This window comes from Myotis yumanensis, unplaced genomic scaffold (genome assembly GCF_028538775.1).
Source record: "Myotis yumanensis isolate MYYU_CA2020_CCGP unplaced genomic scaffold, mMyoYum1.0.hap1 SCAF_2, whole genome shotgun sequence".
In the NCBI taxonomy this organism is placed as follows: Eukaryota; Metazoa; Chordata; class Mammalia; order Chiroptera; family Vespertilionidae; genus Myotis; species Myotis yumanensis.
In genome coordinates this window covers 190,431,135-190,575,313 of record NW_027223753.1, presented here as the reverse complement: position 1 = coordinate 190,575,313, position 144,179 = coordinate 190,431,135, and the positions used below count along the sequence as shown (strand labels likewise).

General features: G+C 35.1%; 1 protein-coding gene across 1 annotated transcript; it reads right to left on the bottom strand.

Moving 5' to 3' along the window:
* Positions 1-24,601: 24,601 nt before the first annotated feature.
* Positions 24,602-113,801, bottom strand: SI (sucrase-isomaltase). The gene is made up of 48 exons (XM_070406876.1): positions 113,747-113,801; positions 111,024-111,141; positions 109,327-109,469; positions 103,402-103,519; positions 103,001-103,110; positions 101,934-102,085; positions 100,421-100,592; positions 98,396-98,495; positions 97,396-97,508; positions 93,597-93,722; positions 92,891-93,022; positions 92,176-92,295; positions 90,185-90,298; positions 86,300-86,384; positions 85,250-85,367; positions 82,945-83,116; positions 80,333-80,449; positions 78,117-78,271; positions 77,201-77,285; positions 76,607-76,663; positions 75,570-75,694; positions 73,917-74,005; positions 70,398-70,447; positions 69,520-69,690; positions 66,402-66,557; positions 64,023-64,223; positions 58,049-58,203; positions 55,927-56,095; positions 53,706-53,802; positions 53,459-53,571; positions 53,238-53,363; positions 51,391-51,519; positions 50,530-50,640; positions 48,756-48,818; positions 48,167-48,283; positions 45,661-45,745; positions 44,654-44,792; positions 41,434-41,567; positions 40,447-40,481; positions 40,243-40,359; positions 38,154-38,302; positions 35,676-35,760; positions 35,537-35,593; positions 34,210-34,334; positions 31,572-31,660; positions 28,368-28,417; positions 27,948-28,115; positions 24,602-24,865 (listed from the first exon to the last, which is right to left on the bottom strand). The coding sequence occupies exons 2-48, from the start codon at positions 111,139-111,141 to the stop codon at positions 24,797-24,799; spliced, it is 5,481 nt and encodes a 1,826-aa protein (XP_070262977.1). The 5' UTR covers positions 113,747-113,801; the 3' UTR covers positions 24,602-24,796.
* Positions 113,802-144,179: the final 30,378 nt, after the last annotated feature.

Sequence of the window (144,179 nt, the reverse complement as noted above, 5' to 3'; positions counted from 1 at the left end):
ACAGATGTGTCCCCATTTTCCTCCCTTTATTCCCTTCCAGTTGGCTCCTTCCCCAAGTGGAGGGGACAAATGGAAGCCTTCACCTCATTATTGTCTGTGTCCATAGGCTATGCATATAAATTCCTTTTTATGCTCTAAAATCTTAAAGTCAAACAAGTTTAAATATTATATTAACATAAAATAAATGAGAGCTAAAACTGAAATTTATACTGTAATTAAAATAAGCTTCCATACATATAACTAAAACAAGGAGATAGCTCCATTGTATTAATTGAATTTTAAGGATATATTATTTGAAATTATGATGTTATCAGCTGACTAAATTCCTGAAGGCATTCATTGCATTATAAGAACATGGTGACAAAATGGTTTCCGAAAATGTACTGATATTATTTCACAATGAAAAGATTATCCCAGGATCATCATTATAGTCATTCCACAATAGAATTCTTATTGAAACTGAACATACTCTTAAGTGAATTTTTAGAGAAGATTACATCTCATAATGAGTAATTACAGCAACATCATACAATTTTAGCAATAATAACATATTCAGTTTCCTTCATAAAGCAGGTCAGCTATTATGTTATCAGAACAAATTACTAAAGGCTCCATACATTAAAAAAAAATTTCTCACCACTAGGTGAGAAAATATAATTTTGTGTTTTTTATTCATTTACTTTTATTATATGAAAATGTGAATTGGCATGAAGTAGACTGAACCAGCTGAACTTGAGAGTTCATTTCTTTTTAATATATGGGGGAAGGAATATGAAAGGCTCCAAATGAAATTACTTCATCAGAATTCACATTTGATTTTCATCCTTTCAGCTACCCAGATGCATCGATGCTCAACTGACTATGCTCCCAGCTGCATTATTCAAGGATGTTATTCAAGAAGCAATACTTACAATATGTGTTCTACTGAGTAGCAAGCTAATTACAAGAAATTCACAGCTGGATTTTTAGAAGGCTTTGATCTTAATTGTAAGGTGCTAAAAATGTTTGTCGGTTGGATTTTGTTCTATATATCCTAAGTCTATAGTCTCCCCTTGCTAGAAAATTGATAAGCACTGTTCATGAATAAAGGAATGAATCCTTGTCTCTACTTTCTTTCATCCTGTTAGAGCTTAATAATAAACAATACATCATACATAATTATTTTACATTTCAAAGATATCCCCTGCCTAGGGGTAATGGTAGGAATGCAATACTATTGCTATGGTCAACTAAAAAGTCTAATATGTATTTTGAAACTGCATTTCTGTAATTGAAGAATTAATGTTTGCAGTGTTTATCTTTGGGGTTTGTTTTCTCATCACCAAATTGTAGGAATTTATCTTTGGTAAAATGTACAATTAAATTTAGGCTGCATGAGATCTAGTGGAGGTGGGGAGATAAAGATAATAGCAGAGCATAAACAGAAAAATAATATTAAGGCCAATAGAATGAACCATAGGAAAAGGACATTCAACAAAGAAGCAGCAGTGGAATAACTGAGTTCTAAGCCACCTTTGTCACTGACAAAGTGTGACCTGTGCACCTATCTCCTGGGTTCTGTACATCAATTTCTTCAATAGCAAATGTGTACACTGTGCAAGTTAGTATTTTTTTTTATTCCAGAGGCAAGTTATTTTGTTGAAAGTATCTAAAATTTATTCTTACTTGCTTACGCAGGAAAGGGGAATTTAATATAAGCATTACCTTGGCCAGGGAACACACACACACACACACACACACACACACACACACACACAAAGGTTCCTGGTCAGGGCAGTTAAGGGAGGCAACTGATTAATTTCTCTTACATTGATGCTTCTCTCTCACTCTCCCTCTTTGATTTCTTGTCTAAGTCCTCATAGGCTAAGTAGAATTGATATATCTTTAGTACAAATTCCAACTCCATAAACAGAAAAATAGATTGGTCAAGTAGAATCAGAATCTGGCCCTCTGAATGAACTGAACTTGGGGTTAGGGTCATATGGGCCCAGTCTGTTCATCAAGGATCCTGGAATCTCCACAGAGAAAGGTATCAAGAGAATAAAACAAGGTAATAGAACAGCATGTATACATCACCAAGGGAGAGACTATTATGGAATTTTCAAATAGCAAGATAAAAATATTTTATTGCTCTAACCGGTTTGGCTCAGTGGATAGAGCGTCGGCCTTTGGACTGAAGGGCCCCAGGTTCAATTCCGGTCAAGGGCATGTACCTTGGTTGTGGGTACATCCCCAGTAGGGGGTGTGCAGGAGGCAGCTGATCGATGTTTCTCTCTCATAGTTGTTTCTAACTTTCTATCCCTCTCCCTTCCTCTCTGTAAAAAATCAATAAAATATATTTTAAAAATATTTTCTTTATGTATTCAACAATAAAACATTTGTTCTAAATACTTGACTTACATAGAAATAACCTTGATACTGTGTTCTATTTGTACAATAGTGATAACCCAACATTGTTACAGCAAATGGTGTCATATATTAATCCAAAGGAAATTTACTCTGAAATATGCTGGATCTTGAGGCTAAATATATATTTACATTAGAAAAGTGATTTCAGAATGATAATATGTTCTGTATCTAATTTAACATATTTAAGAATATATTTTTCTACCTTATATTTAGTGTTAAGAATTCTATATTTTTATTTAAAAAAAAATAAATGAATCAAGTAGAATTCTAGTTTCACCATTTTCTTCAAAAAACCAAATAAGATATGTAATTTTAAAAAATATTGAACTAAAACATTTTGGTACTATTTCAGCTCTTAAAAATTCAGTACATATATACCATGGAGTATTACTCATCCATAAGAAAAGATGAAATAATCATTTGCAACAACATGGATGGATGTTTAGAACATCAAGCTAAGTGAAAAAAGTCAGTTAAGAAATTCCCTATAATGTTATTTTTATAAATTTTTGTATAAGTATTTCCTTTATATGTTGGAAGATTATAACATGTCAGGATGTGTGTGCATGTGTGTGTGTAACATGAGTTGATTTGTTGTATGTTTGCTTTGTCTGGATTTTTATTTTGTTATTCTCCAACATACCTTTTGGGGAAGACTGAAATGACATTTGGTTCATATTTGATATCACAGTAATTTAAAACCATAAATAAATATTCATGGTGAAATAATAACTCACTGACATTTTAAGACTTTATATTACTTGGTTTGCCAAATGTTTATGCAGTTCATTATTATTTCCTCTCTTGATGGTGGCTACAGTATGCCTAATATGCCCAAGTCACAATCCCCTCTAAGATACCTTTATTTGAATTCATACAGCTTGCTGGCTCAGAAGAAAATTGCCTTTTTAAAAGCAAAAACAAATGCTCCATACCTCTATATTATACCTAGTTAACAAGTTAGAGCAAAAGTCTTTTAACCACCAGTCTTGAAGAATCACTTGTATTATTTATTTCTAATGTATTTAAGCTTAACACATTTTATTATTTTAAATATTTGTGATAAAAGTGTGAAAAATGTATTAAGTATTTCTCTTATTTCTCTAAGGATATAAAACATAGTTTTATAATTTCTTAATAATGCATTGTTAATTTTCATACAATGTTATAAAACAGTAATATCCTCAGGGATAATTCAAATATAAGTACTGTTAGATTCAATAAAATAATACTGATAATAAGTAGCCTTTGGCTGCTATGCAGTTATAAATTTCTGCATTTTTTATCTTTAATTTATTTTTAATTAAATTTAACTAAGAATAATAAAGAAAAGCATCTTTAAATGCATGAGAAGTGAGGATCCACCAGTTTTAACCAGCCACGGATACACAGAGAATGGTGGGGATGGAACAATATATCTGAATCATGTGGCTAAAATTAAATACAAAATGCGCACCAGATTTACAATTCCCCAAGAAGACAAAACGATTTAGACCATATAAGCAAAACTAAGTCTAGCTTATTTCATGAAATTAAGAAAAATGTAACGAGTTATCTATACTAATAAAAGGGTAATATGCTAATTAGGCCGGATAGACCAGATGTCTTCCGGATGTCATTCCAGATGTCCTTCCTGACAAAGTAAGGAGTGTGGCCGGCCTGAAAACTGCCTGCAGCCCCTCACTCAAGCTGCCCCACCCCCGAACGGGGACTCCCTCACCCCGATTGGGGGCATAACCAGCCTGAAAACTGCCTGCGGCCCCTCGTCCAGGCTGGCCTCCCCCCCAACAGGGACCCCCCACCCTGATCCGGGGCCCCCTGTAGGGCAGGTCAGCTTGCCCCCACCTGTGCACCAGGCCTCTATTTTATATAATAAAAGGGTAATATGTAAATTGACCCTAAGTGCAGAATGACCAGAATGACCACTGGACCAGTCACTATGAGGCACACTGACCACCTCTTGGTCCCTTTCCCCTGGCCAACAGGCTTTGATGGCCTGATGGCCACCTGCAGCGGGGGGCAGGGCCGGCAAGTGGGCAGGAACAGCCAACCTCCCGGTCCCTTTCCCTGGCCAGCAGGCACCTATCACCCAATGGCAAATGAGGAACTGGGGGTGGGTGGTGGTGGAGGGTGGGGCCAGCTTCAGGCAGCTGGGGAAGATGGCCCTGATTACAGGCCAGGCTTAGGAACCTTACCCACAGGAGGATTTTGTGCTCCAGGCCTCTAGTTTCTTATAAATTCTTCTGATAATAAAATAAATAAATTTAAATCACCTTCCTAAAAAAAGGTATGGGACAATCACTTTTGACCAATCAATTTTGACAATCCCCTGTTCTCTGGAAACTCTCTCTAGTAACCAATCTTTGTGGTTACCAGAGAGACCTAAAATGTGTCACCTTATTATCTTAGAATAGCTAATGGTTTTGATGTTGGGCTGTTTCTTTATCTTTATTTAGGTTGATGACATAATACCAAAACGTAGTTTAGAAAATAATTCTATGAGTAGTCAAAATATAGTTCCAGATATGCAACTTTTCATGAAATAGTCTAATTCAGCTTTGGAGTATAGAGGTTTAGAGAGACTATACATGCTTTGACTATTTCTTCATTCTTTTATCGTCCTCATATGAGGACACATGTTGTTGTGCCTGCAGTACATGTTATGTTTTCCAGGCTCAAATGACCTAGATCTTGGATTGACACTCTCTTATGAAAATTGAGGAGGCTATTATGATAAGCTATACCTGAATCAATGTCTATTACATCGACTCAGAAGTAAGTAAAGGTTTTCATGGTACAAAACAGCAACAACAACAAAAAATTGGATCCCCTTCAGCATATGGAAAAAGAAAGGGATGAAGTCCCCAAATTCTATGCCTTAGAATATGGTGACAATAATAACCACCAAAAAAACGTTTTACAAGTCTACAAAATTATTAATTATGCCCATTAAAAAAGAACCAATAAATAACTGGCAGAAATTCAAACAGTTACTATGAAACTATCCATTGTTCACCAAAACTTGAGATTATAATTTATTTAAATGCAGAGCAATATCTTTTAGAATTTTATCTGTGTACTTGAAATAATGGACTGAAAAGAGTCTTCTGATGGTAATGGAATGGCAGCATATTGCTTATTAGCTAACCCTACATAAACTGCAAGGAAAATTGTATTCTACTATGACAGAGTTTCTCAGCCTAGGAACAAAATCACCACCAATTGAAAACTACTGTATTATACCAATCTGTTTTTGCAATAAAAGATTATAATTTAACTAGAGGCCCAGTGTATGAAATTTTTGCACTGGGGGGGGGGGGGGGGACTTCCCCTCAGCCCAGCCTGCACCCTCTCCAATCCGGGACCCCACGGGGGATGTCCGAGTGCTGGTTTAGGCCCATTCCACAGGGATTGGGCCTAAACCGGCAGTTGGATATCTCTCTCACAATCCGGGACTGCTGACTCCCAGCCGCTCACCTGCCTGCCTGCCTGCCTGCCTGCCTGATTTCCCCTAACCGCTTCTGCCTGCCAGCCTGATCACCCCCTAACCCAGTGGTTCTCAACCTTCCTAATGCCACGAACCTTTAATACAGTTCCTCATATTGTGGTGACCCCCAACCAAAAAATTATTTTCCTTGCTACTTCATAACTGTAATTTTGCTACTGTTATGAATTGTAATGTAAATATCTGAGATGCAGGATGTATTTAGGCGACCCCTGTGAAAGGGTCATTCAACCCCCAAAGGGGTCGCAGCCCACAGGTTGAGAACCACTGCCCTAACCACTCCCCTGACAGTCTGATCAATGCCTAACTGTTTCCCTGCTGGCCTGGTTCCCCCCAACTGCCCTCCCCTGCTGGTCTGATCACCACAACTGCCCTCGCCTGCCGGCCATCTTGTGGCAGCCATCTTGTGATGACATGAGAGTGGCCATCTTGTGACCACATGGGGGTGGCTATCTTATGATCACATCTGCGAGGTCATCTTGTGTGTGGGCATGATGGTCAATTTGCATATTGCCTCTTTATTATGTAGGATTACAATTTTAATTATAAAAATGTAATTCCTTCTAAATTGTATTTTATTCATGTTATTCAAAATATGGATACAATGAATGTATGTAGTCTATAAATACACAGCGATTTAATGAAAATCTAATTGGCAATATAAGTTTTATTTCAAAAATATATTTTCTGAATATTTTCATTGAAAATTATTTTTAAAACTATTTTTTACATCTTGAAAGGGCGCATTATTCCTACTGCTCTATTAAGTTACACACCAGTGTTAATTTATAAATCAGATTTGACCCATGTCAGCTGAATAGGCTGATTTTTATTAGTCTATTAAAATAAATTAAGAAATGCAGAAATAACATGTTATTAGAAATTCAAAAGAACAAAATAAAACTGGAAAGCTTGCCTCACAGAGTTGTTTTTCCAATATTTTGTGACTCTGAACTAAGGCTTTCAGAATGATAGTCAAGTGAACAAGCATGCCTATCTATTAACAGCTTGTATGATTATATTGCTCTATTAGCAAATCTATCAGTAGAAAATGAAAACATTGTTGTCAAAAGATTAAAATTTATCATGGTACCAAATAAGACGACCATGGAGGTCAGTCTAGAAAGTTTACTTATTAAGTTATTTGTTTTACATTACTCAATTTTTGTATTATATTTTAACTGCTGATTTACCAAAGCCACTATAGTGAAAACATAGAAAATGCTTTTTCATGCCTTCCTTTCAAAAAACAAAGAGGTATTACTTTAGATCTGATTTTGGATTTTAAATGACTAAGTGAATTCTATGTAGCAAAAATGTATTTAAGAAAAAGAAAATAAATATTTTTACTAAGAAAACATTGCCAGACAAAATTAAGTAGTCAATTTAAATTCACTTTAGAGTAAACTGGGAGAAAATGAAGTAATCCTTATTTGGAATCTCATCCACTGAAGTATTCAAATAACTAGATACATGTTTTTCACCATATCATCTCAAGCAAGCTAGATAGACCTGACATTTTCTCACAGAATATGAATTAGTGTTTGTTGACTAAGACAGATTGATCTATTTTGCTTTCAAAATCTCTCTTGCAATATATTTACAAAGAACATAAATACTTTCATAATTAAAATGCACAATTGGTGGTGCCTGGGTTCTTTTAGCTATTTACATTCAGCATATGGTTCCAATCCTTAAATTTTTACCATCTTAGTCAGTGTCTACAAATTTGACACAAAAGCATGATGACATTTGTAATGGTCTTCTGAATTAATTAATTAATCAGTCAACTCTATTGACATTAGCTGCGTCCTCACCATGTACCCTGTACTTAATGGTTACAGATTTCTGGTCTTAAGATGCATTTCTTATTCAATACTAGAGGCCCAGTGCATGAAATTTGTGCACTGGTAGGGTCCCTAGCAGCTGCTGGCTGCTGGCCGGGTACTCCCTCCCTTCCCCCGGCCACCACCGCCACTGCCGCCGCTGCTGCCGGCCAGGGCCTCCCTCCTTTCTCCCGGCCGGCCCCGCCCCCTGGTCAAACTCCCGGATAAATTCCAGGTTGAGGAGACAATTTACATGCTACACTTCTATTATATAGGATAGGTAATATGGGGCATTAGGTTTGAGTGGACTAATCTATTGGGAAAGAAGTAGCATTGTAGATAAACTTAGAACATAGTAGCTTTGTAAGGTCTTACAGCCTTAATAACTAAATTTATCTTAACACATTGGCAGCCTCAAAGCAAAATAATTGTTCATAGCAATTTTAGTAAATATATATATATATATATATATATATATATATATATATATATATATATATATATACTAGAGGCCCGGTGAACAAACCCATGCACGGGTGGGGTCCCTCAGGGTGGCCTGTAGGGATTGGACGAAACCTGAAGTCCAACACCCCCTGCCACTCCTGCCTGCCACTCCTGCTCATCCCGGCCCTTCTGTGCCTGCCACTGGCTCATGTCCAGTCAGGTCTGATTGGGAGAGGCTCACATCCTTGCAGCAGCGCTCGCCAACCATGAGCCCTGCATCTGGCACCCATCTTGAAGGGGGTGGGGGGTTACAGGACACAATCGGCCCTCTGGGCAGGTGGTGGGATGCCCTTGACAGCCTGGGATCTGGATCCATACCACTAAAGTTTGCTTAGACTTTTATACATATAGATTAGGAAATTTACATTGTCTTTCAGAAACCAATGCAAAATGTCATTATAAAGGGCCTACTTTCTAAAACACAAATTTGACTAACTCTTTGACTTAAACATATTTAGAAGCTCTCTATAATTTTTAGTATAAAGAACAAAGTTCACAGTTCCATGTGCAAGACCCTTAAAGACCTAAATTTAGGTTTTTTCCCACTTGCCTGCTTCACTCCATTTATGCACACATTGGTTTGTTAATGAATACCTTTATTACTATATGGGTTTATTTCATATATAATTTTAATGTAGATATATGAAATACAATGTAGAAATATAAATATAACATACACATAATAGTATAAATATGAATTGTAATCAAAAAGAAAAACAAAGATGGAGACAAAGCAGAGTTAAACATAAGTCAATAATTGGGGATAAATTTTGTACAAACTTTTCTTTTAGCAGCCAACTTGAAAAAGGACAACTTGGTAGCAACACTACTTTTCATTCAGATAAAAATAGGTTAACTGTGCAGAATAAATACATGTATAGAAACAGAGAAGATACTTAGAGGACATAATGTTAAAAAAAAAAGTTCTCAGCATTCTTGAAATAGATACTGCTACTATTTTTTTTCCTTATAATTGAATTCTACACAGACTAATCATATTAATTAAGGCATATTTCAGAAGAGCTATTCTGATAGGTATAGTAATGCCCTACCTTTACTAATCTGGTCCCCATAACATCTTGATCATCATATATTTCTGAAAATCTATAGTACTATACATTATAGTCATTGCTACCCTTGGTATTCCACTAGACTAAAGATCATTGCAGAAAGTCACTGTATCTTATCATACTTGGTACCACAAGTATTTCGACACAGTTGAGAAAATATTCAATAAGTTTTGAGAAGATATAAACTGCTTGATATTTAATTTCTTAATATTTTAACTTTATAATTACAACAGATTATGAGTTAAAGATAAGTTCTTATTAGTAGCTTTAATAACTTGTTTGTAGGTCACTTTAATAATGTGAACTTGCTTTCTATACTCTGAATTTAAACTCCCAATTCACCAGTCCAAGGAAAATCTTATTTTCTTGAAACACAAGATATATCCTCTGTATTATTCAAAGTCCAACCAGTCCTTATATTGTGCTTACTGAAAAAGCTAGGTTCTCTCTTATCACTTTTAACAGCCAGCAACTGGCCTTTATCATCAGAAGAAACTATAATTTTTTTAGTCATTTGATCAATAAAATCTTTATCTTTGCTTATAATATTTCCTCTCCTCAGTCTGCTAACTGCTGAGGATAATTTAGTTTCAGATTAAAGGTCTCATATTGGCTCCTAGTAATGTTGAGGCATTAAAAATAGCTTCATAAATCAGCCCAAGTTAGAGCATTAACAGTATGTTATATCTATGAGCTTCAGTATATGTTTTCATATACTGAATTTTCAACAATACGTGCAATTTTTTATTGTGCTTTCACCTTTAATTGACTTCAAATTTTAGTTTTACGTATTTAACCCTGTAAATTCACAAGAGTGCATGCTATGTGTTGAAAGCAATGAACATAAGGATTAATTATCAAGTCCATATATTCATTCACATTTCATGCCTGTCATCCTATTAAGGGATGGATACTATTAACTGTCTGCCAATGGCTTTCTCAGGGTTCATCTGAGACAGCGTGACTAGCTGAAGTTGGTAGACTTGTGTGTGGTATTTTTGCTGAAGCATCTTTGCCATTGACATATTTATCTTAAGCACTACTGCTGCAAATATTTTCACCACGTAACTAATTGGCAGTAAGGCAGTATTGCTGTAAGAAATGATAAAAATCACAACAAAGTAAAAAGACACATTAAAAATAACATAAAACATGAAAATAAAGAATAAAATTAAAGTGTGTGTAGGTTCATAGCAATATTGTACAAATAACTGATTTTATTTTGTGGATTGTATGTAAGCAGTTATTTCCATTCTGTGGGAACTGTAGGGTCAACTCTGTGGCCTGTACGAAGGTCTTTGGCCTCTCTTTCTCCTCCTAATGAAGTACTAGTATGTTTCAAAATAAGAAACCGACTATTGGGGCAAATCATCATCATCTGAAAGAAATACTATTTTAACACCACCACCACACCTACTTGTCATTGCACAGACCATTAAGGGGGGGTAAGTAAGATTTGTATCCAATATAAAAATTGAAGTAACTGCAAGAACTTCATCAATGGAGAAATAAACTTAACCAAACAACAAAATCAAGCTGTCTGTCAGTTATTTAAATTATTTTATCTTTTTTTTAATGGCAAAATTGCCTTATGGTCCATTAGTTGTGTGGCAAAAAATGTTTGCAGCAAAGATGTCTACAGCAAAAATGCTTATGGCCAAAGTACCTGAAAATGGTTAGACTCTCTATCTGATTAATCTTTAAAATAGGTTAGAAAAGAACAATAAAATATGACTTAGATACTAGGTTTAGCTTATGCTTAAAACTACTTTTATCAATTTTACAAATTATTTATTATGGAAGTTAGGATTTGAACATTATTGCATCACCTCACTTTCCTTTTTCTTACCTGCTTAATTTTAGTCCTCAATTAAGGACTAACATGATCTCAGTATTAGTCCTTTCCACTCCATGTGCAATCCATCATTCTTCAGCTCCTCACTCTGCTTTAAGTTTTTTGTTAACACTTGTCATTACCTAATATTGCAATTTATATTAATTTGTATATTTATTCATTTTCTGTCTTCGCTTCTTACATTGTAAATTCCATGATCAGGGATTTGATTTCCTCTGCCTAATCTCTAGCACTAAGTAATACCTGAGATATAACATTTAACAATGTTTTCATGAAGGAATAAATGCAGCTCACTGCTAAAACTGAATCTCCATATTATTTTGATTTGCTTTTTATTTTAACATTTTTTCTAGAATCTAATGTATTCTCATTTCTTCCAGAAGTCAATAAAGCTTTTTTTTCTCCCTAGTTTCTTAATTTGTTAACTATTTTCCTCTGTTCTCCCCAAGCCCATTCAATAAATTCTTTAGCATGTTTGAATACATCAGATACTCTATTTTTTTTGCAATGTCCAAACTGATGTTCTTTCTACTCACACTTTGGTCTAACCTGATTTCATAGTAGGCCACAGGTACAGCTGTTGTTCTTGTCTTACTGGGAGTTTCCTTTGCTTCTTCCCTGCATTGTAGAAGAGAGAAGACATGTGTGTGTTTTTCTTGTGTTTTGTATTTTTGAAAGTCCTGAAATTTTAAATATTTAAATCAAATATTCATTTTCAATAGAATAATGCTATAGCTCCCCTACGGAAATAAAACTAAGAATTTCAGAAAACGAGTAACCTTGCCTTTCCAGAATTGGTAAAAACCAAATCTAGATAAAATAAGTAAATTTTAAGAAGGGAAGTACACCAATACTCTATTAATTATATTCTTTGGGACAATAATTTCACAGTATATTAAAAGGTGTTATGAAAAATATATTTGATGGACATATAAATGTGAACATTGCAGTGTAAACTAATTTTTATAGTTTTCAATATTTTAGAAGTTTAAAGTACATTTCATATGCTAATTAAACTCTTAATCTCAATAAAGATGTTCTTATGCAGAATTTTTCAATTTTTCCTCAAGATGATCTCCTGAAATAAGTGTTCTGATTGACCTTTTATTTTTTTACCAAATTTGTAGTCATATTAAGTTATACAGAGATTCTTATGTTTTAGATAAAAAATTAAAAGAATCACTTTATTACAGGATGAAAAGCAGGAAAATAATCTTTTTTGTCATATATTTAAGCTATGGGCCTTTGGAAGGCCCCTGCCAGGGAAGGCACCATGGGCTTTCTTTTAAGTTCATATTGACTGAACCTAAGATGTAGGCACAGCCGAAACCGGTTTGGCTCAGTAGATAGAGTGTCGGCCTGTGGACTGAAGGGTCCCAGGTTCGATTCCGGTCAAGGGCATGTACCTGGGTTGCGGGCACATCCCCAGTGGGAGATGTGCAGGAGGGAGCTGATCGATGTTTCTCTCTTATCGATGTTTCTAACTCTCTATCTCTCTCCTTTCCTCTCTGTAAAAAATCAATAAAATATATTTAAAAAAAAAAAAAGATGTAGGCACAGCCTTGTCTTGGGGGCATATCTAACCAAGCGGTGAGAATGCCTCAGTTCCACTCTTTAAAGCCCAGGTGGCCAGGAGTGGGTTTTTGATATGTAAATCCAGCCAAGCACCAGGAATGAATAGGACTCTCCTCCCTCTGACTGGCCCCGCCCTGTGGGAAGGAACCTGAGGTGGAGCCACGACTGCTTCTCCTGCCCACCAGCCTGGCCTGCCCAGAACCGGATGTAACTTCCTGGTATTTGGGTATAAATTAAACACGTGTTTCTGGTGCTGGGCCCCCTGCCTGTCCCTCCATCAGAGGGCAGAAGCCCACCAGGTCCCAGCTTCTTCTATTTTTGTGTCTTGTCTCTTTATTTCCTTTTTCAATCCCAAGTGCCTCTACTCAAAGAACCAGTTCATTTCTCTTTTGGCGCTGGTTGTGGGAAGAGAGAACGTACCCCCATTAGGCCATATATATATATATATATATATATATATATATATATATAATTCAACACTGTATAATATTTAATTGTACAGAAGAATAAAACAGTAAAATCAATAATTACAAATTATTTTTTATTATAAAACCTAATCCTCTTCACATAAGAGGAGATAGTGAAATATATCTCCCCCCACCCCGCCAAGGGATGACCATTTTGATTCTTAATTTTTTTTCAATATTAATAAGTGATTTGATTATACATAAGTATTTGCTAACTTGGCAGTTTAGTCAATATTATTGAAATATTATTAAAAACATCATGCACATATCTATTTCTAGTGAGCATTTGCTATATGGGAAGTAAATCAAATCTCACAGGATCAAACATAGCTGTTACAATAGCTAGACGAACAACAACAAACAAGAAAATAGAGCCTGAACAACAACAAACAAGAAAATGTAGCCTAGTCTAGAAATTTAATATTTTTTTAAATTTTTCTTTAGAATTTCTTTAAATTTTCTTTATTTTTAATTGGCATAAATGAGCATTACAGTACAAATATTCATATATATATATGCCTAATATGCAAATTGTCCCCTCAAGAGTTCGATGGGAAGACCAGGAGTTCTATTACTCACTATGATGTGCGCTGGCCACCAAGGGGTGGCGTGGAATGAAGGAAGGCCCCAGCAGGCAGCTGGAAGGCCCCGATCGGCCCTGATCACCAGCCAGGCCAAGGTACTCTACTTATGCATGAATTTTATGCACCAGGCCTCTAGTATTGAAATAAATTAACTCCACGATGTAAAAGAAGGTGTTAACAATCTGGGATTGGCTATAAAATAGCTCTAATTTGAACTCCCAGTATTTACTCATGCATTTTAGCAATTTTCCTATTATTTAATGAAACTAAATTAATTATAAGTATCTATCTTCCATAAAGACATGTGTTGAATTCATCCTGGCTTATTATAAATTTGGTAAGGATGACCAGAATGATTTTGTCTGTGAACTTGCTCTTTGGGGTTAGCTCAGATAAATTAGTGATACAACGTGGACTAGACTTCATCTTTGCATTCTCAGTTCACCTTTTATTTTTTCCATACTATACCATTTCAAAATTTAAGTTGGATAAAATGTTTATTTTATCTCCTTTACGTCTCTGATATTTTTGTTTGTTTGTTTTCATTTCAACTTGGGATTGTTTACTCCCCCTTTTTTTTTTACTTTCCCTTTTTAAAAATTTTAAAATATTTATTGTTGTATTACATATGTCTTCTTTTTCCCCACAATGACCCCTTCTAGCCCACAGCCACTCCCACCCAGGCCTTCACCACACTATTGTCTGTGTCCATGTATTATGCTTAGATGCATACAAGTTCTTTGGTTGATCTCTTCCCACCCATCCATCCAACCCCACTTCCCTCTGAGATTCAACAGTCTGTCCCATGATTCTATATCTTTGGATTTGTTTTGTTCACCAGTTTATTTTGTTCACTAGATTCTACATATGAGTGAGATCATGTGATACTTTACCCTTCTCTCTCCAGCTTATTTCACTTAGAACAATACTCTCCAGGTCCCTCCGTGGTATTTCAAAAGGTAAGAGATCCTTCATTTCTTACAGTTGCATAGTATTCCATGATGTAAATGTACCACAAGTTTTTTATCCACTCATCTACTAATGAGCACTTTGACTTTAGGAGATCACTCTCTATGCTTTTTAATATCACCCATGTCAATCCTAAGTGATCTTCAAAAGTTTCCTTTATGCTCCCAAGTACTAAATGTTGATCTTTCCCAGAATTCTATCCTTAGCCCATTGTTTTACTTTTGTTATATACCTCTCAGGAGATATATTATTCACACATAGTAGGGTGAGTAAGAGACTAACTTTTGAGCCAGAAAGAGCTGAATTTGAATATTTCACTTTATTACTTTTAGCTGTAGGACAAGATGCTTGATCATTTTCTTCCTGATCCTCTCTTTCCTTGCATATGAAAAACAAAAATACTGGCTAATTTTAGCAAATTCTTGTTGACTTATCTGTCCAGAAACTCCCCCTCTATATTCTGGAATTTTCTCCCATTTTTCTACCTCATTATTCCAATATCTCAGTTGATAGTACCACTGTTTTCCCAGTTATAAATCCACATAATAAAAATCACATAAGCATATGCTGAGTCAGCTCTCCTCCACTGCTGCTCTTTCTTTTGATACTTGGCTCTAGGAAATTGATCATCTTTGTGTTGCAATTCTTTACAACCCCGAAATTCTCATTCCTGCAGTTACATGTAGTGCAACTATGTCAAAATGATTTATACAATTCAAAACACCCAGATATTATAAATCTCTGAGCTAGCAGGCTCTATTCCCAAGCACAATAATAAATGTATCTGAAATTTTACAGGCTAAAATTTAAATGCACATTTTGTGATCGCTAGTAGGAAGAAAGTTGGCCACTGTGTCCATGGTGATTCAGAAAAATCAGTTTGTATAGCCTAAAGTTAGTTCTGCCTTGTTGAACCAGCCAAGTACCAGAACCTGTCCAGCATTTTTGCACATGCAGAATTATTTTTTATCAAGTCACCAAAAGTGATTTATTTTTTCAAGCAATATGAAAAATCAGAGTTATAGCTATCTTTAAATAATTCAAAGCAACTTGAAATTCAAGGCAGTTTCACAAATATGAATATCTGAAATGAAATGCCTTAAAACTTTCATTTGCATTCTTAGTTTGGACAATTCATGAATTACTTGGGAAGTATATGGCATGGTAATGTGCAACTTGCAGTGGAACAAATTTCAATCATACAAATCCTGGAAAGCTTCTATGTAGAATGGAGAAATTTTGGGGGGAATTGAGCCTAACATACAGACAGAATTAAAAATTAAATCAGAATCAAAAATTAAATCAGTATCCCTCTTCTCCACTATAGTTTGCTCCCACAATAATCTTAATTTTGGGCTGAATGATGTTGCCCAGATTTTTCATTTGCAGTGTGTATGCTTAAAATTTGGAGATTTAAATACTAGATTTAAAAAATTTGGAGATTTAAATTTGCTTACAAAGTTTTGGATCTTATCAAAAATAAGTATTAAACGATTCTGTCTTAAAAAATAATCAAACTAAACCAAAACACTAATATGTGGTGCTAGGAAAATTGTAGTTTTATGGCCATTAGAAGGCAAAACCAAAATTACAGAAAAAAAAGTGATTTTATTTTCTTATTATAGAAGCAAAAAATAAAATAAATTCTTTTATAACACTTTTCTAAAAACAATTTAAGCAGATCATTTTAAAATAACAATTTCAAATGACATTGTAGTAACCCCTATAATTATAAGTCAATACATTTTCTAAGATAATATTAGTGATAAAATATATAAGAAGAGCAGAAAAATAGAGCATGAAACCCATTGGAATTTTTATGGTCTAACACTAACACTAAATACTAATATTTCATCAAAAACAGTTTTGCCGACGTTCTGTATACATAAATTTTGAGATCTCTTAAATGGTGCTTATCAAATATAAAATAAATCATTTCTGAGTGGTATAATTTAAGAAGATTTTAATTTTTGCTCTGTGTAATTTTATGCTTTACTTAATTGAAAAATGACAGTTAATATTTACTTATATAATAGATAATTCATTTAAAATAACAAAAACATTTCTAATATATTAAAATATTATAGACATCTTAAAGACAAATTGCTATAGTGTGTGTTTTTATCATGTTCTAAATATAGTAGAATGCTTAGGTTTTAAATCAATTGAATTTTTCTTTTACAATGTTTTTTTGACTAGTATGGCTACAGGATGGAAATGTTATCCATAAATTGTTTTATTTGACATCCTTATTCAAGATAAAGTTGGACTTGAACTGCAATCACATTTAATATATTTTATATCCAGCTCTCATTTGCTAATAGACAAAGCAATGTATCTGACCAGAAATATTTATTTCATTTAAATTTATTATTTGTGATTATAATAATGATCACTAATAGTTTACTGATCACTTATTGTGTCAGTCATGTGTTATCTCCTAGGTGAATATGTCTACATTTTTAATTGAAGTAAGAGATAGAAGATTAAATAATTTAGTAAATGGTGTACAACACATGAGTGAGCAATAGTATTTAAATCCATGCCCACAAGACTCTTGTTTGTATTAATTTACTGGTAATAGTTTCTTCTGAAATTATGACAAGAATGACTAAGCTATATTGAACTATTTTTGTGTATCAGACTTTCTTTAATTTTTTTTTTCTAAGGATCATTTCCCGTAATTCATACAAAAATACCAGATAGGTACTATTATTATCTCTTTTTATAGATGAAAATAACTACATAAATGTCCAAATCCATAAAGCTAATATTTCCAATAATCCTTGTTGCTATTCAATACCACACCTGTCTTTCTAAATCCTCACCACAGGGGTGTTAGGCATGTCAACTTTACCGACTTTCTTGTCAAAGAGCCGTTGCTTCTCAGGGGAGCTTGTGTTGATACAGAGTCCAGAAGAAAAGTCATTATTCCACAGTGACAGCAAGGAGCTGGAGTATGGACATCTTCAGGAAGCAGATGAGAGGTCCTGCCTGTGGCGATTAGGCGTCTTCCTGAGATAGTTAAAGACTTAATTTATAACTTAAAGAACCAAAAGTTCTGTATATTAAAACAGCAGTTCAGAATGTCACTTGAGGTTATATCTTAAATATCAGTGTATTCGTTTTCTATTGTTGCTGTAACAAAATATCGCAAACCTAATGGCTTAAAATGACACAGATTTATTATTTTACAGTTCTGGAGGATGGGAGTCTGCAATGAGCATCACCAGCTGAAATCCAGGTATCAGCAGAGGTGCATTCTCTATGTAGGCTTCATGTGAGAATGGCATGTTCTTGCTTTTTTCAGCTTCTGTATGTTGCATGCATTTCTTGTTTTTGGCTTCTCTCTTCAAAACCTGCAGTGACCAATCATTATTTAACACTGACTCTCTACTTCCTCCCTCTTCCATTCATGAGGATCCTTGTGGTTACTTTGGTGATATTCAGATAATCTAGGATAATCTTCCCACTTCAGGGTCAGTTGATTAGAAACCTTCATTTTTTTCTATAAATTTAATTTTCCTTTGTCCTCTGAGCTGACATATTCGTAGGTTCCAGGGGTTAAGATATGTACATCTTGGGGGATGGTGATTATTCTGTCTATCATAATTGCGTATTACTATAAACCAAAGGTTAAGGTCTGAGATCAACAAAATTTAAATGGATGGTTTTCTGATCATTTTGGTCTGTGTTTGAGCAAATGTACCAAGTTTTTTGCTATGTTAGTTTTTAGGAAGGTGGCTGTGACAGTGTTTGGCTATTTGCAGGGATTTCACTATTATAAAAATAGAATGTAGCATGCAATTTCCAAAGTTTTCATTTTACAACATTGCTCCTAGCAATGGAAATTTTCTTCCTTTTAAGGAAAAGTATATTTGAAAAGTTAACAATTTCTGAAGAGATGAAATACATTTCTGAATCCCATGCTAAACCTATTCACATCTGTTAGGTTGTGTTAAAATGAAAAAAAGAAGCATCCATATCTTCAGTATGTCTAAAGCAAATGTTTCCTGTATTTTGATGTTTCAGGGGTGAGAATGCTTTGGGGTCAGCTAGATTTTACCACATACACGCCTAAATAAATGCAGACATCCATTAGTGCCAAAGTCAATAATACTGGTGACTGTTTCCCTGTGAGCTACATCATTTAAAATAGACACAAACGGGGAAATGGAGTTCCCCAGGAATGCTCACGTAACATAATAACCATTCTATTAGAGGAAACACTTTATTTTCTGCCACCCCAGATTCATGCGAGTGCATATGGGGACATCAAACCAGAACACTTTGCAGCCAAACAGCTGAGATTCTAATCCTTGCTTTGCCACTTTCTTGCCGCCTGACCTTAACAGTCAATTTTCTCATTTTAAAAATATGAACTTCAAGTGTTGTCAGGAGAGTTAACTAAGATCAATTAATCCTCCAAAAATATTAATGAGTGTTTATTCACTGACAGGCACCCTTCTAGGAATTAGGGACAAATAAAGACAAAGCCCTGTTCTCAAAGAGCTCCCATTCTGGAGATAGAGAGGCAGGTCATACACCACATGTAATTAACATTTATAGGTGCTGGATGGCAATCAGTGCTAAAGAGAAACCATGGAAGGGGCGTAGGGAGTGGAGGGTTGTGGTCAGAGACAAAATTGCTAAGAAGGTGACGATTGGCAAAGACCTAAAGGAGGTGAGGAGTCTAGACCTGGAGAACAAGAAGTGTCCAAAAGGAATATCATGTCCAAATGTCTCCAGTGCAAGGAAGGATGGCATTTCTTGGAACACAAAGAAGGTGAGTGTAATTGAAGCAGAGAGAGTGAAAGAGAGTGTGACACAAGGTAAATGTAGAGAACTAGATCTACCCTGGATCAAGAACCCCTTGGTCACATGTTAAGGCTTTATTTCCACCCTAAGAGTAAAGGGAAGGCATTGATGGGTAAGTATGATGCTAATAAAGATGTATTTGGGTTTTTATTTTTTAAATATGTTTTTATTGATTTCAGAGAGGAAGGGGAGAAAGAGGAATAGAAACAACAATGATGAGAGAGAACCATTGATTGACTGCCTCCTACACACCCCCTACTGGGGATCCAGCCCACAACCAGGCCACGTGCCCTTGACAGGAATCAAACCTGAGACCCTTCAGTCTGCAGGCTGACGCTCAAACCAGCTAGGTCTGGGTTCTTATTTAAAACCAAATAAACAAGCAAACAGACACTGACTTCTTAAAAGAGAATAGAGGAATTGAGGAAATTGTGGGAGACTGAGTAAGTAATGGGTTATGGTGGTGCTTCCTATGACCCACACAATGGCTTGTACTATGATGGTAGCAGGAGGGATGAAAAGCAGAAAAAAAAGATTTAAGACCTAGAATAGACACATTAGATCTTAGGTGTAAAGGAGAAACCACTGTCAAAGATGAGACCCAAAAATTTGGTATGAAGTATTGGATGATTAATGGGGTCATAATCTGAAATATAAAGGACTAGATGAAGAGCTAGTTTGGTGATTAAAGTGGCCTTGAGGAGGTGGAGCTCAGTAGCCTCAGGAGCTCAGTTTTGAAAAGTCATATTGGATGTGCATGTGAGATGTCCAAGGAACTACTGAAAAGGATAGAGTTGAATAAAGATCTGGTCTGGAGCTTAAGGATGTTGAAGTTGAAATAATAAACAGACAGAGAAATAGTGGCATCAGGCATCAGCCAGGCTTCAACTGAGGAAAATAAGATGTTTTGCTTGGGGCATTTGTAGAAGTAGAAGATCTTGGCATTTGCTGACTGTGAAGCTTAAATATGTTAAAGCTAGGAGAAGAGTTAGGATGTTGAGAAATAAAGGGTTGTGACAGTATGTTAATTTTAGAGACAATCTTAATTCCAAATTCTCAAGATTTGCCTTATTATAATGTCTACTAGAGGCCCAGAGCTCGGAATCGTGTGAGAACCAGACCCACTGCACTGCAAGACCCATCAATGCACCTCCTAACAACTGGTCGTTTGGTCACTATGGAGTTATGGTGTTAATATCGATATATTGATAGTGTTTCACATTTTACTTAAATACATCAACTGAAATTTAAGGGTAAACATATGGTAAATGCTAAACTTATTTTTAAATAATTATTGTAATCCTTATAATCTTTTCCAAATAATTATTGTGTACTATAATTGAGATTATTTTTTGCATAATAGATCATATTCACATATTTCAAGTATAAATTTCACCTTAGTTATAATTTTTCCAAACTTTTTATTAAGAGATGATATACTTGTTAATAAGTACAAAGTATAAGACTGTGTGTTTTCATTTCCAGTTGCAGTCTCATGTTTAAAGTAAAATGATGTTTGTGGTCTCCACATACGTTAAAATTTATATAAAAAGTAAACCAATATTCACAGTAAACAGAAAGTTATGTCAAAAAGGCTTAAAATATTTACTCAGGTGGTATTAAAGAACATATAAATAACATGTCATAGGAGAAAAGGTTCAACAAATTTGCAAAATTGAAGTGTGTTTTTTTATAAATTTTTTATTCTGCCTCTTATTCATATAACTTATTGTATATTCTTAGGTCTTTCAGAAATTCTGAAAATTGTCTGGACAGCTGGATATAAGTTTTTTCCATTTTAAACTTGACATATTATGTATGACTTGAAATTATAAGCCTTTCAATCAAATAGTTAATCCCTTGGACTTGGAATTGAAAGTCCGACCACTCAAAAGAAAATGTAAGGAGAAAAATATTTAAAGTTTGAGAAAAACAAAAGATATTTTGTAAGATATGAAAATCAGGAAAACCAGATAAATGAGCAACTGCAAACTGTTGTACTATGTCACTATAAAATAATCCACACGCTCTCAAGAGAGACTGAGAGAGGATTTGTTTATTGATTAGTTTGTCAACTTCAACCTCTGGAATTGAAGAGTTGTATCTTGAAAACTAAAACATTATGGGCTAATCATATAACATTTTGTTTTCTCTGATGTTATTGCTCCCTTATCAATTTTGACACATGCACCCATAACAATTGTAATGACAAAAGATAAAAGTTCCTCCATCTCCTCTGCAATCATTTAACTGCTCTAAAGATGCATCTCACATTTCCTGGCTGACCCAAAATTTCTCCAGGAAGGGTCCTCTGTGTGCAGCTGTTCTCACAACTTTGATGTAATTAAACAATAACTTCAGATAGACTAGATTAAACATATTTTGTTTCCTGCAGAGACCCTGATACCAATGAGTTTGCACCTCCTTTTTTCTTGAATTTTTTCTCACCTAGCATGGCTTTCTCAAAATTAAAAAAAGAAAATTCTTTTTCTACCTATTAAAAATCTTATTTTTCTAAGCTATGGAGCAACCAACCACTAGTTATATTTATGTCAAAAATTGCCATTTTTTAATAACCTAATAATCAGAGGAAAATCATTTCCTATGGCTTAATTTCATATTCTACATGAAGGGCAAATTTATAGGAAAACAGAAATGTGCAAAAAATATTTCCAAAGCTCAGATTTAGCTTGCACAGAATTATCTTTGTGCTTTTATATTTTTGTGTTGTTCTACTCTTTTTAGCCTCAAATTATTCAGTGGGATGATTAATAGATATATCAAGTACAAGTTAACTTGCTAACAGTGGAATTATATATATATATATATATATTAATAAAAGGGTAATATGCAAATTAACCATCATTGCAACAAAGATGGTGGAGCCCATAGCCACAAAGATGGCAGCATTGGCCTGAGCCATGGAGCCAGCCGGTGCGGGGAGGACACTTGGCTTTCTTCGTCACCCCAGCGATGAAGGAAACCAAGCCTCTCTCAATCCCCAGCTGGCCACCGTGGGCCAGCCTCTGGGTGGTGGCCATGGAGCTAGCTGGAGTGGGCAGGAGGTGCCTCCAGCCCAGACTGAAGGCAAAAGGCAGCTCTGGCCCGGAGTTAAGGAGGGAGGTGGCGGTCAGAGCAAAGGCCCGGGTCCTAGGTGCCGGAGGGAAGCCGGTGCTGGCAGCCAAGGAAGGAAGGTCTATTCTTGCACGAATCTTCGTGCATCAGGCCTCCAATACACACACACACACACACACACACACACACACACACACACAGTGTGGCCAGATTATTATGACCACCCCATCAGTACTTCGTTGGGCCACCTTTTGCTTTCAATACTGCTGCGATGCCTCTTGGCATTAACTCCACAAGATGTTGAAAGGTGATGCGAGGAATCTGACACCATGCCTGATGAGTAGCACTGTCCAGTTCTGTGAGATTTGATGGTTGTGGAACCAGCTGCCTGATGACTCTTTCAACTTTGTCCCACAAATGCTCAATTGGATTGAGACCTGGTGATTGTGGGGGCCACCTAAGCAAGGTAAAAACTCCCTCATGATCTTGAAACCACTCCTGCACAATACGAGCACCATGGCATGGTGCATTGTCTGGTTGGAAGAAGCCATCTCCATTGGGATATGCCATCAACATGATAGGATGAACTTGATCAGCAACGATACTTAGGTCTGTTGTGCTACTCAGACATTGTTCCACATGAATTAAAGGGCCCATATCATGCCAGGAAAACATGCCCCACACCATAACACTGCCCCACCAGCTTGAAGGGTTGTACTCATGCATGTGGGGTGCACGCTTTCATGCTGATTCCGCCAAATTCTCACTCTGCCATCTGCATGATGCAACTGGAAACGTGATTCATCAAACCACATGACTTTTTTCCAGTGCTCAACTGTCCAATCCTTGTGTTCCTGTGCTTGGGTAACTGTCGTGGTAAACAACCTGCTTCCTTATTTATAATAGTCTGGCCCTCTAGCAACTTCAGCATGAAATTATAGCTAATTTGCCTACAAATGTCAGGTGGTCATAATAATCTGGCCACTCAATATATATATAATAATTTCTTTGAGTATAAATTCCAGTGATATTAGTACTTAGAAAGAAATGAATATTTTCAGTACCAACAATGAAGCAAAAGGAAGAAAAAGAAAGCTGGAGCAAAAGAATATTAAACTCAAAGATCTGAAACCTTGTCTATAAACATGTTGACATCAATTTGCCATACCTCCATTGAGAACATCTATTTTTTTCACCTCCTTGAACCTGGCTTGGTCAGTGACTGTTTTTACAAATTTTATCAATTCCTGCCTTTCGGAACTCTGAGCTTTCACATAATAAGTCCAGGAAAATCAACTGTCAAGGGAGGCTTAGAGGATGACTGGTGATTCACCAAATGTAAGTGAAGATGGCATCTTGAATTTCTAGCCAATGAAATCTTCCGATACCTCCAGTCCCAACCTATATCTGACTCACCACATGGCACAAGAAACAAAGGCTCATAAAACCATGAAAGATAATACAGTTGTTGTTTTAGATTTTAAAAATTGGGGATGATTTTTTCCATAGTGACAGATGAACAAAACAATAGGTAACGCCATTTTTCTTTGGATTTGAAAACAAGAAATCTAAAGAGAAGGTGGGACATAGAAGCCATGAGTGCACAGAGGCAAAAGTTGGAGAAGAAAAGCTATTGGTAGGTTCTGCATAAAGATAGTCATAAAAAGGGGGATTAAGAGTGTGACAGACTATTAAAAGGAGATAATTCTCTAATGATTCTGCCTGTTTTTCCTTTTTTTTCCTTATGCTCTCTGACTTACCTGTGCATTTTATCCCCCTTTACAAACAATAAAGCCTAGTGCCTGAGTCAGTCTCTTGAAATCCGAAAGAATCTCAAAAGCTAATGTTATTGGTGGCAATGTGGTGTTTTAACTGATACTTAGCAAGGGTAATGGAACTATTTAAATCCTATTAAACAGGTTTAAAAATTGATTCTAGTCCACATTAATATAACAAAATTATTATTTATTCATTTGTCACAATTTTCAGTGTTCAATTTGTATAATAACTTTAGATTGATCTTATGAAAATCGTATTTTACACAATGTAAGAAACCAATGAAGAGGAAAGCTTATAAGTATATTAAAATGTGAATCCAGATGTTAATGTCCTTTTGGCAACTGGAATTGATGATGATCTTCAGGACCAGTTGATTACTATTGGTTCAGTGAGAATAACATTATTCATTGTCAAATTGATATTTAATATCTAAAAAAGAAAAATGGCAATTAATTGTTTAATCAGAACCATTACTTCAATAAAAACTATATCCATAAATAAATAAATTTATTCTAAGTAAAAGGTATACTTTATTTTTCATTTTGATGAATCTTTTATTCCAGAGATTTCACAACCATTTCAGAAATAATTTCACCCAACTTACCCATTTTTCAGATGATGAAAATAAATCCCAAGGTGGTGGGATGGTTCTCAAAAGAAGGTGAACAACTAAGACTATTAACCAATTATAATGATTCTATTACTTTACTTTTTCTCCACGAGTCCTACATATTCAGTTATTCATACTTGCACTACATAAACCTCTATGCTTCCTACCCTCAAATATTATCTAGCCATCTACACACAAAATTTAGATTAGGAATAAGTTTCTTTGACATTGAACTCAAAAGGCTTTAGAATGCTGAATTTATTACCAATTATTTCAGTTTTGTGTGTGTAACTCTTTTTCATGGGAGAGAATCTCAAATAGACCACTTAGGGACTAATTTTGGAGGTGACCAATTAAGCAGCTGAGCACAAGCAATCATCTGTGACAGTTTTGTATGATGATGTCAGTAAACATTGCTGCTTTGTTTCCAATACTCTCTGTGCCTTAGCTCAGAAAACTTGGATTCAATCATCACTTGTGCAAGAGAGGATGAAGAAAGTCACCTTTTCCTTAGTACTTACTGAATACCAGGTGCTCTCCTAGAGGCTTTATAAAATTTATTATTCACCAAAGCCCAGCATCTTAGGATTTATTTCCCACAATTTAGAGTAGAAGAGTTTAGAAAGGTAATCGTTGAGTAACTTTCTTAATATGCACTACTTATGTTTGAAACTGACCCATCCTACATCACAACCTAACCTAGTTCTCTTTTGTGTTGTTGATGTTGTTAATCCTCATCTGAGGATATTTTTCCATTGATTTTTTTTTAGGGAGAGTGGAAGAGAGAGGTAAAGACAGAGAGAAACATCCATGTGAGAGAAACACATCGACTGGTTGCCTCCTGCACAAGCCCTGACCAAACCGGGGTGGGGAGGAGCCTATAACCAAGGTACTTGCCCTTGATCTGAATCAAACCCCGGACCCTTTGGTTCCCAGGCCAATGCTCTATCCTCTGAGCCAAACCGGCTAAGGCTAACCTTGTTCTTTTAATATCAAAGTGAAAAGCAATAAGTACATCACATAGCTGTTAATACTTGTACAAAAGGCAACTAGGCATGACTATTGCTAGGAAAATGATTTTAAAAACGTATTCATGTGGCAATTAAACCATCCTTTGCATGTAATTCCCACACCCATGGAGAAGAAAAACCAGGCAGAGAGAGAAATTGACTACTCTCTTCTTTCCCCATATATTTACAAAGGTTTAGAAAATAGTAGGTGCTCATAAATATTTGTTTTATTTAAATGTTCTTGAAGGAAATGCTCCAATATTAATCAAAATAATATCTTCTTTTGCAATCCTGAGGTAATAAAACATTGTAAAAATGTTATTCTTAGTACTTAAAATTTTGTGTGACTATCCTTGAATTCAGTGGAAGGAACTTTTCATTATAAATAGTATGTTTTATGCCAAGAATTTGGTCAAAATAAACTTGAAATAATACTTGACATGCTAAAATATTTAACACTGTTCAGCTGACTGTGTTTAGTTTATTTTTATAGTAAAAATCATGAGCTTTACTTTTCACCATTATAGTAGTATATAAAGAGCAAGAAAACATATAAGGCAGACCATCCTTTTTTTATCTGTTGAACATTAGGCAGTTCAACAAAACTGATTTCAAATTGTGACTGATAAGTATTGAATATTTACTCCTGGGGAATTAATTTTTCTTTTCAGGATTTTTTCTTGGTCTGCCATGTAAGACCACTGACTAAACCAGTGATTCCCTTCCATCTACTGGAATTTTAAAAACCAGTAAAATTTTAAAAAGAAGAAAAATTAGGGTGAGGCTCTTGAATATCAATTTTTATTTTACCAATGAAGGATATCAAGTATACACAACTCCAATTTTCTAAACTTTATATAATATAAAGAAATAAAATTATTTAAATTAAGTATTTTAATTAAGATAGTTTCATGTTAAAGGGGAAATCCACTTGACTACAAAACAACAGTAACAATAGGACAATTTCATTTGGATAAAATGGCCCCTCAGGTGATGTTTAATTCTCACACTCTATAAAATTTATGAGGACCTAACACTGCGTCCAAGACACAAAGTATTAGACTTTACGTTGAAGTCAGTCAAATAACTGGCTATTGTGTGACTTAAATTCACATGAGAGACTGGTTGATTAATAGGTAGTTGTTTCCACTGAACTCTAAACAAAAGGATATGCGCACACATACACAGTTTTAGTGGTGCAGATGAAGCCTTAAACTTAGATCAAACAACCACAATAGTTAGTTGGTGTCTAGAATATATGTTTTTTAAAATCAACCTTTATAAGACATAGATTCACACAATTTAGGATTGGAAGGAGTTTAAAAGATTGTTTCCTTGCATATTCTTAATTTATTGCAAAGAAAACAGAAGCCTAAAATTATTTGTTCAAAATAAAAGGCTAATTACTGGCAGTAATGGAATTTTAACATAAAAATGTTGAATTCTTGTTTCATCTATGAATTATAGTTTTATACACATGTCAAATTATTCATTAGTGCTGATAAACAATTTTATTAATTTTGCAAGAGTTTTCAAATATATCTTATCTAATACATATTAAAAGTTGAAATGAAGATATTTTATTTTGGGGGAAAAATAACTGAGGCATTTTACCATTCATGGATGACAATGATTTAGAGGTTTAAGGTAAAATATAATTTTGATTTAATATGTTAAAACAATTTTAAAATAAATGCCATTAAATTGAGTTGTCTGACAGGTTATCAAGGATCATAATATGAAAATAGATATGGAAGTTCAATAAGAATAAATGAATAAGAATGGTTATAGTTGTCACATAATTATGTTTCTTAGGCTGAGAAATAAAATACATCTATGTAGGTATTTAAAATTGCTCTATTTAAAAAACTATGTTCTTAATATCACTTACCTGCTTATCTGCTTCTTGAGTAAATATAAGTGACTCATTATTTCCGTTATATATGAGATTAACCTTATTAACAAGAGTCTTTCCTATTCCCCATATATTGATGAATCCAAGCCTCATTTCATTTGGGTTTCCGTAACCATTTTTCAATATAGTGCTTGTCAAGGTGGTCTACAAAGACAAAGAAATAATTTAAATTCTTCATTTGAAAAAAAAAAAAACAATTTAAACTTTAAAAAATATATATCTGTTAACCAAAATATATTCCAGAGTACAGAAAATTGTTTATTCATATATTTGAAATAAAGCGTATTAAACACCAAATATAAAATATTTAAATACAAAATAATTATAAAGTGTGATATGAAACTTTAAATATTATTTAACAAAATTGCACATAAATGATCTGAAATGAATACATACCTTGTTCAAATTAAATTGTGCCAAGAAATATAGGTCATTTTCATAGGTGCCTGTAAAGAAAATTAAAAGTGATATATTTATATTTCCAAAGAAGAAGAATAGCAAATACTAGTATATTTTTCTTTACTTTCCTAGTATAAAGGGCACTCAAATCATCATTGCATTATATTTAACTTGTTCAAACAGTCCCAGCAACACTAAAATGTGAAGGATGAGTCACCATAAATGGTTCCATGTCTGTATATAAAATATAATTCTGCCATATTTAAAACTAATTTGAAAATTACTGTCATTGCTATAATGTATAGCAAGTGCTTACTATCTAAGTATTTTATCACACTATTCTGAAATATGTATTATCATTCCCACTATATTGAAGATGAAAGCAAGTTCCAGAGAAGTTAAATAAATGGCCAAAAGTGAAACAATTAATTACAGATGCCCCTTTATTTACAATGTGGTTATATCCCAATAAATCCATTAGAAATTGAAAATATAGTAAGCCAAAAATGCATTTAATATATCTAACCTATGAACATCTTCACTTAGCCTAGCTTACCTTAAACATAGTCAGAGCACTTACATTAGTCTACTGTTGGGCAAAATCACCTAACACAGAAACCAGTTTATAATAAATTGTTGCATTTTAAAATGTTTTGAATACAGAAAACACAAAGCACAATATCCAAAAAAGCTGGCAAGAGTGTACTGCCGAGTAGGGGTTGTTTATCCTCCTGATCCTGGGAGCTGGGCCTCTCTGCTGCTGCCCAGCATCACGAGAGAGTATCAGACACCCTATCACTAGCACAGGAATGGATCAAAGTTTCTACTGAATGTGCATTCCTTTGGCACCATTACAAAGCTAAAAAAATCCTAAATTGACCCATCATTAAGTTGACGGCCATCTTCATTATCAAGGTCTGGAATCAAGTCCAGTTTCCCCAACTGAGAAGACTGTGTTTCTATGTAAAACCAAACAAGCATAAGACAGGAAGTCAAAGTAGAGTCAAATGCATGATTGAAACAAGTAAGTGTTAGGATAACATTGAAAAGGCTTTACATTTTAATTCCCTTTCCCACTTATACATGCCAGCATTGTATTCATTAACCCTCTGAAAATTGCTAATGTACACAAGTGTCAGAATAAGTTTGTTTTGATTTATTTATTTTTATTTTCTTTGAAAGAAATAATAGGACAGCAAATAATAATATTCCATGAAATCTGAATTACTTAATTATTTAGGTGGAGGTCTATTAACTACATTGCAAGCCTACTAAGAAAACTTACTTGAAGATTCTGATCTAATCCAAAGACTCTAAGTATTTGTTGTGTATTGCTGCTGTTTACTAAGGAAATTACAGGGGGCTTTTAAAATCTATATATTCAATTATAACAAATGTAGTGAGATTACACAATATAACAAAAAAAAAGTGGATTTAATTGGCCAGAACCATTTGGCTTGCCTGAATATCTAAATTATGTGCAGTTACTTTCCAGTATTTGAAAAACAAACAAAGACTGCAACAAAACCTCAATAGGATAAAGGTTAGTAGAACTTCAGTTAATGTGTTCATGGTCAGGGCTTTTACAACATAGGATTCTCCCTGATTCTTCAACCTCTAAATCAGAAAATACTGAGAATTTTTTTTTATTGTAAGAATCTTGCTAACCACCGTATGAGTCTTTATAAAATTATTTTCACATGATTCTTATATCAACTTCCTAATATATTTTATTTGCTAATAGATTCCCATGTCTTATGGTTGCAGAATATTAACTATGGTTTACTTAAAATGATGAAAGATACACGTCTTTACTATAATGAAAAATCTCTCATCTATGCATAATTTATTTAAATTACAGTGAGCAGCCCATGAGAACTTCAGCTCCACACAGATGTTAGTTTTATGAGTAAGGTTTTTAAGAGAATATTCAAAATGCCTATCTAGTCGAGCTAGTACATTGTAAATCTAATCCTCTACCAGTATGATGACCACCTGGGGACATTTGACTGGAAGACAGATTCATGGGCCTCTTCCCAAATTAATGAAATTTGAATGGACCCCATAATCTGCATTCTTTTTTTAACTGAATTTTTTGGGATGACCTTGGTTAATAAAAATGATACATGTTTCAGGTATATGGTTCTGCAATACATCATCTGTATGTTGTATTGTGTGTTTGCCACCCCAAGTCTCTTTCCATTACTATTTATCTCCCTTTACCTTCTTCAGAATCATCATGCTTTACAAACTACCCAGGTGATTCTGATATCAATGGTCAACAGAGCACACACTGCTAAAAGTTTAGCAGTTCAGTTTGGTCTTGAGGAACAGTTATAGAGTAAATATAGATTTACGTTTAAATCCTTAAATTTTTCATGTCAAAATACTGAATATTAAAAACCAACAAAAAAAAATACAAAATAGCTGAAAGTCTAGGGAACAAACCTGAATTTTGTTTCTGGAATATCTCATGTTTTAGAGCAGTGGTTCTCAACCTTCCTCATGCCGCAACCCTTTAATATACAGTTCCCCATGTTGTGGTGACCTCCAACCATAAAATTATTTTCATTGCTACTTCATAACTGTAATTTTGCTACTGTTATGAATCGTAATGTAAATATCTGATATGCAGGATGTATTTTCATTGTTACAAATTGAACATAATTAAAGCATAGTGATTAATCACAAAAACAATATGTACTTATATATTCAACATGTGTTTTCCGATGGTCTTAGGTGACCCCTGTGAAAGGGTCGTTCGACCCCCAAAGGGGTCGTGACCCACAGGTTGAGAACCGCTGTTTTAGAGGCACACTTATGCATCAGTAGTGCATACACATGGAACACAGCTTTTCAGCCCAATTGACCTCATACATAGTGAATGTCTATTATGTGAGCATCACTGGAATAGCTTCTAGAAGAACAAAAATGATTGCTATAGAATCCCTACCCAAGCATACCTCCTAGTTATCCACACATTTTCCATAGAGATGAACTATATTTAAGACAAGAAGAAATTCTTTAAATACTTGTAACACTTTTTAAAAAAATTAGTTCAACTATTTATTACACTAGTTTAGCTTTGAAGAATATTATTAGATTTTTATTAAGCTTCCAAATTACAATAATAGGTAACATATAAGTAATATGATAATATGTATGTCATCAACTACATTTATCTACTTATAGACCACTCACTTTTAGACTCTCCATCATCCCAAAACAGAGATCCTTGTGCCATATGATTATCATCTGCAGCAACAATGAGCCTCATGTAGTTTTGTCGACTACAAGGAAGAAATATCATTTTATCAATATTTACAGAGTAGCATATGTGTTGTTACAATATGACATCCATATACATATCCAAGAAAACACAACTAAGACTACTAATTAAGGGGAATGCAACTGTTTTAGACAAAGAAAGTAAAGCATTTACTTTTTCTTATGAGTTTATGGGAATGACATAACCCATAAAATTTTTAATATTTAATAAAAATACCATGCATGTATTTTGGTCTCAAGGGTCCACCTACTGAAATAAATCAGAAGAGGCCTTATATAGAATAATTAAAAGCCTAATAAGTTTATTAACATATTTATTCTTACTGTAATCCTTTCATTGATCATTAAACATGAAATAATTGTATAGCATTTTTATCTCTTATGTCTTATATCTTCCTCACATTTCCATATATAAATCACTGAGTTATCATTGGCAGTTGTTAAAAAGAATGTGGAGGGTAGCCAGCAAGTTGTAAGTCCTATCACTGGCGAGGACAATATTTCTCAAGCTTGTGGCTGCATAGGCCAGTCTGGAAACTAAATATCTGCTTCCATGCTCACTGTACAAGAGAGTTGGTTTAACAGTCTCATACTAGTAAGGAAAGATTTCTCAGACAAATTATGCTTAGCTATCTGCCTTTGCAATCACCAACATTGAAGGCTGTACTGTAATGGAAGTCTCCTAAAATATCAGAATATCTAAAATTTATACCATCATAGCACTTTGATATTTTCCATGCACAAATATCAGCATGTCTTAGCATGAATATATGCATGTATTTTAATTCAGTTTACTGGTGTAGAAGATAAGTATATCTTATAATCAACATTAAAACTCTGGTTTAAAAATTTTCCAACATATTTAAAAACAGATTCAAAGGAATTTCACAGCTTGCATTCTACTCCATATACAGGGTGGGACAAAAGTAGTTTTACAGTTGTTCATATGGAAAATAATACAATAATAAATAAATGATAATACAAGAATAAATTCTGTGCTTTGTATATTCACAGCTGTAAACCTATTTTTACCTAACCCTTTATATACCTAAACCGATATCCTATTTACTTCACACACACACACACACACACACACACACACACACACACACAGAATAGCCTCTCTTTTCTCTCATAACAAAAGGATTCTTCAAGGAACACCTTGGGTCCCCTGCATGAAGCCCTCATTTTTCACATAATATCATTTTTTCTTATCTTTAATTGATCCCAAGGTAGAATATTGATACAAACTGATCTAAATGGCTCCAGAAAATAGAAAGAGACTGCTCATGCTAACTGGGGCTGTGACATGTAGATGAGCAAGAGAGTGGATGCAGTATGGACAGAGAAGAGTCAGAGGGACTAAGTCCTCTAGAACCTGAATGTGTAAGTCTGAATTCAGGCAGTGGAAACTGTGTCTGCTGTGACTCTGTGGCAGTCACAGAAGACACAGTCTGGACATATTGCCAAATGAGAGGGAGAAAATGCCACAATCAACTGTGGCAGGATAACTGAATTCTCTTTCACTGTGTGTTCATTTGATACAGATCTAATAAGGGTTTCTGGGGCAAAGAAGAGAGGAGAGTCTTCGCCAGATAATCTGTTATGAATGACAATGGACAGAAAAATATGAATCATCTTTTAACTTTGTGTGGGACAAGGCTACTCAGAGAAGCATCTGGTTCTTCTCTGGGCAGCAGTAGACTTAGCATTTGAAGGAGTAGTGAAATCATCAATGGATACCCACATTTTCATTGACTAAAGTGAGTCAAAGAATATTTGACTGAAAGAGGGAGGCAGAGAAAGGGGAAAAGAAAAGCTTGAAGTTCAGAGAAATCTTCTGAGCAATATTTGCTTAAAGTTTAAAAACGGGTCACTTAAAATCATGTTCATAGTATTTCTTTCCACATGTCAGAGGCAGGAAAAAAATAACTTAGACATTTATTGTCAACACCTTTGCATATTCATACAGAAGATAGTAAGTTTTAGTTGGTATATTAGTTTGGTAAATGTTCTTACTGTAAGAGGGAATATCATGTTTTCAATGAGTCTCTCAAGTTCTTGCATATCTTGCATATAGAGGCACTGACAGTTTTTCTTTTGACTGTCCTTTAAAGGATGCTTTTAAAGCAAACAGTATTGGAAGACAGGGCAGTGTTTAATAAAATTGTAAATCACTGTCCACTATAATAATTCAAAGCAGAGAATACACAGGTTTGTTTACAGTTGATAACAAAAATAAAATTGAGTTTCCTTGATCTTGGAGTTCCTTAGCTGTGTCTCAAACCTCCTGCATATGCAGTATCTTTTAGGCCACTTCATGTCACCCCCACGGGACTTGGGAACAGAGAAAACTGAAGCAAACATGAAGGTCATAAGTCTTGGTATGCCACGAGTAAAAAGGCTCTTTGCTTCTGACTCAGCTCCATGAAACTAGCGGGCTCATATGTAAGCTTTAACTGGGGTAGAATCTCAGACCGTTCCAAATCCTTGGCAATTCCAGCTGATGTATCTTAAAATTTAATCTGAGTTCTGTAACCACTTTGTTTACCTGTGAAATGTGTTTTGATCAGGCTCTTGACAGGGTAGGATGTAACCACCACGAACATGAAGGTTTATTTTATCAAAGGGAGCATCAAAATCCTTAAACGTTCCTCTGACACCAATATCTTGGCCCTAGAAATGACAGAGTTGGAAGGAAGAACAAAAGCAGCAAAAAGTGGAATTATTAGCAATATTAGAGGTCCGGTACACGAACCTTGTGCACTTGGGGTGTGGTCTCTCAGCCTGGCCTGCGCCCTCTCGAAGTCCAGGAGCCCTCGGGGGATTGCCAACTGACGGCTTAGTCTAGCTCTCCACAGGGAGCCTGCCTAAGCTGGCAGGAGGACATACTTAGTGCTGCCATGGAGGCAGGAGAGGCTCCTTCCACCATTGCTGCACTCACCAGCTGTGAGCCCTACTGGCTGAGAGGCGCTCCCCCTGTGGGAGTGCACTGACCACCAGGGGGCAGCTCCTGCATTGAGCATCTACCTTCTGATGGTCAGTGCACGTCACAGAGACCCATGGTTCTGCTGTTTGGTCAATTTGCATATTAGCCTTTTATTATATAGGATTGCAACATGAGGGGGCACATTTATAAAATCAAATGAGACACTTTCCAATTTAAAATAAAGACACAGACATTTACTTAGAAGATCATGTTCTTTAAAGCATATACTCAGACCTTGGTTTCATGGTAGCTTTGAAAATAATTTACTAATACTTATTTTTGTCATGCTCACATGCAGAAAATGTGTAGATTTTTCAAAAATATATTTATATTGATTTCAGAGAGAAAGGGAGAGGGAGAGAGAGATAGAAACATCAATGATGAGAGAGAATCACTGATTGGCTGCTTCCTACTAGACCCCTACTAGGGAGGAGCCTCAACCCAGGCATGGGTCCTTGACCAGAATCAAACCAGGGACTTCAGTCCCCAGGCAGACATTCTATCCACTGAGCCAAACCAGCTAGGGCAACATACGAATTTTTGAAAGGTCACAAAAACTATTCTTGACTGCCACATACATTATTCCTGAAAGGCCTGCATTACCTGTAATCATCATTTTGCACAGCCAATAAAGGGCAATGACCGTTTGATGTACAATATGTACTTCCCATGTTTATTTGGTAAAATAAATCAATGACTACATAATCAACTATGGCAGAATAAATTAATTCTCTTTCACTGTATGTTCATTTGATTCAGATCTAATTAGCAAAACATACCTTACTCATTTTAAGTGTATTTTATTAAATACATCATTAATGTAAAGATCAGGATCAAACTTAAACCCATTTCTGTTTAGTAAATTCCCCAGAATTCTTTAATTACTTACCGTATGGTAATCAAACCACCGAGCATTAGGGACATAGCCTCTTACAACGGTCTGATACTGTAATTTAAAAATATAGTTATTTAAAAATATATCAATTAGGAAAAATATTTTATGAACAAAAACATGTGGTAGGACTTACAGGTTCCAATACAGGGGTAACCATAAATGCTGGGCCCCACAGGAACTGCTTGAATATGTCCCAGGTAGTCTTCTCCTTATAGAACCTTGAAAAAATATTTATAGATAGTTTAATCAAAGAACTTTATCTCTTCTGGATACCATTAAATAAGTATTCAAATCACATTTTGAAGTGTGGGCTTGTGTGGATTAAAAAGAAAACAAAATTATGAAAAAGCAAAAATAACCCTATGACTTGGAATTCAATGTGCAATGCTACAATACTTGACAAGTAAATCTAGACCATGACTAAACCTCCTGACAAAATGGAGAGGATTGTGATTGAATTTATAAGACCACTGCATGAGAAATTTAATTTGAAGAGAACTCATGGAGGTACAAAATATTAAGTAGAAATAGGACATTGACAAACTAGAAAACAAAAATTATAAATACCCTGGGAAAAATGTTCAAGACAAGCGTGTTGATTTGGTAATTTTAAAGAGTTTGCTTATCGTATTTCAATTAGAATTCGATGGATAGTGGATTTATATGTACTTATATGTTTCTATATATGTTACTAGATTTCTGAATTTTAGATATAAATTGCTGGAAAGAATAAAATCTTGAGAATAGACACTATTAAATATCCACAATTTTCCTTTAATTAAAATGGAAGTATAATTTTTTTGTAGGTTTGTTCTTTTATTTCTGTTATGTTTTGTTCTATTACAAGCAGATTAGCCAAGGCAGATTTCTGGGTTTACTCTTCCATGAATTTCAAATGGAAGCAAAGGCCCAGGTGTTTTCAATAGGACAAGAGTTTGCATCGTTAATAATAATATTTCTGATTGGAACTCAGTCCAAAGCTAATACTTGATTCTGGGAAGTTACTAGGGAGATGACAAAGGGAGTGGGGAGTGTAAAAATGAAAGAATCAAGAGATTAATAAGCTGTTACCAGGAATAAAGAAAGGATTATGATTTAATAAAGCAACTAGAGAGGATAATTTGAATCTAGGAAAAACATTTTTTTAGAAAGCTGGATCTTTCATCTTATAATTAGAACTTAAGGCATATTAATCATGCTATTATTTGGAGAATTTTACCTTGGTTACTACTGTTCAATTTGAGTAAATGTCTATGCTATGTAATTTTCATTGGTTTATAAATAGTGCAATATAACAAATTGCCTTTTTTAATTACTCTGATAATATTGGGTACACATGTAGGTAAGTATACTATGATTATTTCAATGGTTTCTTTGTATTTTTATTGAATGTGTATTTTGTTTTTTGTAACATTTACAGTAAGAATCAGCTTATATTTGTCTTAAAAATAGAATAGGCTACAATTTTAGAATAAAATTTCAAGATTTAGCCATATATCAGTTTGATCTTCAAAAGTGAATCCAAATAAATTTTCTAAGGAGCATGTTAAAACTGTTCTAAGGTACCCCATTAGCACACCTACTAAGAGGGGTGTAATCTTCTTTTTCAATTATGAATTAACTAGAGGCCTGGTGCACAGATTCATGCACTGGTGGGGACCCTTGGCCTGACCTGTGCCCTCTTGTAATCTGGGGCCCCTCGGGAGATGTCGGAGTGCCAGTTTCGACCTGATCCCCACAGGCCTGGCTGAGGGACACAACCAGTGCATGAATCCATGCACCAAGCTTCTAGTATGCATATAAGATCTTTGGTTAATCTCTTCCTGTCCTCCTCCCACCCCACTTCCCTCTGAGATTCATCAGTCTGTTCCATTTTCCATGCCTGTGGTTTCCATTCTTGCATTGAGCTTCTGCCCCCTGGTGGTCAGTATGTGTCATAGCTACTGAACTGTCGGCTAGTAGGCCAGTCAGCCGGTTATGCAGAAACAATATTACTTAATGTAGAAAACTTTTAAAAAATATTCAATGTAATAAGGTATATAAGTCATCTAGAATAACATCTGGAATACAAAAGTTATTCTTAGGAAGAATAATTACTTTAAATAACTGTTTTGCTTCATTTTTAATGGCATAGATAAGTCTATCTATCAGAAGATTTATTTATGAAAATGTTTGTTAATTCAAAATGAACACTAAAATAATAATGAAAAAGTTCCAAATTCAAAATATTGTATATTGGCCCTGACCAGTTTGGCTCAGTTGGTTGAGCATTGTCCCATGCACCAAGAGGTTGCCTGGTTCAATTTCAGGTCAGGGCACATGCTTGAGTTGGTGACTTGATTCCCAGGAGGGGGCATGCAGGAGGCAGCCAATTGATCCTTCTCTGTCATCAATGTTCCTCTTTCATCTTTTTCCTTCTTCTCTCTCATAAAAACAATGCTAATATATTTTTAAATGGGTATTTTTTTAAAAAATTAAAATGTTATGGTGGTAGGGGGAACGTAAAATGCTTCATAATCTTTAAAAATATATTGTATGTTGTACTAAAAAATATTATTAAGTAAATTAATTGGAAGCTATCTGTTGTGGTAGGAAAAATATTTGCACTTACTCATGCAAAAGCGGTCGGATAACAGTGCCACCATGAGCATGAATTTCATGCATCTGTGTATAGAAGTATGGCAATAAAGTGTATCTTATATTTAGAACATTCTTTGACATTTCTGAAAAAGTTTGATTCCAGGAAGCAGGATCTTGTCTCTGAAATAAACCAAATTGAAATAGTTATAAACTTTTATTTTTATTTAACACATAATTTTGAACTACATATTTGGAGAATAAAAAGCAAGAATATTAATTCACTGTCATGTGCAATATACTACATCACAAAAATCTTATACAATAATGTTTCTATCTCACACAGACAGCACAATATTAACATTTAACCATGAAAAGTGACATTAAGTCTCTGGCTTGATTTAGTTTAAGTTATCATATGTAAAGAGCAGTTTTCATTTGAATAAGTGACAAATATATTGTCAACTATGATGACACAAAGTGTAGGGGTCAAAAGTCTAGGAGATAAATGAAATGTTATAAGAAATGGACTAAAATAAATAGAGACATGCTGAGCCCATCACGTTAACACTGCACATTGTATGTTCACATCAGAAATAAATAAATTAGGATACTAAAGAACTAGTTATATATGAGGAAGTGAAGACCTAATTAATGTTGGACAAGAAAAAAAAAAAATAACATGCCCAAGTCTATTCTAGAATACACACTCCAGGTAAAAAGACTGTTACCTCCTCTCCGGCCTGACCCTGATCGGCCTGGCCCCAATTGGCCCTGATTGACGGCCAGGTCTAGGAACCCCACCCATGAGTGAATTTTGTGCATGGGACCTCTAGTATATTTATATTGGTTTCTCTCCCCACACCGAATTCTCTGCTCTAATGCTAATGTGACTTCAGCCAAGAGAACTTCCCTGATACCCCTTCTAAAACAGAAGTCCCATAAATCTCTATCACTTTAACTTACTCCATTTTTCCTTCATATGCATTTATTTGTACGTGGCATTTTATATAAATGTATAAATACATGTGTATAATAAAGAAAAATAAGTATAAATATACACATAATTACTTATTATCACTATCCTTCCTACATTATATGAATTGGTAGGGCAGCATTTTATAAGTATGAGCTAGTAGACTTAATGAATACTTGTTAAATGATCATGGTCAGGTTTCTATCGATTCATACCCTACTTTTTTTAATAGTACAACTTTCTAAGTTGTGTTATTGTTGAATTTTCCTGTTAAATATTCCTATCCCATCAAGTTATATCTTTATTGTCCAACTTTCACATTCTTCCAAAGTATATTCACATACTTTTTTCCTACCTTATATAGGTTATCATTTTCATTTTCTAAAATAAATCCCCTCCTCTATTCTGACTAAAATTTTCTGAGTAATGCATTTCAAGCACATGGTGAGCTCTGCCATTCAGTTACTGTGGCTAGAACTCATCCTTTAAAGACTAGCTTTGTCCACAACCTTCTGTAAGGTGTTTTTGAAAATGCATCTTTTCTCTGTACTTATTCACTGAAAGTAAATATCACAAAACTTTGCCTCTAATTGTTCATATTTTTCCATAACTTTAGTACCATCTTCCTTCTCATTCAAAAATTCCTTCTGACAACTTAGTGAAGAGTATATTTGTGTCACCACATAGGAAATAATTCTCATGATTTTCCTCTCCCTTTTCTCCCTCAATTCTTCAACTCATTTTTTTTAACATATGCCTTTTAAATCTTCCAATTTCATGCACTGATACTAGTATTTCAAATGGCTTTCATGACTAATTATTTAGTTTGAAGTTGATTTTTTTTGTTCCATTCTGGTTTGGAAGAAGTTCCAGAGGTAATTTATCCCCCCTACCTACTCCAAAATTACATAGAACAGCAGTAAGTATGCCAGCTAACCAAGTCTTGAAGCCAAAAGTAGAGGGTAATCCAAGTAAGAATTTTTTTTCAAAATTATGTGCTTATAAGTCCTCAGTAAATGTACGGAGGTTCAAAGCATTCATCTGGAAATCAGTGAGGTGGAGTGAATTTTATTTAAAAAAAATACATATGTTTAGTGGGAGGTGGGGTTGGTGTCAAGAAAGGAGAGTAAATGCAATAATTACATACCCTCGTGCCTGCAACGTTGTGATTTCTTGAGTATGGATAAAATGCTCCAAGTTGCATCCAGCGGGTGCAGAGGTGATATTCTGAATTGTTGAAGAAACCACAGATATCTGCTCCAGTCTAAAATACATTGTTGTATTTAATTAGTTTTAAGTTACTTTCTTAATATTTATAAGTGATAAAAATAAAAGGAATAGAATTACTTACATATGAAATTCCAAAGAGACTAAATTCCATCATACCTTAAAAAAATTAGGAAAAATGTCTTAGAAAGCTACAGTTTCATATATCTTTTGATATGTTTTATTTATAAATATATTCCATTTTTAATACAAACCTCTAATTCAAACATTTTTTAGATTATCAACATGTTTTCTATCATTTCTTTTTTATAATTTTCATACTTTTAAGTTTATAGTGTTAATGACATTTATCAAAATAAAACAGGATATGCTTCCTTGACATTTTAAGATAACATATTTAAAGTACAAAGTTGTTATGAATACATTATCGTGTGAGAAGAAAGTGATAGTGATTTCCTTGATTTTATGTTTTATAATAAAAGGCTATTTTGTAATTATTTCATTATAGTTCTCATCATTTGAAATAAATTGAATTATTTTTGTTAAATAGAATCTTCTGAGGAATGATCACTGTGATAAAATGTGATTTCCCAACTCTTCTTTTAAAGGAATATTTCTAAGCATTATGTGTTTTCCTTGAAACCTAAATGAATAGTAAAGCATTTTTAAGACCAGATCTCCAACAGAAAAAAATCCCTTTGCTCTTTAAAATGACAATGTCTTATTTACTCTTTACCCAATCATTGCCAGAGATCTCTTTCTAAATGTGGTTTAAAATATTCTTATTCCCTAAAATCTAGAATTTCTACTCATATCTATTCTTAGTTTGTTATTTTTCCCATCTCCTGCCCTTTCAAACCATGAAACTGAAACAGAAAGTGATGAAATTATTTTCTCAAAACGAACTGGTTGGAAATCATTATTTTCTATACGGAACCCCAGACCCTGCTTTCTGGGCCACTACTTTATCGTGGGGCTATTTGTCATAAGATAAAATGCCAAAGCATTTTTCTGAGATGCACTTATAAGGTATATGAACAAATGCCAGAAAAAGTGAATACTTAATAGAAAACTCAAAAGAATGATGATAAAGATGGTGACTCTCCCATACCGATGATCGATTTGTCCAAATTGTCCCATTGTGCATAGTTGTCTCCAAGCCAGTGTCCCCCCCATCGTCCAGCAGTAGGATATGTGGAACGAGATATAACAATTCCTCTCTTGCCAGTTGCCTTCTGCAATGCACTAATAAAAGTGAAGAAGGATTTACATTAGGAATTTTCTTCAAATATTTCTACTTTTGACCATTCCATTCAAAATAAGAATTTGATTTGTGGTATTTATGTTGGCTCTTATTACAACTAGCTCTTTATATGTGAGTCTTCTCTCACTATACTAGAAAATTCTCAGGGGTATGAAAGATATCTTTTTTCTTCCAACATTTACTAGATTGACATATCTGAGTGGCCTGCCTGCATGTATTTATTCAATGGACACAAGTTAGATCAACTATTTGTATTATCAAATCAACTAAACATTTTTAAAAGATTAATAAACTTATTTTATTCTACTTAAATGTGTTCTCTTGAATAAAGTTCTAACTATTGATGGCACAAACCCTTCTAATTTTTGGCTTAATATTTAATTTTTGTATTACTCTGCAGAGAATACTTGCTATAATATCTCTTGTTTTAGAGGCTAGTTTAAAGAGTACAAGTCTTTCCTGGATCTTAAAAATAAAAGTAATTTTTATATTTTAAGAATGGAATTTATTGAAAGCCAGGTCAAGAGGATAGAATTTACAAATAAGGTCATTTTTATCCTCCCCTCCTCATTCTTTAAAGAATTATTTTAATGACTTATTGTGCATTCTGGTGTGAATAATAATGCATTACTTTTTATGACATTTCTCTCTCTCTCCGATACTGCATTATAAGAATATGTAAAATAGAAAAAATATTTGAAAATTATATTAATTGGAAAGAAAATATTTATTCTTTTATTACTCAAAATAAATTGTATGTGCATAAGAACTAGAGATCTACCACAGAGAAAATACTTCAAATACCTAATTAGGCAGACTTTACAACTCACTAACATGTTTTCAACAGCATCTAGTCATTTATTTGCTATCGCATGGGCCACAGTGTTTGTACTGATTTGTTTATATATAGAGCTTCTTCAGTGAGTCCTTGAGATTTTTGAGGTTAAGGACTTTGTGCTAATCTTTTTTGTGCCCCTTATATCTAATACAGTACTTGGCTTATAATAGTAGCTCAAGAAAAAATGTAACTCAACATTTAACACTTTAATATGTTTAATTTAAATAACAAACATGGTTGAAATCTTTTTCTGAAAAAATGTATGTACTAGAGCAAAATTAAAACTATTAAAGACCTGTTTTATGACTTTATATTAAAGGTTGTTCTTCAGAAGATAATACTGATATCTTCCCCATCATATTTTTTATTAATTAAAATGGACCTTAAACATCCCCAACTACCTTTAAATGTCAACTATTTAAATTTTTACCTATGGTTGCCTTGAATTTATTCATACAACTTTGATAGTTGTAGTGGGATAATAATAGATTCATTTAAATTTCCTAAGCTTTCCACAATGTGTTAGGAACCATGGCAGATTCTGTCATGTGCTACAGAAGTTCAATTACCTGCCCTCTAAAGAAAAATATTTCTTTCAATTTCCCTTAAATTACATATTTTCATCTTAAAATGCATAAGTTTTGCCAGCAAGATGAGTCAATTCTCAATATTTTTGTTCTTTTTAATATGTTTATTTTTATGGTAAAGTAAGGTTAGCTGAGGATAATTGTGTTTCTTTATTATATTCCAGCATGGTTAATTTTTAAAAAAATGCTTTCTCAAAAAAAGGCATTGTTAAAACCAGTTTGTTTACTCTTAAGAATGTCATATCCTAGTCTTTGTATATGATCTTAGTGAGCCTACATTTGGATTTGGTTAACAAATCTGTAGACATTCATTCATGTAATATTTCAAATAATTCACATATTCTATGTTGACAAATAGTTTCATGCTAGAAATAGGATAAACATGTTTCACTAAGTGAGGAAATATTACACATATTCTTTAATCCCAAATGATTCTCATTTTTTACCTACTTCATTCATATACTAGAGCAGTGATTTTCAATCCTGGATTGAAATTAGAATAACCTGATAAATTTTTAGAACTTAAGACTCTTAGGCTATATACTATACACCAATTAAATTAGAATTTACTAAAAATATTTGGGCAATTACAATGTGTAATCAAGATGCAATGTTCTAGAGCTGCATTGTGTCATATGGTGGCCACTAGCCACATGGGCTATTTAATAAACCTAGATTTATTAAATTAAATAACATTTAAAATCCCATTCCTGAGTAACACTAAGCACAGTGGTAAACAGCAATATATAGTCAGTAGCTGCATATTAGACAATCCAAAATTATTGAACATTTCTATCATTGTAGAAAGTTTTATTGGACAGTGCCAATAAAGACTTGATACTCGCCGAAACCGGTTTGGCTCAGTGGATAGAGCGTCGGCCTGCGGACTGAAAGGTCCCAGGTTCGATTCCGGTCAAGGGCATGTACCTGGGTTGCGGGCACGTCCCCAGTGGGAGGTGTGCAGAAGGCAGCTGATCGATGTTTCTCTCTCATCGATGTTTCTAACTCTCTATCTCTCTCTTTTCCTCTCTGTAAAATATCAATAAAATATATTTAAAAAAATAAAAAAAAAAGACTTGATACTCAAAGAATGGCCTGTGTTCCATTATCTTTGGCCTCACATAAGAGTTTTTTTCATATGGACATTAAAGTTTGAGAAGCTCCAGGTCATTCACACATACTCTAATTTGCTAATCATGGATTTAAATAACATATTTATCCAAGCCTTAATGTCTTAATTAATTATATCAGAGTATATATTATTTATTCATTGATTCAAAACCATTTGTTGAGCACCTACTATGTTTTAGGTGTTGTGCTGCTATAAGATGAGTACATTGTGGGGAACAAAGGAAGATACTTTAATATTCTTTTGAAAATGGGTTAAAATTTAAAGCAATGGTGGAGAGACAGAGAGAGAGAGAGAGAGAGAGAGAGAGAGAGAGAGAGAAAGAGAAAGAGGGAGAAAGGAAAAACAGTTACTCTCTAAGTGTCATGAAGGACCAACTAAGTTACAGAGAACATTGGAAAGAAAAGTGCTACAACATAAGGACAGCAAAGAAGGATTCTCATAATAGGTAACATTAAATCTAATATCTCAACGATGTCAGAGTTAGAAAGGATAATCATGAACACGGCTTACTCGTAAGTAGGTTTCATTTGTGACCATCCATATAGATTGTGAACATTGTAATGCAAAACTGATGATTCATCGCTAAGGATCTGCTCGGTTTCCATACACATGGTTCTGAAATGTAATCCCTCGTGTCTTTTTGCGAGTTCTAGAGAAGGAAAAAAAAAGTGAAAAAATACTTTTTAGTTATTAAATATAGTTATTAAAGTGTGTAAAAGGCAACTATATATTCTTTTGGAAAAAATATTACATTTTGCTTTAAATATTTATTGATTTTGTAAGTGCTGCCAATGTTATGACAAATGTAAAAAACAGTCTATAATTGTAATTGATTGTAGTTACCATTGTGATTGAAAAAAATGTGAAAATTTTTACTATAATCAGTAACAAAATAAAAACCAGAAAAATTAATGTAATCCTAAATGTCTATTATATTTAATCATTTAGATGAGAAATACTGATTAAATAGGCTTTAAAAATGAAAATCCTGGTGTTAAGAACCAACACTAGCTCTTGACCCACTTTTTTTCAGTTTAAGATGCTTTTTTTTTTTCCCGAGTTTTGCCATCACTTCATGTTAACAGTTTATGAAGTTTACTGTCCATATAAAAGTATGAGGATGAACACCAAAAGACTGGAGCTTTCCCTCAACACAAAAAAGTGTTTCTATTTTATCATCCCCCTCAGTAAAGAAACATTTTTTAAAAAAAATCTGTATAAAAGCTTTCTATTTTCTATTAGAAAGAATATTGAGAATTTCTAGGAAAAGTCTTATGAAAATTAAAGCAATAATTTTAAACACTTTAGAAATGTGTTCTTATAGTAAAACATTTTTCTTGATTTTTCTTCCCAATATAATATTAGATAATATTGGCAATGGATTGAAGTGTGGTACAGTGTGCAGATGGGTAGTGAGAATTGGGGATGTGAATCCTGTTCCCCAATAAAAAATTACATAAACCTAGTAAATAAATTAATAATAACATTACATTAAAGTAAAAGCAACAATATTGTACCTGGCATATAAGGTGGATAATTTAGCTCTTTATTTCTGCATGAAGTAGTTGACCCATGTATAAAACTTGACGGTTCATTCATATCCTTTAAAAAAAAGGAAGAAAAGTAGACAGAAAACAAATTTAGAAATTGTATTCTTAAAAGAACTAATTCAGAGGGCCAGTAAGTTAAAGTAGCATATTTGAGTAATGACATTTAATCACTTCTAAAAAGCAAAAAATAAGACATTTTAATGATACTAAAGTCATTAGGTTAGCTCAGTGTTTCTGTTTTACAATTCATTGCCTACTTTTGACAAACTTAAAATGTCTAATTTTTTTCTGTAGATATAATATGTACATAAAAGTGATTTTTTTTAAGTTTTCTAGACATGAAGTTATATTATAATAGTGTATATTCTTCTATGTACTCTCTTGAACACTCATGCCTTGGATCAATTCCTTTTAAAAAAAACACAAAGGTTTGTGAAATTTAAAATCATAAGATTTAGCTTATAATTAAAAAAATTTCAGAGAGTATCTGAGCACACATTTCAGGATCTCAGTACCCACATATAAAGGGACCATCATCTATACTAATAATAGACAAATATGTAAATTGATCATCACTCCATGACACCTACAGCCAATTAGGAGTGAGCAAGCAAATTAACCTAACAACGATGGCGGGCCTGTGGGCAGTGCGCACACACGCAGGTGCCGAGCGGCCAGAGGTGGGGTGGAGAGGGCATCCCTGGGACCCCGCCTACTCCAAGCCTGTGGGCAGCACATGCGCACACTGGCACTGAGTGGCCGGGGTCCCAGGGATGCCACTAGAGTGTCCGGTCCTGTCAGCCCAGCCTTTGGGCAGCTGAAATTCCCAGTCTTTTTGTTTCTGCTGCTCCTGGACTGGAAGTGGAAACCAAGAGCGCAGGGAGCACCAGGAATTCTGGGAATCATAGCTCTGGTGGCAGCCCCTGGACTGGAAGCAGAAGCCCAGAGCATGGGGAGCACCAGGAATGCTGGGAATCATAGTTCTGGTAGCAGACGCATTGCTGGATCTCTTAGACACTGGAGAGTTACTGAGCCCTGAACAAGTTACTGTTGTGGGTGAGGGATGGAGGGAAAGCAAAGGTGAGAGACATAAGTAAAATCAGAGTGTCAAGGAAAAATTAAAAGGAAGATATCCTAAAACTTCTAGGAAATCTCCAGCAATGAAGCAAAGAAAAAAAAAGACCTCTATTATTCTGTGAGCACCAAACCAAACTGGGTTGGGGTCTCAGACAATTCACTCATATGATTGCAAAGACAGACAGAAATTCCCAGATTGGAGAGGGCTCCCCTGAGGGCTCCCAGATTGGAGAGGGTACAGGTCAGGCTGAAGGACCCACCCCCCGTGCATGAATTTTGTGCACCGGGCCCCTAGTCTATATATAAATATATATATTAGCTACCATTTAAAGGTTATTATTCCATCTGAAGAAAAATTTATATTTTCTGGATCAAGATATCTTTCTTGGAGATATTGTAATTGGAATCCCTTATAGTGCATAACTTTATATATGAAATAAATCTGCATTTATCACTAATTAAAAAAAAGCGATGCTTTATACAATTTTATATTCTCAAGACGTGCATATAGCAGCACCTTTTTAAAGGCTTCTTCAATTAAAAACAAGTAAATTAATGCATATCTGTTACAAAATCAACAAATAAATGTCACCTCCAAAACTCTAAAGAAGTATTATGTAAAATCTCTTGTAATAAATATTTACTTGTGGTAAACTTTTATGCTATATTAAAATTATATTATCAATCTTATTAATAATATTTTAGAGTTACAGCTAAAAGTAAGAGATTGTTTGAGAAATAATTTTGCCTAATATGTAAGAGATTATGATTTCTTACATCATAGAGAGTTGAGTGTGAGATTTATACCTACACTGAATGAAATTAAAATACATAACTTATAAGCACTTACGAATAATTAGAAAATTGGGCTATTTTGGTTCCTTGGTCAAATTGAAAATATTAAACTTGAATATTCATAAAATAGCATTTATGTAGATAAATTGAATTGGTAAAACTGAATCTTAGCAGTCCCTTGAATAAGAAAGCTTTATGAAAAGTGAATGAGCTAATTTTCACAAATACTTTGTTGACATTATTAGAATCTAGTAAGAATTTTGTATAATGAATACACAATAAATAACTTAGAACAGTTATTTTCAACCTTTTCCATCTCATGGCACACATAAACTAATTACTAAAATTCTGTGGCACACCAAAAACACATTGTTTTGCCAATATGACAAAAAAAATAGGTATAATTTTGATTCATTCATACCAGATGGATATTGTTGTGTTCGCTATTGTCATTTTTTTTATTTGACAGAAGTCAGTGCCCCTGAAAAAATAGTTAGGTATCACATATTCTAAAATTTCTTGAGGCACAGCATTGGGCCTGCCGTGGCATACCTATTGAAAATCTCCGACATAGAATATAAATTACTCAGTGTTTACTCACAATCCACAAGCCATCAAACTTCATCTGGTCATTGTAGAAATCTATGATTTCCCTTTCCCACCACTCTGCTGTGGAGCGCCTGAAGAAATCTGGAAAAGCGACATGAGCTCTGGAAGCCTGTAAAGATAAGAGTTACGCCAAGAATTATAAAATCAAAGAGAGATCATGTGCGTCTAAGTCAGACATTTGTCTGTCAGATCCACAAGATGTGGACAAGTGATAAGAAAGGCAACCTGATATCACCTTTAATTCCATAAACATAAATGATTTCCCTCCAAGCACCCAGCAGCGATGGAGAGTAAAAGAGAGAGAGAGAACAGCCTGGGGCTCTTTTAGAGATTGTAAAGAAACAGTTCAAAACATACAGAAACATATTTCAGCACTTCTTAGAGTGATAGGGAAGTTTTTACACCTTATCCTTAGAGCCCTAAACAGTAGCTTTGCCATTGCTGTGCCTGGTGAGGAGAATCAGAAAATAAGCCATCTACTTTTTCAGGAAAGTATTCAAAATGAATGATTGGTCAAAGTGATCATTAAATCCATGTGTTGAATTTCTTTTAGACATATAATTAATGAATGCAAAACTTACATTAACAGCTTCATCTTCAGTCAGACTTTCATTTATCGTTATATTAGGCAAATCTGGCCAAACCTACAAAAAAAAAAAAAAAGAAGAAGAAATTGGAAAACAGTTTAAAATAACTTCAGTATGATATAACTGTGTTGTAAATAAATTATAATAGAGTTTAAGAGGCATATTATAGACTCAAGATTCCAGATCATTAATTCTTTCGTTTATCTTTTTCAGTTTTTGTTTTGCTATATGTTCTATTTTCAAACTATTCCCATTTCCCATATTAATCTCTAGTATAATATGGTAAATAAGAAATAAAAAGCCAACTGTAGCAGTAGGTAGTGATTTGGAAACAATTCGTGAAACCAAAGGTCTGGTGAAGCAATAATATGAAAACCATATACTAAGTTTAATTTAATGTAGTATATTAAAACTGTTTCTATAATTATTCCAGGATTAAAATGTAAAAATAATAAATATATATTTATGTAAAAGTAATGAAGATCTGAGTTGGATGATGTCATGCTGAGGCAGATATCTTTGTGGGTTCACAGTTAGTACTAAATCCCATTCTCCCTTCCCTCCACCTCCTGCCCTGGCCTCCTTCTTAACAATGTTTTCCTCCACCTCAACCACAAACACGCAAAATTGAGACCCATTTCAATCACGCTGAATATCTGAGAATTTGATTCTACGTTGCAGAAACTAGGAAGTCCCATATAAAAAATGTAAATTATTCTCAAAGGACTAATTGCCTATGAAGGATTTGTTACTGAAAGTGGAAAAATAGATTAGAGATTAGAAGCATACAAAAAAAGTACAGAAATATAGAGTGATAAGAAAGTGGGTAGCACAAAATCCCTTTTTATGTCCAATATGTCATCCTCTATACTGGCATGTTTCTTGAAATATGATTTTTCACTAAGTGTATCATAGGGTTTTTTTCCCCATTTTATTTTAACCTTTAATTTTGAAATTATTTTCAAATTTACATAAAAGCTGAAAATATTATACCTAGAGATTTTCTATACCCTTCACCCTGCTTCCCCTAAGTTCACATATTTATAACTACCATGCAATGATCAAAACGAAGAGGCTAATATCAATATAATACTATTAACTAATCTACAGGCAATTTTTAATTTCACTACTTTTATCACTGATGTGGTCCAAGATCCAAAAAGGATCCCATAAGGCATTTAATTATCTCTCCCACCATGGAATTTTGTATATCTTTTTCATTCTAGTAATGACTAGTGAATATTTTTTCTTCTCTCTTTTATATGTAAGCCAAATCAGGATATTTTCTAAAATATATACATAACCGGGTCTGAATATTATTGTTTAAATGCAATATAGTGAATTATATTCCTTGTTCAAATTAGAAATATGAAAATAGCTCTTAAAAAACATTGCTTATTTTGTTAATGAAATGTTTTTAAGAGAAGTGCATACATTTAATTGACCCTTGCAGTATAGAATAATAAATTGCCATGTTATTAATGGTAGTTTTGTAATAAAAAATAAAGTAACAAGAAATACAAGAAATACAATTTAAAAATGAAATAAATAGTATTTGGACATATAACTTATATGACTTCTTTCTCTGTTTCTAATAATTTGGATTAAACTCAACAGCATATATTCTTTTCTTTATTAGCTATTAAACTATTACATTCCACACAATACATATATTTCTCTAACATGTTTTTAACAGTGTTTTAATTCAGTAGAAACATTCAATGAAATAGCATGTTTTACATATTTTATTTCAAGGTCAATTCAGTACCTTTGCCCAACAGATGTCATTGGTATTAGGCCATTTGATAAAGACATCTTTTTCCTGTCCTCTTGTAAATGCAGGGTAAGGCTTCGTTTCATTTCCTGAAATTGCTGGATCCTAAATTGAAATGAAATACAAATCCCATTACTATGGAATAAAACCAGGGCCTCTTGGGTAGTTGTTACGAAACATTGGAATTTTCTATTACCATATTATCATTATACTGTGCTCTCATAGACATGGACTAAGAAATTGACTGATGATATAAACTTTATTGTTCTAGCTATGTTCTCTTCTAAATTCCTTAGGAAAAAAAAAAAGTAAGAACTTTGAGAATATATTTGCTACGATTTCAAGCAAGATTACTAGAGTTTTTCTTTTGTCTTTATTTTCCCAGAGGGATTTCTGGCCGCTTAGCATACTTCTTGTGAGATATGGATAAAATGTGCTCCCCACTGAATCACTAAGTTGAAGGCAAAATTTCAAACATGAGAAAAGTAAGATGCAGTCCTAGAGAATGATTTGGGAGATAGATGTATAAGAAGAAAAAAAATCCATCATCACTTTGAGATAGCTTCTATACATTGAGGCCAGTTTACAGCATGAGTGATTACTAAAAACCAGCTAGCTTTTGACTCCCAGCTTTAGTCTTAGGTCTCTAAAGATATACCAAGTATTAGGTATTCTGTAGCAGCCCATGTACATAAAATGAGGTGTTAAAGGAAGAAAGTTGTAGATTTGGGAGTAGAATCAAACTTATATAATTCCTATTTTGAAACACCTCCCATATCCCTATATCTAGGAGAAAAAATCTTAATAAAAGAAAGGTAATAAGACTCAGAAAAAATATAAACTATAAATACAGACCAAGATAATGATGTATCTCATTCCTTCACTTCTTATTTTGTCAACAAACTGAGGAAGGTCACGGAAGTCTTCACCGATCGTGAAGTCTAGTTGCCTTTCCATGTAATCAATGTCTGTGTATTGTACATCCTGAAAAATATGAGAATTGAGGTAGTGGAGCAAGAATCACAAGTGTGAGTGTATCACATTTTATCATACTTATGAAAACAATACCAATATAAAAGTTTCAGTGCCTCTTCACTCGATTAGAAAGAGAATTAATCAGGTAATGCAACACTCAGGAATAAAAGTAGCATGTAAGGACGCCAAATATTCTAAGAGCAAGGTCACATAAATGTTTTGTTTTGTTAACAGTCCATTTCATAATTTTGACTTAGAAGTCAAAATTCTTTCAAATCAGTATCTTTTATCATGTAATTCCCAGAGGAAACAGGAAGGCACAGAAGTAAAGGATTAATGACATTATAAAATTATGTTAAATGGCAATTTGGAATTTTGTACAATGTATACAGAAATAGGCATTGCACTGTTTCTGGAAAAATAATGCAAATATAGGGTAATTTCAAATAATTCTAATATTTCCCAAGAGGAAGAAAGAGTTACTAGTAAATCCATTCAATTGTGTAAGATTTTTTTTTCTTTTTTTAGTCAACAAAGTCAACTTTGAAATAATAGCCCAAGCTAATATAAGCAAGACAATGCCTTGAAATAGGTATTTGCAGATATGTTTAAACTAATAAAAGAGGCCTACTAAATAACAAATTTGTTAAATATTTTCTGTTAATAGAAACCTGTGGATCGAGACCCCTTTGGGGGTCAAACGATCCTTTCACAGGGGTCACCTAAGACCATCGGAAAACACATATATAATTACATATTTTTTGTGATTAATCACTATGCTTTAATTATGTTCAATTTGTAACAGTGAAATTGGGGATCACCACAAAATGAGGAAATGTGTTAATAGAAATTAGCTTGATTTTCTTCTAGTTGCTATAAAATATATGGCAAATATAGTGGATGACCCTTTTTATTAAAAAAAATGGGAAAAATCTCCTTTTCTTTAAAAAAATACCACTTGCACATTTCTATCTCACCCATTATATAGCTAATATCTCCATTATAATATGTTCGGGAACCAGATATTGAATTGTACTATATGCACTCATGTCTTATAATAAGGTCCTTCTCATTCTTCTTAGAATGAGTCCTTATATACAAATAGCACTCTAGATTCCCATGCTTACGTGTTACCATGAGATCTCCAGGATTCCTTACCACTAAAATATAAAATTACAGGGACTGATTATTCCTGGATACTTAGGAATATTCATTTTCCCAAACATTGAGAGAGAAGGATATTCTGCCAGCCCTCTAATTCTGTATTCTAACATTACAAGTATCATCTATCCCAGGGCAAAAAGCACAGTTTTACCTCCAATTTCTTCCCCGTAATTTCTCACATTGGTTGATGGAATAATTGTGTAGACCCTTCCTCTCAACTAAAGAGAATATGGGGAATGTGTCTGACTATCTATGCCACCCGATGTTGATGAGAGAGATACAAATGCACAGTGACTTGTTTAATACAACTCTGGGGCATGGAACAGGAGAAAAAAATAGAAAAAGAAATGATATTATTACTTTTCCTTTATCCTAATAAATATTCCTAATAAAGATTTTACATTTTATAAAAATGTTATTTCCAATTTATTAGGTGCTCCTAAAAACTAAGCCTTGATTATTGCCAAATGCTAAAAATAATTTTAAAGCACATGTGTTTAATTATTTCATTCTGATTTTCTACATGACATATTTAACACAGTCTTAAAAGTTTATGTACATACATAGGGGATCTGAGCAGCTGTCATGTTTTCATATACTTCCTGAACCTCTGAAGTATTTTTGTAGCCATAACGACATAATTGGAATCCCAAAGCCCAATAAGGTGGCATGACTGGTCGGCCAATTACCTTTAAAAACAAAAATTATTTGTGAACTAAGAGAATTACTTATGGAGAGAAATTTATGTGTTTGTTTTTTTTTCTAAAAACAAACTCAATCATACTTCATGGAATTGCTTTGTTGCAACTTCTGGAGTTGGGCCCAAAAACATGTAAAAGTCCAAGATTCCTCCAATTGTGCGGTAAGTTAGAGCAGGAGTTGGCTGAAATGTCACATCTAGAAATTCAAAACATGATTACATTGTTATCTATATACAAAATAGTATTTATTAAAAGTCACATAACAGAGCCTGAGTAGGAACGTGAGCTCACAACACTCCACATGAGAAATCTTAAATATGATGGTTTTACCCATTGCATTGCTGTTAAGAAAGAAAACTCCATGAGCGTTGTCCTCATCTTCCAGAGCCATGTGATAGGGATGAAATCCATAGGAATTTAGTTTATACTAAAAAAATAAACATAACATATATTCAGATGATAAGACTATGTAAAGTTTGTTGAATATTTAAATTCATTATAAGAGTGAGCCTAGGAAGTTAAATGTTACTCCCTTGCACATACAAACTGAATTAACCACATTTCCCTTTGAAATTAATTTTGTTCATTCTTAGAACTATGATTGCTTTAGATCATGCAAATAAATATACAGATATGTAACACCCACAAAACTGTCTCATATTGACATAAAAATCCATTGGGATTAGAGTAATTAGGGTTTTTCCTACAGATTTTATATGTTAATTATTTTATACAGTTGCATTTCTTTTTCAATAATTTATTTCCATAAAAATGATTAAACTACTCAACCTCTTAAGTAATTAATCTGATCTTGTTTAGGCACAATAAAACTCTAGCTAAAAGATGTAATTAACATTCCCTTTAAGTGAACATCACATGTGGCACATGGAAATAAGCTAGTATTTTATAAAAAATGTATTTTTTCATGATATGTCTAGAATAACTGAGGAGATAGAAGGGCTAGGCAGTCAGAGATGGGACCGTGGGAGAGGTAGAAGAGTGGGGAAGGTATAGACCAACGGTTCTCAACCTGTGGATTGCGACCCCTTTGGGGGTCAAACGACCCTTTCACAGGGGTCGCCCAAGACCATTGGAAAACACATATATAATTACATATTGTTTTTGTGATTAATCACTATGCTTTAATTATGCTCAATTTGTAACAGTGAAATTGGGGGTCACCACAACATGAGGAACTGTATTAAAGGGTCTCGGCATTGGGAAGGTTGAGAACCATTGTCCTCGAATAACAGGACCTTGAAGACAGGGACGGGATACAGCTTGTTGACGGCACCATAGAGTCAAACAAAAGAACCTAGAACTGAACCCAGCTCAGGCAACCCAGCTGGGTGGGGAAAGAAGGGCGCCAGTGAGAGATGTGAACTTTAAAATGTATGGACCTTGCTAAGACAGACAGCTTGCAGATAACTAATCACAAGTCAGTGAGGCGTATGACCAATCCTAAGTATGTTACTAAGGCAGAATTCTTGGAAAGGACCAATCAGAAGCTAACAAGGCATGTATCTACCACTAAACAAAAAAAGTTCTCTCTCTCTCTCTCTCTCTCTCTCTCTCTCTCTCACTGGGTCCCTGCCTCTCCTGTAGCAGTGGATGTGCTCCCCTGTGTGCACCTGGCTTATGGCCATGTGGGACTCGACACATGGACTAATGGATTTAATGGATTTTAATTAGCTTGGATGCTGAACTACACATGGCTGCAACATGGAACGCAAGCTCTGTACACTGGCCTGCTTTTGGAACCCCAGCAGCACCTTTCCCAGGCCTGGCTTGGGGGACATGGGACTTTGGAACCTGAGACAGAGAAGCTTCATTGGTAACCTGCTTTGGACCCTCTCTGCTGTTCCATGCTTCGGGGAGTCTGTCTTTGTCTCAATAAACTTTGCTTCCACCTACTGTTTTTGTCCACAAACTCAGTTTTCAATTTTGTGAGACAACGAACTCGGACCCGAACACCACATTTTGGTTTCATAATTATAGCTGATATTAGTTCTGCAGTGCATTAAATATTCATGATGTGTATTTAATTAATAAGTTGGAACATTGGGAAAAGTGACATGAGCTTATAAAAACATTTTTTAAAGATGTAACTAGCAGTACGGACTCATAAAAATGCACAACTGCAGCTGTGTGTCATACAGGAAAAAGTTGGCATCAAATCATTATCTAAGAAGTAAAAGAAAAGAAGTTAAAGAGAACTATTCAGTTATTTTCTAAAAGCTGAGAGTAAACATGGATTTGGCAGGGAATACTGAATCTTAATGCTCTTTCTCTACATTTGAGATAATGAATCGGGGCACTACCTCATCTCTCACTGTACTCAATGTTATCCAACTAATCCTCTACTTTTGCCAGCAATTGATGGTGACTTCTTTGTTTGTTTTTCAGAAAATTATTTTAGCAACTCTGCAGATCTCCAGCATCTCTGTCATTACTTTAATACCGAAGTACTAGTACAGGCCTACATAGAACGGGCTGGGATCCTAATCATGGTCTTAGATGCCTCATGAGATAGCTGAAGATTGATACCTACACCAGGGGGTTGGTCTCTTGTGAACATTCCCCAAGTGTTCCAGTTTAGATCTCGCTTAAATGCTGTGTGTTCCACTTCCCCAAAACCATATATATATTCTGATGGCAGGCGAGTAGATATTTGAATGAACTGGTCATTAAAAGTAAATCCAGGTAGGCGAGAATCCCAGCTAAAAACAAAAGAAAACAATTCTATTTCTGTAAACATTTACAAAATAGTATCACAAATAACAATGGTGATTCTTCCTTGGTGAGCTAAAAATCAATAATATTCTCTCTATATTCTTTATTGTAAGCAGATACCAAATGGTAATAGATAATTATTACAAAATATATTTATTTTGGCTAAGTCAAGGAATACCTCAAATATATTTCACATATTCACCATTATCAATACAGTGAACCATAATATGATTAATGTGACTATTTCTCTTTATTTTATTTTTAAATATATTCTATTGATTTTTTTTTACAGAGAGGAAAGGAGAGGGATAGAGAGTTAGAAACATTGATGAGAGAAACATCAATCAGGTGCCTTCTGCACACGCCCTACTAGGGATGTGCCCTCAACCAAGGTACATGGCCTTAATCAAAATCAAACCTGGGACCCTTCAGTCTGCAGGTCGATGCTCTATCCACTGAGCCAAACCGGTTAGGGCTATGTTTATCTTGCTTTTAAAAATAAATATATTGCTTTTAAAAATAAAATTAATCTGAAGTTATAAATAATATATGATATGGAAGTAACATAGGTCCTAGAAACCTGTTACCTTCAGATAGCCCAGTAATGTTTTTTCTACATATAGAATAAAAAAATATCAATATTCCTACATATAGAATAAAAAGATATCAAAACTATAAGGCATAATTTATATTTTAATTTAAAATTCTCCCTTTTTAATATTTCCAATAATTTTCTTTTTGTATTTATAAAAATCAGTGTTTTAAAAAAATATCCATAAGAAATGTGTTGCAGAGAATGTATTGTTTTTCCAGTCATTTGCAAGAACATAAAGGAGGAAAATAATTAGGATTGGCAGTGTAAGAAAATATAAGTATTACAAAGAGTTTGGGATATTTTTCATTTTTATATTAGTTATGAAAAAGTATTTACTAAGTAATAATGATTCTCAAATAATGATAAGTATAATTTTGCACCAGGATTTTTTTACAAAATGGCTGAGTTTGTTAACCTTTGGAACAAAATCATTCTCATAATTTTTTTTTTAAATACAGATATATTTTTCTTTATTATTTGTATCCATTCTGACAACATGTTGTGAAAACATCTGGTCAACATCTTCTCAGAGATAGCATGGGAAGTTTAAATTACATTAAAGTATCTTTTAATATTTTATAATTCTCTACAAATAGAGAATTTCACACAAAAAAACCAAAACTTTTTTCTTAAATTTATTCATTATGATATAAATATATCTACATGTATGTATCTTAATTTTCTTTCATTAGTGCCTAGCAGAAATAACATTAACTCAATCAAATTCCAGGACCATTAAACTTTGATTACAAAAGTCTAATAAAATATTTACATAACAAATTTCCAATTACTTATTTTGCTAAAACTCATCATGATTTTCAAGAGGAGTCTTGGCTTGGTTCTCAACTTGCTTTGAAAAATAAGTCTTAATATGTAATAATAAAATCAATCACATCCAAATTGTAAATGACATTTAGGCAATCCTTAATGATAGTCCTATTATGTTCTAATTGTTTAAGTTAAAAATGTTATGCCTTAACCGTTTTGGCTAAGTGGATAGAGCATTGGCCTGTGGTCTGAAGGGTCCCAGGTTCGATTCCGGTCAAGGGCATGTACCTTGGTTGCGGGCACATCCCCAGTAGGAGGTATGCAGGAGGCAGCTGATGGATGTTTCTCTCTCATTGATGTTTCTAACTCTCAATCCCTCTCCCTTCCTCTCTGTAAAAAATCAATAAAATATATTTTTAAAAAATGTTAAAGTAAGTCAACTTATTTGATATGACTAATACCATTTTTAGTATGATGATACTCTAGCACAGTGAAGGCTGTGAAAATAATCATCTTTCTTTTCCCCTCCTAGGATAAAATTAAAATATTGTTCATTTCAAATAATTCAATCACTTACATAACTCTTCCTGTGCTTCTTCGTCGAATCCAAATGCCAAAAGGATTTTTCTGGATTTCAACATCATAAAGTCTATTTTCATAAGTACTTGTTGGCGTGCTTGGAATGTTTAATGGTACTGGAACTTCATATCTCTTATTTTTCGGGTCATAAATCTATTGCAGATAATAATAAAAATAGAAACATTTTGCTCTAGTTTGGTGGCATGGTATTTAAATATTAAAAAAATTAAATGATGGTTCAAACAATAATATATATATATATATATATATATATATATATATATATATATATACACTCACAGGGGAGTTTTACCAAACATTCAAGGAAGAACTAAAACCTACCCTCCTCAGACTACTACAAAAAATTCAAGAGGAAGAAACACTTCCAAGCTCATTCTATGAAGCCAGCATCACCCTAATACCAAAACCAAGTAAAAACAACACAATGAAAGATAATTACAGGCCAATATCTCTCATGAACATAGATGCCAAAATCCTCAACAAAATCTCAGCAAATCGGATCCAGCAGTACATCAGAAGGATCATACACCATGACTAAGTAGGATTTATCCCAGGGATGCAAGGATGGTACAACATCAGTAAATCAATAAACGTGATACATCACATAAACAAATTGAAAGAAAAAAACCACATGGTCATATCAATTGATGCAGAAAAAGCATTCGACAAAATCCAACACCCATTTTTGATAAAAACTCTCAGCAAGGTGGGAATAGAAGGATCATACCTCAACATAATAAAAGCCATATATGACAAACCCACAGCCAACATCATACTCAATGGACAAAAACTAACACCATTTCCCCTAAGAACAGGAACAAGACAGGGATGCCCACTCTCACCACTCCTGTTCAACATAGTCCTGGAAGTATTAGCCATTGCAATTAGACAAGAAGAAGAAATAAAAGGCATCCAAATTGGAAAAGAGGAAGTAAAACTGTCCTTATTTGCAGATGACATGATATTATACATACAAAACCTAGAGACTCCATCAAAAAACTACTAGACTTAATACATGAATTTGGCAATGTAGCAGGATAAAAAATTAACCCCAAGAAATCTGAGGCATTTCTATACACCAATAGTGAACTTTCAGAAAGAGAGATTATAAAAACAATCCCATTTACCATCGCACCAAAAAAATTAAGATACCTAGGAATAAACTTAACTAAAGAGGTAAAAGACCTCTACTCAGAAAACTACAGGACGTTGAAAAAAGAGATAGAGGTAGACATAAAGAGATGGAAGAACATACCATGTTCTTGGATTGGTAGAATCAACATCATTAAAATGTCCATACTACCCAAAGCCATCTATAAATTCAACGCCCTTCCCATTAAAATACCAATGGCCTACTTCAAAGATCTAGAACGAACTCTCCAAAAATTCATCTGGAATAAAAAAAGACCCCGAATAGCTGCAGCAATCCTGAAAAAGAACAAAGTAGGTGGGATCTCAATGCCAGATATCAAGCTGTATTACAAAGCCACTGTTCTCAAAACTGCCTGGTACTCGCACAAGAACAGACATATAGATCAATGGAATAGAATAGAGAGTCCAGAAATTAGCCCGAACCAATATGCTCAATTAATATTTGACAAAGGAGGCAAGAACATACAATGGAGCCAAGATAGTCTCTTCAATAAATGGTGTTGGAGAAACTGGACAGATATATGCAAGAAAATGAAACTAGACCACCAACTTACACCATACACAAGAATAAATTCAAAATGGATAAAGGACTTAAATGTACGACAGGAAACCATAAAAATTCTAGAAGAATCCAAAGGCAACAAAATCTCAGATATATGCCAAAGCAATTTCTTCACTGATACAGCTCCTAGGGCAGTTGAAGCTAAAGAGAAACTGAACAAATGGGACTACATCAAAAGAAAAAGCTTCTGCACAGCAAAAGAAACCATCAACAAAACAACAAGAAAACCCACTGCGTGGGAAAACATATTTGCCAACCTCATATCTGATAAGGGCCTAATCTCCAAAATTTATAGGGAGCTCATACAACTTAACAAAAAGAAGATAAACAATCCAATAAAAAAAAATGGGCAAAGGATCTAAATAGACACTTTTCAAAAGAGGACATTCAGAAAGCCAAGAGATATACGAAAACATGCTCAAAGTCACTAATCATCCAAGACATGCAAATCAAAACAACAATGGGGTACCATCTCACACCTGTCAGAATGGCTATCATCAACAAATCAACAAACGACAAGTGCTGGAGAGGATGTGGAGAAAAAGGAACACTTGTGCACTGCTGGTGGGAATGCAGACTGGTGCAGCCACTATGGAAGACAGTATGGACTTTCCTCAAAAAACTAAAAATGGAACTCCCATTTGACCCTGGGATCCCACTTCTAGGAATATATCCCAAGAAACCAGAAACACCAATCAGATAGGATATGTGCACCCAGATGTTCATAGCAGCACAATTCACCATAGCTAAGATCTGGAAACAGCCTAAGTGCCCATCAGTAGATGAATGGATTAGAAAACTGTGGTGCATCTACACGATGGAATACTATGCTGCTATAAAAAAGAAGGAACTCTTACCATTTGCAACAGCATGGATGGAACTGGAGAGCATTATGCTAAGTGAAATAAGCCAGTCAATGAAGGAAAAATACCACATGATCTCACTCATTCATGGATAATAAAGACCATTACAAACTTTTGAACAATAATAGATACAGAGGCAGAGCTGCCTCAAACTGATTATCAAACTGCAGTGGGAAGGCCAGGGAGGGTTGGGGGGCAGGAGGGAGGCAGGTAAGAGATCAACCGAAGGACTTGTATGCATGCATATGAGCATAACCAATGGACATAAGACACTGGGGGGTAAGGGAGGCCAGGGGATTGTCGAGGCCGTGGGGGGGGAAGGACACATATGTAATACCCTTTGTAATACTTTTAGCAATAAAATAAATAAATAAATAAATAAATAAATAAATAAAATAAAAAAAATTAAATGATGGTTCAAACAATAACATATATAGTATGCTTGTTTATATAATTCTTAATTCTGTATCTATGGCCCATATGTGTGTCTGTGTGTGTGTGTGTGTGTGTATATATATATATTCCAAAAAATGTATACACACTCTAAAGGCAATGTTTATTAAAATACATTTCATTTTCAAAATGTAATAGAATCTGAAGCTATCAGTTATTACAGTTTGTATACACTTTTTGGGGACACCATATATATATATATATATATATATATCCAATCCCATATACATACATGAACAGATAATGAGATCAAATTACCTACTGTATTTTATGCTTTTTTAAATTTTGCAATTTTTTTCTGCATAATGATAAATCATCAAAATCATCTTTTAGAGCTAAATAGTCTCTTTATGGAGATACAAAATTATTTTTCACTTCTGTTTAGACACAGTAGTTGTTTCAATATTTTTGTCATATGTGTGATCCTACATATTAATGTAAATTTATATTTATTCATGCCTTCATTCCCTCAGTAATTTCTTAGAAGTAAAGAATTGGGTAAGAATATACTGATATTTGTAAGGTCCCTTTGATATCTATTTGTAAAGTGTTTGCCAGAATTAGTGTACTAATTAATATTCTCACCAAAATGTGTGTTCTAATACTGTTTTATGGTACGTTAAAGGTGTTTGTGTTCTAAATTGTCCTTTATTTCCTTGATAATGTTGACCAACGTTTTTCCACATGGTTATTCAACATTGAGATTTCCCATTCTTTGAATTTGTCTTTTATTCTTCTGGTCAATGAGTATAAGTATTATAATATTTTTATTCCCAATTATTATTTCTTCTTCTGTTATATGCTTGTTTTAGATCTTGATATTTTTCTTGTTTGTATAAGTTGAAATTGCTTGCTTTATATGACCAACGTGTCAGATAGTTATCCATTTTTTATTTGTTTTCTGTTATAGTGTTTATTAATGTTGAAATATAATTTTTTACTTAGGAAATACATAGATTTTTATCTATGATTTTTATGTCTTTATATCTATGGTTTGAAAGATCTTTACTAGCCAGATACAAGATAAATATGCAGCTAGTTGTTTTCTAAGCTTTGTTTGAATTACTTAATTTATATACATATATATATATATATATATATATATGGCTAATATGCAAAGTGTCCCCCTTGGGAGTTCAATCAGGAGACTGGGAGTTCAATTGCTCACTATGATGTGTGCTGACCACCAGGGGGTGTCATGGAACAAAGGAAGGCCCCAGCTGGCAACCAGAAGGCCCTGATTGGCCCTGATCTCTGGCCAGGCCTAGGGACTCTACCTGTGTATGAATTTCTTGCACCGGGCCTCTAGTACATATATATAAAACTACATATATATATATGTATATCATTATATGTTATATATATACACACATACAGTTATATTTTGTGTCATCACTTTACAATAAACTATGAAGTTATTCTAACTGCAATTATGCTGTTTTAATTTTGTAAATGTTATCTATTTTTTTAGATAAACTTTAAATATTGTCATTGCCAAATGTTTACTTTTCCAGGTAAATTAAAGGTTTTTTTTAATTAAGTTTCCAATAATATTCCATTGAGATTTCTATGAAAACTATTTAAAAGCATCAATTGATAAAAATGAGTTAACTTTTTAAAAATTTATTCTGTTAGGATTCCTCAGTACTTATTTAATATATATCAAAACTTTTTAATAGTTATTTTTCTTATAGACAGTCAACTCACTTCTATGATTTAAATATTTTTAGTATTTATATGACTGTACTTCTCCTTTGATTTTGCTAATTGGATTTGCCACCGTTTCAATTTCTAGATGGTGAATGATAGTGTACAGTAAAACATTTTTTGAAAATACATTTTATAGTCATTTTGCTGATCTTATTATTTGTAATAGTGTTATTGTTTTTAATGGATTTTTAGATGTCTTAAGTAAAAAATATATACATATAAGTGTAACTTTTGAAAGAAATCTGAATGTTTTTGTATGTCTTAAGGCATTATTCAGAAAATTTAGATAACTATGTAAAAATAATGGAAATAGTAAGCATCCTGTCTTGCTTTTTTTATTTTGCTTATTTTAATGATATTAGCAACATAGTGCATTCTAAGTGATTTATCCATGGCCCATATATATGTACAATATATATAGCCAATTTATAAAGGCTAAGCAACCATTCAACCGGCCCGGCCGGTAGGTATGTCACACACTGACCACCAGGGGGCAGACACTCAACGCAGGAGCTGCAGAGCTGCAGTAACTTGGCAGAGGTGGTTCTCAGGTGGCACACCCCAGAACCAGAGAGGAGGGCTCCCGATTCCTCTCAGGGCCATGTGATTCCACCTTCGGCCATGGGTTATGTTGTTGCTGGGGCACTTTCAGCCCCGAATCCAGTCTACTGCACTCTCGCATTTGCGTTCCACACTCTACAACAGCAACTTTGCAGAGTACCCTCTTGCACTCAGGGACCCCTCAGGGGATGTCAGTTTTGGCCTGATTCTCACAGGCCAGACTGAGGGACCCCACCTGCCAGAGGGACCCCAGTCACTCCACAGATGCCCTTCGAGCCCTGGCGCTGCCCGAGGTGCAGCTGGCTAGGGAGGGACCACCGGAGGTTGGCTCCAGGGCTTGTCCGGCCCATCTTGCCCAGTTCTGCCCTGCCGGCCACCTTCTAATTTTCTTTCAATGTGCATGAATTTGTGCTCCCAGGCCACTGGTTTAAATATATATTTAAAATTTATCTTTAGTGTTGAAAAGATTACAGGTATCCCTTTCTCCCCCTTCTAGCCCACTCAAATCACCCTGAAAATTACTATTATATGCTTATTCACAAAGTTAACATAAATCAGAACTTTATTTAATGTGCATTTAGCTATAAGCTTTATAGAAAAATAAGTCATCAATCCAATTAATAATACTTAATTATTTATACTAAACATACCTTGAACTGCAGCATGTCATTTTTGTGATATTTCACCTCCACACGAAGAGTTGAGATGGGTTCTGAAGGTCGCTTTATTCGAGCATTTGCAGTGTTCAGCTGGAGGTCAGCGGTTATACCCATTGGTGAATATGCAGTTGAAGTGACTAAATAAGGGTTGTCATTTCTAGGAAAGTAACAATCAGGTGCTCTGGACATAGTCTGAAAACACAATATATGTTTATTGACAGACACTGTAAGCATTGTAATATTTGGCTTTCAAAAATGTGAGGTAAACATGCTTAATCACATTTTGTTTGCTTTACAGATTTTATTGTATAATATAAAGTGAAATTGCAGTAGCAATATGAAATATCTATTATGTAACCAAAGATACCATGTACTAAAATGTTATATAAGATATTTGTATTTTAACTCTAAAGACAGACCAGTAGAGCAGAAGGATCAAATTTCTATTTTCAACTCAGAAAATAGAATAATTGTGTAGTCTTTGCAAAAATTAAGTATATGACTCATAAATTTTGATCCATGCATGTTCTTTCTCTTCATACTGACTATTGCCTTCTGTGTGTTAAACAGCTCTGCAACAAATCTCAAAAGGGCAAGTACTTAAAATTATTTTCTTCTACTTATGCAGAACTGTATTATTTTTTATTTAATAACTGGTCCTTATATTGGTCAATTACATCTGGACCAGTACTTGAAATAAAAATACTGATCAAAGATCAGAGCTAATTGGTTTACTTAGGGGTGAAAAATAGGATCTAAGAAAAACAATAATTGTGGCACTAAGGACTAGTTTCCTTACCACAATCCATTATCCAATCTTTCTTATTTATTAAACTAGAGGCCCTGTGCACGGTTTTATACACTGGTGGGGTCCCTCAGCATGGCCTGTGGTGATTGGGCCAAAACCGGCAGTCCAATTCCTCCTACCATTCCTGCCTGCCACTCCCGCTCATCCTGGCCCTGCTGCGCCTGCCACAGGTTCATGCCTAGTCAGTCCCAACTGGGAAGCTCGCGCCACCACAGCGATGCTCACCAGCTGTAAGCCCTGCGTCTGGTGCCCATCGGTCAGTTAAGCAGTATTCCTGCTATGGGAGCACACTGACTACCAGGGGGCAGCTTCTGTGCTGAGCATCTGCCCCCTGGTGGTCAGTGTACATCATAGCAGCCAGTTGTCCGGTCACTTAGGCTTTTATATATATATATAGATTATTATTCTGTTGGGGAAAGAAATGTGCCCATCTACATTTTCAGTTCTCTTTTGAGGAAGTTGTATATGACCCCACAAACCTCCTTAAAAGAAAATGGTACAAGGTGATTAATTAGGATGCCCTTTGCAATTATACTTTCTGGACTTGGAATGCATATATAATGGTGGAAGCTATAACACAAGCTTGATGATGAAAAATGAATGAGAAATACAGGACACTGATGACATTGAGGGTTCAGCATATTAGGCCTTGGATTCTTATTTGTAAAAAAAAAAAAAATCCTATTTTGTTTAACAAAATCAGATTGTAGCTCTCTAATACTCTCAGCTTCAAGCAATCCTTAACCAATAGGAATACTATAATACTTATTTCAACTGCATGAAACTGAATGTCAATAGAATCAGAAATATGATTGACTTCAGAAAACTGTGAAATCTATATATGTCTCTCTCATAGTTTTATTTTTGCCCAATACAAATTCCTCTTTATCATTGTATAAGTATTCTTATTTATCTTTCTTAATGTTAGTTCATCAAGATTGCTAATTGTTTAGTTAGGATGAAATCAATCTTGCTGTATAATTTACGGAAATAGTATAAAAACCTATAGTCTTAGTATTCATCAAATCATTTTTTAAAACTTGGTTTATCCACATAATACCTAATTAATTAAAATTAATTAATTAAATATGTCTTTGAGTAGGTTTTATTTTATTTTTAATACTCAGCCCTGCCCCTCTTCACTCATGAACATCATACCTGAGATTTTTAAATCTGAGGTTTCAGTGACATCAGAGCAATAGGACCCTTGAGAGTTTGTGCTATCTGATGCCAGCATTAAGTACAAATGTGAAATTGGGTGAAGACAAGGATCATTTTGAGGTATAGCCATCAGATATACCATTATTTTATTAAATGAAGTTATATTATCCAAAGTGCCTGAAAAGCAACTTACACTTTCATTCAGTCTGGCATTTACTAAGCGAGGTCTGGAAAATTAATACAGATAAATTTTCTATCAGAATTCCTAATTTAAAATCCCAAATGCTTATCCAGATGAATTTAGTCTCTATGCTGTAGAATTAAAATTATAATATGTAAATATTACAATGAAATGCTTATGTGAAAACCATATCATGGATCATAATTAAAATGCTTATTACCTGTTGCCATACACAGCCACGTTCTTCACAGCTTTTCTGGGTTGCAGATTCTGCATCTGGATAACAATTAAATCTTTCATTTTCTGAGAAAATTTGATTCCACTGAACGGTAAAGTTTTTTCCAAGGTTAAACTTGAGATTGTAAATTAGGAGACTCTTTGGAGACAAAGAAAACATTAAAGATTATTTCTGACCATTGGACAATTTAAAAATATTTAACATTTATAAAATGCAGCAACCATAGTAATTCTTCAAATCAAGTCATAAGTAGTTTTAATATAATACTTAAAGAATGGAATAGGATGCCACTGAAATGGCTAGTGCCTCAAAACAGGAAAACTATGATAATTATAGATACTCAGGTAAAGTATTATCTTAAATTCTCAGTTCTTTCATTTAATGCTCTTGAGTCTTGGGGAAAATGGTCTACCATCAACTTTTTCACATTTTTAAATGTTGATAATGACCCCTACTGAAAGGGGGTGCTATACAGAATGAATATGTAAACTTTAAAGCACCTGGAATAATGCCTGGAGCATACTAGGTATGAAAGACATGTTAGGTTTCTCAAGGAAGAAAAAGGTAAGAACAAACTGAGCACTTTGCTTGATACAGAGGCTCCTAGAGTCTGAGGAGGAAACTTCTTATTAATACATATTTCTTTAATTTTGTCCTTAATTTTATTCATTGTTTGAAATATTTGAGGAACAAGTTAGAGGGGTCTTAATATGGCATTATGCATAAAAGCAAAAATGAGGATATATATATATATATATAGAGAGAGAGAGAGAGAGAGAGAGAGAGAGATTATATATGCATATTCTATCCACAATTATTTACATGATTGGGAAATTGCAAAGTTACATTTGGTTATTGTTTATATAACTTGGGAATAACATGGACATAATTTATCCCAAAGTTTCATCTACATAGCTTAGTTTTTTATACCAGTGTATTTTCAAAAATCTACATTCAGGAATATTTTTTATAAAACTTAGAATTAGGAAACTATGTCTATTAGTATCTGTTCAAATCATTACATAAACGTAAAAATAGACATATATAAGTTGAAATTGCAAAAACCAAATAAAATATTTTTGTATTATGTTATCTTTATAATCTTTGTTAAAGTCATAAAGTTCTCAAATAAATTTTTCCTATTTAATTTCTATTGATTTATTCCTGTTGTCTTGGGAATATACAAATTATGCTATATTTACTAAATAAAAATAATTAGCCAATACATATTTTTATAAAAGTCCCTAAGTGAAGAACTCTGGGCCAAGAGGCTTAAGAGGCAAAAATTCTCTGAAAATATTGTGTATCTAAAATAATTTATAATTTATTTAGGCTGATATTACTAATAATTCAGTATTATATAAGTGGTGGGAAAGTAAATACCTCTAAAAATCACTTCTATGTTTTAATTTATTGTTTTTAATATTTAACTACATATATTCATTACCCAAAGCAACATTATGATTTAAATATCACATGTTATAAATAAGGAGACTGAGATAATGAAAGATTAATTTGATATGTTTAAATGCACATATTTATTTTTCTCTTTAGTACACCTGTTCACAAAAACAAAAAGTACAATATGGGGTCTTGTACTAGAAGGGCTTTAAACAAAAATTTGAAGAAACATGTACAGGGTATATTGAGGACAATGGAAGTTCATGAAAGAAGCAGGGAGAATAATTAAAGATATGGCTTAAATCAATGCCTGAGAGTCTTAAATGAGAAGCTAAAATATTTAGACTGCTGTATCAACAGATGTACCTTAGAGTTCAGAGTAGGAGAATGGTATAAGAAAATACTCGGAAGATATAGATAAGTGCCATTAAAGATAAAATTAAACAGGGAGAAGTAGCAAGGAGGCACCTTAATATTGGTATCCTATATAATAAAAGAAAAACATGCCAATTAACCACCCCTTTGCTATGCTCAAGCCACACCCACAAGCCATGCCCCCCAGCCAATGAGGATTGAGTATGAAAATTAACCCAACAAAGATGGTGGATAATTTGCATACACAGAGCAGAGTGGGAGAGCCGGCAGCTTGGGGAGACATGGCCCCCTCGGTTGCTCCCTTGGTCTCTCCTTTAGGGGGATGTGGCTCTCTCGGTCACCAGACAGAGAGCAGAGCAGGAGAGCTGGAGGCTTGGAGGGATGTGGCTCCCTTGGTCAGAAACGGAAAACCCAGAGTTTTGAGAGCACCAGGAATTCTGGGAATAGTAGTTTTGGTGGCAGCCCCAAGACCAGAAGTGGAAGCCCAGAGGGAGGGGAGCACCAGGAATGCTGGGAATCATAGTTCTGATGGCAGCCCCAGGATGGGAAGCAGAAGCCTAGAGCAAAGGGAGCACCAGGAATTCTGGGAATCATAGTTCTGGTGGCAGAGGGATCTCCTAGAAACTAGAGCAAAGTGAGCCTAGAGCAAGTTAGTGTTGCGGTTGGAGATGGAGGGAAAGCAAAGGTGAGAGACATAAGTAAAATCAGAGTGTCTAGGAAAAATTAAAGGGAAGATATCCTAAAACTTCCAGGAAATCTCCACCAATGGAGCAAAGAAAAAAAAAATGCCTCTATTATTCTGTGAGCAACAAACCAAACTGGGTTGGGGGTCTCAGACAATTCACTCATATGATTGCAAAGACAGACAGAAACTCCCAGATTAGAGAGGGCTCCCCTGAGGGCTCCCAGATTAGAGAGGGTGCAGGTCCGGCTGAGGGAACCTCCCTCCACTCCCCCCAACCCCCCATCCAGTGCACAAATCTTCATGCACCAGGTCCCTAGTCTAAGTATAAACTGGAATGACCTAAAATGAAATATTGGCAGCATAAGGAGAAGAAAAGAAAAAGAAAACAAAAACAAGAGAAAAGAAAAGAACAGAAAAGAAAAGAACAGGAAAGGAAAGGAAAGGAAAGGAAAGGAAAGGAAAGGAAAGGAAAGGAAAGGAAAGGAAAGGAAAGGAAAGGAAAGGAAAGGAGAAAAGAAAAGGAAAGGAAAGAAAAGAAAAGTCACGGAGGAAATCACAAAACCAAGAGCCTTGAGTGGTTATGCAATGTTAACTATGAGAGTATATGACAATTAAAATATATTGAAAGATGATATTTACCTTGCTGGAAGCATCATAAGTGTAATTGTAGTGAGTCTGCATTGGTTGATTATTTTCTTTCACTGTAACTCCTATAACATTGTCTGTGAGCCCCAGGATTTTAATAGTCTCAAATGCTAAAGCAGTTCCTTCTTGGTATGATGAGTGTGTGCAGCTTATATCTAATTTATTCTGAAAAAAATATATATATATAATGTTCTATACTAAATAGAAGGTCTTTGGATACATAATGAAATAACAATGCAATTATGAAATAGGAAGAGAACCAATCATCTATCCTTCCATTCCCACCAGTTCTCCATGTCCAAGTAGCATATATAAATATGCCCATTAGTAACTCTTCAATTTTTTGTAAACATGCCAAACATTTATTATCAAAGATTACAACTAATATATGACCTTTCTACTCCAGCCCTAATGTTAAAGAACAACTTAGTTTGGGATAAAAAATAATATATAAAGAAACTCAATACCTACAAGAAACATTGCCTTTAATTATTCAAAATGTAACCTTGTCCATAGATTATTTTTTTCATCCTCACTTTAAATCCATGACAACTATTGCTATGACTGATATATAAAAACATATTCAGGTAAGTTGAGATTATTTTTCTATAGCATGTTTCTTAAACCAGACATAATACTTTAAAAAGTCTGAAAATATCTATGCTTCAATTCATCATCATTAAATTACTGATCACATTTAAATATTTTAAAATGTAAGCTAACATTTTATTTATAATTTAACAATTTAATTTCATAATTTATTTCATTTCTTTCTATTGAAATCTGGATGTCAATGTAAAAAATCCATAATAAAGGCATAACCCAGACTTAAATGAGGTATATATTTAACTGTGTCCAAGGAGAATGCTTACATTGGAAACAGAAAATTTGTAAAAAATGTAGATGCCATTTTCTATGGTATCTGAAATAGAAAAAAATAAGTTATTCGATCACATTGTAATGTTAACATTTCTGCTCTATTTTTACAATTATACAACAGAAGAATTTTGGCCCTGGATGGTATGTTCAGTGGTTAGAGCATCAGCCCATGACCCAGAAGGTCACAAGTTTGATTCCCAGTCAAGGTCATGTATCTGGGTTGCAGGTTCAATCCCAATCAGACTGTGTGCAGGAGGCAACCAATCCATGTTTCTCTTTCTCTCCCTCCCGCTGTCCTACTCTCTAAAAATCAATGGGTGAGGATTAACGAAACAAAAAAGAACTTTGAAAAAAAATACTATTTATTAATAAAGCAAATTTTCCATTTAAATTAAGGCTTTTTATTTACCTCTAAATAGAGTAATCTCAGTAGTATAGTTTCCAGTAAATAAAGGTAGTGAGTGCACATTTGTTTAGTTCAATTTTTTAAAGACTGCTAAAATGTTTATGGAAATTCAGAGAAAACAAAACTTATAATAAAAATTAAAAATTTTTATCAACATTTTTCTTTAACAGAGAAACAAAATTATGAGCAAACTTTTTTCAAAGAAGCAGAGTAAAAATATAAAGGGGATCCTAGGATTTATACAATTCTCTCAATAACATTAATTTACTTATAATTTGAATTCTAGGGAATAAAATTAGAATCAGAACCTGAATTTAAGGTCATTTTGTTGTTTGTATGTTTACTTACAAGTTAATTATTTATAAAACTGTGATTTTATCTCTTGAAAGCACATAATTATATAGATATCATCTTTAGTTGACTGATTCAATCATACCTTCATATTTTCATTCATCTTCTATGTAAAGGTAGATTACCAATATCAAGTTTTACAAGTAGAAAAGATAAATATATTTGGGATATTTATATCATTAAAGAAACAAAAATAATCTTAAAATCAAGTTCCACATGCTAACAGCAGAGCTTTTTTCTCAACAACATTTTTTATTGACATTTACAAATAATTTAGTTTGCTGGAGTCCACTTTTATGCTATTTCTATGTAGTAAATGCTTGACACCTATTTTCATTGTCCAGCTCACTCTAGTTTTCTTCGGCTCTAAGGTATTTGAGAAAAATTAAGAAGGCTAGTGTGCTGGAGTAGAATGATACATAGAGGGCTGCAGGGGATAGCTAGAGAGAGGGGGGAGAGAGAGAGAGAGAGAGAGAGAGAGAGAGAGAGAGAGAGAGAGAGATGTGCACACAGAAGTGCAGGTAATAGCAAGTGCTTTAAGTCTTGTTAAATACTGTTGATCCTAACTGAGTGAAACAGAAAAGCATTATATGGTCTTGAGCAGAGATGGGATGATTTGAGTCATCTTTTGAAAGAATGCCTCTACCTGCTGGATTGTAAATAGAATGTAAAAGGGTTGATTTAACAAAAATCTATCTATCCTATATAATAATCCTATATAATAAAAGGGTAATATGCAAATTGACCCTAACAGCAGAACAACCAGAATGACTGCTGGACCAGTCACTATGAGGAGCACTGACCACCTCTTGGTCTCTTTTCCAGTTTGGCAGGCTCCGATCACCTGATGGCCACCCACAGCAGGGTCAGGGCCAGAGAGCAGGCGAGAACAGCCGACCTCTTGGCCTCTTCCCCCGGCCGTCAGGCACCAATCACTCGATGGCGAATGGGGAAGCAGGGGTGGGTGGCAGTGGGAAGCAGGGCTGGCTGCGGGCAGCTGGGGAAGATGGCCCTGATCGCAGGCCAGGCCTAGGGACCATACCCACCCATGAATTTCGTGCGCTGGGCCTCTAGTATATATATATATATATATATATATATATATATATATATATATATATGCCTAAATGACCATTACATCCGAAAAACAGAATGAACAGTTGACCAGTCACTATGGTGCACATTGACCACCATGGGGCAGACGCTCAATGCAGAAGCTGCCCTCTTGTGGTCAGTGCAATAACACAGCCAACCTCCCATGGCGGGCCAACATCTCATGGTCTCCCCCCCCCACCTCTGCTAGCCAGCCCTGATTGACCTCTCCCCCTACCCCATTGGACCTATCTGGGCTGGCTGGCCAACCTACCGCTATCCCCCCCCACCCTCCAGGAATGTGCAAGATGGCCCTGATTGGCCCTGATCGCCAGCCAGGACGAGGGACCCCACCTGTGCATGAATTCGTGCACCAGACCTCAAGTAGATTTTTTATAGATTCCATATTTTCAAATTCTAAGAGAGCACACCAAGAAGACTACTTCTTGGAGTTAATTTAGAAATATTTGGATGTTTAAAGGCACAGGAGAGTCTTTACTTCACAGAGAAGTAGTGCCCTATAAAATAGGAGCTAAACTATTTTGTATACACATATATTAAAAACATACTTCAGCCCTAACCGGTTTGGCTCAGTGGATAGAGCATTGGCCTACGGACTGAAGGGTCCCAGGTTCAATTCCTGTCAAGGGCATGTACCTTGGTTGCGGGCACATTCCCAGGAGGGGGCGTGCAGGAGGCAGCTGATCGATGTTTCTCTCTCATTGATGTTTCTAACTCTCTATCCCTCTCCCTTCCTCTCTGTAAAAAATCAATAAAATATTTTTTTAAAAATAAACATAATTCAGAGCCTTCTACTAAGAGAAATGGGATACAAATACTTCGCAAACTTATGAAGGTAACTGTAATAGACAAATTATAGCCAAACAGATATATTTACTATTGACATAATTAGATATTTGAAAGAATTGGTTCTTTATTTTCTGGGTTTATTGAATTCTCAAGTTTGGACTCATGAAATAAAATTAAAGACACAATAAGTGAAATAAGTTGTGAACCATTTATATAGTAACATCCTTATAAAATAATTTGACACCTTTAAATATATTTCTCTTTTTTTTTTACAGTAATAAAATTTTATTTTTAATTACTAGAATCATATAAGACAGTTGAAAATTTGATCTGATTTGTACATGTGGATTTAACTAGTTTAATTAAGAAGAAGAATCTAATAAACTCTCTACTCTTGTCAAAGACATTTATACTGATCCAATAGACCAAACTAAATATTGCAATTAAAATATAGTTTAAATAACAATGTTAAATTTCATAAAGTAACATAGACCCTAAAATAGATAAAAAACAGGAATTCAAAATTAAAACATGTGACAGTTTTGAAGTGAATGCAATTTTACATTAATAAAGTCAAAATTTTCCTCCATCAGAATGAACATTTAAAAGTATATCTTCTTGACTGGCCAGCGTGGTTCAGTGGTTGAGCATTGACCTATGAACTAGGAGGTCATGGCCCAATTCCTGGTCAGGACACATTCCTGAGTTATGGGCTGGATCCCCAGTTGGGAGCATGAATGTAGCAGTGTATCGATGATTCTCTCTCATCATTGATATTTCTATTTCTCTTTCTCATTCCCTTCCTCTCTGAAATCAGTAATAAAAAAAGAAGCATATCCCCTTTGGGACTTACCTTTAGTTTCTCCATCATCCCAGAAAAAGTCTCCTTTTGCTGTGTTATCTTCATCTAATGCAACTATAAGTCCTAGAGGGTTCTTTCGGCTGTTAAGTAAGTTGGTAAGCATATATGATTAAAAATAAATTATAATATTAAAAGTTCCTCTAAATATGTCCATTTCAAACTAATGGATTTGTATGAATTCCACATTCAGATGAGAAGATATTAATAAAATTCATGTCTATGCTCATTAATAATTTTTAATGATGAAATAATTTGTAAGATTATAAAATAAATTAAAGGAATGAATATAATAAATGCAGAATTTCTTTGAAGCTAAGACACGAGCACTACAGAAACAGTATATTTCAATTAGAATTAAATATATCTTATGAATGCTCAATACATCACATATTTGTCACATTTCAGTTAATCCCATATTGCAATGTATCAAGGCTACATCTTATATACAAAGTAATGAAAAGCCTAACATTTCTAAGCACTTAATGAGATCTCTAATGATCTTAGAAAGGAAGCTAATTCTAGTATAAGTAATGATGCATGTGATCACTAAAATTTTTTTGTTACATATCATTTTAGGTTTTTAACCTAAAATAATACCCCTGAAGCTATATGGTTTAGGCAACTGCTCTATACAGGCTATCTTCCTTCCAGCATGCATTCACCAAAGTGTATGTTTCTCTTGTATAATACAGCTTTAGAGCATAAACCATTGTTCTGAGAACAGTTACAGTATTAAAGTAAACCATTCTAGAATGCCAAAATAATGAAATTACTATTACATTCACTCACTCATTAATTTGTTCCTTTAACAAATGTTTAGAGAAAATAGAAAGCCAGCTTATTAGGGGCCAGATACTATTATTTGTCTGGGCACTAAAGTAGTCAAACATCAAGTCTTTGCCTTCATGGAATTGTAGACTAGAAGATTAAACACACTACATACACAAAGACATAAGTAATATAATTCCAGATATTCTTAATGTTATGAAAAAATACCTCAGGGTAAGTAATAGTGAGTGACTATGTGTTGGGGGTTGCAGAATATGAGGAAATATGTGAATTCAATATGATGCCTTCTGTGTCCTCATATCCTGAATGAATGCTGCAAGATGGAGCACCTGAATTTTCAAGTTTCTTATTTTTTTCTAAATATTTCTGGGTTTTACTCTTACTGAACAATTTAGTTTCTATTTTGTTCGTAATCTAAACAGAACTATCCACCTTATTTATCAACTTAAAAGTAAAACACTATAGCAGAATAAAAAGTATTGTGACATTTAGGTATTAGAAACCCAAATATTTAAAAACTGATACTTTTATCAAGGATAGATTTACTTTAACATTTCATATTTTATATGAATCATTGATTAACTTTACTTTGTAGAATTAATTATACATATTCTATAAAGAATGCCAATGCATCTTTAGCACAGAAAATAAAATTCCAATATATTTATGTATATTTTTAAAATTAATAAATTTGTATCAGTTCTTCTTTTTATAACCATGATGGTTGGTAAGAATTTCCTCCATATGTCAAACTTCTTCTGATGAATAACTAAACATTAATCTTAGATTCTTAAAAATTATGAAATATTGAAAGAAATTATAGTTTAGATTTTAGTTTATAATTCTTCATGTTACCTTGCAGCTGTAGTCACAGCAGGTTGCTGAATGGGAATAATGTAACCTCCTCTAATATGTAATCCTATTTTGTCTCTTGGAAGATACATATTAACACGCTGTTTCCTCCATGGTCTTTTTACACCCTAATATTTGGAAGTAAAGATTTTTTGTTAGTAGTATAGACTTTACACCCCATTTTACAAGCATCAAAATTTACATGTAGAGATAATTTTTAGTATGAGTGATTAATGTCATCCAAGTAAATATTGTTTTCTAACTTTTAAAGAAAACACTTTTTGTTTCAGTTTACTGAGCAAAGTAGGGGGGAAATTAGTTAATTTTCTCAACAACAACAAAAAAAGACACAATAAAAAACAAAAAACATAGAAAAATCTATTTCTCTGCTACAATAATTAACAATAATCTTAAGTAGCCCTATTTTATTCTTTGTTTTAAAGTTAACTATGTTTCTAAAAATGATTTTTTAAAATCAGTGTTTCTATAAAAATAAAGGATCTACTTAACAAATATAAATGATATGCAAAATAATGCCTTATAAAAGAAACACTTTTCAAAATGTCTTGTTTAATTAAATAAATAGAATTTGTGTATGAATCCTGCTGTTACCTTTTTAGGGTTGAAATAAAAATCTTTCCCAAAGGTTTAAATGTAATATATAAAAACAAATGTTTAGGATTAGGTCAATACTCATTCTTCTGGCAATGAGATAAATATACAAAATAGAAACAGTATTAAAATGTCACCTCTCTTCTAAAATTACTCCAGACCTTATATTTTCACAATTTGAAAATAATATAATATAACTCTTTATATAAAAAATATAACTTCATATTAATCATGTGCAACATATACTTGTTCACTTACAATGGAATGCACAAATTTTACACATTATTTAAATTTGAAATTATTCATTTTCTATAACAATAACAGAAATACTGCAAATAGATATAGTACATGTTTGGACTTAAGTTTCCATGCAAAGATGTTCCACAATATAATACCTGTGAGTCTATTATGATATTAAGGTTACTTACAGTTTCATAATCATACCAAGTAGCATCAGGGATGTATGCACTCACTGTCTCTGCTCCCTACAATAAAGCAAGATAAATTTTATATGTGCATATAGCATAATAATATGTATGTAGTTTGTAAGTTTACTTACAACTTAGTAAAATTTAAATATCTATGTCTACTTAAATGAGAGTTCATTATCATTAGTACTAGAATCCTGATGCACGAAATTCATTCAAGGGGCTCAACCCTCACAGCCATGGCGGCTGCCTCAGCCCTCGCAACCTGAAGGACGTCTGGAAGGCCGTTTGGCTGTCTGGTTTAATTAGCATATTACAGTTTTATAATTATAAATGAGATCTGATTTTGAGTCTATAAATAAAGCTTTCTTTTTCAGAAGTAAAGTATGCAATTTTCTTCTTCCCAGTTATACATTCTAGTTAATATTTTTATAATTTTTCAAAATGTCTTCCACATTTTAGAATTTAATTTGACATTTATTAGGTTGAAACACTCTATTGATATTACTTATTATGAAGATGTTTTGTAGTTTAGTGTAGATTTGGTTATAAAATATCCCTTTAAGCAATAAATTTATTATTTTCAAAACCTACCTGCTTCAAGACCGGGGTAATCAGTAATGAGGGGCCCCATAGGAACTGAGTGTCCTCAATCCAGCTATTTGTATCCTGATAAAACCTAAGAACAATGACAATGTTTATAACATAATGATAAAACATGAGTTTATCCAAATTCCTTATTTGGTTTACTTTACAGTTTTTCCATGGGAAAGATTATTAGCTTAATTTTACTTGCTTCAAATGTCATTTTGAATCTATATATTTTTACATGCTGATGCTGGAGAGAGAAGAAACGAAGGGACAGAGGAAAGAAAGGTGGTGGAAGAAACTAGTGTATCTGGAATTAAAAAAAAATCTATCATATATTATAAGATTTTTTATCTGTAATAACTATTCTGTTTAATTCATTTTCTCCTATAAGTTCATAAAGTATCAGAAATCTTTATATTCTACATTTTTCCCTTTAATTTTTTTTATTATTAACTTCCATTTTTACTAGGATTTGAAATGATCTTTAGTCATTTCTTGAGGAAAGGTCTTGCCTTGGTGAAGATATACAAAGATAAGTACAAGTCCTTGTTGTTGCTGTTTCCCTATCCTCCCCCCACCCCCACTGTATTACATTTTTTCTATATTTAGGTGATTTTCACAATATATAAATGATATGTTTTCAATAATTCTATATTTAATCTTGCTTACTGAAATAATTTCCCTAGTACATTCTCTATACTTTCTCTACATTTTCTAAATTATATTCAAGACTCACATTTCTCCATTCATCTTGTCCAAAACACCATTCTACTATAATTCTACAGTTCATCAAATCATTTATGTGAATGTAAAAATAAGGAGTAGAAATCTTCTTGACATCCCGATCTATCTCCATTAATTTATTAATATATGAGCAAGTATAATTTTAAAGATAAAAGTTCTTGAACATTGTACTCACTCATGAAGAAATGGCCTTGCTACTGTATCTCCAAACGTATGGGCTTTATAAAAAAGAGTATAAAGAAAAGGTAATAAAGTGTAACGAATATTCAAATAGTGCCTTGATGAATTAACCAAAAGAGAATTTTGTCCAAAAAATGCTGGGTCTTGATGCTATGGGATAAAAAGAGAAACTGAAATAAGAAAGCTAAAATATGAATAAAAATTAATATAGTAGCATTTAATCTATTTTTGAAAAGAAAATTGTATACATTTTAGCTTTTTCATAAAAAGATGAAATTACTCCTATTTCATCATCAAAGTATATGAACATTTCTAGTTTCTATTTGGATATTTTTTAATTAAACTTTATTTTAAAGTAGATTTTTCTCATTTAAATACACAAAAAGAAGATAAAAATACATTTTAAGAAGGAATTTTTCCACTGACATTATTTGTGGTAGATTGACTTATTGGATCACACTTTCATGCTTTGTTGTATCCACGCCTTTGCTATGTAACACTGTGGCCCATACCATTAAAGGGGGAGTACACACTTCCCCACTGCTTGGCTTCATTCTCAGCTATGTGACACACTCTGGGCCATGTGACACATGCAAATAAGGGTTTAAAATGTGCTTCCTGAGGACTTGCTGCCTGGAGCCTGACCGTCGCCTTCGAATACTAAGCCTAGGTAGTCTGATGTCCCGGGGATTCAAGAAACAGAACTACCTGGCCATTTGCAGACTTGCAACCTAGAGGAGAGCCTCTCGGCAGAGCCTGAGCTAGGTCAGCTGTTGCTCGGCCAAGGTACAGTGATGTTCTCAAACCTGCTTACATCTCCTGCTTTATGGGTAACAGAGTTAACTAAGGGTACCAGCTACTGCATCCCTGGATTCGGCATCATGTTTCTTACCCTGAAACCAAATTTTCCTTTGGCTGCTCCCAGCTCATCAATTAGAATGGTGAGAATACTATTCAAGCCCATTTCTGAAAGATACATGATTCTTCTAATGCTCACCTCTCCCTTGAGGATGTGACATGGGACTGACTGAAATGCTTTCAAATTAGGAACCCTATAACCCAACATGACTCTCCCTATCAACCCCCCTGTCCCGGCTTCATCACACCCTGTTCAGGTCTAATTGTGATCTGAAGGCTCTCTCCACTTTCCCTTGCTCCCTTCCCTTGATCCTACACTAGTATCTCCCAAGAAACACAAATTTCTTGAAAGCACGATTTCGATAGACTAGAAAGTGACTTCTCCCCAATGTATACCTTTTACTTCTGTTCTATTATGCCTCCTTCCAGGTTAAATTCTGAGTTGTTGTACACCTTCTCAAACAGAATTAAGGCCCTGTATGTAATCAGTATGTGAACTGCAAATACGTTTTTAACCACCACACATTTAAGTGACTCAGTGGTTTACCCTAGTTTCCCCATTCCCTCTGAAAAATATGTCCATGGGAGCCCACAGCATGAAATCTCAGAGTTGGTAGAATAGCTCAGCATGTCCTGCACTTATGCTCCCACCAGCTCAGATCCATGTTTTTAAAAGCATTAGTTTTATTTATCCCAATATGTCATTCCAGTTTTGTTTATTATAGAAAGACTCTGGACTCAAACTGCTTTGCAATGACTTTAATTTTTTGTTGTTGTTGTTTTTTAATGAAACAAAAACTGGAAATCTTTAATAGTATACTAGAGGCCCAGTGCACTAAATTTGTGCAAGGGTAGGCCTTCCTTCCCCTGGCTGCTGATACCGGCTTCCCTCTGTCACCCAGGACCTGGACTTCCCTTGCAGCCCCAACTTTGTCCAGAAGATCGCCTGGAAGGGCGTCCAGAAGGATGTCTGGTCTAATTAGCATATTATGCTTTTATTACTATAGATTATACATTTTATGAAAGAAAAATTATATGGAACTTGTTAGAATCCAAGAACCCAGACTGAAAAATATTTGGCTTTAATTTAAACATTTGTGATTTAAAACACTCATATATGCTTTAGGTTTAAATAAAATATTTATATAATGACTACATTATGTTTCATAATTTCTTTATTTGACCATTTTTATATAAAAATACGTATAGGCCTTGAGAAGAGGACTTCTAACTCTTGGTCATGAATTATGCTACAAGCTTTCATACCATATTTTGTATAGCTATCAATTTAAGTACTTTGCTAACAGTAGGATTATATTTTATTTCAAAACAGGGAAAGCAAGAGGAATTTACCTCATATCCATCAGCATTATGGTTTCTGGAAAATGGATAGAATGCCCCAAGTTGCATCCATCTTCTGCAGAGCTCTTCTGTGGTTTCTACCACAAATCCACAGATATCTGCTCCCACCTAGAAAACAAACATATCTATCACTTGTCATGTAAAAATTCTCAAATATGCCAGAATAGCACACTTTTGGCCTCAGTGGATTAATTTGCATGACTTATAATCATTTCGTTCCACTGTCTTCATATATTCTCCTTTAACCAAGCTTCTATATTTGGCATTTTTGTTACACACTTACATCTCATTGCATTATTCTTTTTCTTCATCGTCTCTTTTTACTTCTATATTTAATTTAAATTTTATTTACTTCATTGTCTCTTTATACATTCACTTTTAACCTTTACTCCTGGTTAATATTTATTAATTGGTTACTAAAATAAATAACTAATCTCAAAATACATTCTACCATTCGTTATGTTTTCTTTGCTTTTGAACAAAACTTCCCATAGATGGGTCTTTTTTATTCAAATGTTCAGTTATCTTTGTAATTTGGCTTGTTATTTCTTTTTCGCTCTGGAGACTACATTTATGACACTAACATTTTTTCTTACTTTTATTACCTATGTCTTTCTTTAGGCTTATTCTTTTTTTACTCTTTCATTTTCTTAATTTATGCACTTTACTCAATATTCAGCCTTTTCCAAAAAAATTATCTTTATTGTTGAAAGTATTACAGATGACCCCATTTTTTTCTATTGACTCCCTTCACCCCACACCCCTCCTCCCAGGCCTTCACCACACTATTATCTGTGTCCATGGGCTATGCATATATACATACAAGTTCCCTGGTTACTCTCTCCCCTTGCACCCTCAGTCCCAGTCTTCCCTCTGAGATTCATCAGTCTGTTCCATGCAGCTATGTCTCTGGATCTATTTTGATCATCAGTTTATTTTGTTCATTATGTTCCACATAAGAGTGAGATCATGTGATACTCATCTAACTGGCATATTTTGCTTAGCATAATACTCTCCAGGTCCATCCATACTGTCTCAAAGGGTAAGAGATCTTTCCTTTTTATAGCTGCGTAGTATTCCATGGTGTAAATGTACCAAAGCTTTTTTATCCACTCATCTACTGATCGGCACATGGGCTGTTTCCAGATCTTAGCTATTGTAAATTGTGCTGCTATGAACATAGGGGTGAATATATTCTTTCTGATTGGTGTTTTTGATTTATTAGGATATATTCCTAGAAGTGGGATCACTGGGTCCAATGGGAGTTCCATTTTAGTTTTTTGAGGAAACTCCATACTGTCTTCCACAGTGGCTGCACCAGTCAGTGTTCCCATCAGCAGTGTATTAGGGTTCACTTTTCTCCACATCCTCGCCAGCACCTGTTGTTTGTTGATGTGTTTTTGATAGCCATTCTGACAGGTGTGAGATGATACCTCTTTGTTGTTTTGATTTTCATCTCTCAGGTGATTAGTGACTCTGAGCATGTTTTTATGTTTCTTGGACTTCTGTATGTCCACTTGGGAGAAGTATCTATTATTCAGCCTTTTTTGTTTTGAGTCTAAGCATTTAATACCAGGGGTCCTCAAACTTTTTAAACAGGGGGCCAGTTCTCTGTCCCTCAGACCGTTGGAGGGCTGGACTATAGCTTAAAAAAAATTATGAACAAATTCCTATGCACACTGCACATATCTTATTTTGAAGTAAAAAAACAAAATGGGAACAAATACAATATTTGTATTTGCATGTGGCCCGCGGGCCGTAGTTTGAGGACCCTTGATTTAATACTATATGTTTTTACTCTAAATGTCAACTTAGCTAATGTCTCACCATTATGATATAAATACAATTATTAGCATTCAATTTTTGTTTCTCTCCATTTTTCTTCCTTTTATTTTTGACTCATAAATAATTTGATAATGTGTTTTTTAATTTCCAAAATCAAGATTCTGTGTGTGTTTGTTTTTTTATTATTATTTGATAGTTTCTTTGTTTTTATTTTGTTCAGTGCATATAAAAGAAAAAAATAAATGAATCCTATAGTATCCTAATGTATTTATTTTGTTGTGTAGTCTACCTCATTAGTGTTTAAATGAACATTATATACTTTTTTGCTTAATATAAAGAGACTTACAAAATGTCTTATGTTTAAAATTTCTTAGTATAAATTTTCTCTCCTTTAAACTCTTAAAAATCTCTGTCCTTATCTTTTTAAATAGAGAGAAAAGATTTACTTTTTAACCTGAACTAACAAGTATTTTAATATATTTAGCCTTCTGACATTTACTTTTATTTGGATTTTTCTCTACTATCTTATCTGGTGCTTTACAATTATCATATAAACCTTTATATGCTTTAGATTGATATTTGTTTCATGAATTTATTTTGATTTGATTGAATTTTGTATATTCTATGTTCCTGAATGTTATAGACATTACCTATATTCTTATATTTTTATAAATTCCCTAAATCTAGAGGTTTAATTTTCTGTAACATACTTTTAATCATTGTAGTGAAAATCATTAAGATAATAATATTACAAAATAATATTACAAAATTAGTGTAATTCACAGCTTTGATGAATAGCATTGCGTGAAACTGCTTACCATTGGCATTCCAAACAAACCGAACTCCAGCATGCCTGTGATGGACCATTCCATTTGCTCCCATGAAGCGGTGTTGTCTCCTAACCAATGTGCAGCATGGACTCCAGTTCCAGCAAAAGTGGACCGCGTCAGAATAAAGCTTCTCTTGTTAGGAAAAACTTTTTGCACAGCTCTACAAATAAAATCCAATTATTAAATAAGATTTTTTGTCCTGGCTGGTTTGACTCAGTGGATAGAGAGTTGCCTGAGGACTGGAGGGTTCCAGGTTCTATTCCCTTCAAAGGACATGCCCGGGGTTGCAGGCGCTATCCTCAGTAAGAGAGGAGGCAGCCCATCAATGATTCTCTCTCACCATGAATGTTTCTATCTCTCTTTGTCCCTTCCTCTCTGAAATCAATAAAATATATTTTAAATACATAAATAAATAAGATTTTAAAAAATAATACTGATATTTGAAGTTCTGAGGTCTCAATTTCAAATATATGTATTACATACAGTTCCTAGAGCCACACCAGAATATTCGCAACTATTTTATCAATGTTTATTCCAATTTACATTTAGTTATCAATATGATTTAAATGCACTCTGTTTAAACACAGACAAAAATATTCTAGAAATGATTCCGATTTGAATCACTTCCTTTATCAAATTAAATAAAAACATGTGCTTTTTTATTCACTCAACATTTGTTTTTGAAATATCTAGTTTAAAATCATTGAAAATTTTTAATATAAAATGTATAAATCTGAACTTTAATTCAATACATATTTTTGTGTTACACTGATTTTAATTAATATTTGCATTTTCAAATAACAGCAAACAATGTTGGGATAAAATGTACATATTTGAGAAGTATTTTATTTTGTTTGTTTCTAGAAGTTCACCATTCACAACTACTAGAATTATTCATCTCATCTCTGTTGATACCTGAGTATTAATGACAAATTTTTATTTTTATAAATGGGAAATAATCAGGAAAAGATACAAAAGTTTAATTCAGTATATAAAATTATCCAGACTATCTTAGTAAAATTATAATAGAATTCTCAGCTGCTTTTTCTATATTATTACCTTTAAAATACTGAACTAAAATGTTTTTTTCTTTCTACAATTTACTCATTTATGTAATGTAATATGTAATGTTTTACTGGGTTTAAAAGGTAAAGAAACAAACACTGAGAAGACATTGTATAAAAAAAAATTCATATCATGGTATGATTTAGGACCAAATAAACATGAGTTTGAATTAAAACCAAATTGTAGTTATTTAATTATATAAAAATTAAAAATTGCCCTGGCCTGTGTTTTCAGTGGTTAGAGTGCAGGCCCAGAGACCAAAGGGTAGTGGGTTTGACTCCTGGTCAAGGGCACATAGCTATCTGGGTCGCAGGCTTGATCCTCAGCCTCAGTCAGGGTGCCTGTGGGAGGCAACCAATTGATGTTTCTCTTTCACATATATGTGTTTATATATATATATATATATATATATATATATATATATATATATATATTTGAGAGAGAGGGGAAGGGAGAGGGAGAGGGAAACAGAAACATCGATGAGAGAGAAATACCGATCAGCTGTCTCCTACTCCTCCCCTACTGGGAATTGAACACACAACCAAGGTATGTGCCCTGGCTGGGAATCAAAGCAGTGACCTCTTGGTTCATAGGTTGATGCTCAATGGGAAAAATATCCTCAGACTTTGTTGAGACTAGGATCTAGGTTTTATTGACTACTACATTATAGGTCTTTATACAATGCTTGAAAAATAGTAGGCAATAAAGAGAAGATGTCCCCTTCCTTTGTTTTGTATCATGTTTTTTTTTCTTTTTATATATACATAAGTAACACTCTACATTAGAAAATTCTTTTTTAGGAGATACTGCATAGAAAATTACATTTTAATTGAAAACCCTGGTTTTGAAAAATAGTTAAAGACTTGTTCTAAAAGAGCCATCCTTCCAGGCCAATTGTGAAGTTTATGCTTAGAACACAATTATATTCAGAGAAGCAAACTCAATCAAAATTTTGAAGGGTATTTTAACTCTAAAATCAAAGAGAATCACAGTTAAATACATACACCATATTATTCTTGATAACTAAGTTCCAAATTCACAAATAATACTAAAAGAACTGATGCTCTTAATATATTAATTTCTCTATCATGAAAATATTATTTTTCTTACAAATAATATTTGTAAGGAAAATATTATTTGTGTGCTATTTTCCAATTCTATGAGTAAAGCATCAAGTATATTCTAGACAATAAATAGGAAAGAAGTTTCTGAATGGAATTGCACTTACTTCTCTGTAGCTATAGCCATGCTGTATCCATAGAGGCTGTGAACATCATACTGTTTTCCCCAGGTCTGCACAGCATCCATGCAAATTGTTTTGGAATACATGAGTTTGTCAAGAATATCTAGTAGAAAATATATAAAGAACATTTTCTACAAATTCTTTGCTATTTTAAATTCTATAATAAGATATTTTTGCTCTTAAGGTATATTTTAATCTTTATAATTCTTAAATGATATGTAATGCCATACTCATTTAAAAAAAAAATAAAAATGAGAATTTAATTTCTAACTAGGTCTCCACATTCCACTCCTGTTGATTAAACATTAAATTTGCACTTTCACTAACATTCTGCTTCCTAACTACAATAGTAAATAAATTCAAGGGAAAAATAACCTTTAACGTGTATGTATAGAAATATATACATTTAAATTGTATATTAACTATAGATCCATTTGAAAGCTTTATAGTATAATCATTAACTTAGATATGATCTAATTCTATACATGTAGACTTGTCACACAATTACAAACCATTCAAATTTTTGTTTTTTTATTCTACTTTAATTTGCTGGCATATATGATGTTGCAATAATTATTGTCATCTTTCTTCAGTCCTTGTAACAATTTATTCCATTAAGAGCACATTTTTCTCTTTGGTTATTTATTTTATCCAAGTTAAATGATAAAAAAAAAAAAGTTTTTAGAATATGTGAGATGTAACTATTCTCATCAAGCACATTCTGATAACTGCACAGACTTATAGTAAAGTGTTCATGAAAAAAATCAGTCACTTCAATTATGATTTCAAACAAATTTTGTTTCTTTTTATTAATTACTTAATCACCAGCCAATAAAAATTAGTCAACATGCTATATCTAAATTTAAAATCATTCTCTTTTATTTAGGCATACATATTTTGGTCAAAAGTAAAACAAAAACAAAAATATCGATTTCAGGGTCTCAAAATTTTACCAAACTTTGCTATTTAGGAATATATATGCTAGAATTTACCAGCCGACAGTTAATGCTAGGTAGATAACCAAATGAAATTTACCAGGAGTAAAAGGTGGATAATTCCATTTGTTGTCATTGCATCCTTTTGTTGAACCTTGAACAAAGCTGGAAACTTCATTCATGTCCTAAATGGATATAAATTGAGGAACAGCAGACTTGAAGTAATAATAAATCATATAAACCTAAGTTATTTGCATTTTTTTTAAACCTAAGGCAAACACATTGTTTTGCTTTTAGGAGATAAATATAAGCTTCCAAGCTAAAGACGAATTTGCTTATCTGTACTCACTACTTGATTCTACCTTGGGTCTGAACAAGTCATTATACTGAGAAAAATAATATCATTTGCTTTTGTGTGAATGTAGATAACAAATAGCAGAGGTATCTTTGATTGAAGAATTGTATATGAGCAAAATGTAGTTCATTTACCTAGTGTTAATTTTACATATAAAGTATTAAGTACAAGTACTAAGCAACGGCCTTTTCTAAATAATTGTATCACTCTTTTCACTGTGAGTCTATCATTGTACACATTTTTAGCACATTTATTTATTCAACATAGCTTGTTCATTTCAGCTGGCATTTATCTAGTTTTTAGGATGTGCATTGCTAGCAACCAGGCAGGACATGCTTTGGCCACAACTTCTATTCTCCCATGAGAGAATAAAAGCGAACAATGGCAAATAGCATTTTAGTATCCTAATAAAAAGGGTTAGGACCTTACTGAGTCCCTGGAAGGGTGTCTGGGAACCCTGGGGCTAGGAGACCACATTATGAGAACCAGTGGCCTAAACATATCTTGGAGACAGGGTTGTGAGGTACTGTGTTTACTGATTCTCTTGCCATGGAAACCTAGTCCCTAAACTTATCTTGCTACTTACTAGGGTTTTGTTTTGTTTTGTTTTTGTTTGTTTGTTTTTACCATAACCAGTTAAGTGAAGTCTTTAGACTAAAAAAGATAAGAGAGCCCTATCCAGTTTTGATCAGTGGTTAGAGCGTTGGCCTGTGGACTGAAGGTCCCCGGTCCGATTGCAGGCTCAATCCCCAGCACTGGTCAGGGCACATGCGGGAGGCAACCAATTGATGTGTCTCTTTCACATCGGTGTCTCTGTCTCTGTCTCTCCCTCTCCCTTCTACTCCCTAAAAATCAATGGAAGAATATCCTGGGGTGTGGATTAACAAAACTAACCAAAACATAAGAGATTTTAATCATACACCACACTACACATGCTCAAGAAATACAAGCCAGAGAACGATAAATATCGCATGATCTCACTCATTTGTGGAATATAAAGGACAACATAAACTGATGAACAAAAACAGATCCAGAGAGACAGAGAAGCATCGATCAGACCATCAAATCTCAGAGAGAAGGTAGGGGAGAGTTGGGGTAAGGGGGAGAGATCAGCCAAAGGACTTGTATGCATGCATATAAGCCTAACAAATGGACACAGACACCAGGGGGGTGAGGGCATGAGTGAGGGAGCGATGGGGGGAAAAGGACACATATGTAATACCTTAATCAATAAAAATTAAATAAATAAACAAATAAATAAAAAGAAATACATATTTCTTTTTCCTTCTCTGTTAATTGCATTGAAGTACTTCTATACAGGTTGAGGCAAAGTAGGCTTATAGTTGTGAGTATGCAAAACGCAGAGTATTTTATTATATTATTATTTATTAATTATTGCATTATTTTCCATATGAACAACTGTAAATCTATTTTTGCCCCACCTTGTACATATTTGAGCCTTATTCCCCACATCTCTTGTCTCTACTCTTAAAAAGGCATCTCGCTTAATCAAGTGTCTGATTTTGCTTTCCTCAGAAGTATGTTTGCTTTGTTACTCTTCCCTTCTCCCATCTATATCATACCCACATGTAATTAATGTGAAAAATTAAGGGTACTGAAAAGAATACATTTATCATTGTGAATCAGATTTTTAAAAGTAAATGTTTTCTTTTTTCCAAATATTTTTCTTAACAACAAAGAAGGAAAGTTATGTAGTTATTCTAAAATATATATTGGAGTTATTTTATTAAATTACTTGAACTATTATGTTCAATTTTTTTCTATGAAAATTTAGCTCACATAATTTTTCAAAGTGATTTCAATATTTAAACTTATAGTTTAAAAAATTAGCACGGTATCTAAATTATATATCTAGCAAATTACAAAACTATTTTAAAATTTGACTTAAAGTCAGTTAAATGACACTTATTTTTACGGTATATTCATTCTTTCAGAAAAAAATAATGCAAAGAGAATTAAGAAATTAAAAAAAACTTAATAGGATTTGGCATTCATTCCAATAAGAACTTCCCACTCTTTATACATAGTATAATTAATTCAGTGATATTTACTGAGGTTTGAAATCATTTTAATTATTATGTTATGTTGTTATATTTTAAGCATTAGTCAACATGCTTCTATGTTAGCATCAGAAAGACCGCCTTTCTCAGATGCTCTTCCTCCCCCCATTCCGTTTCTTTGGAGTTGTATCAGGTATTTCAGTCTTGAAAGGTTGTAGGAAATGGAGTATTCTCTCTTTCCACAGTACAGCCATCTTCTCTCTCACTATTCTTAAAGTACCATTTATATTCTAACTCCATTCTAGTAAACTCAAATTATTTCCTAAGCAAGCGAGAAAAGGGAATGAAGGAACTTTGTATTTAAATTAAATAATACAATTGAAATTGGTGCTATAATTGAAAACAAAACTCAAGAGCAGATGCATTTTTTTTTTATTTCTACCAGCAGCTAGGTATTATCATCATGATCTCACAGGTTTTGTGTCTAATAACTAAAGCCTCTCCATCTCAGTCTATTACTATCATCGAAATCCTGATGATTATGCTTAGCCTGTTACTCAATTTCATGTTGTCAGCGGAAAACATAGTTTTACTATCTTTATATGACCCACAAAATACCTGATATATGCATGGCGCAAGATAAAGACTTGTTATCTAACAAATTGTTTGAATTAATAAATAAATGATTAACTAAAATAGTGACTGAATGAGTATTAAAGACTTTAAGGAAATAGAAATATTGTGGACCTAAACAGTCAAAGAAAAGATAGCTATCCCCAGGAATCGCATTATCTCTCCTTCCAAAATTCTGGACTATTGTAATATCTTTGAACAAAATCTCTGATGTTTTTTCTCTGTTCAGATTTATTATACTTTTTTTCTGAAATAAAGATTTTTAGGCTCACCAAATAGTTTCATTCCCAAATGCAGCTATAATTCCCATAACCAAAAATACTAAATCGTTTACTATCATACAGTATTATTCTATAAAACATACCTAACAGCAGGCTATCAATATCTACAGATAGAAAACTTCATCCAAGGAAGCTTTTAAAGATTTGTGTTTTATGTAATAAATATTACATTAAAATCAGATATCTAGGATTTTGTTTGCTGTTGTTATTTATATTGAGGTAAAACACTTAATGTATAGCCAATTTTGACTTGTTCTATACTATAACTTACTAAAAAATGTTTTTAAAGGGTAAGGGCTTATTTAGGTTTATATTACTGCAATTGCTGACTACTGCAGGCAATACATTTTTTGAATTTGTACTAATATCGGATTATTGTCAAATCTTGTTAACTGCTTTTTCAACAATAAGTTATTAGTCATAAATATACAACACCTCAGTAATAGAAATGAAATGTATTCTATAAAGTGTATTACTAAAGATTAACAAAATCTCTATTTTCAGCTTTTAGTTTTTATTCTTGTCTAACTCGTGAGCACAACAGGTATAGTACTTATACATTCTAAAAAATATTATAAGACCTTTTAATTTTATGTTCATACAGTATAAAATGTATCTTGTCAACTTGATAATTATATGATAGAAGAAGAATTATATTATTTGTCCAAAATCACTGGCTTAATATAGCTACTTACAATCCAAAGTCCATCATATTTCACTTCTTGATGGAAAATGCTGCATTCATTTGCCCACCACTCTATGCAGCTTGGATTAGTGAAATCAGGGTATACTGATAATCCTGGCCAAACCTAGAAGAATAGACCATTTACATATATACATACATTTTTAAAATAAATAAATGAGAATTCAAAATAATTGAGCACAAGAATTATTAGTCATAATGTTGTAACCCATGCCCAATCTATATTTACAATAATCTCAGGCCTACTTTAAAATGCATTTAACAGAAAGTAAATTAAAAAAAGAAAGAGTGAGAACATGAAGCATTGATGAAGAGAAAAATAGGAGAAAATGGGATGGATGAGGTTATTTTGTCTGCAGCTTAATTTAATTCTTAGCATCCTAGTAGGTTAGGTTAAAAAATAAAAATCATATAATATATTCATTGTCTGATAAAATAAAGTATATTATTAAGTCCAAAAGCAACTGCTTCCAAAAAATTCAAGGGAAAAACCATATATATATATATATACATATATATATATATATATATATATATATATATATGTATATATATATATAATTTCAATTTAACAAATTCATATATGACACTTATGTGCTGGGCAATGATTTAAGTATTTTTATTACTATTTACTCATTTATTCTTCCCTAGAACTTTGGGGGACCAGTACTATTTTTATCATCATTTTACAGATGAAGTAGGTTCTATAATTAAACCCATTTTATAGACAAGAGAAGTGGTGAACAGATAAGTTAAATAAGTTGTTCATGTCATATCACTAATAAATGGCAGAGAACTTCAAACCCAGGCACTCTCATGTCAAAGTCCATGGTATTAAACTCTACACTTACTATATTGCTTTTTATGATTGATGTTTCTTTGAATTATTATACTTATTACTTAAAATAATGACGTTGAGCTAGATGAATTAAATTTCAAATAAATTGGGATGGATAATATTGTTTTATATGTAAACTATGCATATGGGTTATGTGATCTGTGCATATCCAACAGAACAGGTCTTAACAAAATGTATTATGTGACTTATTAATAGGCTTTGTAAGTAGGAAATTCACCTCCCTCAAATTCATTTTTTCACTTATAAATTCTGAAACTTAATCATGGCTTCCTCATTATTTTATTGTGAAGATTAAATGTAAACCATAAAACTTAGTACACAATATATAAGTACTCAACTTATATATGCCTTCTTTTGTAGGGAGGAAGTTCAATTTTGCTTTCTGGTGGAGTGCAGAATTAATTGAAGAAGACTTGTAACAGAAATTTTCACTTTGATAAGTGAGATAAAAAGTGATGGTTAAGATACTCTTTGGTATTTTAAACAATGAGATAATAAATATGCCTTTTTATAATTTCACAATTGATCTTGTTTTGTTCTTTTGGTTAAATTATGGAAGTGGAATTACCAAGTCAATATACCTAGATATTATGGGTTTTGATATGTCTTATGAAGTTGTCTCCAAAAGAATATTTATCCTTGTTAAAATTTTGCACTTTGAAGCTAGGCAGTTTCCTGACTCTGCTCTTAATTGCTCTGTGATATTAGAAAAGTTACTTCACCTCTCTCAAATTCATGTTTTCACCTATAAATTAAGAATTCTAATCATAACCATCTCATTTTATTGTGAGGGTTAAACATAAACTATAAAACTTAAACACAGCCTGTAAGTACTCAATTTATATATGCATTTTACATAGTTATCAGAATTTTGTAATATACATTATCATATTTTTATCTTTAGTTTTAATTTTGTACAGCACTGAAAATTATCAGTCTTATAATCATCTCTTTAGTTTTAGAGATGATTGGAATATTTACTCTGTCTAAAATAGCTCTACACAATTAAAATATCAAATCTAGACTTGAAAGTGAATACACACACATGTGTACACACACAAAACCTTTGTCACTGCACCATAGAAAATCTGACCAACACAACTTTAATAATTATTATAATTTACCTCGCCGATAATAGTTGTAGTCCCATCTGAGTCATTCACCCAAACTTTTTGTTCATTTCCCCTCTCATAGGTGGCGTACTTTGATCCATCCGCACGCTTACTGATGGCGATTCCGGGGTCCTAATAATAGAAGAATTAGCAAAGATCACCAAGGGGCAAAATGTGTCTTTGGACACCAAGGCTAAAATCATCTACACCCTAATTTTCCCAATTACTATGCACAGGGAAGAAGAAGAATAGGAAAAGGAGGATTCATTTGAAACATGGCATTGGGAGAGAGTTCTATGGGTAGGTTGGATCACCACAAATACAAACAAGTGGACCCTAGAGCAAATTAAGCCTGAAATGTCACTGATGGCAAACATGACAAAACTGAAGCTGTCCACCCACCATCACATCATGAGAAGGCAGGGTTCTTCTGGAAAGACAATAATGCTGGGAAAAATAGGAGGCAGCAAGAAAAGAGGAAGAGCAATTATGATATAAATTGACTCCAGAAAAGAAGCCAAAGGCATGTGCTAGGCAGGCGCTACAGGAGCTGAGCAGGGCTGTTGAGGAAAGGACTGTGTGGACATCACTCATTCACAGGGTTGTCAGAAGTCAGAGCTGATCCAGTGGTGCATAACAGACATAATAATAGAATAAAGAAATGATAGAAAATCTATTAACTGATTGGAGTGTAAATAGTAAAATTGTATTGATAAATAGTCATTACCAAAATGATGACATATTTCTGTCCATGATCATGCAAATCTTGAACAAATTCAGGGAGCCCTTTGTATGCAACTTTATCATAAGTAAAGTCTTTCTTGTCTTCCATATAGTCAATATCAGTGACCTGTGTATCCTAAGGATTAGCAGAGTATGTATCAATAAATAGTCCTGAAATAACTGTACCATACTTCAATTTTTAAGTCCAAAAAACTTGTATTATAAATATAAAATTTTTAAAAAGTAAATGAATGTAGGCCCCTTTTACTTCACTAATGATGTAATGGTATTTATATATAATATAAGTATTTCTAATTCTAGATTACAAAAGCATTATGATTATTCACATTTGTTTCAGTGATAACTAAATATGCATTATATAATGTGATTAATTGTATAAAACCCTTACACATTACATAAACTATTATATTAAAAAGTATGTAAGCTTTAAGAAATAAAGCCTACTAAAACACTAAATATAATTTTGTCCACGGTTAAACGTGTATTTTGTTATAGTATTATTTAGTACCACATCTCAAAATTTCACATAGGACTGGGCATTATCTATGGTAATAAAATGTACTTTATCATTAAAAGGCAACTTAATAATCTATGCATCTATATAATTATCCTGACAATTTCCTACATTTATGATTATGTGACACTATTTAATGTGGTATACATTCCCCCAAACACTTTATCCCACTTACAAATGGTATGCCAGCTTCCCGATTTCTTTTTACCACTTCTTTCACTACATCAAGTGATTTATAATTCCATTTACTCAGCTGGAATCCAAGGCTCCAATATGCTGGCATTGCCGGTCGCCCAATGAGCTTAAAGTAATTAGACATTTAATTAGTTCAAATAAAGAGTATTAGAATCTAATATTAATATGCTTCTTACTCTATTATATCTCTAGCATTCATTTAAGTTTAATTACATATTTCAAACAAGTATTTATATTTTCAAATGTGTCTCAGGTATTCTATCAGAATTCTGTTCTGAAACACTTAAAAATGGCTTTGTAACTTTTCTGTTTATTTTGTGTTGGAAGATTAGAAAGTTAGTACTTAAAATAGCATTTGCAAAGATATATTTTGCTCAGCATGTAAAATAAAAGAGGAGAATACATTAATAGCATCAAAGAGATATGAGAAAAAATAAACTGTCAAACCACACTCTCACTTCCTTTAGCAACAAAATGACTGAATGATTCAATAAATGAATATTCATCATGGTAGAAAAAAAGATGTTTAAAAGTACACAATTTCTATTTCCTTACATTTTGGCACTTATTTCTCTCCTAGTTTTCAAATATATTAATAAAATATATGTTATACAAGCCTCCACTCAGTTATCTTATAAGGTGTTTATCTCATTCACATGTGGGCCTTTGCTTCTCTCCAAAGAGGCCAAATGGAGACACTTCTTCCATTGCCTTTGGTAGCCCAAGTAGGTTCGTCGTATGCCCACAACAGACTATCAGTGTCTTAATCACAGTATCAGAGAACATGATTTTGCACGTGAAAAGATGGGTGTAACTCATATTACTTCTTTTTCACTAAAACTATTTGGTTATATTAAGACAAACAGTCTTATTTGAAATAATGAATATTCTTTGGTTTTGGTTTGTGTGTATGTGTGTGTGTGTGTGTGTGTGTGTATATACACACACACACATATATATATATATATATATATATATATATTCCATGATTTATCCATTATACATGTCTAAATACTACAATGTAAAATTTTTAAATACTAAAATTGGGCTATTGCATTCAATGAAGAATTAAATTTATGTTTATAATAATCTATAATAATAAAAACATAATATGCTAATTAGACCAGACAGCCAAACGACCTTCCAGACATCCTTCTGGATGTCCTTCTGGATGAAGCTGATGTGGCAGGGGCCAAGGCAGAGGTGGTTAGGGACGGTCAGGTAGGCAGGTGACCAGTTAGGGGTGATCAGGCAGGCAGGCAGAGGCACTTAGGGGTGATCAGCAGGCAGGCAGAGTGGTTAGGGTCAATCAGTCAGGCAGGCAGGAGAGCAGTTAGGAGCCAGCAGTCCCGGATTACAAGAGGGTGCGGGCCTGGCTGAGGGACCCCCCCACACACATGCATGAATTTTGTGCACCAGGCCTCTAGTCTATATATATAAAAGCCTAAGCAACCGAATGACCAGTCGTTATGATGCACCATGACCACCAGGGGGCAGACTCTCAACACAGGAGCTTCCTCCTGGTTGTCAGTGCACTCCCATAGTGGGAGCGCTGCTCAGCTGATCAAGGGGCGCCAGACACCGGGATCACAGCTGGCAAGAGCAGCTGCGGCAGCACGAGCCTCTCCCGCCTCTGCATCAGCACTACAGAGCTGCGGCGGTGGCAAGTGCAGCAGGCCCGGATGAGTAGGAGCAGTGCAGCTCCTGGACTGGGCTCAGCCTCCTCCCTGGCCTCCAGCTGCTTCATGCACTACTACATCCCTCAGGAAATGTCGGACTGCCGGTTTCGGCCTGATCCCCGCAGGCCAGCCGACATTCCCCGAGGGGTCCCAAATTGCGAGAGGGCGCAGGCCAGGCTGAGGGAACCCACCAGTGCATGGATCTATGCACTGGGCCTGTAGTTAATCACATAAAACTCTCAGAAACTCAGTATTTTAAACCCTATTCATCTTAATGTTCCACAGAATTTCTTTAAAGGTGTGAACATGGGATTGAAATGTCTTTGTGTGTGTGTGTTACAGATATGGCATAATTTATATTTCATGAAAATATATAAAATATTTATTGGGTATTACATTAGTTAGATATTCATTTCATATGTATATACATTTTCTTTTAAACATAAAACTATCTGGATAGTCAAGTAAATTATGTTTTCAATTTTAACATATTGAACCCAATAATTTGGTCAGCTTGTACAAAAAGGACAGTTAGTTTTCCTTCAAACAAGAAACAAAATTTCTTTTGTCTACTCTCCACATAATTTGAGCCTCATTTAAATGCAGCAGTGATTAGTAGTGCTGTGTTTTGTACCAGTGTTTTATGGTAGTGCTTACATTCAAGCCATTGCAACTCGACCCCTAAAGTGATGTAAGCAAGTGTACTGCTATGTGTACGCTGCATTCACATGCCAAGCATGACTCAGTCTCAACTGCTGCTTTACTCAACACGTGACAACTCTCCCAAACGATATTTCCAAAACAAAATGTCAAATTCCTTTTAAAAATGTGCTGTCCCTTGTTTTGATGGTGTGGTAACCATACACAAAGCCTGTAGACAGGCCAGCCTAGCACTGTAATTATGATTTCATATAATTACAGAGACTGTAACTTTGTGTTCTTTTCTGAAATTTACTCTTATAATCAGCAATTTGGGAATTATTGGACATTTTAATTATTCAATCATGTATAATCCTAGCTACTCTCATTTTAGCTTTTGGATACTAATTAAAGACAGTTTTTTATAGCAATAATTTCTTCTTTGAGATTAACTTAGGAAATGGGCATTGCATGTCAAAATATAATTAATAAATCAATATTTCATTTCATTGATTGCTTTTAGATAGAGATTGGATGGGAGAAAGAGAGAGAGAGAGAGAGAGAGAGAGAGAGAGAGAGAGAGATGGATTTATTTGTTACTTCACTCATTGATACATTCATTGATTGATTCTGTATGTGCTTGACCAGAAATCAAACTCATAACCTTGATGTATCAGGACAACATTCTAATCAAGTGAACTACTTGGCCAGGGATCAATATAACAAGATTTTAAAAATAAGCATGATCCATACATCTGATACCAATAAAAATGATTTATTTTTCTATGATAACATCAGGAAGTATATACGCCACAGGATAACAATTCTAAGGAAGAAACTCAAAATCAGGCTCAAGGAATGCCATGATTTCTCACCTCCCCAAGGCCCATTTTGGCCTCAGTTACGCCATAATGTTACTTAATAGGTAAGTGAGAGTTGCTTAGGTAACCTTAAAACATAAGAGTTCACAGAGTGTGTTTCAAAATCTGTGCTCGCTTCTAATAAACCTGAGTGTCATGGCCAATTTTCTGAGACTTTACCTACTGTGCATTAAAAGTAAGTTTCACTAGCCTTCCTCATAATTCAGTTGCCTCTAGGATTTTTACCATAGAGTTGTATAACCTATATATTCATTTCCTATCCTGAGGCTTGAAGATACTTCCTCATAAAGAAATTCAACTCCTGAACTCACATGCCTAGAAGTAATACACAATTATATATCAATAGATAAACATTTAAATACACATTTATATATCAGATAGATAAACATTTAAATATACATAGGCTTCACAGTACAGAAAACAAAACAAAAAATAAAAACCACCTACTCATAACTGAGAAATGGTAAGATTTAAACATACAGTTAGCTATCAGGCTCCAGATATCTTAAATAAAGTCATTTAAATATGTAGGCAAGTTATATATGTTAAAAATATTTTATAATATAAACCTGAAGCACACCTCTTGATACTGTTGCACTACTTGTTCTGGTGTATCACCTAGAAAGATGTAAAAGTCCAGAATGCCACCAATGATTCTGTAAGTTATGATACGAGAAGGCTGGATGAAAATCTCTACAACATAAAAATTGAGAAAACATATGTCAATAGTAAAAAGGTAAAAGATGATAAAATAATTAGAGTATCTATTTAAAGTGTTGTCTATTGAGCACATAATTTTAAGCTGTTTTTAAATAATTATGAGGAAATAAGATATTGAAGATAGGAAAAATACATGGAAAAAGTAAAATGCTACCACGTCTGAGGTTTATGATAGGATATCCCAGATGTTTCCTTGTAAAGATACTGGCAAAAGCTCCCATAGAAATTGCATAGCAAGGAATAGAAAACCAGTCCTTCTGCAACAAAAATATTTCTTTCTTAAATTGCATTTCAAGTAGTTATTTCTAAGAAAAACATGGAAAATTTGATGGTTCTATATGTAAAACAATAATTGCCTGGATGAACATCTAATATTACTGTTCTTGCTGAATTATTAATTTTGTGGCTTTTATTACATCAGTTTACCTGTTAAATATAGGTATTGCACTCATAACATTAAAAGAGATTTTACATTACTTGAATTATGATAAACTAATAAAATACTATCTCTTCTTTCTCTCCCCATATCTACCTTTCTCTTTTTTATTTGTATGCTAACTTATCTTAACAAACGAGACTATGGAAATGGGAATATTCATTTTCATGGGTGTGTTTCAACGTTGTTCTGAAGGAAAAAGAAAAATCCTGAATATCACAATGTAACATTTTTTCCAAATAGAGTACTGGTATGCAAAAATTCAGTGCCTCACTAACTTCAAAACCTACTTATAATTTCACAAACTACATCACTAACAATAGAGTTTACTCTCAGATAATATCTATTATTGGAATAAGGAGAGTAGTTCAAGTATTTCAAGTTAAATCTCATTTAAATATATCATCAGATAAATTACTCTTACCCATTGCATTGCTGTTCATCAAGAAAACACCAAATGACTTTCCAGAAGTACCTTCAATGCACATGAAGAATGTTTGATGGCCATATAAATTATTATTATTCTATAAGACAAAATGTTAAAATTAAATTTTAAGTCTACTTAACACAAAAAGTTTATATATTTAAAATGGCTTTTACAAATTCCACTTTGTTTCTGTTATTTATCATTCTTAGCTCTATGCTAATCTTTCCTCCTACAGTGTATGTGCCGTGTGTAACTCTGCAGCACAAAAACATCAAAATGATTTTCATTATTAACATATTAAGATAAAATATGTAACATAATATATGATTTGTACTAGTAAGAAATTATTTAACTTTCACTTATGTTTTATTATGATTAAATGAGTTTTACTAAGCTACTCATGATAGTGTATTGACATATTTAACCACTTTGTTCATATATACCCAAGGAACTGCAGAGAATTCCCGAATTATGTCTACTCTCATAGAACTTTTGCAGTACATTTATTGAGAGCTGATGAGTAGATGAAATGGAAGAGGCAAATTGGAAATACACTTATGAGGTAAAAGAAATAAGAGTTCTTGACTGGTTGGATATGGAGGTTCAAAGGAAAGAATGCATTTAAAATAGCTATGAGGTCGTCAGCCTGGTGTTTATTACAGATAGGATACTGTAAACAAGGATTGGTAGAATTTGTTAGTCATCCTGTACCCAGTGGGGATTTTTAAAACAAATTTACTTATTCATTTTTTAGGAATAAAATAGTTAACATTGGCATTTAAAGAGTTGCTAAAATATGCCTGGCCGGTGTGACCAAGGGGTTGAGCATCGATCTATGCACCAGGAGGTCACAGTTCAGTTCCTGGTTGTGGCACATGTTCAGGTTGTGGGCTTGAACCCCTGTGGGGGGCGTGCAGGAGACAGTCAATCAATAATGTTTCTCTCATCATTGATGTTTCTATCTCTCCCTTCCTCTTCATCTCTCTTTAAAAAATTAATAAAAACATTTTTTTAAAGTTGCTATAATTTTACTCAAAACAATCATGAATTAATAAAAAAAATTAAATGATGTGGTCTTTGTCCTGAAGAATCTCATATTCTGGAAGTATATTCACATATATGCACAAATAATATACTGTGATGATTGTTATACTAAAACTAATAGCCCTGTGCACAAATCTGTGTGCCAGTAGCTCGCCAGTAGCTCGCTGCTGACCTCCAGTAGCTCTCCACCCCATGCCCCGCCCTTCTGTAGCTCCTCCATTCTCTCCTCATACTCCCCCTCATAACTTGCTGCCCTGCCCCCTCCTGTAGCTCTCCGCCACCTGCTTGTAGCTCGCTGCCCCACTCTCCTGCTGATCCATGATCCAGTCATTATGTGGTCGGTTGTTACGTTTCATGGCGTAATGAGCATTTGAATATTACATCTTTATTATATAGGATATGAATAAAAGGTTAGAAAGTAAATATTAATTCTGTATAAAAGAGTTTGGGAGAAATTGCTATGAGGTGAAACTTTAAAAGAGCCCTCAATGACATTGAATACATGATAAAGAATTTCAGGTTTCAGTATTTAAAAATAGAACCAACTCCTTGAGCAAACGGTTGAACTTATAGAAGGTTATAATATGTTATGGAAGAGAAAGAAGTAGGCATAAATGCCCAATATGATCTTCAATAGATAGACAGACATTATATCACACAAAACCATGTATAACATGCTAAGAGTTTAGAATTATTTTAATACAATGATAGGTTTAAGTACAAGAGTGACCAAAAAGAAAATGATAAAATATAAAAATCAAAATAAAACATTCATAAACTGGAAATACCTATTTAAACATGCATAAAATCTGTTGGTCACTTATTGATATAATTTAATTTAATACTTTGTTATCAATTCTTGCCCTTACAATAAATAAACTTGTGGATTATGTAACACTGGAGGATTTCAAATAGGCTTAAAGTACTATCAGCTTCAATATAGCAATTTTATTTATAATAAGAAAGATAGTCTCTTACATCACCAGGAAGTTGATCCCGGGTAAAAATTGGCCATGTTTTCCAATTCAAATCATGACGAAATCTCTTATGAATATGTTCCCCAAAACCATAAATATATTCACTGGGAACCCTGGTTGAGATCTGTAGATACTGGTCAGAATATACCAAGGGACCAATGCTGGTGTCAAACCTGTTCCATGAAAGAAGAAAATAAATGATCTAGAATTGTAAAAAATATACTCTACTGGATCTAGGTCTATGTTATTTTCCAGAATGCTTCATTTTAAATATGTCACATGTTAGCCGTGGTCACTTCTTAAGAACACATCAATTATACCATAAGCAGAACTTGTTAATTCCATCAACGCAATTTAATTCATCATCACCAATATATTCCTTCACATGCATTCCCTCCTTTCATCACAATCCTAAAGCACAACTACCTTTATGAATCCCATTTCACCAATGACAGAATTGGGAAAGTGAATTCATGTTTTCTAAGGTGACAACCTCGTAGACAGGAGAGCCAGATTTCAAATCCAGTTCTGCCTTGTTCCAGAGGCAGGCTCCCCTCCTCTGACATCTATGCTAAAATTGAGTTTAAAGTCATTCTTTGAAAAATAAAAAAGGTTTTATATTTTATGCATATCAAATATATACTATGAGATGTGAAATAACATTTAATATTTTTGTGATTTAACATAAAAGTAATTGCGAATTATAAGAATATATTTAAGAGAGGCAATTGTGGAGACTTGATCCTGGCCGCTTAATTAACCTTTCCTGGAGATGCAAAATAATTTATCTGAAAAATTACTAAGTTCCTTCTCAAATATTTCTCACACTACATTCATAATGAAGGCATTCAATGCTATATTTAATTGAATATCTATAAATAAGGAAAGACCTTTAGCATTACTATAAAAATTAGCCTCCCTCTGAATAGTAGCTAGTTGATCCTATAAATTGACAACAGACTTAAGGTAAATAATAGGGAAAGGACACAGTAGGGGTTCTAGGTCTGTGAAAACATAGGCAAGGCTAACATGTATCACTGATGCTCTCCACCTTCAACTTTGGTTGGCCTGTCCTTGTAATTTTTATCCACAGAAAATAAAATTCCTGTTTAAATATATCTTTAAAAAAGATGTATACCACCCTCTTTTGGAACGAAAGCTATTCTTTCTGAAAATGATTAAAATTAAGATTGCCCTACTGTAGCCAGTTTGGCTCAGTGGACAGAGCGTCAGCCTGGGGACTGAAGGGTCCTGGGTTTGATTCCGGTCAAGAGCACTTGCGTGGGTTGCCGGCTCAGTTACCAGTAGGGGCCTGCAGGGGGCAGCCTATCAATGATTCTCTCTCATCATTGATGTTTCTATCTCTCTCTCCCTCTCCCTTCCTCTCTGTAATCAATAAAAATATATTTTAATAAAACAATAAAATTAAGATTTTCTTATTTCTAAAATAGGATAAAATTGAATAGTTATTTAACCATGTATAAATGTAAAATAGGATAATTCCAATTACTTACAAAATTTTATTGTTGCTTTTTCTAGAAACTTTGATGCTGAATGGCTTTACTCTAACGCTCACATCATACAATGTATCAGAAGCTGCAGTTCCACTAAATTCTTTTACAAACTGATGAGGAACTTCATATCTTCTATTATTTAAATCAGTGATCTACAAAGATTTAAACAAGTTAGCATTATCTTATTAAAAACTGCTATTTAATTTTCTAGGTCTGAATTAAATATTAAATGCAAATTCCAAATAGAAATTAATACATTTAATAATTTTATAAATGAGTTATTAATCTAGCCATAAGCTTAATTTTAACATTGTTGAATAGCTGTGCACAAAATAAATTGTATAAGTTGTTAAGAAATAAATAGAATTACTTGGTTGTAAAAGTACTGTGTATAAAATAAAGATTTTTATTGACTGATATAAAATTTTAATAATAGTATTACAAAATATTGATTTTTGAATACTAGGTTTTTGTGAATTTAACTATCCTTATTGCTTTTCATTATTTACCCCTTATAAATCCCATAATGATTTTAAATTTTGTTTAAAAAATGCCTTAATTCCTTGAAAACTTTGCTAAAAAGGTAATATACACAGGATATAAGGTTTCCAAATCCAAAAGACCATACTAGTAAACTACTGCTAAAACACCCACACAAAAACTAGTTTATTTAAAATCACAAAGACAAGTGATACCGATAAAAAGAACTAGGGAGTGTAAGTCACATTTATACAGCACAATTAACCCCTTTCTCAAATTAAAATTTAAACTAATTCTTAATCAGTCTGGAGTTGGAATAAAAATTACTACAGTTTATTGAGTTTTATTCTTAAGACACTGTATTTTACAATGACTGCATTATTAAAGTCTCCAAAAATACCGCCTGAGGAACTATTTATGTTACATTTGAGTACACAAGCTCAGAGACGTCTAGTAACTAGTCTAATTAGTCCTCTGCTATGGAGTAAATATGTTTTGAGGGAGCAAATGTCTTGGTAGAATGAATGGTATGCTCATAACACCCTTTTCATTATTAACTTTTTTTTTAGAAATCCCAAAAACCAAACCTTAAATCGGAAACGATTGGATGTCTGACTTTGAGTTGTGAGGACAAGAGTGTTAATGTCATTTCCAAATATTGTGGGTGAAGGAATCCTGTTTAATTGGGCTTCAAGTCCTTAAAGAAACAAAAAGTTGGTATGAGTCATGCCTTGATTTATAAAGATTAATAATTATTACATGTTTTCTTGTATTTGCAATGTCATTGATTTTATCACAAATATTGATCTCTTTTTCAATACAGAAGATACAATTATAAAAAATAAATTCTAAATGTAATTATTTTGGACATTCTTGAATACATACTTTGCATTTGATTCTATTTATTTTCCAAAGAAAAATTTAAAACATATTTTTTATTCAACATCAAATATATGATATTAGATCACCATGATAGAACAATTCTCACCAGTATTTCTTTTTTTAATTCCCGCAACAGTATAGCCATGGTTATTTGCAAAGAAACACCAAGGTATAACAGAATTATTCCAGGGTCTCCAGCAGCAACCTCGCAATTCACAAGTAGCCTGATAAAACATTTATAAAAGGAATTATATGGTTAGTACTGTTATCATTTGTGTCAATCTCTTATTTTCTTAAACATTCATTCACTCAAAAAATGTTTAAATGAAAAATTTTTAAAAGTTTATGTATATATGTTAGGGTTAGGGTTAGGGTTAGGGTTAGGGTTAGGGTTAAAATAGCACATATTCTTTTCTTCCTCTCATTTGAAAGAAATACAAATACTTTATCAATTGAATTCATTACATCATATCAGAGATTGATGGCCTGAGTTGTGTTTAATTTCCACACCAGTGCACATGATTGTAAATTCTAAGGTTTCTGCCCTCTGAGTAACTACAATCCATTCTGTTGTCTTACAGTCACTGCAGAAGAACTAAAATATTTCTTGTTTACTAATGTATCAGTGGGCAGGTGATTCCACAAAGATGAAGATATGGCCCTGAATTCAAGTCTACATAATATATGTAAGGTTCTCATTTCCAGCTAATTGTTAGTTCAATGTTTACTTCAACTATTTAAACTAGTGTATGTGCCAGGCGTGGCAACTAGTTGCTGCCATTGTAGTCAATGTATAAAGCAAAATACTGTATTTTCAGTAATTTTATTATCTATATGGAAAAATTGTGTGGAGTAGGAGAAAAATTATATATGGTTATATAAAAAGTTAGGCCACATGGTGATGTTATGTGTTAACACCAGTATAATTAAAATGTATTTAACATTTAAATTTTATAGTGTGATACACTCATAACTTGAACACCTATGGTTTTTATTTTCTTAGCTATTTGTCTGGAAAAAAAGTTAAAAACCCTCACTTTTAGTAGCTATATGATGTTATACATGTAACTTTCTATCCTATTTCTATTAATATCAAATTAAAGCAGCATCTGACAAACATGTGTGCACACACCCACAAATATACATATACATACATACATGTACTCTCAAGTGTGTGTGGCTTTTGATCAGGCAATTTTAAAAATATATTTTTATTTCAGAGAAGAAGAGAAAGGGAGAGAGAGATAGAAACATCAATAATGAGAGAGAATCATTTATTGGTTGCCTCCTGCACTCCCCATACTGGGGATTGGGCCCACAGCCCAGGCTATGCACTGATGGGGAATTGAACCGTGACCTCCTTGTTCATAGATCTATGCTCAACCACTGAGGCACGCTGGCTGGGCTGATCAGGCAATTTTATCTCTAGTTATCTAACTTGTAGAAATACTCCCAGAAATACAAAAAAATAATTGCATAAAAATTGTCACTTACAGTAGTCCTTATTTAGAAATTTTTTTTTGAAAATGTTGTGTGAGAGCTCCCGGTGGCCTGCCAGAGGAGAACTTGGCTCGCTCAGCGACGCCCTCCTTCCCCTCCCCTCCCCTCCCCTCCCCTCCCCTCCTTCCCCTCAAAAAAAAAAAAGGAAAATGTTGTGTGAAATGAGAGGTAAAATTAGACATACATATACTTATTTAGAAAGGTGTAAAGTTTTAAAAACAAAAGATAATAAATAAGCAAATTATAATCATATCTTGCTAAATTAAAAAAAAAATTATTAAAATGGGGTTACAGGAAGTTCCTCAAGACATACTGTAAGAGTTTCCAACAGCAGGGTGACACCCATGAAAAGGGTAGTTTGAGAAATTTATTCTCTCAGAGTTTTGGAGTCTAGAAGTCCTAATGCAAGGTGTTAGCAGAACCAGGCTCCCTCTGAGGTCATAGGGAATAAGTCTTCCATGTCTGTTTTTAGCCTCTAGTGGCTCTTGGCCACCCTTGACATGCCTAGGTTTGAAGATACATTATTGTAATCTCTACTTCCGTCTTCACATGGCCTTCTTCCCTGTGGTCCTGTGTGTGTCAGCCCTCCTCTTATAAGGACAGCAATCTTTGGAATTAGGGCCCACCCTCATCCAGTATGACCTCATTTAACTAAGTACATATGCAAAGACCTATTTCCAAAGGTCACATTTGAGGCTCCTCTTAAACATAAATCTGGGTACAACATATTCAACACACTACATATATACAACAAAATATTAATTTAAAAATGTATATCACCTCATGCTCTCAATATATTAATAATTTGGGTTTTTTAAATAAATTTTGATACTTGTTATTTGTGTTTATCATTTGCCTATCTTTCAGGATTTCAGACATTTTCTCCTATTACTTATCATTCCTATTTTACTTCACTTTTCTTTCTGCTTCATTTGAAAAGGCAAAACAATGAAAACATTAAATATTCACTAATAGGTGTAAAGTTTAGTAGGTAAATGTAAAATAAATTTATGTTCTTATTTTTATTTTATGTGTATATAAATACCCATATAGAATTATATGTAATCATATATACTGGGTTGACTCTGTATTATGAACTGAATTGTGTCCCCCACATTTCATATGTAGGAAGCTCTCACCTTTAATGTTACCTTATTTGGAGATAAGCACTTTAAGGAGGTAATTAGGTTTAAATAATGAGGTCATTAAGTGAGGCTCATTTGACAGGATTGGTAAACTCTTAAGAAAAGAAGAGTCCCTCTCTCTCTCTCTCTCTCTCTCCATTCACAGAAGAAAGGTCCAGGTGAAGACAAAAAAAATGCAGCTATCTAAAAACCAGCAAAACTCTTACCAGAAACCAACCATAATGGCATCTTGACTTCTAGCTTCAGAATAGTGAGAAAATAAATGTCTATTGTTTAAGCCATCAGTCAGTGATATTTTATTATAGCTGACTAATAAATACATTCTGGGTAAGCTTTAAGGCTATTTCTTACAACACCATTTAAAGTTCACCTTTTATTCTTAAATGACAAATATAAAATAGATTAGCTAAAAATTGTTAAATTAATAAGTTTAATTCATTTCACATTGAAAACACTCTTTAGCAGCTTAACGTACTGCATTAAAGACTAATAGTAGGCACATAAACTTTAAACAAATGGCTTTTAAATGTTGTTTCTCTTTAAGATCCTAATAATCCAAATTTTCCTAACAGGATTGTATGTTAAGCTTCAATTATCTCCTAAGGAGAATATTAGCGTAAAAGAATATCTGTCCAATGTGCTCACTGTGTCACATTAAACACTGGTACTTAGCTATTTTTTTTTTTTCAGTTATTAAGGAATAGAACCCACTATTCCTAAAGTTGTCCTATGAATAAAAAAATCTCACCTATTTTCAAGTTCTCATGGCAAAGTAATTAGAAAATTATGTGAGATTCAGCTATGCATATTACAGATATACTAGAGGCCTGATGCACGAAATTAGTGCAAGGGGCTTGGCCCTCATAGCCCTGGCTGCCTTGGCCCTCGCAGCCCCGGCTTCGTCCAGAAGGTTGTCTGGACAGTCATTCTGTTGTTTGGTCTAATTAGCATATTAGCTCTTTATTATATAGAACTAATGGCCTGGTGCACGAAATTCGTGCACGGGGGGTGGGTGTCCCTCAGCCTGGCCTGCACCCTCTCCAATCTGGGACCCCTTGGGGAATATCCAACTGCCGGTTTAGGCCCGATCCCACAGGGGATCGGGCCTAAACCGGCAGTCAGACATCTCTCTCACAATTCGGGACTACTGGCTCCTAACTGCTCACCTGCCTGCCTGCCTGATCGCCCCTAACCACTCTGCCTGCCAAGCTGATAACCCCCTACTGCCCTTCCCTTCCAGTCTGATTGCCCCCAACTGACCCCCTGCTGGCCTGATCACCCCAACTGCCACCCCCTACCAGCCTGCTCACCCCCAACTGCCTCCCCCTTCTGGACTGATCACACCCAATTGCACCCCCTTCCAGCCTGTTTGCCCCCAACTGCCCCCCCCACTGGCCTGCTCACCCTCAACTGCCCCCCCCCCCCGCTGGCCTGATTGTCCCTAACCACCACTGCCTTGGCCCCCCCAACATAGCTTTGTCCAGAAGGATGTCTGGAAGGTCTCCTGGCCTAATTAGCATATTACCCTTTTATTAGTATAGATGTTGTGGGTATAACAGATTATATATATGAATACTATCTGTATATTATAGAGATATGCAATATATTAGGCATATTATGTAGTAGACATATCATGGGAAAATACATAATATAATTTGAATATATTGTATAATGGTATATGATATGATTAGTATATAATATTTATATTATCTACACTAATAAAAGACAAAGATGCTAGTTGACCATACCTTCGCTATGTCCTAAGCCACGCCCAGCAGCCAATCAGAGAGTCTATATGCAAATTAACCCAACCAAGATGGCGGTCGGAAACCAGGGAGCTGGAGCAAGCAAGAGGCTTGGTTGCCCTGGTGATGGAGGAAGCCAAGCTTCCTGCTAGCCCTGAGCCAGCTGAGGCCTTCGATCATGGCAATAAAGTTTCAATTATAGAAGACAAATAAATCCCAGATACCTGCTTCCAGCCAGCCTCCACTGGGAGCTTGGGTGGCTGGGGGTTGTGGACAGCCTGCAAACAGCCATCAGCCCCTCACCCAGGCTGGCCACACCCTCATGGGGTGAGGGTCCCCGCTGGGGGGCTTAACCAGCCTGAAAATGGCCCTCAGCCCCTCACCCAGCCTGGCCAGACACCCCAGCAGGACCCTCCACCCTGAAGGGGCTGTGGCCAGCCTGAAAATGGCCCTCAGCCCCTCACCCAGGATGGCCAGACACCCCAGTGGAGACCCCCACACTGAAGGGGCTGTGGCCAGCCTGCAAACAGCCATCAGCCCCTCACCCAGGCTGGCCAGGCACTCCTATATAATAAAAAAGTAATATGCAAATTGACCCTAACAGCAGAATGATTGGGAATGACTGGTCACTATGACACACACTGACCACCAGAAGGCAGATGCTCAATGCAGGAGTTGACCCCTGGTGGTCAGTGCGCTCCCACAGGGAGAGCTCTGCTCAGCCACAAGCCAGGTTGCCGGCTGCCAGTACAGTGGTGGTGGTGGGAGCCTCTCCTGCCTCCTCAGCAGCACTAAGCATGTCTGATTGCAGCTTAAGCCTGCTCCCACTGGAAAGTGGACATCCCCCGAGGGCTCCCAGGCTGCCAGAGGGATGTCGGACTGCCAGCTTAGGCCAATCCCCCAGGGAGCGGGTCTAAGCCAGCAGGTGGTCATCCCCCGAGGGGTCACAGACTGTGAGAGGGCACAGGCCGGGCTGAGGGACCCCCCCTAGTGCACAAATTTTTGTGCACTGGGCCTCTGGTGTAGATATAATACATTATAATATATAGATATTGAAAAAAGTGAATACACAAAGACACACACACTCATTGACCTTTATTCCCATACAGGTTATGAAGACCAAAGAAGAGTCAACTTAAGATTATATGAATCCATTCAGTTACCCTTAATTATTTCCATTCAGCTTCTTCCAAATTACCAAATAACCAAATAATAAAAAATTAACAATATTCAAAAAATCAATGTTACTTTATTTTCCATTGATACTTCTTAATGCCATTACAAATACTCTATTTGAGAATAGATATTCTCTCTCAAGTGTTATATATTGCCAAAGGTTTTTATTTTAATTAGTTGATTTGAGAGGATAGAATTTTAGGAAAGTTTATAAAATTAGTAATACCTCGTTAAGTATAAAAATGTTAACTTTTAAATTTGAATTGAATAGAGATACAGAAAAGCAATCTCAATTATTTCTATTATCGCTCATCTGTTTACACAGAACTATATTAAAAAGGTGAATGCAGCCTAATTGATGGCTACATCTTAAAAATATAGGAATTGAACCAATATTGAATAATATTTTAATATAATTATTTGAATATATCTGTTCATAAAAATATTAAAGACTTATTTTCAGACCTTTGTTGGAAATTGATCTGGAATGCAGTTTATTCTCTCATTGATAGGATCATACTGCTCACTTGGACATTTTCCTGACCCCGGATGCACAGTGGTTGAACGAGTAGTTGCTGGAGTTGCAGTAGAACCAGTACTTCCTGGGGCTGGGGGGGAAGGTCAATAAAATAAAATGTGATATGATACTACTTTTTCATATTTTAAAGTAGTGAATGCTTTACATTGAAAGAATACATGATTTTTTAAATAATAAAATAAAATAAACTTGGCATTAAATTAGAACCCACAACTTCAGATCTTAGTCCTCAAAAGGAAAATAACCAGATGATATTTAAAAATAGATTTGTAGATCCCTGTTGATTGTTTCTTCAGAAAAACAAAATATATTCACAGAAGGTCTTGAAGTAGATTTAAAAGGAAACAAAATGCACATTCCCACCATATTTACAATTTGTTTTGTATAGATGAAGAAGGAAGATGAAGAAACATGGATGGGAAAATAATGTAGAGAAGGAGACAAAAATTAAAGAAGAAAAAAGAAAAGTAGGAGAAAGAAGATACTTGAAGGTAATTAAAAGAGAAACCAGGGAACAGCAATGAAAAATAAATCCCAAATCCTAAATAATAAAAGGCTAATATGCAAATTTCCCCTACAGGCGGGAGTTGGATGTGCACTGACCACCAAGAGGTGGCGCGGAACATGGCGGGCATCGGTGACGCAGCGCTGGCAGCGGGCAGCAGTGGAGTGCTGCTGACCCTGATGGGCCCCAATGAGAGTGGAACCGTGGCAGGATGATGGAGCAGGTGAGCAAGTGGCACCAGGCCAAAGCAGGTATAAAGGGAGGCCCTGGACAGCAGCCGGGGGAACAGAGATCCCAGCCGGCGACCAGCAGCTGCTAGGGACACAACCATGCACAAATTCTGTGAACTGGGCCTCTAGTCTATATAATAAAGATCTTCCTAGCCATCAGGTATGGGCAAGCTAAATTTGATTGCTTCACAATGTAGTGAGCGTCTGGTTTACTGGAAAAAGATAAAACAAAAGACTAAGAGCAGTAGAAAGTGCTAACTACAGTTACTTTGAAGACAACTTAACATCCATTCCAGTTTTGATTTGGTCAAGATAGAATGATGAAAAGAGAAAGTAGATTAGGTCAACCATAGTATTCATCCACTCTAAATTAGAATAGAATAATCCATAAAAAAAGGTAAACATTTCAAGCCTTGTTTCCTTTGCCTCTTTCTTTTTTTCTCATGCAACCTCTCTCTTTGTGTGTCTATTTTTTCAAAGAGTCTAAAACAAACAGGGTACTCCCCCAAATTTTCCACCCCCCTTTGCAAGTGTCTGAAAACCAGAGTATAAACCCAGGTCTTCCCACTCATTGGAAGAGTCTCACCGGTAGACAATTATTCCACCTTCATTAACACCTTGATCCCTTTGCCTCTTTGCTGTTTCCCAAGCAGCCCGCTGTGGGGAAGAGGGTTAATGTGAGAGCACACAGACTTCTTAATTACAATGGCTCTTCATTGAAATAACTAAGATGTAATGGATGGAATAAGTTGGAGTAATTACATAACTTAGCCAAATCTGTTTTTTATAGTTTTCATCTCATAAGCTACTTTTCCAAAAGCCTAACTATTATGGAGTAAACTTCCCTGTAACTTCACTAGATTGTGCAATTATTTTTAACTCTACTTACCTTCAACAGCAGGTGTCCTGGTTGCTAAAACAGCAATTAGGGCAATAGCTATTATGGTAACTATAATAAAGAGGACAATCAGAGTGATTTCTAAGCCACTAAATTTTTTACGTGCCATCTAAAAAAAAAAAAAAAAGAAATATTTGTTTAAAATATAAAATACATAGCTACAAAAAGCCATCATCATTATCATAAAATTATATACATTTTTTGAGTTAAGCACAACACAAGCAGAGCTGGAAAGATTTCCATAAATTTACAATCTAAGATAATATACTTTGGAAAAATGTAAACAACACATTGAATTTTAAGTAAAAGGAGTGAATTCAGGATGTGCATTTAGCAGCATACTAAGATGGAATCATTTTTTAAAAAGGATCTCCAGCAGGTGTGCCTTGCTCTCTCATTTCAGAACATTTTTCAAGTCTAAAACCCCTCAAATTTGTACTCTGTTCCTTAATTTTTACAAGGATACAGTGTATGAAAGAAACACTGGTTTGCACATTTTACTTAAGAATTTCAAAGTAAAAAAATGTAGTTCTTCCTACTATAGCTATTATCTCTCAAATTCCAACAGTTTTCTTATAACAATATTGTGAAAAGATTATAAATATGTAAAAAAAATATAAATATAACATATCTAAAAAGTATAAAGATGAAAAATAAAATACATATATATTATATATATATGTGCAGTATATAATTGTGAGTTGTTGCTTTAAAAAAAGATTCAAACTATATAATCTTCAAGTTCCTTAAGTAGCAAATAAAATATATCATACAAAACTATATATATATATATATATATATATATATATAAATTTTAAGATAACATTATGCATTTGAGTTAGCATATAGAAGATATCTAAATATAGATTGGGAAGAACTCATTTTAGTAATTATCTTAAAGTTTATTTAATTTTGTTTTGACTATACATCGCTCATCTTTTCTAGCCTTCCTGTTTTATGGCTTTTCTGTATTCTATAATTTTTATGTAAATCTTAACTCAATAGTTTTTAAATCAACAATTATGAGGGGGGGCTCTCACACTAGTTCCTTCTCCTGCACCTATCTATGTCAGTTCCTATACCAAGTTGTCTCAACCTAAAGCTTCTTTTCCCTCACCCAGATCTTTCTACCACTGCCAATCATTCTACAAGTCCTGTTGATTCTACTTCCAAAATATTTTCAGAATGACGCCCACAACTACAACATCTTTTTTGGATAATATATCTTAGTGGATGCTATTTTTTAAAAATATATTTTATTGATTTTTTTACAGAGAGGGAGAGGAATAGAGAGTTAGAAACATTGAAGAGAGAGAAACATCAATCAGCTGCCTCCTGCACACCACCTACTGGGGATGTGTCCGCAGCCAAGGTACATGCCCTTGACTGGAAACGAACCCCGGACCCTTCAGTCTACAAGCTGACGTTCTATGCACTGAGCCAAACCGGTAAGGGCAATGCATCCTATTTAATCTTTCTTCAATCCTTCCATATGTGCTTTTCTAGGTTAGTTCCAGTTCAAATGCCATTTCCTCAGTGAGTCCTTTCCTACTCTTAGAGGCAGAGGGAATGTATACTTTTTTTCCATTTCACCATGGCAGATACCAAATCTATTGCAATTATTTATACATATGTCAATTTCCCTATTGGATTATTGTATTTTTATAGCAAGAATCATGAAAGTGGTTCTGAACCTAACATCGAGCAAGTGCAACCTCAATTTTTATGATATAACAGATATTTAAACGTTTTGTAATTCACACATATATAAGCTGTTTATTACATTGGTAACATTCAGATAAACTAAATAGAAACTAAACCTTAGAGGTGGTATTTAAGCTGTTTAGGAAATGAAACTCAATTGCTCAGTGTTATATGAGAAATGACACAGTTGCATTTAATGTTTGACTTTAAATAATTTAAGTGTCATTCAAAGTAATATACTACTTTGTTATCAAGAAACAAAACAAAAAAAACTGCTTTTTTTCATTAAGAAAAGTAAAAGAAATGCCTATTGTCATGAAGCAAACCCTCTTGTATCTAGAAAATGAGAACAAAATTAATGCCCTAAAATTAAAATTCTTATGTGAGTACTCATAAACAATCAATATTAAAATTGTACATATGTTGTAGATGGTAATTACAGTGATATTATTTTTAATCACTAATTTTAAGTAACATTTTTTGAGGAAATTATATAATCTGGGGAAATTATGTCTTTTCTCTGTATATTATTTTCAAAATGAGCAATATATTATTAGATGGTAATGTGGTGATTGATCTTTAAAAGATTTACTAGAAAAGATCAAATGTTTTATAATTGTACCATTCTACTCTGCCTGTGTATATATATATTTTAGATAAAATATATTTAATCATACTTAGAGTATTTTCTATATTACAAAATATTTTGATCCTTATTTTCTTCTCTATAAAGCAATTAAACTACACCTGCTATAAATCCACTTAAGTCTGACAAAAAGTATAATAAAGAGCTGGGCAAAGAAAATATTCTTACTTCTTAAAAAAAACTAGAAATCTCCTCTCCTATTTTAGTACAAGGGGCTATATATTTAAAATGACAAATGGAAATATGTTATCTTTAACATTTTAAAGAAGTGCAGATAAACAAGAAGATTGTTGACATGAACTAAGAGAACACATAACTACTGGGAAACATGAAAATAACAAAGAATTGTTACCCATAAACTTACCTTATTTCATAGCCTGTTCTGTTTGCTAGTTTGTACCAGAGCTAGGGTAAGGCTGCCAAAGTCATGATCAGGGAAAACTGCTCAGGTATATATCGAGCTACTCATAAAGTTTTATTGCACCTTCAACCAGCCTATCATTACTTAGTAAACATGTTTGACAGGCAATTGTAAAAAGCCTTAACCCGCAAATAGTTTAGGTCCATATTTCAATATGGGAATCTAAGTTAATTAATAATTATGCTCTGAAATAGTCTTTGATTTTTGTAAGCTATGAATTAACATAAAAACATAAAAGTATTTATTTATACTATTTTTTCTCTTTTCAAAGTTTTATTATGTTTATTTGGGTGTTTCTTCATAACTGTTTTATCTCATTGTGTGAGATTTAAACTCTCACTCCAAAGTAGCAACATATTTGTAAGCTGGGATTTGGAAACATTTGTAGGAACTAACTATTAAGAGCTAATAAATCATAAAAAGCAATGGTTAGTAAAAGTTATCTCCTGTGTCTCATTGTGAATCTTAAGATTGAAGAATTGACAAAATCCATAAAAATATAATGCAAGCCTTGATCGGTTTGGCTCAGTGGATAGAGCGTCGGCCTGGGGACTGAAGGGTCCCGGGTTCGATTCCAGCCAAGGGCATGTGCATTGGTTGCGGGCACATCCCCGATGGGGGGTGTGCAGGAGGCAGCTGATTGATGTTTCTTTCTCATCAATGTTTCTGACTCTCTATTCCTCTCCCTTCCTCTCTGTAAAAAATCAATAAAATATGTTTAAAAATATATATATAATGCAAAAGTAGAGATATATAAATAAGTAATCCAAAATTAAAATCAACATTTTAATTTATCTGTTCTCATTGAAGCACTAATTTAATTATCAAAATTATCTTATAACTACTTACCATTTCATTCAGTAAAAATGACAGTTTCAATTACACTTCTGCTTTAAACTAGTATAGAATTTAAGAGCAAAGTATTCAATATGAGAAACCTGGGAAAAATTCCAGCTGTATTACATATGCCTGAGAAACCATGGGCAAATTTGTTAATTTCTTTAAGCTTAAGTCTCTTTATCTACAGGGTGGAAAGAAAAATAGCTATCCAAAAGGTCATTGTCAGAGTTATATGAGATAACATACTCTGTTATCATTATTGCAGCTCTACTGTCATGATGAGTACAATTTGACTCTAAAAAGATTAGTATCTGAGTTCTGCACACAATATCCCACTATCTTTTAAAAGGAATGTATATATATTTAAAGGTGGTCCCACAGAGTAGAGTAACTAGCTTTTTAAGTTTAAAGAGAATACGAGAAGTGTATGCTTGGATTACTGTGAGACTCAGGGGAGATATAAAGGAGAACTTCCAGTATATAAAGAACAGTGATATGGAAATATGATTAGACTCATGCTAGAATGGTCTCAATGGGCAGAACTAAGTCCCATGTAATAAAAATCATGAGTGATTTACTCTTTATTCACAGAGCACAAAATTATATATGTGGGAAATGTCATTAAATCCTTCCAAATCCCATAGAACCAAGATGTGAATGTAGCAAAGTCACAGGATAAAAGGTCATATTCTAAGTCAATCATGTTCCTATATAACAATTGGAAACTAAAATGAAGAGATACATACATATCTACCCAGCACATATATATCTATAGATATAAATGGATAATTTATGATAGCATTAAAATGAGTATTTGAGTATAAATCTAACAAGATATATACAGAACCTCTATTCTGAAAACAACTAAATGTTGATAAAAGAAATCAAAGATCTAAATAAATGGATAGAGTATATTCATTGATTACACAATTTAATATTAAACTGCTTTACATGCCTTACAATTAAACATATATATTCAATATAATCCCAATAAAAATCTCGGCAGGTAGCTATAGACAGGTTGATTATAAATCTTCTACATCAATGTTTATAGCAACTTTATTTATAATTTTCCCAAACTGGAAATAATGCAGATGCCCATCAACACCAGGCATATGCATACAATACCATATTCTTCAGCAATGAAAAGTTGTGAAGTCATGAATATTCATTACAACCTAGATCACTATAAAAATTGAAGTTAGTTTTTATGTTATCCCTGCAATTTCATTTTTCTGATTGGTTCAAAATAAGCAATTAATTAGCTGTTTACCCATTTTTTCCCTTCTTTTAAAGATAAGGGCAAACTTTCCTTCCAGCCTCCCATGTTACTGAAATGAAACTTAATCTCTGTCAAGTTTTAGTCATCTGTTAGATTGTCTTTTATGTGTATATAGTTTATGTCTTCTCTATTTTAAAAGCTTTATGTAAATTGAAATTACATATCTTCTCTTTCACATCCACATTTCCCTCTCTAGTTCTATGAACTGTTCTCTGGCTTCAGCAGTTTCTTTTGTTCCCTTTATTCCATACTTCCTCCCACCTTAGTCCTGGTTCTATTCATTAACCCCAACCAATAGGAAGCAACAACATGGACGGACCTTGAGAATATCATGTTAAGACAATGTCAGACAAAAAAAGTTAAGGACCATAAGATTCCACTTATATGTGGGATATAAAACTGAAAGCAAGAAATGAATAATTAAGAAAAACAAACAAATACGCATAGATACAGATAACAGCGGTTACCAAAGGGAAGGGAAGTGGAGAAATAGTAAAATGTAAAGAACATCAAATATATGGTAACAGAAGAAGATTTGACTTTGTGTGGTGGGCACACAGTGCAATAGACAGATGATGTATCAAGAAATTATACACTTGAAACCTATATAATCTTATTAACCAGCATCATCCCAATAAATTTAATAAAAAAAGAAAAAAGATTACATCAGAATGTCCCAATATTTATTTTAGTATTTACCCAGATCAGAATTAATTTCATGAAACATAAATTTTTAGTAGGAAAATATAGGCCACAAACTCATTTAGCTCAAGTTTTCCAAGACAATGCAGGACCAGTGAACTAAGAAACTATCCCCAGGTATCCTACTCACTATATTTTGAGTTTCTTTTTTCTAATAAAAATTGCATTTATTTAGAACCATTCAGAATGTCAACAAAACAGCTGCAACTTTTTTTTTCAATTAGAATGGTATTCAGTCAACAGAACAATTATTTCCTATAAGCTGCATCAGAGAGGATTGAAAATGGAAAAAACAAAACAAAAAAAAACACACAAAACCACCATCCCCATATATAACTAATATGTGCTGTGCATCAACAAGAAACTGCTTTAAATTTTCATGCCAGTTAACAACCTCTATCATGTACCAAGCAAGGTTAGTGGCTATTGAAAATACCACCAGGACAGGGCTATCTAAAGACATATTCCACAGTGTGTCAACTGTACAAAAAAAGGACACTATACAATTTAAAAACAAATGTTACACAGCCTTACATTTCAATATTTGTCTTTAAAAGGAGTGAGTTGTATACAGGGATGGGGTGTTAATGCTTTATATATAAGAAAAAGAAAACTGCACTAGAACCAACTTATTCATCTTCTTCATCTTCCTCATCATGTCATTCTCTTCACCTTCCTCATCTTCCTCTTCTTCCTTCTATTTCTTGCTTTTTTCAGCCTTGGCAATTCCCTTTTTTGCTACGTTAGGCTTTCCTTTAGCTTGGTATGCAGGAACATACTTTCTGTTTTTCTCTTTCAGCTGAGCCTTCTTTTCATCAGGCTGCTTATCTGTCATCTACATTAGTGTGATTCCACATCTGTCCCAGCTTCTTTGAAACATCACCAATGGATCGGCCGGATGCTCTCCTTTGATTTTTGAGTGATAGAACAAAACCAGAAAAAGGCCAAATAAGGCCTCTCAGGTGCATTGGGATCCTTTAATTTCTCATTAGTTTCCATTTGAGGAGGGGTACCTTGTCTGCCTTTGCCATGTCTTCACATTTTCCTTTCTCTTTAGCAGACATGGTCTTCCACCTCTCTGAGCACTTCTTAGAACACTCTGAAAAGCTGACTGAAGCAACTGGGTGCTTCTTCTTGCGCACAAAGAAACCATATGATGATATTTTGCCTCTTGGCTTCTTAGGATCTGCTTTGCCCATGTTTAATTACTTCTCCTCAGCAAGCAGTCACCCAGTGACTGTTCTGCCCCCACCTGTCCCAGCGCTGTATCTGAGGAGCTCAATATACTGCAATATATTTTGAGATTTTTATGACCACTCTAGCCTGTTAATATGTTATTAATGCCAACTTTGCAACAAAGAGGATAAAGAGATTAATGATACTCCCACTTCTACAATCACTGACTCATACTAGTAAAGTACAAATGACCTTGCATTGGGTACAAAAAGCCTTAAGTTATTAACCTCTTCATGACACAATAGAAAAATTGTCCAAGTAAATGAGAACACAGGCTATAGTGATACAATTTTATGTTATTAGCAAACTTCCCTATTTTTAGAATATACAAAAAATTTACTATTACAATGATACTATTGTAATTATTTCCCCAGGATGTTGGACAATCTATAGTTATAATATAAAGTCAGACTAGCCCAGCTGGCGTGGCTCAGTGGTTGAACATTGACCTATGAATCAAGAGGTCATCAGTTTCATTCTGGTCAGGGCACATGACCAGGTTGTGGGCTAGATCCCCAGTTGGGCTCATTCAGGAAGCATCCAATCAATGATTCTCCCTCATCATAGATGTTTCTAGCTCTCTCCCTATCCCTTCATATATGAAATCAATAAAAATATATTTAAAAAAATAAAGTCAGACTATATCAGCACAGATAAATTGTATACATTTGCTAGAGTGTCATTGCCTCTCTAAATTGACCACTTGATAAAAATTAATTGTCAATGACTTTGGTTACACTCCTCTAGTGAAACCTTAAATCCCGTTCCCTATTGCATGTCCTGAATGGTCAGCTGAACAGATGGTATATTGAACAACTTCCTGAAAAAGTAAAAAAAGCCTGAAAAGAACATACCTAAATTTCACCTACCTGTGCACTTTTATCTGCTCTCAAAGGTGAAAAACAGATAAGGTTGAATCACAGTAATTCAACCATATAACCCAAGAAAGTTTGTGTGTGTGTGTGTGTGTGTGTGTGTATGTGTGTGTATCTGCATGTGTGTTCAGAAATGAATGCAAGTACTCAAAATATTATCCATTATCCTTTTCTTCTTATATAGAATTTTTCATCCTTTTACAAACAGGCATTTTGGGAAAATATGAGAAAAAGATGCTGGAAAACAAATCATTAGCATGTAGACATTCAGTTTAAGAGATGAGAAAGACACTTGAGGGGTTTCATTAAGTTTATTATCATCAATTTGAGAAAAACTAATATAGAGAATTTGGTGTAATTAGAAAATAATCAAAGATATTAGTAGCTAGGATAAAATTGGGGGAAAAATTAATGCCCATTTTTTGAAATTACTTGTTCAACTTAAAACAATAATTAAATCATGAATGAAGCATTTGATTATATTGATGTTCATAATATGCACATCTCAAAGACACAACTTGTCCTAATGAGCAGCTACTGGACATAAGTATGACTGTCTCTACTCATAATTGTCTGCTAAATAAAAGTGACTATTCTTGTAGGGGAAAGGAGTGTGGGGAATGCGGGAAGAGACTGGACAAAAATCGTGCACCTATGGATGAGGACAGTGGGTGGGGAGTGAGGGAGGAGGGTGGGGTGGGAACTGGGTGGAGGGGAGTTATGGGGGGAAAAAAAGAGGAACAAATGTAATAATCTGAACAATAAAGGTTTAATAAAAAAAAAAAAAGAAGATGGAATCATCCCAGCTGGCATGGATCAGTGGTTGAGCATTGACCTATGAACCAGGGTTTGATTCCTGGTCAGGGAACACACCAGTTTTCAGACTCCATCCCCAGTGCTGGGCATGCTGGAGGCAGCTGATCAATGATTCTCTCTCATCAATGATGTTCTATCTCTCTCTCCCTCTCCCTTCCTCTCTGAAATCAATAAAAATATATTTTTTTAAAAAGAAGATGGAATCATCTGTGTTCGATATAACTTTTTTATTTTAAAAATTGGCAATATAAGATAATTAATTTATTTGCAGTTATAATTTGGGGTCATAAAAAGCAATGCATTATGTTTAGTTTAAAGTTTACCTTAGACTTTTTTAGAAAGTGCACATTACTAAAACATAAGGATACTTTCCTGTTCCACAAAGCTTTCCTATTCCAAAGGGATATAGTATTAGGGATAAGGGAATAAGATAAGGGAGTCAAAAAACTTTTATTAAATGTACCCAATCTATAAATGAAATATTTCTTTGTGCCAGAATATTATTTAAAATATAATTAGAATTGCACCTCTACTTTCCAGATAGAATTTAAACTAGAAAAACAAGTTCAATAATTTTTAGTATAGAGATGACAATTGAAGGATGAATCTCTGAGGGGCAGGATGTTGAGAAAGAACAAGAGCTTCAAAGTAATTTCAAAAGTCAATAAACATATTATTTTGCTGTTTTCTCTTTTAAGATTTAACTCAATATTGCTTGACAATCATGAAAAATATGAAGAGCTCACTTTCTCCTAAAATGATTCAACATCTCTTAGTGACACCATTTCCATAGTTACCATCCTCAAAATCTACCCATCGACCTTCATGTTTCAGTTCTTTCATGGAGTGTTTTGATTATCTAAGCTCTTCAGAGTTTTTATTGTCTCAGTATTTCTACAACCATTTTAAATTCATTTAAAATTAGGTAAATTTTTTTTTCCCCTAGGAGTTCAGGTGTGTAGGACTTAGCCATGAATATTATGTGCTAAATAAGGTTATCTTCAATCTTCAATCTTTACCAAAATCTGGTAAGTAGAATTTTTAATTCCCATTTTAGAGATGGTTGCATTGAGACCGAAAGTAATGTCTACCCCCAAATCATCCAGGAAAATTTGGGTACAATCTTATCCTGATATAATTTGAAAAACATTCTAAATCATATGTTTTCTCCCCATATATCATGAAACATTTAGTTTTTCTTTAAAGCCCACTCTGAAAATAGAGAAGACATTTAATAAATAACTGTTGGTTAATGAACATGAGTTTACAATAGCAAAAATGAAGCTATTCTATTTGACAAGTAAATGCCAGCTTGGAAGAAAAGTAAAATCATTGTGCACACATGAGTTTATTTTGAGATATTTAAAGTCACAATTAAAACCCACTAAATCAGTTTATGAGCACAGAGTAATAAATTCTGAAATTAAAGGACAGCTTGCCAAGTATCAACATGTCAAAAGAATATAAAACCAAATATTGAAGAAGGTGTTCAAAAAAAGACACCATTGATTAATTTTAAATTGTGTATAATGCTTCTTGTATAATATTATTATTAAATGTTAGCATTTAGCAAAGCATTCATGTCAGAAAGCACTGAAGATCATTCAATATAGTCTCTTTTACCTTAAATAGAGATCGGCTAAAATAAAATGATAGCAATAACATCTCAAAACCCTTCCCACTGAAGGGAAGACTCAAAGACATGGAAAATAAGGACCATTCCTCAGGAAAAAAGGGAGCAGATAGTTTCTTTCCTTGATCTTAGTTGCTATGTGAACTACCAGAGGTGATTCACTAGGAAGCAGCAGAGTCATGGGTCTAACAATTAAACTCTAAAAAATATTCAATATATGTGAATTTATGTTGCTTTTTATTATAAAAACTAGAGACCCATCCTTAACTGGTTTGGCTCAGCCAATAGAGCGTTGGCCTGTGGACTCAAGGGTCCCAGGTTCAATTCCAGTCAAGGGCATTTATCTTGGTAGCGGGCACCTACCCAGTAGGGAGTGTGCAGGAGGCAGCTGAATCGATGTTTCTCTCTCATCGATGTTTCCAACTCTCTATCCCTTTCCCTTCCTCTCTGTAAAAAATCAGTAACATATATTTAAAAAAAAAAAAAAACTAGAGGCCCAGTGCACAAAATCCATGCTCAGGTAGAGACCCTAGGCCTGGCCGGTGATCAGGGCCTTCCAGCTGCTGGCTGGGGCCTTCCTTCATTCCACGCTGCCCCTGGTGGTTTCACATGTCATAGGGAGCTATCGAACTCCTGTTCTCCCAGTTGAACTCCTGAGGGGACATTTTGTATATTAGATTATATAGATTAATATATTGATTAAAATAAAATCAATTACATGAAATATTTGGCTATTTCAGGTCACATTATAAAATTACCTTGCTCTTAAAGAAAAAGGAATCTACATTAAAAAGCTAGTTTCCACAAGAAATGACTTTCAGAAATAAAAATACATCATAATTATAATAACATATTGGGAGAATTATTATAGAAAATTGTGAAAGTGAGCTAAAACATCTAGTATTATGAGATGAAAACAGTTTCTAGTGGAGAGAAAAGGAAAAGAAGTTCACATTCACTAAACCTTTATTTAAAGCACTGTGCTATTTTTTTCTCATTATTTTATTTTACCTAATAAAATAGAAACATGAAATGAACAGTTATTCTAGAGTTCCAGGTGGAGAAAGCAAGGTTCAATGGATCCAGGTACACAGTGAATGGAAAAGCCAGAGAAATCTATCTCTGAAGGGCGTGGTCTGTGCCTTACACCATGAATAACTTTGGAGTTTAGCCTATCACATATTTTGAGCAGTAAGTAATACAACCGTGTACAATCTGGGTGTGAATAATTTCTTAGCACTATCTGAATTACCTGGGTGAAGTCCCAGAGTTCACCAGGTCATTTTTATTTATAATATTAGCTCATGTGCATGCAGGAATCACGTGTTATAATAGTGACTAGTTTCTGATGAGGCTCTTTGCCAGAGAAAGTGTATTTCTTTTCACTTGCAACTACAGAGACTATAGATGTGAAAAGTGGTGACCATTTTTTTTTATTAAGTAGATAATTAACAATGAGTGCAAAAGATACATATTGTTGCATATCTAAGGGCATTTTTACAGTCTATCTAAGACATCACACCCACCTCCAAAAATTCTAAAATATTTAAATAAACCTGAGAATTTCCAAATGCCAACTCTAATGTGTAATGATTAACTCTTTTTAAGTGTGCCACTGTTATATTGTCCAAGATTTTTATGGACAGGTGTTCCTTTTTGCTGACTTGATTTTTTTTTTTTACTCTGCCTTTACCACTAATCATTAACTAAATCATACTAATGCAAGTTTCACTAAAATAAACATTTAACTGAACGATTTCATATGGTCAAACTAGTGCTCACAGCTTTCAAGGTAACTCAAAGGCTTAGGAAATATTAGAATGCCCCCCTGATATGGTAAACTTGGATAACAAATGGAAGACAACTATTAAATAAATTATAAAATACTGGGGAAAATATCTGAACCACAAAGTTTGTCTTTTAAATCTGTGGGAAAATTAAAGATTATTTAATAAAGAGTGTTAGAAAAAGAAGGTAATCATTTGGAGAAAAAGATACTGGGGTTATGCCTAAAACCTTCTCCACAATAATTCCCAACTAAATTAAGAATTTTAATACACACACACACACACACACACACACAAAGAACAAAAACAAAAACAAAAAAATCCCATAAAGGTACTAAAAGAAAACAAGAAGTTCTCTTATTCATTCTCTTCTATTTTTAAAAGAATGAAAACTCAATAGGGAATACATGGACAGTAAGAGTATTTCAAAACTCAAAAGCTATAAAAAAAGATTGATAAATAAAATATATAAAAATATAAATAATCTTCTTAGCCCCAAACACTCTAAACAAAGAGAAAGCGCTCCTGTGTTGAGTGTCTACCCCCTGGTGGTCAGTGTGTGTCATAGCAACTGGTCGACTGGTCTTTCTGGTCCACCGTTCAGTTGCTGGGCTTTTATTATATAGAATAATTGCACACACTAAAATGATGTATATTCACTGAAGTTTTGTTAATAATAGCAAAAATTAGAATTCACAAGTTTGTGATTTTATAACTATGGTGCACATATAAAACAGAATTTTGTGCAGCCATTAAGAATAAAACAGATATAAAGTGATTTAATTGGCAGTTCCTCGAAGGGGAAAACCAAGGAGCAAAATAGTGTGAATAATATGCAGCATGTACATGTATTACCAAATCTGGAGGCGGGGGGGAGGGGGGGGGGAGGGGACTAAATCTGCTGGAAACTATATATTAAAATATATAAAAATCACATATTTATTTATAATTTGTATAAAGTGTGCATATATGCATCTCTCGCTCTCTCTCTCTCTCTCTCTCTCTCTCTCTCCAAGCATTGTTTCTAGAGGTTTTTGGGTTTTTTTCCTTAGTACTACTAAACTTCATGAGGCATTTACTTTGGTAGACAACTTGGTACAGAAGAAAGAACTAGAATCAGAATTAGAAGCTCTGTATACAAGTCTCAGCTTTGACATTTATAAACCCTATAATCTTGGTTGCTAACCCTAACTTCTCTGTCTCAATCTATCTCAAATATAAAGCAAAGATAAAAATCTTATTTTTATGAAAGACACTGTGTTATAGTAAATTAGGTCATAAGTCACAACCTCAGTCTAAGGTTTTGTTGGTAGTTCTTGGTTTTTTGTCCTTGGTAAGTGACTTAACACATCTACACTTAATTTTCATAATTTATAACATAATTTATAAAATAACAGTGTCTATCTCTTAGCAGTGCCAGCGAAGACCCTGAGACTCAGAAAGGTTAAGTGATTTAGTCAGAGACATAAGGTTATTATGAATAGAAAAGACCAGATCTGTTGTCTGATTAATTTTAATAACTTATTCAGAATAACATAGAGTAATTCTCAAACAGAATTTCCTTTATGAAAATAGGAAATGATAAATACACACTTCAGTGGTCTTAAATTGTTCTTGATTTACATGAACTTTTAGTTATCATTATATAACATGAAACAGCCTTAAATACTTTGGGGATTTACAGTATATTAATGTTAGAGGGTTTTTTAAACCTTTCATTGACTTAAATCTGTGAAAGCTGAAACATGTCATTCATTTTTATGATATATTTTCAGCCTCTTTTTAGGAAGTATTACTTACCAAAATAATTTTAAAAGTAAAAATAAGTAGGATTTACTTTTGTCTTGGATTCTTGTGGGAGAGGGGGTTTAGAAGTAAGTTTCAGGTTACCTAACAATAAATGACACAACATGGACTGGAAATTAGTAAATTGAACAGTTATCTTATTTTTGGTGAAGAGGGTATGTCTCTTTCTATTCATTCTTTAACTTTTAACTGTTTGGGGAATATTTGAAGTAACTTTATATCTACTTTCCTCAAATTAGTATAGTAAATGCTACATAATAAACATAAACTTTAGAAATGATTCTGGTTGGAGAACATTGGAATTCACAGTCACTTTGACTAAGAAACTGTAGCCTAACTCATACGAATGGTTTTCTTGAAGAACTCATATGTAGAACATCAATGTATATGACATCCAGTGCCAAATCCAATTCAAGGCTACTGTTTTCCTTAAAGCTAAACAGTGGTCAGCAAACTGCAGCTCGGCAAACCGCAGCTCGTGAGCCACATGCGGCTCTTTGGCCCCTAGAGTGTGGCTCTTCCACAAAATGCCGGCTCTTCCACAAAATACCGACTTCTGTGCTTGGGCCACAAAGTTTCAATCGCACTGTACATGCACATCTGCACATGGTATTTTGTGGAAGAGCCACACTCAAGGGGCCAAAGAGCCGCATGTGGCTCGGGAGCCGCGGTTTGCCGACCACGGATAACACACTCGATTAGGAAGTTTATTTTATCAGGATGATAAATGACTCGGTCTTACTATCCAAACATGCATTTTCATACTCATAAGCATTGGTCTGAAATCAAAATCAGGTGACGAAAAGGCGAAGAGCAGTACCTTATGCCCATAATTACTAAACAAACAAACAAAATATAAAAGCCTCATTGATATATTAAAAAAACAAATTGGCAGTATTATCAGATTTTGAAAAAGTCAAAAAAGTACATTTGTAATAAAATATAAAAGGAATTAACTCCACTTATGTAAAAGGTGATTTAAATAAAAAACTATGAAGTGAAATAAACAATCACTTCAGGACAGTCAATAGACATTTATTTAAAGACAAAGTAAATTATTTAAATACATATATTACTTACAAACCTTACCTTAGAACTTAAAAACTTATACTTCAAAAGAATTTCAAAATCTACTGAGCATTCTTTTTCTTTAATATATTTTATTGATTTTCTACAGAGAGGAGGGGAGAGGGATAGAGAGTTAGAAACATCAAAGAGAGAAACATCGACCAGCTGCCTCCTGCACACTCCCTACTGGGGATGTGCCCGCAACCAAGGTACATGCCCTTGACCAGAATCAAACCTGGGACCCTTGAGTCTGCAGGCTGATGCTCTATCCACTGAGCCAAACCGGTTAGGGCGCATTCTTAATCATTGAGTTAGAAAATGTTCTTAACCACTGAACCTATGTAGTAGTTGGTGATAAAACATAGATTAAGGCTATCTATTTAAAGAATCAAAATTGTTGCCCTAACCAGTTTGGCTCAGTGGATAGAGCATCGGCCTGCGGACTGAAGGGTCCCAGGTTCAATTTCGGTCAAGGGCATGTACCTTGGTTACAGGCACATCCCCAGTAGGAGGTGTGCAGAAGGCAGCTGATTGATGTTCTCTCATTGATGTTTCTAACTCTCTATCCCTCTTCCTTCCTCTCTGTAAACAATCAGTAAAATTTAAAAAAAAATGTGTTTACTGTTATTTGTTAAGCAAATATAAATTAAATAAATCCATAAGTTATGGAGTTGCTCATTAGTGTATTCTGGTTTTATATAGGCTTTCTGGCTAAAGATATTAATTGGATGATGCTTGATAGCACTATCTACCCTCTACTACCTATTCAGTTCACAACACCTAGAATAAGCATGTCTTAATATCCTAAATGATTATGAAGTGCAGGAGTTACATAATTTTCAGAAATAACATGGTCTTATACATAGCATTCTGTAGTATTGGCAAAAGTCTCAAAAATTTCTGCAAAAGTAACATAGAAGGCTACCTGATTGTGATTTTTAAAGATAATCTCTCTGGTATTCTTTAGTTCCTTTGTCAAAATTGTCAGGATTGTCATATATTTTTGAAAATTAGAATAAACTCATTGCAATTATTGAATGCTATGCCTTTCAGTGTAATGTCTTCGGATGTGGAACTTCAACTCAACACTGACAGAAGAATGTAGAAAATATGGAAAATAATGTGCTCATGGAAAATAATCTGTTTTCTCTAAGACCAAGCAATCAGATTTGAAGGCATTCATACAATCAAACTATTATTGGAAGTTACCAACAAATGTGACTAGGCATTTTCTGAGGCTTTCTGCTTTTAAGGTTTCTAAAAAATAAATTGGAGAATTATTTTCAACTTTTAAACGTGTAAGAACTATTTCTGAAAACATTATTATGCACCAAGTATTTCATCATCAGAACTGCACAGAGCCCTAGCTGGTGTGGCTCAGTGGATAGAGCATCAACCCGCAGACAGAAGGGTCCCGGGTTTGATGCCAGCCAAGGGCACATGGGGAGGTTGCAGGCTCGATCCAGTCTCTGGCTTTGGTCCTGGTGTGCGAGAGGCAACCAATAGATGTGTGTCACATCGATGTCTCTCTCTCTCTGTCTCTCCCCTTCCCTTCCACTCTCTCTAAATATCAATGGAAAAATATCCTTGGGTGAGGATTAACACACAAAAAAACCCCACAAACAAACAAACAGAAGAACTGTATAGAGACAGAATTCATTCAAAGGCACACTTAAAATGTGTATATTTTATTGTAGGAGAATTGTACTATTGTACTGTAACTAAAGTTTATAGAGACTATAAAAGCACTGTGACTATAAAACTAAGACGCACCCATATTTGGGGGCCAGGGTCATCAATTCCTCCTAGATTCAGCTGTGAAGACTTTTGCAAACATGTCCCCTCCAAGCTAATGCTTTTTCAATGTCTACAAGACTTGTATGGTCACACAAAGGCCTGTGCAATTGTTAAACATATAGATTCCAGGACCCACCTATGACCTCTGAAACCTGTATTTTTAGCAAGTAAACTATGATTCTGTGAATGGGTACATTTGAGAAACAGGACTTTTGTTTCCACATCACCTCTTAATAATCATTTTTCTACTCAGTTTTCTAAGTAAAATTCTTCCAGTTCTAATTTCTATTCTCTTTGAATTGTCTGATTTTTTATAAACCTCTGATTTCTAGAATTTCAGATATGGAAAAATGATGACCTCTAAATCAATAATTCAAAAAATAAAGAGAATAAATACAAGAAAAATATTAAAGATTTCCTACAGATACCAAATATTTGGACTGGAACCTGGATTCTTTGTCCACCAGAATTGAAGAATGAATCCACGGACAGAAAGTGGTATAGCAAAGGTGGAGATTTATTGAAGAACAAGTACAGACTCCCACATGGGGACAGGGAAAGAGTCCCACAGAATGAACGCCCACATAGGAAGGAGGAAAGGCTCCCACTGAGTTCTTTTCCCCATGGTTTATAAAGGCTGCAGTTCCTGGGTCCTGGTATCCCCTCTGATTGGTCAATATTCCCCTTTGAATTGGTTACTATAGTGATTCCTGAGGCCCTCCTCCCTCATAGCCCTTCCATTCCTCTGGGCTTTCTTCTTTTCCATCTGAATGAAGGGCTTCCTTCTCTTTATTTTGTAAATATAGATCTTTCTTGGCTACTTCCAGTTCCCTTGTCTTATGGAAATATACCTGTTGCTGCTTCTTTGTCTTATGTAAATACAACTGTTGCTGCTCCCTTGTCTTATGGAGATGTAACTGCACCTGGCTTCCTTGTGTTATGGAAATGTACCTTCTCCCAGTCTGTATCCCTGTGTTTTTCCATGGACCCCAATTCTAAAAAGTCCCTAAACCTGCCTATATTCCCTTAAAATTCCTGCTTCACTACTTTGGTTCATTTCACAACAGATAATGGAGTGAAAGAAAAGAAAAATATGGTATTGGCACTTTCAATGTCATCTTCCAAGGCATAACATAGCAACAATACTAGTATTCTTACCTCCCAACTTATGATGAACTTTGCTCAGAAACAAAGAAAAAGCTTCAAGCATTTTGATATTTATTTAATATCTTTGAATCAAAACAAGAAAAGTATCGCCACCAAAAAAAAAAAAAAAAAAAACACAAAAACACACACACACACAAAAAAAAACAAAAAAACACCACACTGTATAATTTCATTACTTACTTGGAAAAACATATTTACTAATTTAAAAAGGGAATTTTAAGCTGCCAAGTAGTTACTGATTTCTGAGTGCAAAGGAATGCATTTTAATACACACTTGTTTTGATTATCAACCCTTACTGAGGTTAAATGTGCAGTGAATATAGTTCTCTTTGAATAATGTGGTCTCAGTGATCTTAACTTTTATCTTCACAAATTTAAACTATTGCATTATTTCAATTATGGTTACAGAAAGTTGTCCAAACTGTGTAATGCCTGAAATTTCTGATGCCTAGAATAGGCATTTTTACAAAAGCAGCCTTCTGGCTTATTATTAGCAAGGGTTATTTATGTTTTACCAAAATGAAGGTCCTTAAAGAAGCTACAGAGAAAATGGTAAGAGTTCTTTCTTTTTTGCAGGTGCTTAGTGAAAGGGCGAGGGCTAGGTTGCCCCAGGGTAGGGGGCCACGTCCTACTCTGCTAGCCACACCCAGGCGGCAGAGCACAGTTCTTTCTCCTCCCCTTTCTCCAACCCCCCCATATATAACTGGTCTTCGGGCGGGGTTGAGGTGCTCAGCCATTTGGTTTTGCCTTGATATGGATGGGGGGCCCAAGCTAGCTAGCTTGAATACAGATTCTTATGTTTTTACATCGAATTGGCTCCCTGATGTGGTTTCTTGGGAATCTTGAAATCTGGGCACAACATTTGGGGGCTCGTCCGGGATTCCCAAGACCATGTAGGGACTTCCCCAATTCGTAGAATCTGCATGGCCGCGGTAAGTGTCTGTGTATTGTGTTTGTCTGTTCTGTGTGAGCTCACTTCTGAAATCTGTATTCGCCCACATTGATCGTGGACGCACATGGAGGTCAAGGGGCGGGAGGAATCGAGGGACGCCTCGATCCTCCATCTGTTTATCTGTAGGGATTTCATTTTGCTTCCGCCAAGTCGGAAGGTCTGTAGAAATCCCAATCTGAGACGGTTTGGCGTAATGCAGCCATCTGTTTATCTGTAGGGATTTCATTTTGCTCCCGAAGTCGGAAGGTCTGTAGAAATCCCAATCTGAGACGGTTTGGCGTAATGCAGCCATCTGTTTATCTGTAGGGATTTCATTTTGCTCCCGAAGTCGGGAGGTCTGTAGAAACCCCAATCTGAGACGGTTTAGCGTAATGCCGCCGTCTGTTTCTTCCATGGAATTGGAAGGCTGTTTCGGGCCCTGTTTGTCTGTCTGTGTTTTTGTTTTCTGTGGCAAGGAGATTGCGGGAGGCTTTAGAGCTCCCTCAGAAATTGGGAAGTTGTTAGAAATTAAATGAATTATTTAAACTCTGAATGAATGTCTGGTGAAAATATGTGAATGTAAAAGCAGGGGATCTGTGCCTCGGGCTGCAGGAGAGGAAAGATGCGCCTGGATGCGGAGGCTGGAGCTCGGCCGCTGCGGCGGCCCGGGCGGCTCGGTGGCGGCCCTGGGGGCTCGGCCTCCGGCCCAGTCGGCGGCAGGTGCTGGGCCGGAGCCAGAGCCCGAGCGGCGTGGCCTGGAAGAGGCCGGAGGCCGGGAGAGGCGGCGGCAGCCCGGGCAGCCCGAGCCCCGCAGCCTGCGCTCAGCACCATGAGCGGTGGCGCGCCTTCGGGGGGCGGCCCTGGAGGCTCGGGCCAGGCGCGGACAAGCTCGTTTGCGGAGCCTGGCCGCGGTGGCGGCGGCAGGGTGTTGACCCCTGGGGGCTTGTGTCGAGCTAGTGGAGCTGGGCGGAGCATAGGGGAGCAAGGCCGGCGCGTCCATGAGGCAGGAGCAGGGAGGCCCCAGTCAGCATCGGGTTTGGGGGAAGGTCCCCCACGGAGCCTGAGGGCCGGACACCCAGCGGCGGCGGCGGCGGCGGCCGCGGCTCTGGATGCGAGCTGGCCTCTTCCCATGGAGATCGCCCCAGCTAGAAATGTAAAAGTTTTAAAATGCACCCGGGATTTCTGTGCACGTGTAAAGGGAGAAGGGCCAGTTTAAAAACGAGTTCACATAGTTTTGAGCTGAACCTGACTTTTTGCTGTGTACAGAATAAAAACCCAAGACTGTTTTGGCCTTAAAAGATGGTCCTAAAGAATGTGGTCAATTTACATCTGAAAAGACCAGAGGGGCCAGAGTCTGTTTGCGGGGCTCGAATGTGGTTTTCCAGAGCCCATTGGAGATAAAAAAATGGTTTGCTCTAGTTTACCTGATGAAAAATCTAAAGAACTGAATGTTTAACTTACCAGCTAAAAGTTTAAAATCTTTTTTAAGTCTGAAGCTACACCTTTTTTTTGGTGGAGAGCAGGGCAGACACGCCCTTTCCCTAGCATGCAGGTGGTCCAATTCCGCCTGCAGTCATCTTTAGAAATGTTAATTTGCATTTCAATGGCTACACCTCTTGCCAATCAACATTCATGCGACCAAGAGGTGGCTCCTTTGCTGCATAACTTGGCTGCCGCCATGTTGGCCGCATGGATTGCCGTGCCCCTGGGGGCCGCCATCTTGAAACGGCAAAGGCCCCGCCCTCTGATTTAGTCGGGGGTGGAGCTTTAAGGCAAAATTTTCGGAGGCTGCAAGCGTGCTTGCTTCGCGGATTTATTTTTAAACTAATCTCTTAAATCTAGAAAACCCTGCTTTCCTTAAACTAAAGACAATTAAAGGTTATAGCCAAGTCTTTAAAAGGAACTGATAGCAGTAATCCAATTTCTAAAGTACAATTATTTCAGGTAGAAAAGGTAAATTCTGGTAAAATGCTGACATTAGTCCTGGATGTCGATGCGTTTTCCATTCTGAGGCTGCACCAAGTGGCCTGGCCTGAGGCAGCCAAGGAGCAACACAAGAGAGTGCTGGTCAGAATAGAAAACCGGTTGGCTATGTAGCCTGGTATATTTTGAATGTCAGATGAAGTGGAGAAAGAAATAGCAAAAATGGCCCCCAGGCGTTTATTTCCTGGGTACCGCTAATTTCATGGGCATGCCTAACAATGCTAACTGGAGCTTAGGGCTTATTTTCGCTTTATTACAGATGGACTTTATCTTTAAACATTGCATTTTGAAAATTTCTATGTCTCTTAAAAATTTTGAATGTATTACTAAATCTGAGAAATGTTCATTATTTACATGAAACCTAAAAATTAAAACCAAGAGTTCTAACTGGAAGGCATGGCTTTAATATAAATAAATGATAGACTAGTAAGCTGGGACTGGTCACTGGTGGATTGTGAGAAGGACTGGACGTAGCCTAACTTCTCCTCCCTCGGTACCCCTGAAACGTCAGAGGGTACTTCTGGCCTTGGTTTTCTCGGGTTTTGGTTTTGGATTTGTTTGTTTATTTATTTGTGATGAATACCGTTTATAAAACATAAGTCAAGGACTTGTTCACTGAAAGAATGTAAATATTTATTTAATATTTGTATATCTACTTGGGTATAATTGTTTGTTCATATACATATGAAGATCTGAAAAAAAAAAAAAAAAAAAAAGCACACGCATGACTTCTTAAAGCTGAGTGCTCTGACGGATAGCAAAGCACCCTGAGCGGCCGCTGGGATCTTTCCCCAAGGGCGCTTGCTCTCTGCCAGAGGTGGAATCGACCTGCCTAACTAGTAAACATTTCTATCTGTTTGTCTGCTGGGAACTTTGATTTACCATGTAATATTCAGTGCTGGATTGAAATTTTAGAATTCTAAGCTGATTGGGACATTTAAGAATGAAACTCACAGTTCCCCGAGGCAAAGACTTAATGGGCCTTAAAATCTGTAAAGATAAGCGGGAATGAAGCTGATAAAAGGTTTGGTCCTAGCGCACTCCCTTGAAAGAGGCCTGGTTGCTGAACCTGGTGAGGGCCATGGAGTGAAACCCTCGCGAGGTCTGAGAGTCACTGGAGCAGCCGGCCACCATGGGGCCCTGGGGAGAACCAGAGCTCCTGGTGTGTCGCCCAGAGGCAGTAGCCTCGGCTCCCCCACTGCCTGTGGGCCTGGAGGTGAAATTGGGGGCCCTGGTGCTCCTGCTGGTGCTCACGCTCATCTGCAGTCTGGTGCCCATCTGTGTGCTGCGCCGACCGGGAGCCAGCCCGGAAGCCTCAGCCTTCTGCCAGAAAGTCCTGAGCCTGGTAAGCTGCTTTGTCGGAGGTGTGTTTCTGGCCACCTGTCTCCTGGACCTGCTGCCTGACTAACTGTCTGCCATAGACGAGGCCCTGGCAGCCCTGCACGTGCGACCTGGGTCCATCACACCCACGTCCGGTCAGCGGACCCGTCCACGGTCCAAAAAGACTTCATCACCAAATGGAGCGTCGAAAGAGATCAACGCAACCCACTGAAGCTCAAGCTACGGCGTGCTCCACCTGCCTGATGCTGGTGACATAACTCGCGATCACTCCTGTCGCCAGGAGCCCCCACAATAGACTTAGATGATGCCTGCATCTGCATGGACATGGCTCCAAAGAGACAGGGACAATTTATAGAAAAATCGGGGATAGACTTTAGTATCACATATTTAGTAGCAGAAGATGTGGCTACCTAAAGCGGCCATGATGCCTATATTATGTTTCATTGTATTGATATATGATATTAACCTTTTAATTCTCTTGCAGGTTTGAATGTATGTTGGCTGTCCTGGAAGGGTACTATGTGGGGTGAACCCCAAAAAGTAAAAGGTGCCTAGCTGCCAAGAGGGCAGGTGCCCACCTGGGCAGGGAACAATGCCCATCAGGTTTTGGTCTCTGTTGAGAGACAGCTAACAGTTGGCAGCCTGTGTACTGCTTGCAGGCCTTTATGACCATGCCCATGTCAGGGGTAGTCTGAAAAACAGCCTGTTTAGAATAGAAGATCTAAGGCATGGTTATGCATAAAAAGAAAGTTTAATGCCAACAATTAAAAGGAATTAGCAAGGAAAGTCAGCAAATCTTAGAGTAGATCATTATATCTTTCTTCTTATGTAATTCCTCCAAAAGTTGGCAATGCTAACATGGCAATACATTTCTTTGCATAAATTCAATAAGACCCGTTCCTAATAGTGGTTTTATTAACGGAAAACTTTGACTGGAGTATCATGTTTTAAAGAGCCCTGTCTGAGCTCTAAAGACTTGAAGCCAGTAAGAATGCCACGAAGAAAGCCTGGTATCCTGCTTGGAAGCCCTGAAGATGGCTGGCGCTGGAGTATCAGGCCAATGCCCTACCATCACTGGCGGTTGATAAGAAGGGGAGCAGTAGGGATGCCTCTACGTTCCTGCGGAACCCCCACACACTCTGGACCGCAATGGGTAGGAGAGCTACTGAGATGGGCCTTAAAGCCTGGAGCGTGGGCTCAGGTGGAATACAGGTGAAGAATTCACCTAACTCAGCAGATACTGCAGGCGGGCCTGATGGCAGCTGAATGGCATGGCTTCCTGGCCCTACGGGGCACATTAAGATTCAACCATGAGATTCCAGCAAAGGTAGTCAATCACCATTCTTGTTATGTTTATGCAAACATCAGGACAGTAAATAAATTAATCTTGATTTGGCTTTTTGATAGCCATGGAGGAATTTTAAAAAAGAAAAACCCTATTTCAATAGAAATTGTTAAAGCTAAAATGGTTTCTTTCCCCTCCACCAGACCATTTGTTAAAATATGCCCAGTATGGGCCTCTAGCAACGGTGGAATCAATCCGTCTCATGATTGAGCCGGAAGTTCCAAGACAAAGGGGGGAATGAAAGGGCGAGGGCTAGGTTGCCCCAGGGTAGGGGGCCACGTCCTACTCTGCTAGCCACACCCAGGCGGCAGAGCACAGTTCTTTCTCCTCCCCTTTCTCCAACCCCCCCATATATAACCGGTCTTCGGGCGGGGTTGAGGTGCTCAGCCATTTGGTTTTGCCTTGATATGGATGGGGGGCCCAAGCTAGCTAGCTTGAATACAGATTCTTATGTTTTTACATCGAATTGGCTCCCTGATGTGGTTTCTTGGGAATCTTGAAATCTGGGCACAACACTTAGTGTTCCATCATGTAAATGTACCACAGTTTTTTATCCACTCATCTGCTGATGGGCACTTAGGCTGTGTTATGCCCAGATTTCAAGATTCCCAAGAAACCACATCAGGGAGCCAGCCAATCCGATGCAAAAGCATAAGAATCTGTATTTCAAGCTAGCGTGAGCTCCCCATCCACCAGACTCACCGACACATCGGCTAGCCAAGTGGCCAAGAGAGAGAACCCTGCCTAGAGACGGGTTTTAAAGGGGGGGTTGGAGTAAGGGGAGGAGAAAGGACTGTGCTCTGCCGATTGGCCAGGCGCAAGTCGATGTCTTGTTCCTGGGTGTGGCTAGCAGAGTCTTAGACTTCCGGGAAGAAGCTCCCTGCCAAGCACGTGGCCAAGGTAAGATGGAGGACGTAGCCCTTACCCTGGGGAAAGATGGAGGGCGTAGCCTTTACTCTGGGGCAAGGTGGAGGGCCTAGCCCTCACCCTTTCAGGCTGTTTCCAGATCTTAGCTATTGTAAATTGTGCTGCTATAAACATAGGGGTGCATATATTCTTTCTGATTAGTGTTTCTGATTTCTCAGGATAGATTCCTAGAAGTGGGATTACTGGGTCAAATGGGAGTTCCATTTTTATTTGTGGGAAACTCCATACTGTTTTCCACAGAGGCTGAACCAGTCTGCATTCCCACCAACAATGTACTAGGGTTCCCTTTTCTCCACATCCTTGCCAACACTTGTCACTTGTTGATTTGTTGATGATAGCCATTCTGATACGTGTGAGGTGGTATCTCATTGTCCTTTTGATTTGCATCTCTCAGATGATTAGTGACTTTGAGCATTTTTTCATATGCTTTTTGGCCTTCTGTATGCCCACTTTGGAGAAGTATCTTTAGGTCCTTTCCCCATTTTTTAATTGTATTGTTTGACTTCTTTTGTTAAGTTTATTTTACCATTTGCAACAGCGTGGATGGACCTGGAGAGTATTATGCTAAGTGAAATAAGCCAGTCAGGGAAAAATAAGTATCACATGATTTCACTCATGTGAAATCTAAGGAACAAAATAAACTGATGAGCAAAAATAGATCCAGAGAAGTAGAACCATGGAACAGACTGTCGAACCTCAGAGGGAAGGCAGGGGAAGATGGGTGGGTGGGAAGAGATCAACCAATGAATTTGTATGCATATATGCATAACCCATGGACACAGACAATAAATAGGGTGGTGAAGGCTTAGGGTGGGGTGTAGGAGGTGGGATGGGAGAAACCAAGGGGTGGGGAAGGGATCATATGTAATGCTTTCAACAATAAAGATTTTTTTAAAAAGCTACATAGGAATCATTTGGATATGCATCAAAAACAGATTCCTAGACCTAGCTCCAGAAATAATGGATCTAAATCTTAAAGGCAGTGGGCCAAAAATCTGTATTTCAACTAGATTCTTGGGCAATTCATATGCTAAAAGAATTTGAGGAATCTGTATTTTAAGAACTCTAAAGCTGTTCAACATGATCCTTCTATTATCACTAAGGTCACAGGGACTGTCATAGCCCAGAGGCACACATGTTGACAGTCCAAAGGAACACTGTTTCCAAAGTAAGCAAATAATGAGACAATCATTTGAAAACCTTCTTTAGAACCATTTGACACTGATTTTTAGTTACTCCTTTGGTGGACTTACTAAAACCTCGAACTGATAGAACCAATAATGTTTTCCTTGAAATGCCACTGAAAGGGCGAGGGCTAGGCCCTCCACCTTCCCCCAGGGTAAGGGCCATCTTGCCCCAGGGTAAGGGCTACGTCCTCCATCTTACCTTGGCCACGTGTTTGGCAAGGAGCTTCTTCCCGGAAGTCTAAGACTCTGCTAGCCACACCCAGGAACAAGACATCGACTTGCGCCTGGCCAATCGGCAGAGCACAGTCCTTTCTCCTCCCCTTACTCCGACCCCCCCCTATATAACCGGTCTCTAGGCGGGGTTCTCTCTCTCGGCCACTTGGTTTGCCGTTGTGGCAGTGAGTCTGGTGGATGGAGAGCTCAAGCTAGCTTGAAATACAGATTCTTATGCTTTTGCATCGGATTGGCTGGCTCCCTGATGTGGTTTCTTAGGAATCTTGAAGTCTGGGCATAACAGCCACAATTGCTAAAGCATAGTCACTTAATTTAGTCAATTGCTAAAACATATATCTATATCTATATCTATATCTATATATATATATATATATATATATATATATATATATATATCCCTACCTCCATTCATTGAAGCAATTTTTTAAGGATATTTCCTGGCTGACAAAAATGAGTTGGTGCTAAGGAAGAGAGGATGTTACATATGTAGGAACAGTGATTTAACATTTTAAAATTCTAACACCACAAATATCAAGGAAACTGAGAGAAGAGATCAGATAACTGAGAAGTAACAATAGATTGTTTTATTGAAACATTTTTATTCTTTTTTAAAATATACTAGTATGGTTATTGATTTCAGAGAGGGAGAGAGAGATAGGAACATTAATGATGAGAGAAGAATCATGGATCGGCTGCCTCCTGCACACCCCACACTGGGGATGGAGCTCACAACCTGGGCATGTGCCCTGACCTGGAATCTAACCTTGACCTCCTAGTTCATAGGTTGATGCTCAACCACAGAGCCGATAAAAATGGTGAAACATTTTTATTCCTTATCTGTTTAAACATAATATTTTGCTTACTGATTACCATTCTTTTCTTTCTCCTCTCTTCCTGACTCCTGACTTTTCATCCTACCTTACCCACTTTCCTCATTCTTGTGTTTTCTAATTTGTATGTAACATGATCACTTTATGTTAGGTGAATAGTTTATCAAGTTTTTACAGTATGTAGCTTAAATATTTGGAGGACAAAATTTGACATAAAACTGATTCTACTTGATAACAAGCCACATTATAACATCATTTCCCTGAGCTTGTTTTAAATTGATCTTTGTCCAGTACAAAAATCCTATAATAATCAGCTATAAAAATGATGAGATAACACAGGTAATCATGAGTCACATTTCCCCTGTGTGGTGGAAAACGTGCTTTCGCAAGGCATGTGCATCAATTAAAAACAATACTCAGAATACATTTGATATACAGTATATTTAACAAAAGAAAGATGAATACTTTTTTCTGGTCTTTAAAAAACAAACAAACTACTTTTAAGAATGGCTGAAGAAGAAGAGCAGTCAGCACCAATTTGCAAAGGAATTGATGCCCTATGAAGGCATTTACTAAAGAGCACCTTGACAACCTGAAAGAGTCAATGCATCTCACCAAGTGAGGTTTCCTGGAAGCACAGAAAGGGTCTAGCAGAATATGTATGTGGTGCCATTTTACAATAAGCTCAATAATTTATTGATGCAGCTCCTTTTCTTTCACAACATTTTGAAAACAGAATGCTTTTAAAGTTGAATAATCATTTTAGCAAGGTGAATTCTTCAGAGATAACAGAAAATAACTTGAAGAGATGCAATTAAAATTATGGCAAAGTCCTAATTAAAAATTGATCACATGTTCCAATATGAATGTTCTTTCATATAAAATTACATAATATAAAATGACAAACTTGTAATAATACAGACGGGAAGCCTTCTCACAAAAATAAAATAAAATAATAAAATAAATGAAATAAAAATAAAGTAAAATGACATTTTGTCATACTTATTTTATTTATTCTTAAATGTTGGATAAACATGTTTATTCATATATTATTAAAATGATAAAATTACTTTCCCATTCACAATGGCTTGATTCTCCAGTTTTAATTTCCATATTTAGAAGTTTCCCTTAAGTCTCAGGAAATATCTGCATATGTACATGTTGCATGTTTGTTTCCCACCACGTCCCACATGGTTCAGGGTTCAGGATCTGGAAGAGGAGCCGCACACAAATGAAAGAGAAAAGGCAAGAGATAATTTGGAACTACTGGGGGGCCAGGCAGGCAAGTCCAATTCAAGGGGAAGGACCTCCACCGGTGTCCAGGCCTCGCCAATCTTTTATTCAACTTTGGTTAAACATAAAACCCTTAGTCAGGCAGGTAATTGCAGTAATAGACAGGCTATCATAAAGGTCAGTAAATATTAGGAGGATTTACTCTGAGACTATTTGGTCAGGAAATAGCTTGAGCCCCCATTGTCAGGACTAGACAATCGGTGCATAACTCAGGCCCTGCTGTGGGTTCAAGGATCATCAACCTTCCGGGATCCTTGTTTGCACTTCTCTGCTAGTGAAGACAATGGGCGGTCTCCTGCATCTCCTACATGTACATTATGAGTAGTATTTATATTTGTAAGTGTAATAGGTAAATAGGTATATGTTAGTAGATCTACTAATTATATAGGTACTAGAGGCCCGGTGCACACAAATTTGTGCACTCGGGGGTAGGGGATCCCTCAGCCCGGCCTGTGCCCTCTCACAGTCTGGGATCCCTTGGGGGTGACCACTTGCTGGCTTAGGCCTGCTCCCCAGGGGATTGGGACTAAGATGGCAATCAAACATCCCTCTGGCAGCCCGGCAGCCCTCGGGGGATGTCCATTTGCTAGTGGGGAGCAGACCTAAGCTGCAGTCAGACATTCTTAGCACTGCTGAGGAGGCAGGAGAGACTCCCACCACCACTGTTGTGCTGGCAGCCATCAGCCTGGCTTGTGGCTAAGCATAGCTCCCCCCTGTGAGAGCACACTGACCACCAGAGTGCAGCTCCTGCATTGAGCGTCTGCCCCCTGGTGGTCAGTGTGTGTCATAATGACCAGTCATTCCCAGTCTTTCTGCTGTTAGGGTCAGTTTGCATATTACACTTTTACTATATAGGATAGAGGCCTGGTGCACGGGTCGGGGCCGGCTGGTTTGCCCTGAAGGGTGTCCCGGATCAGGGTGGGGGTCCCACTTGGGTGCCTGGCCAACCTGGATGATGGGCTGATGGCTGTTTGCAGCTGGTCACACCCCCTTCAGGGTGAGGGTCCCCACTGGGGTGCCTGGCCAGTCTGGGTGAGGGGCTGAGGGCTGTTTTCAGGCTGGCGGGGGACTGAAGCTCCCAGCCTCTCTTTTTTTTTTTTTTTATTCTGGGATTTATTTACCTTCTATAGCTGTCACTGGAGCTGAGAGCCAGCTCCAGCTCTGAGGCCCAGCTCCAGCTCTGAGGCCACAGCTGGCTGAAAGCAGGTATCTGGGGTTTGTTTAGCTTCTATAATTGAAACATTGTTGTTTCCGGAGCTCAGAGCTGGGCCGTGGCAGGCGGGGACCCTTGGCTTCCTCCATCACTGGAGCAAGCAAGCCTCATGTTCGCTTCAGCTGCGTGGCTGCTGGCTGCCATCTTTGTTGGCAGTTAATTTGCATATCCTGCTGATTAGCCAATGGAAAGTGTAGTGGAGCTATGGTCAATTACCATGTTTGTCTATCATTAGATAGGATGTATATATTTGTAGTAGGCATATAAGTATGTATATATGTATATGTAGGAGGGGTGGTATGTGTGTGTGTATTGATAGAGACTGTTTTGACTCAATATCTTAGAATAATGCAGGTTATCAATAAACAGGTAATGAGTGAATCATGTTCCAAAATTTAGCACTAACCTTTATAAAATCTTTATGTATCATTGAAAATAAGCTATTCAACTTCAACTAAGTGTTGATATTTCAGCTATAATCAAATATAAACTTTATTTTGGATAAATTTTATTTTTAAAACTCTACATAAAAAATTTACTAGTGTTTAAGAGTCCTAATGAATTTTACTCTCCAATAATTAAAAAGATACTTTCCCATTATATATCTTTTTATCAAATTTTTTATTTGATATATTTTCCATTAGCTCCAGTTTAAAAATAACATTAGTGATGTTCATCAAAGAAGTATCATAGCCACTAAAATCCAGCTTCTGCACAACCTAACTGTATTTTCAATTCACGGTACAAAATAAGGCCTACTACCTACTATATAAAGTGGTGATACATTTATATAATGGAATGCTATGCATCTATAAAAGAGAAGGAACTCTTTCCCTTGAGACAGCATGGAGGGACCTCTAGAGTATTATGCTAAGCAAAATAAGCCAGTCCAAGAAAGAAAAGTTATCACATGATCGCATTCATATGTGGAATCTAATGAACAAAATAAACTGACAAACACAATAGGTCCAGGGACATGGAATCATGGCACAGACTGAGGGATCTCAGAAGGAAGGTGGGAGGAGGGGCCAAGAGAGATTCCCCAAAGAACTTATACACATATATGCATAGTCCATGGAAATAGACAATAGTGTGGTGAAAGCCTGATGAAGGGCTCTCAGTCTGGGAGCCCTTGGGGGATGTCTGATTGATGGCTTAGCGGGGAGCAGGCCTAAGCTGGCAGTTGGACATCCTTAGGGTTGCCGCGGAGGCAGGAGAGGCTCCCACCACCGCTGCTGTGCTCGCCAGCCCTGAGCCGGGTTTGTGGCTGAGTGGCACTCCCCCTGTGGTGCTCCTCCTGCGTTGAGCATCTGTCCCCTTGTGGTTAGCACATGTCATAGCAACTGGTCATTGCACTGTTTGGTCAATTTGCATATTAGCCATTTATTATATAGGATGGTAAAAATTATTATCTACATTGCCTCTTGAGATAGATGTGTTTAAAATTAGCAAAATAAATCACAGTCTACCTGGAATATAACATCTGTAAAGATATTATAAAGTATATACTAAATATATACTAAGATAATACCAAGTGTCATACTAAGATATCATCTAGCTTTATCATTTTATGTGTCAGTGATTTTACATGAGCTCAAATTCCTGTTCTCAGCACCTAGACACCAGGCTATGTCACATCCCCGCCCCCCCCCCCCCCCCCCCCCCATCAGAGGCTATTATCTTAGCTAAATACCAGGGAATGTTATAAATTCGAACAAACTCTTACATGTTGTTCTGTTTCACTCCCCTGCCATTCTAACTTTGTCTTCACATTCATGCTAATAAACTTCCAGGTTTCTCAATATTGTTAAACTACTAGAAAAACAGAAATCCTGGGAAAAGCCTATTGTTTGCCTTTCTGTGTCTGAAGCTGGAATTCTGAAGGCAGCTGGAGAAATTCCCTTGTCCAGACTGGATGAGGGCTGACACATGCAGTTGTAAATGCTGCTCACAAATTCCAGAGTGCCCCAAGTCACAACCCCCCCCCTCCTCCCCAAGACCACACTCTAAACCCCACAGGAAGAGGAGTAACTCTACCACCTCCAAGTTTACATGTGCCCTTAAGGATACTCAACCATCCTTGAATTTCCCAAATGAACTTTTTCAACCACTACTGTGCAATCCTACATTTAATTGGAAAACATTTAACTGATTTCAGACAGGGGAGTAATATAGTCAGGTTTCCATTTTAGAAAATTCTCTCGAAATGGATATAAGGGGATGCACTGGACAGTGTCAAGACTGAAGGCTACTGCAGTGATTCACGTTGTTTGAATCTAGACTGTGACAGCGAGAGCATAAATGAAAGAGCCAGCTCTGAAGTAGGACAGAAACGCTGAAGCAGATATGGCTGGGAATTTTCTTTTCCTTGCCCTTAAGGTTACCTTCTACCTGAGCGTTACAGAAAATTAAAAAAAAAAAAAGGAAACTAACAAAAAGTTAAAATATCGACCTCACAAACTGAATAGTATTGTAAACAGACAAAAAAAAAGTAAACAAGGAAAAGGACATGGATGGCAAGCATGGGGATAGGGGCTGCACAGTGAAATATCCTGTCAGATATTGAGTTCCACGTGAAGGCGGCGAGGAGGATCCACGTGCCTTTAGGCAGAGGGGGCCTAAGGAGGCGCTTGCCTGGCCCAGCAAACAACCCAGAGCAGGAGAGCTTTGTGGACCGACTGCATGGAGGGGCTGCTGGGCTCTGCTGTCAGTGCCGGCTCAGACTGCCCCTGACTGCCTCCCTCATCCTGGCACGTGCCCCCCACAAGCAAGCAAGTGGCACCCACTCACCCACCTTTGACCTCCATCCCACAAGGGCCTGAGCTGCTTCTGGGCCTCAGGGGCTTCTATCCCTGGAGCCCCAGGGCAGGCGGTGGGATGAGTCTGTCCCAGCAGGTATGAAGAGGCTGGCCAGGTTGGAGGTGGGCCTGGGGTCCAAGCAGGGTCCCTGTGATGAGGGTGGGAGGGGAGGCACAGGCTCTGGGCTCCTTAGGACCCCATGTGGCCTGAGGAGGAAGCAGGTGGGGCCTGAGCAGCCTCCGGAAATGGTGAGCACACAGGATTATGTGATATGTGGTGTTACCTGATTATTTTCATTCTTCCATCCCAGGTAAGGATTTATGAATAATGGTGTGTTAGAATTGCTTTTTTGTTTTGTTTTGTTTTTAATATCGTGGGAGTAACGTTACTGTTCCAGGAACCTTTGGTGGTAGAATGAGTGTCAGGGAAAGTAGAGGGAGAGCTTAGCAATTTGATTGTTTAATTAAACTTTTTATTTTGAAATCATTGTAGATTCACATTCAGTTTTAAGAAATAATTCAGAGCCGAAACCGGTTTGGCTCAGTGTATAGAGCGTCAGCCTGCAGACTGAAGGGTTCCAGGTTCGATTCCGGTCAAGGGCATGTACCTGGGTTGCGGGCACATCCCCGGTGGGAGATGTGCAGGAGGCAGCTGATCGATGTCTCTCTCATCGATGTTTCTAACTCTCTGTCTCTCTCCCTTCCTCTCTGTAAAAAATCAATAAAATATATTTTTTTTTAAAAAAAAGAAATAATTCAGATATATCTCATGCATCCTTCACCCACAATGGTAACATCTTGAAAAAAGCTATAGTATAATATTACCACTTGGATACTGATATTGATGCATATTGATGAAGTAAAGATGCAGAACATTTCCAGAGTCACAGGGACCCTTCATGTTGTCCTTTGAAGCCACACCACACTTCATTCCCAGCCCCCACCTTCTCTTAACTCCGAGCAACCACTGATTTAGTCATTTCAAGAACGTTATGTAAATGAAATCATACAATAAGTTACCTTTTGAGATTGGTTTTAGTCATTCAGCAAAATTCTCTGGAGATTTACCCACATGATATGCATCAGTAGTTTGTTCCTTTGTATTTTTGAGTAGTTTTCCGTGGTATAGATCTACCACAGTTCATTTAACCATGCATCAGTTGGACATCTAGGTTGTTTCCAGTCTTACACTATTGTAAATTAAGCTGTTAGAAATATCCATGTACAGGCTTTTGTGTGAACATTAGTCTTTATTTCTCTGGAATAAATGCCTGGGTGCCATTTC

What these genes read in the sequence shown, in the direction of transcription:
- SI (XM_070406876.1), bottom strand. Translation starts at nt 111,141, where the DNA reads ATGGCACGTAAAAAATTTAGTGGCTTAGAAATCACTCTGATTGTCCTC. An exon ending in TAGTGCAACAGTATCAAGAG is followed by an intron (nt 93,723 to 97,395) that starts GTGTGCTTCAGG and finishes AATTACTTTAAG; the next exon opens with CTCATTGGGCGACCGGCAAT. An exon ending in TTACCCCGGTCTTGAAGCAG is followed by an intron (nt 76,664 to 77,200) that starts GTAGGTTTTGAA and finishes GCTTTATTGTAG; the next exon opens with GGAGCAGAGACAGTGAGTGC.